This window comes from Spermophilus citellus (assembly GCF_964194105.1).
Source record: "Spermophilus citellus genome assembly, chromosome: 18".
In the NCBI taxonomy this organism is placed as follows: Eukaryota; Metazoa; Chordata; class Mammalia; order Rodentia; family Sciuridae; genus Spermophilus; species Spermophilus citellus.
Genome location: NC_138200.1, coordinates 7479938 through 7598898, shown reverse-complemented (window position 1 = coordinate 7598898; position 118961 = coordinate 7479938). Strand labels below are relative to the sequence as shown.

Genomic DNA, 118961 nt, shown 5'->3' with positions numbered 1-118961 from the left:
TTTTGTCATTTTTTATTGCTGCATAGTACTCCATTGTGAATAGATGCCACATTTTTTTTATCCATTCATCTATTGAAGGGCATCTGGGTTGGTTCCACAGTCTAGCTATTGTGAATTGTGCTGCTATGAACATCGATGTGGCAGTATCCCTGTAGCATGCTCTTTTAAGGTCTTCAGGGAATAGTCCGAGAAGGGCAATAGCAGGGTCAAATGGTGGTTCCATTCCCAGCTTTCCCAGGAATCTCCAAACTGCTTTCCAAATTGGCCGCACCAATTTGCAGTCCCACCAGCAATGTACAAGCGTACCCTTTTCTCCACATCCTCGCCAGCACTTGTTGTTGTTTGACTTCATAATGGCTGCCAATCTTACTGGAGTGAGATGGTATCTTAGGGTGGTTTTGATTTGCATTTATCTGACTGCCAGAGATGCAGAGCATTTTTTCATGTACTTGTTGATTGATTGTATATCCTCCTCTGAGAAGTGTCTGTTCAGGTCCTTGGCCCATTTGTTGATTGGGTTATTTGTTATCTTATTGTCTAATTTTTTGAGTTCTTTGTATACTCTGGATATTAGGGCTCTATCTGAAGTGTGAGGAGTAAAAATTTGTTCCCAGGATGTAGGCTCCCTATTTACCTCTCTTATTGTTTCTCTTGCTGAGAAAAAACTTTTTAGTTTAAGTAAGTCCCATTTGTTGATTCTTGTTATTAACTCTTGTGCTATGGGTGTCCTATTAAGGAATTTGGAGCCCGACCCCACAATATGTAGATCGGAGCCAACTTTTTCTTCTATCAGACGCAGAGTCTCTGATTTGATATCAAGCTCCTTGATCCATTTTGAGTTAACTTTTGTGCATGGTGAGAGAAAGGGATTCAGTTTCATTTTGTTGCATATGGATTTCCAGTTTTCCCAACACCATTTGTTGAAGATGCTATCCTTCCTCCATTGCATGCTTTTAGCCCCTTTATCAAATATAAGATAGTTGTAACTTTGTGGATTAGTCTCTGTGTCCTCTATTCTATACCATTGGTCCACCCGCCTGTTTTGGTACCAGTACCATGCTGTTTTTGTCACTATTGCTCTGTAATATAGTTTGAAATCTGGTATCGCTATACCGCCTGATTCACACTTCCTGCTTAGAATTGCTTTTGCTATTCTGGGTCTTTTATTTTTCCATATGAATTTCATGATTGCTTTATCTATTTCTACAAGAAATGTCGTTGGGATTTTGATTGGCATTGCATTAAACCTGTAGAGAACTTTTGGTAATATTGCCATTTTGATAATGTTAGTTCTGCCTATCCATGAACAGGGTATATTTTTCCATTTTCTAAGATCTTCTTCTACTTCTCTCTTTAGGGTTCTGTAGTTTTCATTGTATAAATCTTTCACCTCTTTTGTTAGGTTGATTCCCAAGTATTTTATTTTTTTTGAGGATATTGTGAATGGAGTGTTTTTCCTCATTTCCGTTTCAGAAGTTTTGTCGCTGATATACAGAAATGCCTTTGATTTATGCGTGTTGATTTTATATCCTGCCACTTTGCTGAATTCATTTATTAGTTCTAGTAGTTTCTTTGTAGACCTTTTTGGGTCTTCTAGGTATAGAATCATGTCATCTGCAAATAGTGATAATTTAAGTTCTTCTTTTCCTATTTTTATGCCTTTAATTTCTTTCGTCTGTCTAATTGCTCTGGCCAGTGTTTCGAGAACTATATTGAATAGAAGTGGTGACAGAGGGCATCCCTGTCTTGTTCCAGATTTTAGAGGGAATGCCTTTAACTTTTGTCCATTCAGAATGATGCTAGCCTGAGGCTTAGCATAGATAGCTTTTACAATGTCAAGGTAAGTTCCTGTTATCCCTAGTTTTTTAATGTTTTGAATATAAAGGCATGCTGTACTTTGTCGAATGCTTTCTCTGCGTCTATCTAGATGATCATATGGTTCTTATCTTTAAGTCTATTGATGTGGTGAATAACATTTATTGATTTCCGTATATTGAACCATCCTTGCATCCCAGGGATGAATCCTACTTGATCATGGTGCACAATTTTTTTGATATGTTTTTGTATTCGATTCGCCAGAATTTTATTGAGGATTTTTGCATCTAGGTTCATTAGAGATATTGGTCTGTAGTTTTCTTTCTTTGAGGTGTCTTTGGTTTCGGAATCAGGGTGATGTTGGCCTCATAGAATGAAGTTGGAAGAGCTCCCTCTTTTTCTATTTCCTGAAATAACTTGAAAAGTATTGGTATTAATTCTTCTTTAAAGGTTTTGTAAAACTCCGCTGTATACCCATCCGGTCCTGGGCTTTTCTTGGTTGGTAGTCTTTTGATGGCTTCTTCAATTTCATCCATTGATATTGGTCTGTTCAAATTGTGTGTATCCTCCTGACTCAGTCTGGGCAAATCATATGACTTAAGAAATTTATCAATGTCTTCACTATCTTCTATTTTATTGGAATATAGGTTTTCAAAATTATTTCTAATTGTCTTCTGTATTTCTGTAGCATCTGTTGTGATATTGCCTTTTTCATCCCGTATGTTAGTAATTTGAGTTCTCTCTCTTCTTCTCTTCGTTAGCATGGCTAAAGGTCTGTCGATCTTATTTATTTTTTCGAAGAACCAACTTTTAGTTTTGTTAATTTTTTCAATAGTTTCTTTTGTTTCAATTTCATTGATTTCCGCTCTGATTTTAATTATTTCTTGCCTTCTGCTACATTTGCTGTTGTTTTGCTCTTCCTTTTCTAGGGCTTTGAGATGAAGTGTGAGCTCATTTATTTGTTGGTTTTTTCTTTTTTTGAGGAATGACCACCAGGCGATGAATTTTCCTCTTAAAACTGCTTTCATTGTGTCCCATAGATTCCGATATGTTGTGTCTGTATTTTCATTTATCTCTAAGTAAGAATTTTTTTCATTTCCTCCTTTATGTCTTCTGTAACCCATTGATCATTCAGTAACATATTGTTCATTTTCCATGTGATGTAGGATTTTTCCTTCCTTCTTTTATCATTGATTTCCAGTTTCATTCCATTATGATCAGATAAAATGCAAGGTATTATCTCCACCCCTTTATATTTACTGAGGGTTGCCCTATGGCATAATATATGGTCTATTTTTGAGAAGGATCCATGTGCTGCTGAGAAAAAAGTATATCCATTTGATGATGGTTGATATATTCTATATATGTCAGTTAAGTCTAGGTTATTGATTGTGATATTGAGTTCTATAGTTTCTTTATTCAACTTTTGTTTGGAGGATCTGTCCAATGGTGAGAGAGGTGTGTTGAAGTCACCCATAATTATTGTGTTGTGGTCTATTTGAATCTTGAACTTGAGGAGAATTTGTTTTATGAATGTCGCAGCACCATTATTTGGTGCATAAATATTGATAATTGTTATGTCTTGTTGGTGAATGGTTCTTTTTAACAGTATATAATGTCCTTCCTTATCCCTTTTGATTAACTTAGTCTTGAAGTCGATTTTATTCGATATGAGGATGGCCACCCCTGCTTGCTTACGAGGACCGTGTGTGTGGTATATTTTTCCCATCCTTTCACCTTCAGCCTGTGTATGTCTTTTCCAATCAGATGTGTCTCCTGGAGGCAGCATATTGTTGGATTTGTTTTTTTAATCCATGATACCAGCCTATGTCGCTTTATTGGAGAGTTTAAGCCATTAACATTCAGAGTTACTATTGATATATGGTTTGTACTTCCATCCATGTTTGATTATTTATCCTTTTTAAAAAAAATTTAGTTTGTTTCTCCATGATTATCTTTCCCCTCGCCCTCTGTCTTTACCAAGGCACTTCCTACTGATGGTTTTGGTTATTGTTTTTCATTTCTTCCTTGTGTAGTGTTTTGCTCAAAATGCTTTGCAATGCTGGTTTTCTGGCTGCAAATTATTTTAATTTTTGTTTATCATGAAAGATTTTTATTTCGTTGTCATACCTGAAGCTTAATTTTGCTGGATACAGAATTCTTGGTTGGCATCCATTGTCTTTCAGTGTTTGAAATACATTGTTCCATGACCTTCTTGCTTTCAGTGTCTGTGATGAAAAATCCGTTGTTAACCTTATTGGTTTACCCCTGAATGTAATCTGTCTCCTTTCTCCTGTAGCTTTTAATATTTTCTCTTTGTTCTGTGTATTGGATATTTTCATAACAATGTGTCTTGGCATTGGTCTACTGTGATTTTGTGTGCTCGGTGTCCTGTATGCATCTTCAATTTGTATATCTGTTTCCTTTTTTATTTCTGGAAAGTTTTCTGTAATTATTTCATTCAGCAGGTTACTCATTCCCTTGGTTTGAATCTCTGTACCTTCTTCTATCCCGATGACTCGTAATTTTGTTTTTTTTATGTTATCCCATAACTCTTGGATGTTTTTCTCGTGATTTTTTACCAGCCTTTCTGAGTTGGCTAGACTCTTTTCAAGATGATATATTTTGTCTTCATTCTCTGACGTTCTGGCTTCTACTTGCTCCACTCTGTTAGTGATACTCTCAATTGAGTTTTTAATTTGGTTTATCGTTTCCTTCATTTCTAGAATTATTGTTTGATTATTTTTTATAATCTCTATCTCCTGATAAAGATGCTTAACTTCTTCTTTTATCTGTTTATGTAATTCATTCTCAGTGTGTTCTTTCGCTGCTTGAATTTGCTGTCTCGTATCCTCTTTAAGGTTCCATTCCATCTGTCTAAGGTGTTCCTTGAGTTCTTTATATGACCATTTTTCTGATGACTCTAGGTCCTCCTGAATATTTAGGCAGTCCTGCATTGTTTGTACTCCTTTTCTTCCTTGCTTTTTGAAGCTGCTCATGTTACTTCTTGTTCTGTTTGACTGCTGAGTTACTGTTTACTCCTATAAATTTAATTGATGCTTGGGAGGAAAGGTATTAGAAGGGAAGGGAAGAAGTCACTATAGCCGCAGGTTTCAATGAAGTTATCTCCTCCGCCGCAGTCTGATGACGTCAGTTCTCTGCCATGGTGGTGTCTCTTCTTTAGGTCACTTGTGTTTCAAGCAGGGTTATTTGATTCCAAAATGCTTGGACTTCATCCTATAATTCTCTTTCTAACATGAATCCAGCTGCATTTGATAATTTCCCTGTTTTCCAGGAAGTGGATGCTGAGAGGACTAGAGTTCCATTCTGTTTCCCAGCTTCAATTGATAGAATGTCTATATCCACCTCTTGAACTCGACAATCACCCCTACCCAACTTGTTCCCGCCAGTGAATGTGCTCATCAATGTTAAGAGTTGTTGTTTGACTTTCCCAAGGTGTGAAATGATTTGCTGTGTGATGTTGTGATGCATAGAGTATCCCCCCAAAACCTATAAAATCTCACTGAACAAAGGACCAGGACTCATCCCTGGGACCGCTGCACTGGAAACGGTTGTGAGTCCAGGATCCATCTTGCAATAAAGACTCTTGTGTGAAACTGCATCGGATTCGGCTCCTGGAGGTCTACTGGGGTCCCACGAATCTGGCATTACATCGGTACCTTAGGACTCACAGAACTCAGAGAAGAGTTACATGCATAGCTTCAGTTGATCATGGTGAAAAGACACAGATCAAAATCAGCCAAGGGAAGAGGCATTGTGGCAGAGTCCAGGGGGGCGCTCCCAGTGTCCAGTCCCAGTGGAGTCCCACAGACGGTTTCTGTCTCCCAGCAACCACCTGTGACGACACAGAGAGTACCACAGACCAGGGAAGCCTACCCAGGAGTTTGTGTCTGGTCAGGCAGGCACGGCCAACTGCCCCCGCCACCGACCTCAGATGCTCAAGGGGTCCCACAGATACAGCCTGGCCGGAAGCCCCAGGTAAATCAGTTTTAGCAGAGACTATCTGGCACGGCCCAGGTAGCCCAAGACACTTATCAGACAGGACAACCCGAGGCCTGAAGGCCAGCCCTTCCTTGAATGTGCAGGGCGTGGACAACCCTGCCGGCTCCGCCCCTGACTGTACACTGATCTTGCCAAATACATTGTGTTTTGCATTTCTTATCATGATTTAAGCTGATGTCATTTTAAAAACCAAACTCTTTCCATAGAGGTCCCCAGATCTCCTCCACTCACCCTGTAAATCTGTAAAGGTGGGGGGTGGCGGTGTGCATCTCCAGACCATCTCTGTCACCAGATCCCGGGTGTGAACGTCACTGCCTTGCTCCTGCTCTCCAGGGAGGGGTGGCCTGAGGGCTGGGAGAGCAGGGTTGTCCTGGTCACCTGGACCACTCCCAAATTGCCACCAATTCCTATGGGGGGTGGATTTTTGCCCCAAACTGTGTTTTAAGCACCTAAAGACGTACAGTTAGATCAAATTTCTGCCTTTTCCCTCGGGTTTGGCCGAATTCCACAGGCAGAGTTTCCTCTTCCTCAGAGAACCCCTCATTTTGATCTTAAAGTCTCTTCTTAAAGATCTTAAAGACTGGTTAGATCTGGCCCACCGGGTTTATAATCTCCTTTACTTAAAGTTAACTGCCTGTAAATGTTAATTACGTCTATAAGATGGCTTTGCAGCAACACCTAGATTAATGCTTGACTGAAGAGTGGGTGTGCCAACACCAGAAAATGACCATGTCACCACCTCTGCAAACAATCAAGGTAATATCACCAGGTCTGGGCTGTCAGGGCTACAGCCCTGCCACATTCTGGCTTTGATCCCCAGCACCTCCTGAAAACCTTGTGTGACTAGTGATAAGGCAAAATACCTAAGCAGGGCTGGGGGTGTGGCCCAGTGGTAGAGCATTTGCAGAGCATTTGCAAAGCCCCAGGTTTGATTCCCCAGCAAAAAACAACCAACCAATCAAAAATACGACAACCAGAGCCTGGCACAGTGGCACAGGCCTATAATCCTAGTCGCTCTGAAGGCTGAGGCAGGAGGATTTCAAGTTCAAAGCCAGCCTCAGCAACTTAGCCAGACTAGTTGCTTACAGTCCCCTGTTACCAGTCATCTAGTTACCTGTCTCAAAAAAAAAAAAAAAATTAAAAGGGCTGGGGATGTGGCTCCGTGGTTAAGTGCCCCTGGGTTAATCCCCAGTCAGGTGGTGGGGAACAACCAAATACCCGGTCACTATTCTTCAAGTCTGTCAAGGTCATAAAATAAGGAAAGATGGGCAATCTGTCACAGATTTCAGAATTTGAAGGACCCATGACAACAAATGCAAGGAGGCATCCTAGAGTGGATCCTGCTGCAGAGAAACCGGTGGAGTCCAAACCAAGCCTGTGGTTACCAGCATCTGACAACTGCCAAGGTTATGTACAATGTTTACATTAAGGGAAGCTGGACAAGGCTCCTGAGCTTTCTGTACCTCTGAAGTTTGTCCAGGCTTAAGCTTATTTTTTAAATTATTTATTTATTTTGGAACCAGGGACTGAACCCAGGCGCACTTAACCACTGAGCCACACCCTCAGCCCTTTATATTTTTTATTTTGAGACAGGGTCTCGACAGGTTGCTTACAGTCTGGCTAAGTTGCTGAGGCTGGCTTCCAACTTGATCCTCCTGCCTCAGCCTCCCTAGCTGCTGGGATTACAGGCCAGCGTCACCACCCCCCCCCCACCCCCACCCATCCCCCACCCCCCCACCCCCACCCATCCCCCACCCCCCCACCCCCACCCCCGTTAAGTTTATTTTAATGATTAACTGTTGCAGTGCTGGGGATGGAAACCAGGGCAGTGCGCCCCCACCAGAACAGAAAAACAACGACATCATCACACACTAGAAACTAAACAACTAAAACAACAACAACAAAACAAGTGATAGGACTAAGTTTTGGACAAGCAAACAATCTTCTCCCGTACATGGGTGGTGGGTGGGAGGTGATTAATCCAGCTGATTGGCATATGCTACCGCTAGATGCAGCCATAAACTTTATTGGTAAAAATTTAAAACTGGAACCCACCCACAGTTCATCCACAGATCGGTCGACCGGAGGAAGGGAAGCGACGTGAGTGTCTTCCGTGAATCACCTGCAACCACACGAAAGAGCGCGTGGAAGAAGTCCTGTTTCCCCTTCTCCTCTCCTGGCAGGGAGGGGTGTCAATTAACACGTCAGTTTCCTAGCAATCCCATTCGCGTGACCTTCAAAATGCATCCTGAATCCCACCGCTTCGGGCCGCCCCCGGGTCACCACCTGGGCTGGCGGCAGGGGCGACACACCTGCACTCTTCACCCTCTGCGCCCCAAGCTCCCGGCTTTCGCCGCACCTCCGCGAGGGGGCGCCAGTTCCCCTTACCGCAGGTCAGGTGCGTCCTGGGCCCGCGAATTCCAGGGGCACCTGCTGACGCAGAAAAGCCAAAGGGATCACCGAGGGCCGCAAGGCTCTGCAGTATCTGGCTCCTTCCTCTCTGCCCTCAAATCTTACCTGTCCTCCTGGCTCATTCACTTCAGTCCAGCCACATCGTCCTCCTCTCAGTTCCTGGGAGATAAAAACTCAGCCTAGGGCCTTTGCAGTGGCTGTCCCCTCTGCTGGCATGTTCTTCTGCCGGGTACTCACATGGCCCACCTCTCACCTGCTTTGCATGTCTGGTCAAATGCCTCTTCCAACAGAGAACTGGGAGATATTCGGAATTATTGTTAATTAGAGGTAGTAGAGAGGTACAATGATAAGAATGCCTTCGCCACTAAAGGACAGGAAGGGAAGTCTCCGTGGGTGTCTGAAATGAATTCTAAATGGCTCATCAAGTACGGAAATGTGAGAAGCAGCAGATGTGGCAAAATACGACCAATTGCTGAATGCTGGTGATGGATTAAGCCGTGAACTGTCCTTCTGCCAGGGTGTCCTGCATGCTAGACAAGAGCTCTACCCCGCAGCTACACTCCAGCCCTAAAAAGGTCTTTTAAATGCCACCTTCTCAGTGAGCACTTCTGTGGGCAAGATATTTAAAATGACATTCCCTATCCAAGCACAGTGCACATCTGTAATCCCAGAGACTGGGGAAGCTGAGGCAGGAAGATCCCAAGTTCAAGGTCAGCCTCAGCAACTTTGCAAAACTTAGCAAGACCATTCTCAAAATGAGAATTTTGAGGATTTCTCAAAAAAAGAAAACAAATCTGGGTGTGGTGGCACACACTTGTAACTGGGAGTTCAAAGCCAACCTCAGCAAAAAGTGAGGCACTAAGCAACTCAGTGAGACCCTGTCTCTAAATAAAATACAAAATAGGGCTGGGGATGTGGCTCAGTGGTCGAGTGCCCCTGAGTTCAATCCCCGGTACCCCCCACCATACCCATATATATATATAGATATATATATAGATATATAGATATGAAGGAATGATATTTACCACTGGATTTGATCTCCAGTACCAAAAAAAAAAAAAAAAAATCAAAAAGATGCTCCCTTCCAACATCATCACCCTTCCCTGGTTCATTTTTTTAAATAGCACTTATCTCTAACATAAATATATATTTCATATACTTTATAATAAATTACAAATGTAAATAAATACATTATATGCTATATGTAAATGTCTTTTATATCTAACACCTAAATACATATACTTTTTAATATTTAAGTATGTAAATATGCCTAACAATGTATCAATATATACCTTATAATATACAAATGTGTATACTTTATGACAAATAAATAAATATGAAAATGTGATTAAATAAATATATTATGCTATACCAAATGTAGAGTTTAGAACGTCAATTCTCCCACTGTGCCACAGGGTGGTAGGGTAGGAGGGTAGGAGGATGGGAGGGTAGGAGGGTAGGAGGGTGTTGTGATCCTCTCATTTTGTCCCCTGCTGGATCGCGATCCCAGCCCAGGGTCTGGCACAGAGGGTGCACAGGAAGTGCTTGTAACATGAATGAATTCCCTTTCCTGGCTCAAACGCCCAGGGGTCCCTGGAGAGCCGGGAGCCCCTTCATGCCAGATCTGCCAGTGGAACCGGGGGTGGTTCCATTTCCTCTGCTTGGGACAGGCCATGCCCTGGGAGCAGAAAGGGTTTCTGTTGGCCTTCTGAGCACCTGCCCAGTGCCACAGCGGTCTCGGTGCAGCCTCCCCACAAACCTAAGAGACAGGTCATTATTAGCCTCATTTGATATATGAGGAAACCGAGGCAAGGAGAGGATGCCATTTGCCCAAATCCACACAGCCAGGAAACGGAGGAGCTAGGATTCAAACCCAGGCAGGTGGCCCCAAAGTCCCCTTGTTAAGCAGGGAATCTTACCACCTGGGGAAGGCGCCCCGGGAGGCAAGCGCGACAAGTTTAGTCCTTGCTTTTTTTTTTTTTTTTTTTTTAGGATATGTGTCCTATCCACTGGGGCGTGTGTGTGTGTAAGGGGATCACACTAGCCTTCCCTGGCTGCTTGGATCGTCCACCTTCCAGTAACGAAGGCTCCATGCCAGGGATGCCTACTTGATTCCTTTATCCCCGCGGGCGGTGAATACAAGTCCACCCACAACCGCAGACCCCCTGGCGGGGTCCAGCGCCACCGCCAGGCATTCAGGAAGCACCCGGCGCCTCCGGCCTGGCCTCAGCCTTCGCGTCCTGCTGCACAGAGGAGGGGCGGGCGGGTGGCACCAGCAGATGGTCGGAGCTGGAGGCCGAGGCCTTCGCCTAGCAACTGGTGGCGTCACCTGGCCAGCCACCGATTGGCTGCGCTCCTGTGCGGTTCTCAAATTCCCGGTCTCCAGTTTCCCGAAGGTCCTGCTGGGTCCTGCGGAGAGTCCGGCTGGAGGGGTCCCGGAGCTGCGGCGCGATCTGAGGAATGGCACCGGCGGCTGGAACAGGGATTCTCAGCCAGGAGTTAGTGAGGGCTCAGGGAGGGACTCTTATTAAACTTTTAAAATTGCACGCAAATGCGAACACATGATGTGAACGTTGGGTTTTTGTTTTTTGTGGGGTTTTTTTGGGGGGGAGGGCAGGTACCGGGGATAATCACTGAGCCACTCTATTTTATTTAGAGACAGAGACTCGCTGAGTTAATATTGGTGCCTCCCTAAACTGCTGAGGCTGGCTTTGAACTCGCAATCCTCCTGCCTCAGCCTCCAAAACAGCTGGGATTACAGGGGCACACCACCACAACCGGCCATAGATATGGATGCTGGGAGGAGAGACAGCCTGAGTTCCCCCAGCCACTTAGCCCTGGAGTAGCCTGGGGCAGGGGAATCTTAGTGATCTTATCTGTAAATGGAGATGAAAGAAATGTTGTAGGGCCAGGGCCTAGTGGAACTTCACACACTCACACTGGTGTGCAAACATCACCTCTATCTAGTTCCAGAACATTTTCACACCCCAAAAGGAAGCCCCTACCCACTAGGTGTTCACTCCCATTGTTGGACATGGAAAAAGACAAACCCCAAATAATATGGCCTGCTGGCTCGGATTCCCCCTGGCCCCCGGGGCTTGGTACCGGCCCTGGTTTCTTGTGTGCACGCCAAAGAGGCCAGCTCCCAAGGCCTTGAAAGATTTGTGGTTTCTGTTTTCATATTATTCAGCCTATAACAGTCATGTGGGAACGTCCTGACCTGCTTGGGTCTGATAAGGTTCCTGGTTGAAGGCTTAGTATGAGTCGACAAGAACCACTTGTCCCCCTCCGTCCTTGCTCTCGCCTACCAGTAACTTTCCATTCTGTCTGCAAGAAATATATAAGGATGAGCTGAGATAATAAAGTCAGTCTCCCCCTGGATGAAGGACCTCGGACTCCTGTGTCTTTTTTAATCCCGACGTCTCCTGCCGGACTCGGTCCATTTCGCCGGACGCGGCAATTGGAGGTCCACACCGAGATCGGAAAGCGGAGGTAAGCGGACGGGACTCACCTTCCATAAGAGAAGGGGGAGAATTGGAGACCTTCCATAAGAGAAGGGGAAAAGAGACCTTCCATAAGAGAAGGGGAAAAGGGGTGCGCACCATGGGTAACTCAGCAGCTAAAGTTCGTCTGGCCAACGAACTCAGAGAGCTGTTGAACACACAAGGAACAGGAATAAAAACAAAAACTGCAACAGAATTCGTTGAAGTTATTGCCCAGGCATGTCCTTGGTTTCTGACAGGGGGATTTCTTAATAACAATGATTGGGATCAGGTCAGATGTGATTTACAAAGATTGCTGAGGGATCAAGGTCCGGAAAGTATCCCAATCGCCACTTTCTCTTTATGGAGACTGGTTAAAGATGCTTTGCTAATAGATAAAATAAAGATTAAGGAACAGCTTGCAGAATGTGAACAGGTCCTTGACCAGGTCCAGGAAGAGCAAATGGCAGAGTCCTTACCCCTTTCCCATTATTCTTTCATATCTCCTTCTTCATTCTTAGATCCACCCTAGCTGCTCTCAACCCTGCCTTCTCATCTTCCCCCTCCCTAATAGGCCCACAGAAAAGTCTTAACTGACCTTCTCCAAAATATTCACCATGGCTTATTTTAGGATTTTCAGCAAAAGAATCTCTACAAAAAGGTTCAATGTAGATAAATTTCCTATTTTCATGTTACCCTGTTTTATTTGGCTACTGTCTGAAAAGATCAGCACTCCAGGCGCTAGACACTCCCTTACTAGTTTTTCACAAAAATATGTAAACAAGGCCTCTGGCCTTGAGCTGGGCTTCACAGTGCTAAGTACATTTCTAAGATAAGGGAGTTACTAACTGGGCTCCATGGTAACAGCTGGCAGGAGGAGGAACTGGAAAGAGAGATAGAGGAACTGGAGGGTCGAATGAAGAAGCCAAGATTTAAAGCACCTATGGCCCCAATCCCTGTTGTGCTCCCTCCTTACAACCCCAATTGGGACGAGGACAACCCCAGAAGGCGGGGGGCGGGGGTGTTCAGTGGCAGCCTAAGACGGCCCACACTTTTCCAGTAATTGAAAACCTGGATGCCTATGGACAGCCGGCCAGAGTGTATGTTTCTTTAGCCTTTAAAGATATTAAACAACTAAAGGAGGCAGTTACTAATTACAGACCCCATGCCCCCTTTACATTGACTCTCTTCAAGTCTTTTTCTGCCAATCAGCTGACACCTAGTGACTGGCAACAGCTTTGTAGGGCTGTGTTGTCCGGAGGGGATTTTTTTGTTGTGGAAAAGTGAAAATCAAGAGAGGTGTCGCGAGCTAGCCCGAGTCAATCAGGACGCCGGCTTCCCACGGCGTAACCTTGAAATGTTAACAGGCTCAGGACAATATGCTATCATAAATCAGCAAATTGATTATGACCCTGGGGTCTATGCTCAGATAGCTGCAGCAGCCGTTCAGGCTTAGAAGGCTCTACCTATTTCAAATTCTGAAACAAAAATTTCAAAAATTGCTCAAGGACCCTCTGAGCCTTATTCTGACTTCATAGCCCGATTGATGCAGATAGCAGGAAAAATATTCCCTAACTTGGAACAAGTCATGCCGGTCATTAAGCAATTGGCTCTTGAAAATGCAAATTCCTATTGCCAAAATGCCATTAAATCTACCAGAGCAAAGAGTGTTGATGACATGATTCGAGCTTGTAAGGATATTGATGGAGCTCATATTACCGGACAGGTTTTGGCCGCTACCCTCAAAATGGGATTGTCAGGGTTTAATGGTAAAGGAGCCCAACCCAAAGGCTGCTTCCGATGTGGGAAAGAGGGACATATTAAATGAAATTGTCCCGAGGAGGGTAGACGGGGTCGGGAAGGCATGCCTGGCCCCTGTCCCCAATGTGGCAAGGGGAATCATTGGAGCAGCGAGTGTCCTTCCAAGTTTGATGCTCAGGGACGCCCACCGCAGCCGGGAAACGGGGAACAAGGGACCGCCCTGGGCCCCGGAAGCCAGAGTGTACGGGGCGGTACAGAGACAGAACAAGCTGCTACCGCAGTAAGATCTTGGCCAGGCAGAAAAAAATGCAAACAAAATCAAACAAAATACAATCGGCTAAGAAAACTTAGGGAACTTTTGCCCCGAAAATGGGCAGCGGACTCCATGTTGTTTGCATCACCATGGTAACCATGGGCTGCCTGGCCGGAAGAGCGGCTTCCTGGTCCCACCTTCCACACTTTTGGGGCTACTGATTGGTTCTTCCACAGTCACTCAGACAGGACTTCTAGTCCCGCCTTCCAGCCACTAACCTGTACTGCTGTGTTTCAGATTTCTACCGGAGCTGCTCAGAGCCTGTATTTTTTAAAAAATGCCTACCTGTAAATGCTAACGAAAGATATCTTTTTCAGACAAAATTTAATTCTACAAGTGTCTATGTTACAGTCCTAAATTTAAGCTAGTTCTAAGTTAAATAACCTGACTTTTTCTTTATAGTTGTGTTACTAAATAATGTTCTATTGATGAGAGATATCAAATATGCTTCTTTATATTTTACCTTTAATTTTGGAGGTTATGAGGATGCATTTGCTCGCCACAGGAACAAGCCGGCAAAGTTCCTGTGATGACCAAAAAATCCTTATTTTCATTGCTAACTATAAAAATAAAAATGTATACTCAAGGATCTTATTTCAGTTACATCAAGTGACGTCACATAAAAGAGTGCACTCCTAGTTAAAAATAAATTAAAATGGATCCAAATATTTTAAGGCCACGTGGTTACATAAAGTTAATACAATTATAAGTTATGCTCTTATTCTTAATATATATATATATATTTTATATATTTAGATAACCTATATTTGTTAATCTATAAATTAATTAGCACATGCCTAATTGATTAGTTAATATATATTTGCCTAATTGTTCTTCTTCAACAGGAAACCCATAATTTATGTTTTATATCTACATTTATCAGATACTCTGCCTTTTCAGTTACAGATATTTGAGATAAATGTGTTTACTATAAATTTGCTTTTAAGTGAAAATACAATCAAGTAGTTTCTAATTCTCAAGGTTACTGTTTAAACTTATAAGATGATAAATTATTATAATTATTTCTACAAAATATCTAAGGGTTTTAACTATATTTTCATTGATATTTCTTATCAAAGTATAATAATTTGTTTATAGATTCTAAGGTTTTCAGAAATTGTTCCAAAGTATATTTTTTTTAAGAAAAAGATGCTTCAACAAAGAAAAAGCACACATGGATCCTAAAAAGAAGAAAGAAATCATCTTTGGGTAAAACAAGGTCTTTATATTCATTTTCCTAAAAAAAAAAAAAAAAAAAAAAAGGGAGAGAGAGATTTTTATATTGTTATCTAAACAGATGATGTAAAAAGTTAGAACAATTAAAAAAGAGATTTATATATACTAAACTGACTATAATTAATTTAAGGGTATTTCAGGTTATTTTCCTAATTTAACTATACTAATGTGAGCAAAAATTTTGTCCATATTTTGATATGATAAACACCTATTAAAATGTAAGTTTATTTTTTTAAAGAAAGATCCTTATTGCCTAATAATTCTTACTGTTTAAGATAAAGATTAATTTTGGTAAATAAATTCACATTGTTGATTAAACATTAAGTATATTGAACTACTAACTTAAACCCCTATATGACCTTTTGAGAGGAGACCCCTCACCCACCTCCCTCTCAGAAGTTGTGTTACAAAATAGGAGGGGACTAGATTTATTGTTCCTAAGGGAAGGAGGATTATGTGTAGCTTTAAAGAAACAGTGTTGCTTTTATGCAGATTATACTGGGGTAGTCCGTGAAACTATGGAAAAGGTCGCGGAAAGATTGGCTAAAAGACAAAAGGAGTTTGAAGTACAACAAGGATGGTTTGAACAATGGTTTAAAAATACCCCATGGTTAACTCCTTTGATATCCACTGTAATGGGACCGCTTTTCGGTCTCCTCCTTATAGTTGCTGTAGGCCCCTGCCTTGTCAAGAGATTGACACAATTTATTAAAGACCAAATTAACATTCTGACTTCTAAGCCAATACAGGTCCATTATCAACGCCTACAAACCAAGGATGATCTTGCTGAAGTTTGTCTCCGACCAATTCGAAGATGATTTTTCTACAATGATCCCTGCTTCATGCCTTTCTCCTTTTGCCCCCCTTTTTCTTCCTTATTATTCCTCTCCTCTGACTCTATGCCTTGTCGAACCGGAACTGATTAAAGACCTAATAATGACTGGCTGGATCGCTACCACTTAATGCCTTGACAACAATGAGCTGATCTTGTAGTACCCAGAGACGGGCAACTTTCACGCTTACACTGCAACCTAAGACAGGGGAATGGGGCCTCCCCAGAGACGGGTAAGCACTGTAAGGGCAGTGAACGACCTAAGACAGGGGCTACTTGATTCCCTTTGACGTGCAACAAACAAAAGAGGGGGAACTGCTGGCTCGGATTCCCCCTGGCCCCCGGGGCTTGGTACCGGCCCTGGTTTCTTGTGTGCACGCCAAAGAGGCCAGCTCCCAAGGCCTTGAAAGATTTGTGGTTTCTGTTTTCATATTATTCAGCCTATAACAGTCATGTGGGAACGTCCTGACCTGCTTGGGTCTGATAAGGTTCCTGGTTGAAGGCTTAGTATGAGTCGACAAGAACCACTTGTCCCCCTCCGTCCTTGCTCTCGCCTACCAGTAACTTTCCATTCTATCTGCAAGAAATATATAAGGATGAGCTGAGATAATAAAGTCAGTCTCCCCCTGGATGAAGGACCTCGGACTCCTGTGTCTTTTTTAATCCCGACGTCTCCCGCCAGCCTCGGTCCATTTTGCCGGATGCGGCATGGCCCACGGGGCTGGGCTTGTGGCTCCTTGGTAGAGCGCTTGCCTGGCGCAAGGCACTGGGTGTTAGGAAAGAGAGGAATCTCCCGGAGGGACACGGAGGCTAAACAGGTGCAAGTTTATTGTCAGGAAACCTGACAAGGCTGCCCCTGTGCAGAGACCAGCGGCAGACTCCCTCGGAGGTTAACTCTCATTGTCAGTCAGAGCCTGGGTCATGCAGGGGGGGATTGCCACCAGCTCCTGGAATGGGCAGGCCCCTGTCCGCACTCAGGAAGTCTGTGAGTGCTGTGGTCAGGTGCAGGTGGGTGGAGGGTGAGTGGGCTCTTGCAGGAGGGGGAAGCGGGGCACTGAGGTGTCTGGGCAGAAATGGGGTCAGCTTGACTTAGCTTGTAAACGAACCCATAGTTACGTTAACAGGCTACTCTGGGTTCCATCCTCAGCATCACAACATAAATAAGTAACCAAACAAATATTATTATGTCCACCTACAACTAAAAAGATTTTTTTAAAAAACTATAGGCCCAGGAGAGGGAATGAAGGAGAAGGCAATGCATTGATCCTTTCTCAAAACATTCTTCACGGTGACAAAACAAGCCCTGGGGAGAAGTTGTCCATCAAACCTAGAATGACAGTCTGGGAAGGGACTTAAGCATTGATCTCTCCCCAAATAAATCCTTTCCATATACTGGCCGCTGACCCCCGACCCTCCATCTTATCCAGTAAAGACAAATCCCAGATAGTGACCGCTGACCTCAGGCCCTACAGTGCCCAGAAAAGAAAAAGAAAAAAAAAATCCTGAGTGCCCAAACTGACACACTCACTAATTAAGTCACCTCTCAGTGTGACCTACAGAAGCCCAGACTCCTTCTTTGGCCAGTGGCTCATTTTCCAATGGGAGAGTGGGTCCATCCGAGGTAGAATTCCATTCCTAAATAAAGGCTTTGCTGACCCGTGAAGTTTGCGTCTGGCCCAGTCCCTTTGTGCTAACACCCATTCATTCTTCCCCTACTTATAACCACTGGTCTACTTCCTGACCCTGGACATCTGCTCTATGGAATCCTACAGTATTACTTCCTGTGTTTTGCCCATGTATGTGTCAGAGCTTCAGTACTTTTTGTGGCTGAATAATACTCCATTGGGTGTATAGGAACCACAGAAAGTAGTAATTCTCATCTCCTGATGGACCTTTGAGATGTTTCCGTTATGGGAGAAGAGGGGTCTCCAGAGAAGGCCCGGGAAAGTGGCAGAGAGAAGGGCAAGCTGTGTCCTTGGCGTACCAAGGGAAGAGAATTTTATCAGGCAGGGTCAGAGGCAGGGTCAGAGGCCCAGACAGAGGTCTATTTAGGAAAGTAGATGTGTGGGGAGCCATTCTGACACGTGATTGGGTGACTCCCGTTAAGGGCCTGAGGCGCTCTGGCTGTGTCGGAGCTTTCCCGACCCTTTCCTGATGAGAGAGCCCATCCGTGTGGGGGTGTGCGTGACCACTGACCCTGGAGACCCAATCACTGACCCTGACCTTGGAGTGCAGCCCCCCCTCAACCTTCATTGGATGGAATTCTCCCCTGAATCTCTTGTCCCCAAATAAAAGGCTACTCCCAGGCGTGTTCGCTCTCTCTCTCCTGCTAGCCCAGAGTAATCCTCGCTGCCCTGCTGGGCGGCTGGAGGCGGGAACCAGGGAGGTGAGCCGTCTCGGACCTAGCAATATAAATAAGGTAACTGGTTTGTGTGTTTTATTTCGATCTCATCTAACTAACTTTATGCCTAGAACCTCATTAATGAAACCACTGCGCAGGCCGCGTGGTAGATAGGTGCACATTCCTGGGGGAGGCAGGCCATCCTGAGAGTGAGAGACAAGTTTTCCAGTTCCAGGCTCTTCTTCAAAGGAATTGGAGGGGTGGGGGGTGAAGGTATGGGGGGTAGACTTCAGTCTGGTAATTACAAGACGCTGGTGTGGCTCTGGTGATTCTGGGCTTCTTAGGCCAGCATCTTTACTATCTGATCAACAGATAATGCTGGAAAGTCCCCTAAATTAAAGGCTTTTCACAATATAATTTCTCTCTTTGCGTAATCAGTTTATGGGGCCGGGGGTCATAATTAACAGTGCACAAGGTATATGGACAGATGTCCCAGGGCTTTGGGAGTTGCAGGCCTGGGAAGGAGACAGGTTTAGGGATTGCCAGGCCTGGGAAAGTACCTGGAACTTCTAAATTAAAACTTTAATTCCATGGATTGGGTTGAAGCTTTGTGGAAGAGCACTGCCAAGCGTGTGGGATGCCCTGGGTTCGATTCTCAGCACCACATATAAATAAATAATTAAGGTCCATCAACAACTAAAAAAAATTAAAAAGAAAAAAAAATTATTTCCTCCTCCTCCTTTATGTTTCCTTTCTACCTACTTTTAAATTTCTTCTATCCTACCTCAGTTTCCCATTTTCCATACTGTGCTGCTGTGTACTTCCAGGTACAAATTTTCTCCTTGAACACCAGTTTTTAATTCTTTTGGTATGTTCCTATGAGTGAAGTTGCTGGATCATACAATCATTCCGTGTTTAGCTTTTGGACAAAGCATCAAACTGTTTTCAAAAGTGGCTGCGCCAATTTACCTTGCTACCAGCAGTGTGCAAGGATTCCAAGTTCTCCACACGCTCACCAATGCTTAGTTTCCATTTTTAAAGTATAGCCATCCTGGTAGGTGTGCAGTGTGGTTTTACGTGTTGAGCCTCTTTTATATGCTTCTTAGCTAGTTGTGTACTGTCTTCTTAAGGGAAAAGTGTATTCTAACCTTCTAGCCTTTTGTCTATTTTTATTTTATTTATTTATTTATTTTTAGTTTTAGGTGGGCACATTATTTTGTTTCTATGTGGTGCTGAGGATCGAACCCAGTGCCTCATGCACGCTAGGCGAGCACTCTACCACTGAGCCACAACCCCAGTCCCCAACCTTTGTCTATTTTTTTTTTCAATATTTATTTTTTAGTTTTCGGCGGACACAACATCTTTGTTTGTATGTGGTGCTGAGGATTGAACCCGGGCCGCACGCATGCCAGGCGAGAGCGCTACCGCTGAGCCACATCCCCAGCCCACCTTTGTCTATTTTTAAATTGAGTTGTTTGCCATGTCTATTTCTTTTTCTTTCCCTCATTTTCTTTCCTTCTTTCCTTCCTTCCTTCCTTTTCTTCTTTCTTTTCTTTCTTTCCTGAAGATTGAGCCCAGGGGCACTCCACCTCTGAGCTACATCCCCAGCCCTTTTAATTCAGGTCTTGCTAACCTGGGAGAGCTGGCCTCTAACTGGCCATTCTCCTGGAACTTGTGACCCTCCCGCTCAGGCTCCTGAGCCTCTGGGATCCAGCATCACCACATGCCAGGCGCTATCACTGAGCTGTGGGAAACTTTGTTATTCTGGATTGACCCTTACCAGATGCATGCTTTTCTCCCCTTGTGTGGGTTTTTCGTTCTCTTGGTAGTGCCCTAAAATGCACAGAAGTTTTTGATTTTCGTAAAGTCCAATTTCCCTATTTTTCTTCTGCTCTTTGTGCTTCTGGTGTCATATCTAAGAAACCATTTCAAGATTCCAACATGGCGGCGGGCGCGGAGAGATCAAGTCTCTGACCTCTTCAGCTGTGCGGGCATAGGGAGTCGTAAACAATCTAAATTCTGTTTGCTCAGGATCACTAGGCAATGCTGAACTGACGTGGATCTGGGGCGAACAGTCTGGGCCTCTCAGAACACACACTGAGCCCGGATTGGCTGAATTCAAGCTCCCGTTCGCCTGCTCCCCGCAGACAAACAGCTGTGACTCAGCACTAATCCATCCGGCTGAAACAACTGGTCAGCCCTTCTGTTCCTACGGAGGTAAATGCCAACCGAGCCTTCATAGGTAGTGGCCACAGGTTTGAAACGGGGCTTGGGAGAGACAGTAAGGACCCACCCAGTTGCATTGGTCACCCAGCAAAGGGAAACGAACTGTTGCCATTTGCAAGAGACACCACCATGGCAGAGAACTGACGTCACCAGACTGCAGCGGAGGAGATAACTTCATTGAAACCTGCGGCTACAGGTGTGTAATTCCCTAGCCTTCCCTCTCCACACATCGGGGAAACCTTAAGGGCCCCTCCCAGATCTCCCGTGATCGCGATAGCCAGACCGAGGGAATCAGAAGTGGCGCGGGACCCGCGGTGTGGAATTCCCGGCTACCGCTCCCACCAGTGCTGACAACTGAGGTCTCTTGCACCAGCTACTAGGGGCGTGGCTACCAGAGGGCAAGCAAAATTCACTGAGGATTCTCAGCCCCAAGCTCTACAAACTTAGGGTCTGAGGGAATAGCAAACTGGGAGAGTGTGCCCAGTCGTTCATGAAAACAGGGCTCCCGGGAGCAGCAGACCTGGCATGTAGCCAGTATTGTGGTGAGCGGCACCCGTGAGAGGGACCTGGCTAGAGGAAAAGTGGGGAAGTGACTAGACACAAGACGAGGCCCTAGGCACTCAGGATTGGAGACTCGCCCAGTCTGGGAGGAGGAGCTGCTGCACAGTGATTGGTTCCCGCGTATTGACAAGAGAAGCTTGGCCTGGTGGGCACAGCGCCACCTACTGGAGAGAAGTTAATCGGGCTGCAGATGTGGCTCAGGCAGTGGCGCGCTCGCCTGGCATGAGTGAGGCCCGGGTTCGATCCTCAACACCACATACCAACAAGGATGCTGTGTCCGCTGAGAACTAGAAAATAAATATTGAAAATTCTCTCTCCTCTCTCTCTCTCTCTCTCCTCTCTTTAAAAAAAAAAAAAGAAGTTAATCAAACTCTAAGACTGCATTTATTAGTTTTTTTTTTTCTCTTTTTTTGATTTGGGTTTTTCTTTCATTTTCATTTTTCTTTCTTGTTGTTTTTTAAATTTTTTTTACAATTTTTAAAAAATTTTTTTCTTCTAATTTTAATTTTAATTTTTTTGTTATTATTTTTTTTAATTTTTTTCTTTTTTTATTTCCTATTTTTTTCTTCTTTTGTCTTTTCATTTCTTTTCAATTTTATTATTCCCCCTTCCTTGAATTCTACATGCTTACTCTCATTCTCTTTAGTGACTTCTTCCCTTCCCTTCTAATACCTTTCCTCCCAAGCATCAACTAAATTTATAGGAGTAAACAGTAACTCAGTAGTCAAACAGAACAAGAAGTAACATGAGCAACTTGAAAAAGCAAGGAAGAAAAGGAGTACAAACAATGCAGGACAGCCTAAATATTCAGGAGGACCTAAAGTCATCAGAAAAATGGTCATATAAAGAACTCAAGGAACACCTTAGACAGATGGAATGGAACCTTAAAGAGGATACGAGACAGCAAATTCAAGCAGCGAAAGAACACACTGAGAATGAATTACATAAACAGATAAAAGAAGAAGTTAAGCATCTTTATCAGGAGATAGAGATTATAAAAAATAATCAAACAATAATTCTAGAAATGAAGGAAACGATAAACCAAATTAAAAACTCAATTGAGAGTATCACTAACAGAGTGGAGCAAGTAGAAGCCAGAACGTCAGATAATGAAGACAAAATATATCATCTTGAAAAGAGTCTAGCCAACTCAGAAAGGCTGGTAAAAAATCACGAGAAAAACATCCAAGAGTTATGGGATAACTTAAAAAAACCAAAATTACGAGTCATCGGGATAGAAGAAGGTACAGAGATTCAAACCAAGGGAATGAGTAACCTGCTGAATGAAATAATTACAGAAAACTTTCCAGAAATAAAAAAGGAAACAGATATACAAATTGAAGATGCATACAGGACACCGAGCACACAAAATCACAGTAGACCAACGCCAAGACACATTGTTATGAAGATATCCAATATACAGAACAAAGAGAAAATATTAAAAGCTACAAGAGAAAGGAGACAGATTACATTCAGGGGTAAACCAATAAGGTTAACAACGGATTTTTCATCACAGACACTGAAAGCGAGAAGATCCTGGAACAACATATTTCAAACACTGAAAGACAATGGATGCCAACCAAGAATTCTGTATCCAGCAAAATTAAGCTTCAGGTATGACAACGAAATAAAAATCTTTCATGATAAACAAAAGTTAAAGAATTTGCAGCCAGAAAACCAGCATTACAAAGCATTTTGAGCAAAACACTACACGAGGAAGAAATGAAAAACAATAACCAAAACCATCAGTAGGAAGTGCCTCGGTAAAGACAGAGGGCGAGGGGAAAGATAATCATGGAGAAACAAACTAAATTTTTTTTAAAAAGGATAAATAATCAAACATGGATGGAAGTACAAACCATATATCAATAGTAACTCTGAATGTTAATGGCTTAAACTCTCCAATAAAGCGACATAGGCTGGTATCATGGATTAAAAAAACAAATCCAACAATATGCTGCCTCCAGGAGACACATCTGATTGGAAAAGACATACACAGGCTGAAGGTGAAAGGATGGGAAAAAATATACTACGCACACGGTCCTTGTAAGCAAGCAGGGGTGGCCATCCTCATATCGAATAAAATCGACTTCAAGACTAAGTTAATCAAAAGGGATAAGGAAGGACATTATATACTGTTAAAAGGAACCATTCACCAACAAGACATAACAATTATCAATATTTATGCACCAAATAATGGTGCTGCGACATTCATAAAACAAATTCTCCTCAAGTTCAAGATTCAAATAGACCACAACACAATAATTATGGGTGACTTCAACACACCTCTCTCACCATTGGACAGATCCTCCAAACAAAAGTTGAATAAAGAAACTATAGAACTCAATACCACAATCAATAACCTAGACTTAAATGACATATATAGAATATATCAACCATCATCAAATGGATATACTTTTTTCTCAGCAGCACATGGATCCTTCTCAAAAATAGACCATATATTATGCCATAGGGCAACCCTCAGTAAATATAAAGGGGTGGAGATAATACCATGCATTTTATCTGATCATAATGGAATGAAACTGGAAATCAATGATAAAAGAAGGAAGGAAAAATCCTACATCACATGGAAAATGAACAATATGTTACTGAATGATCAATGGGTTACAGAAGACATAAAGGAGGAAATGAAAAAAATTCTTACTTAGAGATAAATGAAAATACAGACACAACATATCGGAATCTATAGGATACAATGAAAGCAGTTTTAAGAGGAAAATTCATCGCCTGGTGGTCATTCCTCAAAAAAAGAAAAAACCAACAAATAAATGAGCTCACACTTCATCTCAAAGCCCTAGAAAAGGAAGAGCAAAACAACAGCAAATGTAGCAGAAGGCAAGAAATAATTAAAATCAGAGCGGAAATCAATGAAATTGAAACAAAAGAAACTACTGAAAAAATTAACAAAACTAAAAGTTGGTTCTTCGAAAAAATAAATAAGATCGACAGACCTTTAGCCATGCTAACGAAGAGAAGAAGAGAGAGAACTCAAATTACTAACATACGGGATGAAAAAGGCAATATCACAACAGATGCTACAGAAATACAGAAGACAATTAGAAATTATTTTGAAAACCTATATTCCAATAAAATAGAAGATAGTGAAGACATCGATAAATTTCTTAAGTCATATGATTTGCCCAGACTGAGTCAGGAGGATACACACAATTTGAACAGACCAATATCAATGGATGAAATTGAAGAAGCCATCAAAAGACTACCAACCAAGAAAAGCCCAGGACCGGATGGGTATACAGCGGAGTTTTACAAAACCTTTAAAGAAGAATTAATACCAATACTTTTCAAGTTATTTCAGGAAATAGAAAAAGAGGGAGCTCTTCCAACTTCATTCTATGAGGCCAACATCACCCTGATTCCGAAACCAGACAAAGACACCTCAAAGAAAGAAAACTACAGACCAATATCTCTAATGAACCTAGATGCAAAAATCCTCAATAAAATTCTGGCGAATCCAATACAAAAACACATCAAAAAAATTGTGCACCATGATCAAGTAGGATTCATCCCTGGGATGCAAGGATGGTTCAATATACGGAAATCAATAAATGTTATTCATCACATCAATAGACTTAAAGATAAGAACCATATGATCATCTCTATAGATACAGAGAAAGCATTCGACAAAGTACAGCATCCCTTTATGTTCAAAACATTAGAAAAACTAGGGATAACAGGAACTTACCTTGACATTGTAAAAGCTATCTATGCTAAGCCTCAGGCTAGCATCATTCTGAATGGACAAAAGTTGAAGGCATTCCCTCTAAAATCTTGAACAAGACAGGGATGCCCTCTCTCACCACTTCTATTTAATTTAGTCCTTGAAATACTAGCCAGAGCAATTAGACAGACAAAAGAAATTAAAGGCATAAAAATAGGAAAAGAAGAACTTAAATTATCACTATTTGCGGACGACATGATTCTATACCTAGAAGACCCAAAAGGATCTACAAAGAAACTACTAGAACTAATAAATGAATTCAGCAAAGTGGCAGGATATAAAATCAACACGCATAAATCAAAGGCATTTCTGTATATCAGTGACAAAACTTCTGAAACGGAAATGAGGAAAAACATTCCATTCACAATATCCTCAAAAAAAATAAAATACTTGGGAATCAACCTAACAAAAGAGGTGAAAGATTTATACAATGAAAACTACAGAACCCTAAAGAGAGAAGTAGAAGAAGATCTTAGAAGATGGAAAAATATACCCTGTTCATGGATAGGCAGAACTAACATTATCAAAATGGCAATATTACCAAAAGTTCTCTACAGGTTTAATGCAATGCCAATCAAAATCCCAACGGCATTTCTTATAGAAATAGATAAAGCAATCATGAAATTCATATGGAAAAATAAAAGACCCAGAATGGCAAAAGCAATTCTAAGCAGGAAGTGTGAATCAGGCGGTATAGCGATACCAGATTTCAAACTATATTACAGAGCAATAGTGACAAAAACAGCATGGTACTGGTACCAAAACAGGCGGGTGGACCAATGGTATAGAATAGAGGACACAGAGGCTAATCCACAAAGTTACAACTATCTTATATTTGATAAAGGGGCTAAAAGCATGCAATGGAGGAAGGATAGCATCTTCAACAAATGGTGTTGGGAAAACTGGAAATCCATATGCAACAAAATGAAACTGAATCCCTTTCTCTCACCATGCACAAAAGTTAACTCAAAATGGATCAAGGAGCTTGATATCAAATCAGAGACTCTGCGTCTGATAGAAGAAAAAGTTGGCTCCGATCTACATATTGTGGGGTCGGGCTCCAAATTCCTTAATAGGACACCCATAGCACAAGAGTTAATAACAAGAATCAACAAATGGGACTTACTTAAACTAAAAAGTTTTTTCTCAGCAAGAGAAACAATAAGAGAGGTAAATAGGGAGCCTACATCCTGGGAACAAATTTTTACTCCTCACACTTCAGATAGAGCCCTAATATCCAGAGTATACAAAGAACTCAAAAAATTAGACAATAAGATAACAAATAACCCAATCAACAAATGGGCCAAGGACCTGAACAGACACTTCTCAGAGGAGGATATACAATCAATCAACAAGTACATGAAAAAATGCTCACCATCTCTAGCAGTCAGATAAATGCAAATCAAAACCACCCTAAGATACCATCTCACTCCAGTAAGATTGGCAGCCATTATGAAGTCAAACAACAACAAGTGCTGGCGAGGATGTGGAGAAAAGGGTACGCTTGTACATTGCTGGTGGGACTGCAAATTGGTGCGGCCAATGTGGAAAGCAGTTTGGAGATTCCTGGGAAAGCTGGGAATGGAACCACCATTTGACCCTGCTATTGCCCTTCTCGGACTATTCCCTGAAGACCTTAAAAGAGCATGCTACAGGGATACTGCCACATCGATGTTCATAGCAGCACAATTCACAATAGCTAGACTGTGGAACCAACCCAGATGCCCTTCAATAGATGAATGGATAAAAAAAAATGTGGCATCTATACACCATGGAATATTACGCAGCACTAAAAAAATGACAAAATCATGGAATTTGCAGGGAAATGGATGGCACTAGAGCAGATTATGCTTAGTGAAGCTAGCCAATCCCTAAAAAACAAATACCAAATGTCTTCTTTGATATAATGAGAGCAACTATGAACAGAGTAGGGAGGAAGAGCAGGAAGAAAAGATTAACTTTAAACAGAGACATGAGATGGGAGGGAAAGAGAGAGAAAAGGGAAATTGCATGGAAATGAAGGGAGACCCTCATTGCTATACAAAATTACATATAAGAGGTTGTGAGGGGAATGGGAAAATAAACAAGGAGAGAAATGAATTACAGTAGATGGGGTAGAGAGAGAAGATGGGAGGGGAGGGGAGAGGGGATAGTAGGGGATAGGAAAGGTAGCAGAATACAACAATTACTAATAGGGCATTATGTAAAATTGTGGATGTGTAACCGACGTGATTCTGCAATCTGCATTTGGGGTAAAATTGGGGGTTCATAACCCACTTCAATCTAATGTATGAAATATGATATGTCAAGAGCTTTGTAATGTTGTGAACAACCAATAAAAAAAAAAAGGAAAAAAAAAAAAAGAAACCATTTCAAGCTAGGCATGGTGGCACTCTCCTGTAATCCCTGGGAGCCTGAGGCAGGAGGATTTGTGGAAGAGCACTGCCGAGCGCATGGGAGGCCCGGGGTTCAAGGCCAGCCTGGGCAATGCAATTTGAGAGACCCAGTCTCAAAACAAAAATTAAAAAGGGCTGACAGGACTGGGGGTGTGGCCCAGGGGTAAAGCATCCCTGCGTCTAATCCCCAGTACTACGAAAAGGAAAAACAAACACAAAAAAACAAACCATTTAAAAATCCCAGATCCTGAAGACTTATTCCTATTTTGTTTTCGTTTTCTAAGAAAGTAATAGTTTTAAGTCTTAATCTGTTTTGAGTTAATTTTTGTATATGATGTGTTTCGGGAAAACCTGTTGTACGAGAATGAGTGCCAAAGGAGGAAGATGAAGGACAGGAGAGAGAGGTGACAAGACAGAATTGCACAGAAGGCAATTTATTAGCGTCTTGAAGACAGAAGCATGTCTCCTGCAGCAGCCAGACAGGAAGATTCCTGTGCCCTGAGGCCAAAAAAGCGACTGATATGCTAAGCTTAACAAAGGCCAGCCATGCAGCGGATGGACCTGGCTTACTAGAAAACATCGCCATCAAAAATTAATAAAAAATAATACTTAGGACAGGTGTGGTGGCACATGCCTGTAATCCCCATGCCTTGGAAGGCTGAGGTAGTAGGTTACAAGTTGAAAGCCAGCCTCAGCAACTTAATGAAACCCTAAACTTAGCAAGACCCCATCTCAAAATAAAAATAAAAAGGGCTGGTGATGTGGCTCAGTGGCTAAGCATCCCTGGGTTCAATCCCTGGTATAATAATAATGATGATGATGATGATGATAATAATAATAATAATAATAGGGCTGGGGCTCAGTGGTAGAGTGCTTGCATGTGTGAGGCACTGGGTTTGATCCTCAGCACCACATAAAAACAAAATAAAAGTATAATATCCATCTAAAATTAAAAATATATATAAAAATTAAAAATAATAACAATTAACAATAATAATAATGCATAAGGGGCTGGGGTTGTGGCTCAGTGGTAGAGCGCTCACCTAGCAAGTGCAAGGCGCTGGGTTCGATCCTTAGCACCACATAAAAATAAATAGATAAAGTTACTGTGTCCAACTACAATTGAAAAAAATAATTTAAAAAATAATCATAATACAGCTAGGCATGGTGGTGCATACCTGTAATTCCAGTGGCTGGGGAGGCTGAGGCAGGAGGATTGTGAGTTCAAAGCCAACCTCAACAAAAGCAAGGCGCTAAGCAACTCAGTGAAACCCTGCCTCTAAATGAAATTCAAAATAGGGCTGGGGATGTGGCTCAGTGATCCAGGGCCCCTGAGTTCAATCCCCAGTACCAAAATAATAATAATAATAATAATGCATAAATAAAAATTATAAAGGAAATACTATTAACATGTCAAACTATTAAAAAACCAAATGCTCCGACAGTGGCTGGCTCTAAATGCTCACCTGAGTGTCTTAATGACTGTGTTTACCCTCTAAGGCATGCCAGAGTCACCTGGCAGGAGGGATGGTAGTGACCACCAGGATGGCTGTAGCCACATCCAGATGAATCCCTCCTGGTGTGAGGTAGTGTCCAACTTCTTTTTTTGTTGTTGTTGTTACTGGGGATTGAACTCAGGGGCACTCAACCACTACTTTGTATTTTATTTAGAGACAGGGTCTCATTGAGTTGCTTAGAACCTCACTTTTGTGGAGGCTGGCTTTGAACTCACAATCCTCCTGCCTCAGCCTCCCCTGTGGGGATTACAGGCATGTACCACTGTGCCGGCTCCAACTTCATTCCTTTTTTTTAACTTTATTTAGGTATTTATTTATTTATTAATGTGGTGCTGAGGATCGAACCCAGTGCCTCACCAGTGCTAGGCAAACGCTCTACCACTGAGCCCCAGCCCCAGCTTCACTCTGAAGTTTGCTGTGGGGTTTTGCTGTGGGGTTTTCCCAAAGGCCCAAGATTTCTTAAATACCACCTGAAGGTAAACTTCCCAAACATTCCTGGAGATAATCGTACATTTTTATAACGGCATAAAGGTGTTTTTAACAGCAGTTTGACACACTGCAAACTGCTGAAACTGTGTTTGGACTGTAAAGCTGCCTTTCCCGTCTCTATATTCTGAGACTTTGTGCCAACACTTGGCCTCCACATAGCACTGCAGGCACCCTGCAGCGGCTTCTAACCCCAGCACTGGCTGTGGTTGCACGATTTAGTTGAGATTTCCTTATCTGATTTATTTAAACCATTGGTTTTTCTTTCCCTCAATTTAAAAATATTTTTTGAAGTTTTTAATTGTAGCAAAACCACATAACAGAAAATTTACAATCTTAACCATTTTTAAGCGTACAATTTAATAGTGTTAACTTTATTCACATTGCTGTCATTCAATGTTATCTTACTCCCATTTTTTTCTCCTAACATAGAAGGTATGCATAGATATTATCTTTTTTTGTGGCACTGAAAATATATTGTCCTTTTTATTATAACGATTTATATTTTAAGGTACTGGATGTTCCTACATAAAATAAATGGTGTTTTTTCTTGACCAGTTCATTACCTTTGAACTGACAGTATTCGCAGTTAAACTACTTCAGATTTCTTTGATTCATTATAAATTGTTGTTTCTTTTTGGAAATCAATAAAAATACTTATGTCTAAAAGGCATGACTGTTAAACATGATTAGTGACACTGAGACAACTACAGAAAAATAGTTTTTTGAGGGGGAGAGACAGTGCTGGGGATCAGATCAAGGGCCTCATAGGGCCTCCTGAACACTGGCCAAGCTGGTGCATGCCTGTAGTCCCAGGCACCAGGTAGATTGTGGCAGAACTGCGAGTTTGAGGCCAGCTAGGGCAATTTAGCAAGACCTTATTTCAAAATTTAATTTAAAAACATTTTTAAAAAAATAAGACTGGGGACACAGCTTTGTGTTAAAGTGCCCCATGTTCAATCCCAGTACCAAAAAAGAAAGAGAAAGAAAAAGAGATGGAAGGAGGGAGGGAGGGAGGCTGGGCACGTGCCATCTGTAATCCCCACGACTTGGGAAGTTGAGGCTAGGGGATGGCAAGTTCAAAGACAGCCTCAGCAACTTAGCAAGGCCTTGTCTCTAAATAAAAAATAAAAGGGCTGGGGATGTGACTTAGTGGTTAAGTGCTGCTGGGTTTAATTCCCAGCACAAAAAAATAAAATGGAGCGATTGCCTAGCACTGGTGAGGCACTGGGTTCGATCCTCAGCACCACATAAAAATAAAAAAGGAAAAAGAAAAAGAAAAGGCTGGGAATGTGGCTCAGTGTTTAAGAGCCCCTGGGTTTAATATCTACTATGGAAAAACAAAAACAAAAACAAAAAAACCTTCATGTCCCATTAGGCAATGTAAAAGGGTTATCTGAAATTTGAATGTGTGTACCCCAATAATTCTTCACTATAAGAATCACATTTAAGATGCAAATTGAACAAATGAAGCAATAATGCCAAGCAAACACTCAACCTTCCCAGAATGTCCATCTCACACAGAAAAAACCTGGACCCTTTTTAAATGTCTGCAAATGCAAAACAAGAAACAATGTTCCTTTGAGAAGAATTGCCGCAGTCTCAGATCTGCCGTGTCATCTATTATTTAACCCACACATGAGCTTGCTGTGTGCCAGGCAGGGCTCACAGACAGTAGTTCTCAAACATTTTGGTCCTGAGACCCCCTGATACTCTTAAAAATATTGAGAAGCCTTGAGAGCTTCAGTTTATGTAGATGACATCTATCGATGTTTACTAAGTTCAAAGCTAAAACCAAAATTAAGAAAACATTTACTCATTAATTAATAACCTAGGGCATGTTCACATTTCCCTACCTAATCAATCTTTTTTTGGTACCAGGGATTGTACTCAGGGTCACTCGACCACAGAGCCACATCCCCAGTCCTATTTTGAATTTTATTTAGATACAGGGTCTCACTGAGTTGCTAAGTGCCTTGCTAGGTTGCTGAGGCTGGCCTTGAACTCTCCATCTTCCTGCTTCTCAGCCTCCTGAGCTGCTGGGATTACACACACACACATACACACACACACACACACACACACACACACACACACACGCCTGGCCCCCTGCACCCAGCTCTTAATCTTAGTTGCTGTTGCAAGTCAGTGATCTTTAAAACTGATCTTTCAAAACACTGCTGTCCCTCTCAGATCCTCAGTGTCCCCAGGAGGGCCTTTGACCCTCTTCATCTCATAATGATGGCTACTTACCCTCTCCTGACAAACCTCTTCAGGTCTTTTAGTTTAAAACTCTGTCCTATAAACCAGGCGTGGTGGTATACATCTGTAATCCCAGCAATTTGGAAGGCTGAGGCAGGAGGATCGTGAGTTCAAAGCCAGCCTCAGCAATTTAGGGAGGCACTTAGCAACTCACCGAGACTCTGTCTTTAAATAAAATACAAAATAGGACTGGGGATGTGGCTCAGTGATTAAGTGCCCCTGGGTTCAATCCCCAGTACCTCCACCCCCCGCAAAAAAAAAAAAAAATCTGTCCTATATCTTCAGTTGGCCACCAGCTCAGGCCATAGAGAAATACAAAAAAGCAAAGAGACTTTAGCAGCAAATCACCCCACAATCAAACTGAAAGTCACAAAGAACACATGACATAACAAAAGGGGCTTAAGCAGGTTTTTGTCTTCTTTTGATTTTTTTGAAAACAAAACAAAGGAATCTAGAAACAGAGTTTTCATAGGAGGACTGGAAATTTCTCACCTTAGTGCTCTGCCATGTTCAGAGTGAGGGCAGCCACACTCCATGGGCACAAAATGGCTGCAACAGTTCCAACCATCAATAGTCAAAGGAGGGAGGGGCCAGGTATGGTGGCCCACGCCTGTAATCCCAAGGGCTTGGGAGGCTATGCAAGAGGATCCTAAATTCAAGGCCAGCCTCATTTATTTAGAGAGGCCCTGAGCAATTTAGTGAGCAATTTAGCAAGACCTTGCCTCAAAATTAAAAAAAAAAAAAAAAAGAAAAGAAAAGAAAAAAGGAAAAAAGGGGGGCTAGGGGTGTGGCTCTGTGGTTAAGTGCTGCTGGGTTCAATCCCCAGTAACAAAAAAAAAAAAAAAAAAAAAAAAGATGGAAGGAAGAAGAGCCAGCACTTGCAGATTCTCTTATCAAAAGAAGAAAGCCTCTAGGGCCTCCAGATTTCCCCTTGGGTCCTGAGGCCCATTAACTGCCCTTGAGCAATGGCTGGCAGAGGGAGTGAGAGGCTGTAACCCTGGGACAGCAGCTGCCCTAAGAAGTTGGAGCTCCAGCTCCAGGGCTGCTGGCCAGGCCACAGACCACACGTGCCAAGTAGTCCCACAGAGTCACCCTCCAGCAATGTGGATCAAAGAGAAAGTGACGTGCCTAAGGTCACGTGGTTCTGAGTACAGATCGGCAACGGGATATCCTGGTTCCGACTCTCCTTTCAAAACTCCACAGCAGTGACTGAAGTACGTGTGTGAGGTGGCCAGGATGAGGGCAGAGTCACACAGGGATAGAACAGGGACTGTGTGGATGATCTCCCTCCACAGCAGAGAGCCAGCGCATGGCGGCACACTCAGAATTGGCTGAGGGCACTGGGGACTCCTGAGCAGCAGGGACAGTCAGGGTGTAGAAATATCGTGGGGCCAGGCAGGGAGTGGACTGGAGGCCAGGAGGTCAGAGAAGAGGCTGGGACCAGGGTGCAGGAAGAACACAGGCTCGAGCCAGAGCCAGGGCCTAGGGTACAAAGAGGAAGGGACACGGCAGTTGGGGACAGAAGGACTAGGGCTTGGGGACAGATGGGTTTTGAGAGGGCTACAGTCCTGATGGCTCTGGCCTAGTGACTGGGTGAACAATGGAGCTGTTGCCAAGCCAGGGAGGAAGGGGAGGCCCAGATGAGGACCAGAAGATGCTGCTCAGTATGGAAGTGGAAAGCATTCCCTAACTGGGGGAACCCTCACGACACTGGAGCCTGGATTGTTGGGTCCTTGGAATTAAAATGGGCTGAGGCAGGTGCAGTGGAATCCCAGCATGCCCTGTAATCCCAGCAACTGGGAGGCTGAGGCAGGAGGACCTCACCATCAAAGCCAGCCTCAGCAACTTAGCAAGGCCCCAGGCAACTTAGTGAGACCCTGTCTCAAAATCAAAAAGTAAAAAAGGAGGGCTGGGACTGTGGCTCAGTGATAGAGCGTTTGCCCGTACATATGAGGCACTGGGTTCCAGCCTCAGCACCACATTAAATATATATATATATATATATATATATATATATATATATATATATATTGTGTGTCCACCTACAACTAAAAAAAAAAAAGTGAAAAAGGGCTGGGGATGTAGCTCAGTGTTCAAACGCTGCTGGGTTCAACCCTCAGTACAAGAATAAAAAGAAAATGGGCTGAGAACCAGTTTCCTGTTTTAAGACCCCAAGAATCCCAGAGCTGCGTCACTGAAGATGACACCCAATGTCTTGTTCTTTGGCATTTTATTTCAAAATTGCAGCAAGAACAGAGAGAAAAATAACCAATGGCAGCACCGGGTCCGGCCTGAGAACGGAGAGATGTGGAGCCGTGGCCAAGGCACTTCCCTGACCCCCACGACACGCCGCAGCCAGGGGTACCTGATTCCTGGAGCCCAAGATACGGAGCGAGGGTCCAAAATGCCTGGTTCTGGCCTGTGTGACTTTGGGAGTGTAGCGACCACGTGGGGGCGTCAGAGAGCCAGGCGTCGGCCCCGGGCCTCCTCTTATTGCACTTCAGGGGAGTCAGCGGTCGGGAGGCGGGGCCGGGCTGGAAGCGGATCTGAAGGGGTCGGCGCGGCCCAGCGTCACACTGGGAGCATCCACTTGTGGGCTTTTGTTCCATACTGAAGGGCAACGGAGGAGCATGAGGGGGAGCCGCACTGCAACTCCCAGCAGGCCCTGGGGCGTCCCAAGCAGAGTGCCTTTGGAACTGTACCCTGAAACCTCATGGGAAATGTAGTCCACCTCCCAGGAGGCCCACCAACAATCCCGGGGAGGGAAAATCAAGGCAATGACACAAAGGCTTAAAGGAGAAGTAGCTGCAAAGAGAGGAGTTACTGAAGACCCGGAAAGGATTTTGGAAAAGTCGTTTTCAACTTAGAAAGCCTGGTAGAGCCAGAAGGGTAGTCCCAAGTCCTCAGGAAAGGCAGCCAGGAAACCCAGCAGCTCTAGGTAGAGAGCCAAGGAAAGGAGCCCAGAGGTTCTCGGAAAGCTCTCTTGGCTCGGAAGAACAGAAATGCTCCAGAGGCTTATGGGAGGAAGCATTTTTGGGCCAGAGAGGGGGCCAAGGGCCAGAAGCTCAGAAGAAGAAAACTTCTTAGGCCAGAGGGAAAGCCTAGGGCTCCAGGGAATTTCGGGAGGCAGAATCCTGTGGCTAGAGGGCAGGCCTTGGTCCCACAAGCTCCTGGAAAGGGGAGTTCTCCCACCAGGAGACCCAGGGGCCACAGGGACTCATGGGAAGGGGGCTTCTCACACCACAGTGTTACCCTGGGGCTCCTGAAGCTTGCAGGACAGCATTACTCAGCCCCAAGAGGTGGTGGTCCAGGCCACCTACTCAGCCAGGAGGCTTCTGATCCAGAGGCCGATAAGAGGTGGCACCGGCTATCATTCCTGGAGTGTTGAGGGGGAGGTGGGCTCCTAGTCCAGATGCTCAAGGGACACGAACTTCTCTGGGGAACAAACATTTAGCCCATTTCCCCAGTGAGTCCAACCCACCTGAATCGCCTTCAGCTCCTTCTGGAAGCGGAGGATAAGCTCAGGCCCATTTTCCATGGTGGGAATGTGGAGGTGCTGGGGAAGAAGGTGCCATGAGCACTAGGCTCCCCCTTCTCTCCCGCCCCCGGCGTGCTTGCACCTCACCTTGTCTTTATACAGAATTCGATGCACAGGGCAGACCTGGCAAGCGGTGCCTGAGCCAAAGACCTCCCGCACCCGGCCCTCCTCCAGCGCCCGCAGCAACTCCTTCATGGTGATCTTGCGCTCCACCACCCGGAACTCACCCTGCGGGCAAGGGCAGAGACACAGGAGTCCACAGAGGATTCCCTGCTGCAGGGTGGTGAGAAAGAGGCCCAAGGAGGGTGACAGACCCAGAGTGAAGGGATTGAGACATGACATATTACCCCAGCCCCAACACACAGGGACCCGTCAGAGGTACGCCACCCGCCCTCACCCAGGTCTGAGCCAGGTCCAGCAGACTCTGTCTGACTACTCCAGGCAGGATGATGCCATCCAGTGGGGGGGTCACCAGTTCTAGCACTAGGACAGGTGTGAGGGACAGGGCATTACCACCACCTTCCAGCACTGCCCATCCTCCTAGGAGCCTCCCCCTCTCCCAGAATCCCTGGCCCTTGCAACCTGCTAGGGATTCCATCCAGGGTTGGCTGGGTCATGGTGGGCTCACCCCCGTCCTCATGGGTCCAGTAGATGAAGATGTTCATGGTGCCCACCTCAGTGAGCTGGTGGTCAGGCCCGTACAGCCAGAGGACCTGCTCGCAGCCCTTCTTTTGTGCCTCCTGTTGCAGTAACACGGTGGGCCCATAATTCCTGGTGGAAGGCCGCCTGGTTGGACTGGGTAGGGGACATCCATCCTTCCCCCACCGTGGCCCTGGAAGAGTGTTGCCATCCAGGGCTGACCCTGCTCCTCCCCAGTCCACAGTGCCCCCCCAGCACACAATCCCCAGCCATTCCCTTGGTGTCCAGACTTGGGCTGCGTCTGCCCATTCCTGCCTCTTCCTGTTCTCCAGATCACAAGTGCACGGCCGTTTGCTCTGCTGGGACCATCTTCCTCACCCTTTCACCAAACCAAATCCCCAAATGTCCTCCATAACCATTTCCCATGTGACACCCTACAAGAGGTATTTCCAGACCTCCATGTGGGGTTCTGGCCTTCTTTGGGCTTCCTCCCTGAGTCACCCTGTTTTAACACCTTTATCTGTTACTCAGACTGGGCCTCAACCTTCACCTACTAGCCAGCCACTCCTGACTCCCCACTGCCCCAGGACACGATCCCAGCCCACGCCTGGTGTTCTGAGCCTTTCACAAAAACTGATCTTGTTTACTTCCCTGGACATTCACTGTGACCCCGTCTATCCCCTCCACCCCCACATATGTGGCCCCACAACTAGAAAACACCAACTACCTTTTGTTTTTGAGAAAGGGTCTCCCTCTGTTGCCCTGGCTGATCGCAAATCCTTGACTCGAGTGATCCTCCTGCCTCAGCCTCCTGAGCAGCTGGGACTACATGTGCCCACAGTAGCACTGGCTTTGTTTACTACCTTTGAACCCAAGAAACATCCTTCCTCCTCATCTGTGACGCTGATCATGGTGCCCTATGTCACCCCCATCAGAGCCCATGCGGCTCTGGACCCTGGAGTTTCCACCAGCCAGAAGCCCCAGAGGACAGGCTGGCTCTGACTCATCTGTGTCCCCAGCTTCAGCCAGCACAGGGCCTGGTCTAAGGAGACCTCATGAGATGTGTATTGAAGGAACTCAAATGAACCCCCAGTGCCACTTTCTGTCCGATGTGACCAGTGACCATCCTCCACCTCACTCAGGAGGCCCTATCGCCTCTCCCCTGCCCTGCTGAGCCAGGCTATTGGAGAAAGGATGACACAGGAAGTCCACGTGACTATGGGAGCCAGGCTCAGGAAGCACAGCCTAGACTGGGTGAGCAAGGGCAAGTGATCCCAGAGGAGAGACCAATGAGCCAGACGCGGATTCCTCTCCGGAGGTCTCCAGGGGAGCAGCCTGGCTTCCCCACCGACCTCCATGCAGGCCCTCCCATCTCTGAGTTCATCTGTCCATCTGTGCGATGCTCTCATCCTTGTCCCAACGTTTGCCATCAGCCCTGAGCCCCGCACACGGAGTGGACAGCATATCCCAGTCCGTGGGCAGAGCTGCCCCAACATGTAAAACAGGACAGTGAAGAAAACTGACATCCAGAAACACCCCCAAATTCGGGCACTGCACCCTGGCCTCTGGTCTCCAGTGCATGGTACATCCTAGGGGTGCAGGGGCTACTTACCCTCCCACCTTGTAGTCACCAACGCCACCCATCCAGGCCCGGATGAATGTCGGGTCGGCCAGGAGGGAGACAGGGGTCACCGAGTCTCCAGGAAAGTAGGAGCCCACAGGACACAGGATGACAAACAGGAGGGCTTGACTGGCGCTGTTGACACCCAGCGAGTCCTGGGAGGGCAGAGGGGCAGCCTCAGGGGCAGGAGTCGCTCAGCCTCCTCTCTCAGACCAGGAGTCCAGGCCCAGCCCCTTTCCCTCCCCTAGCCCAGGGGTCCCCAGGAGTCCCCAGCCCTGAGGGGGGCTCACCTCGGTACCTATGAGCACGGGCCGCACGTAGAGGCTGGTGCCGGTGCCCCCAGGAACCCAGGCCTTATCCACCTCAATGAGCCGACGGATGCACTCCAGCAGTTCCACCTTGTCAAAACTCTGGGCAGGCCCCACACGGGTCAGGAGGCCCGCAGCTCTGGCCCTCCCCGTCCCCCCACAGGCAGGCCAGGCTGCTCACCGGCAGGCAGAGGCGCAGGGCTGTGCGCAGCATGCGGTCCATGTTGAGCCAGGGCCGGAAGAGGCGCACCTGCTGGTCCTGGCCTCTGTACGCCTTTAAGCCCTCAAAGAGCTGTGGGGACAGGTGTGTGGAGGCTCAGAGCCCCTGGGTCATCACAGACAGAGGGACAGCAAGAGACTGACAGACCAAGACACAAACACAGAGATGGAGTCAGAGATGGCGAGAGGCAGGCAGACAGACAGAGAGGCAGGCAGACAGAGGTAGACTTAAGGTGGCAGTGGACTTCTGTGGATACTGCGGACCACAGGGAGCCAGAGAGAACCCCCACAGGAGCCCCTCCAACTACTGCTCATATTTTTCAGGCATGATAAACCTGTGAAAGTTTGGAAAGAGCCCTGGTATTTTAGAGAAATACTGAAACATTTATGGATGGAATAACCCACTGTCTGGGATTTGCTTCTCATCATAAAGTGGAAGACAGTGGAAGTAAGTCCAGCGGAGACAAGGTTCTAGGCCAACAGGAGCTAACACATGAAGCATGTGCCTCCTATTACCTACTTCTGTGTTTCAAATGTCGCATAAAAACTTTTTTTTTTAACTTAAAAAAAGTTGATCCCCACCCCCACCATGCTACTCTCAGGAGAAAGCTCAAGTCCCCACCGTGGCCTCTGAGGTCCTGGACCTGGCCTCTTACCTGCAGGCTCCTAGACTAACTCCTGCCCACTCTCCCCACAGGTGGCCACCTTGGCCTTCTCCTGCTCCCAGGGTCTGCAGTGGCTTGGTCCTCCCTCCCTTCACCCATGTCCTCCAGCTCATGTCATGGGGTTCAGCCCTAGGCACCTCCGAGGGCTGGGGTGGCTCAGCGTGGAGTGCCCGCCTACGGGTACAAGGCCCGGGTTCCATCCCCAGCACCAGTAAAAACAAAAACAGACGGCAAAACACAGCCAGGAAAAAGCAAGTATCATACCCTTCATGGTGTAGCCTCGCCCCCACGCACATCAGGGGCCTGGCCACTGCCCCTGGCTCCGTAGGGTGCCTGTTCAGTGTCCACCTAGGCTGAGAGAGCCCTAGGGCACCGGACATGTTCATCAGAGACCCCACAGCCCCTGGCATCCAGGACCCCACTTGGCACAGCGTGGGTTTTGTGGATTTAATTAATATGAATATGAAATGAATGAAGTAAAAATAGGCAGGATATTTTGGGGGGAAATACAACTAATAAGGGTCAAGAGGGGTGGGGATGGGGGGGCGGGTACAGTGGCCTGCGCCTGGAACCCCAGGCTCAGATAGGAAGATACAAAGTTTGAGGCCAGACTTGGCAACTTAGTGAGACCCTATCTCAAAATAAAAAGTAACAAGAGCTGGGTTGTGGCTCAGTGGTAGAGCACCCCCAGGGTTCAATCCCCAGCACTGTAAGAAAAAACAGAGCTGTGGCTGTGTATGAGGGGGCTGACTCACAGTGGGACAGACGACCAAACACCCACAAAGGAACAAATGAAACTGAACCCCTGCCTCACACCAGACAAAATTCCAGAGAGTGCAATTTTGAATGAAAAAAAATGCATATTAAACCATAAAAGCTATAGAAGAAAACACAAGCTAACTGCTTTCTACCTTAAATTGGGGACGGTCTTTCTAAATTCAACAAATCACAAAGCCAAAAAATAAAAGAGTGATTATATTTGATTCCATTAAAAAAAAAAAAAACACCTGGAATTTGGGGTATAGCTCAACGGTAGACTGCATGGTTAGCATGTGCAAGTCTCTGAGTTCAATCCCCAGTACTGCAAAAATAAATAAATAACAGAATCTTTAAAACCACTTGGGAGACGGGAAAAGATCTAAAAGTTGGACAAGGCTTGTCTAAGGTTTGGGGAAACAGGCTTGGCTGGTGAGTGTAGAAACTGATACAACTTCGGTAGCAGACAATGTGGCAATACCTTTCAAAATTATGACTGTACCTGCACTTTCACCCAATAGTTGTAGAAATTGAGTGGAGAGATACACCTGCACTTAGAGGAAGTGACAGGTGCACTTCATTGTTTATTGCAACTGTGTTTATAAGAGGTCAAGGCTGGAAACAACCCAAGTGCCCCAAAATAGGGGACTGCCTAATGCAGGACATTGTTAGGATGGAATACTATGCTGCTGCTGCAAAAAACGGAAAGCTCCTTAGGGCTGCTATAGGAGAATTCCCACAGCTCTGGCCCCAGTTCAGATCTCCACGCCTACTTATCCTCTCCTACCTGAATCATCGCCCAGCCTTGACCTCCTGGCCTCCAGTCTCAACTCCCGTCTATACAGCAAGAGGGAGGTCCTACTATACCCAGGCTGGGCCTGCACCTCCGCTGCTCAGAGTCCTCCATGGCTCCCAGCACCCCTGGACAAGGTCCAGTGCCTCAGTTCCTCCGGTGGCCTTGATAACACCCCTAGTGTCCTCTGACACACTCCAATCCCATAATTCCTCCCTATTATGCCAGGCCCTTCCTGTCTGGGCCTTGCATTGACTGGCCCCTTTCCCACTGACTGGCCCCTTCCCACTGACTGGCCCCTTCCCCACTGACACCCTAAGCCTCCTAGGTTTTGCCAGGAAAGGCCCCACTTTCCTTCAAGCTAGGCTAGAGAGACCCTGGCCTCCCCCGCTGCCTCATCGGAGCCTAGGTAACACCAGGTTGTAACCAGGGTGCAGTTTCGAGTGAGGGAACCAGGACCCCAGTGTGAAGTGCAGGAGGCCCCGGAAAGCTGGTGATGAGTGAGTGGAAAAAAGCCTGTGGAAAGCAAACCCAGGGAGGTGGAGCTGGCAAGGGGCACAGCAAGGAGGGGATGCACACGGGACCAGGGACAGAGGTCAGCGGCCACGCCACCTGCAGGGAGTAGTGGAGGGCCGAGGAGGCTGGGTGCAAAGTGAGATTCTGGAAGGGCTGGATCCTGGGCTGGCCCCAGCCCTTCTTCCTGTTCCATTCCACCATCAGCATGTGGTCGGTGAACGTCTTCCCAAACACCAGGGAGTCGCTGGGGCTGGGCTTCTTTCGTGGCTCCTTCGTTATTTGCAGCTGCAAGTCTGCAGCCTGAGAAAAGATGGGACACCCAGGTGTCCAGGAATCTGGTCACAGGTGTCCAGCTGAAAAGCTATAATTCTCTTCATGAGCGCCTGCCCCAGTGGACTCTGGGAAATGCAGTTTCATCTTTCCCCAGGCTGTTGTGCTACACCACTGCCACCCACCTGCACCTCCAGGCTGCAGACCTTTGGAGATGCCCAGATCCAGCTGCCAATCCCCTCCTCCCTCAGACTTAGGGGTCCAAGCCCCTGTCCCCCTCTCTGAGGCCCAAGAGTCCAGGCCCCAGCCTCCTCCCTCAGAGCCTGGTGTTCTGGTCCCTCCTTTCACCTTGAAGTTGGTGGAGGCACATCCTCTGAGACCCCACAGAAGCCAAGGGACAGGGAGAAGTTTCCGGGACCAGATCTGGGACAGAAAGAGAAGTGACGTGCCAGCAGTGGGAGAGAGCAAGGGTCCCAGTATTTCATTTGTCACTTCCTGCACCTAGGAGTACCCTCTGGCGTCCCTGTCACAGTCCCCGTGCATTCAGGCAGGGCATTTGGCTCTAGCCAAGTGCTCCCAGCCGAGTCCTACTAGGGCCATCCCTAGAGGGAGCTGAATGGGCTCCAGGCCCCCTCCTCCACCCTGGGCAAAGTCAAAAGCAGGCGCCTCCCACCCCAGGAAACTTTGACCTCAGCCTAGGACCAGCTCAGACAAGGCGAGGACAACGGAAGGTGTGCAGGTAAGCAGAGGCCTCCCAAGGGGCCCAAGTCACAAGAGGAGTCAGGTGAGCAAGGGACCTGTAGGCCCTGTTCCCTGAGAACTCAGGAATCCAGGCCCCCAGCCCTTTCCCTCAGAACCAGGAGTCTCAGTGCTTATTACTTCTGGGTATTAGATCGAGATCACCTGAAGCGCCTGACCCCACACCATGGGTGCCACCTCAGCAGTGACTCCAATGCCCTGCAGATCTCAGAGGCTGAGGGCCAGCACCAGGACCCTGGGGGCCACCCAAATCACCAACAGACCATGCTCAGGTGCACACTTCCCTCACGGACCTCGCACAGTGGTCTGTTGGACTAGCAGGGTGGCCCACCCTGGGGATCTCCCACTCACAGTGCTTCTTTCCCCAACCCTGCAGGAAGACAGCTGGGCTGTAGGACTGAGGACACAGAGCAGCCTGCACTCTCCCTATGAGCCAGGAGAGCTGTCACCAACTGGCAAGAATGGATATGAATGGCAGGGATCACTGGCCAGCAGGTGAGTTATGGGGAGACAGGGTTATGGGATGCAGTGTCACAGACTCTGGGCAGTGAAGCCTGAGATGCGGCCTTGCTGGTGTAGGCCCAAGGGCCTCTGGAATGCTCACTGACTGCAGTGTGTGCCTCCCCTCCCCCACGTGGCCTCTGTGTGTAACATGGAGCCTGCCTGGCCCTGTGGCCAAGGCTCTGCACAGGAAAGGACAGGACAGCCACAGTATGAAGAACAAACACACAGTACAGGACAGCCAGAACAAGGACAAGACAGCAGAGGAAGCCAGGACACATGAATAAAAGAGATTTAGAGAGGAAAGTGGAAGAATGAGAAAAAGAAACAGAAATGGAGAACAAACTGAAAAGAACAGGCATCCAGGCCGAGTTGCCAAAATGTGTCTATCACATAAAAACCAAGATGAGAGACAGAGAGAGACAGAGGGAGAGGGAGAGGGAGAGCGGAACTCAGGCAAAGTAACAAAGCCTGGAGGAAACCAGGGAAGTGACTGAGAGCAGAATACAGAGAAGCCAAGAGGCAAGGTAAGGGAAAGGAGAGGAACAGACAAAAGTGAGACCTCGGAGCCTTGGGTGGCAGGAGAGCCGAGGGAGAAGGAGAGACACTGTCTCAGAGATGTTTGGAGGCAGGAGAAGCAGAAAAACAGAGCACACCCCCACAGGGCAGAGAAGGCACGGGGCATGGTGTCAGAAACCTGTGACAGTGAGTAAAGCTACCTTCCTCCTCCTGGGCATTTCTCTAAGGTGCGGAGGGCGCCCTGCCATCCCAGCCCCCAGCTATGGAGTGGAGCCTAGAGGAAATGCGCAAATGGACTTCTCTGACAGAGCCCAAGAGTTTCAGCATTAAACACCAGGAGTGTAAAGGATGGAGGCTGAGTTAAGAAAGAAGGGGGCCAGGGGTGGCGGGGCACTCCTGTAATCCCAGTGGCTCAGGAGGCTAAGGCAGGAGGATCCCAAGTTAAAAGACAGCCTCAGCAATTTAGCAAGGCCCTAAGCAACTTAGTGAGATCCTAACTCAAAATTTTAAAACGGGGTGGGGGGGGAACCCTGAGATATGGCTCAGTGGTTAACTGCCCCTGGATTCAACCCACAGTACCCAAACGAAATGAAGAAGAAGGGTAGGTGCACAAGAAAGGCTCTGTAATATGACTGAGCCTCCACCGTGTCCCCTATAGCACAGGACATCTGTCTTTGACAGAGCCCAAGAGTTTTATCATTAAACACCAGGAGTTTTCCTCTCATAGCCCCAAACTGTCCTTGTCACAGCCCAGGACTGACCCCATCACATCAAGAACTTGCCTTTGTAGCCCAGGACTCACTCTGCATCCCAGCCCAGGGCTGTCCTATAGACCATCCAAGACTCTACATCGGAACCCCAGATGGCTCCAGTCACTTCCCAGGACTTCCCCCTCCAGAACCAAGCAGTGTCTCAACACAGCTCAGGAATATCTGCCCTCCAAAGCCAAAATCTTCTTCCTCTGTATTCCAGGATTGTCCCTGTCAAGACCCAGCCGCTGTATCTTTCAGATCCAAGAATTATTCCCATGTCAGTCTAGGCCAGTCCCTGCAGGTCACTGTCCACTTCACACTCCAGGACCTCCCAGGAAGTCCCTGACTGTGCCCATCACAGGTTCAGCCCCAGACTGTCTCCATTACAGCTCAGGTTCAGCCCCAGACTGTCTCCATTACAGGACAAACCGTCTTCATTAGAGCGCAGGAATGTCCCATTAGAGTTTAGGACTCACCTACTATGGCAGTACTGTGCCATGATAGGACTCTCCACATCATGGCCCCAAACTACACCCATCAGACCCCAGCACTGTCCCACCATAGCTCAGCTGTGTCACCATCAGTGCCCAGGGTGCCCCTGTCATATCCCAGGCCTGTCCCACAGTATCTGCCCAACACTAACTATCCCTGTCACTAAGACCTGGGAAAAGTAAAAAAAAAAATCTGCCCTGCTATTCATCATCCTGGGATAAGAAACTTAGATAAAGCCAGGTGCAAAGTTAAGAGTAAACATTTCTCCCAAGGTTATGCTGCAGCTGTCAAGGGTTGTATCGACCCAGTGGTTTCCTTCCTAAGAAATTCTGTTCTCTATAATCATAGGCTCTCGGCCTTTGATCTCTTATCATCGGTAAGAACAGACCTTCCCGTTCTTGCCCGGAGGACCTGTCACTTTGAGTGGGAGAAGCTGCCTCAATCTCTAACCAGGTGCAGACTTCATATGAACCTTCCCCATCTGTCTTACCGACCTTTCCTTCCGAGAAACAGGACCTCGGCTCGGATTCCCAGCCGAGACCTGAGGCTGAACCCAGTGCCTTCCTCCCGCCCCAACTCCTTAAGGTCCAGGGCCCCCATCCCCGCCGCGCCCCCCGCGGACAGCTCCCTCCCGACTCCCCAAGACGTTATTCCAATCGCCACGGTTCCGCCCCACCCTGGTCCCGGGCCTCCCCAGGGCGGGCCCCTCCTCCACGTTCCCCCGCAACCTCCCAGGTCCCCTCCCCACAATTACCTGCCCCCGACCCCCAGCCCTTTAAACCCTAGGGGTCCTGTCCAAAGGACCCCATTTCTTACGCACCCCGCCACGGAATCTCAGGGCCAGAGAAGCGGGGCTGAGCGAGAAAGCTTGCGCGCCCATGATCCTCCCGGAAGTGCGCCCCACCCCCGGGTTCCCCAGACCCCCAGCTGGCGTGGCGAACCCACCTGCCCCAGCGCGAGCGCGGCCATGATCAGTGCGGCGTGTAACTGCGCCCGCCCGGGGCGCGGCCCCAAAGAAAGTCGTTCCGGCCCCGCCCCACTTACGCCCCCTCCCGCAGGATGCCTGCCCGCGGGCCACCCCAATTGGGGCCAGGCCTCCCCAATTAGCGAGCCAGGCCTTGCTGCGGAGTACATGCGCTGTACGAGGCAGGAACTGAAATGCACTCCTCCCTCATTCACCCCACCCCGTTTTCATATGCCCAGTAATTTTTGAAAATGTATTTTCATAGAGTTTTTCCTGAAGAGCCGGCCAGGACAAGCATCCCGAGGTAAGAGAAGGCAAAAGCAAGGAGCAGAAAGTTCGGTTACGCGATCTCTTTGTGAAAAAGAAAAGCTCACTTTAAATGTCAGCGGAGGCATAAAGAAATGTGTCTTTTGGAAAAGGGCTCTGCTGAGTGGGACAGAGGAGGATGAAGAAGGAGCTTCCCTCTGCACTCTGGATACTTTCCTGTTTGAATATGGCTTTTTCTTAACGAGGAGAAGATATGTGTGTTCTTTGTAACTCTGAACTAAAAGCACACAGAGTTCCCCATGCCTCCTTCCAGTCCCTTAAATCAATGAAGCCCGAAAAACTGCACACATGCCTACATCTCACTCATCAGTAAGCCTCAAAGAAGAGCCCCTGGCGCAGGGTATCCTGGTTACACCCCTCCAGGAGCATCCCCCAGCTTCAGGACTCCAGAGGCAGAGTTAGCCAATCGCAGTCCTTCAGGATCCCTCCGACCCCCTAGCAACTCAGACCCGAGGCAGTGACCCTCTTGACTGTGCTCCCCCATCACTGTGTGCCCCAAACTCTCGTGATCAGTGGTCTCCTAAATCCCTGCATCCGCGTTACCCTAACACTGAAATCTCATCTCTGCTGTGTCCTCAAAACGCGGTCCCTAAGCCATGTACCTCCATAATATTGGGACACTTCCCCCCAAGTTGTACCCCCCTCAATGGCACCAAATTCTGTCCCTAGCCCCAGTCCCCCCAACCCCCACCTCAAACAGCTACTGGACAGAGGAACCAAATCACGGTCCCTCCCCCGCAGATGTTGCTGTTTTTCCTCTCTCCACCCCAGTCCTCCTCCCCCACCATCCGGGCGGGGGCTGTAGGGTTGGCACCCACAGGCCGCGCCCGGACCCCCGCAGCCAATCAGCGACTGCCGCACACCCCCGCGGCGGCCAATCCGCAGCAGCTTTGCAGCCCCACCCCCGCACCTGCTACTGGGCGCCGCGCCGCAAGAGACCTCCCTCAGCCAAAACTCGGGAGTCCTGGCCCTAGCACCTTCTCCCTCTGACCACGATGTCTCAACCCCGCTTCCTCTTCCCTCAGGACTTGTCGTGGTAGTCACTTTCCTGCTCCACAGGCCAGGAGGTCAAAACTACTTTCCCCAAGGGTCAAGAATAAAGAGGCCTTCTCCTTCTCCTTCTCCATTATATATCCTAATTAGCGTTTAATTTACTCTCCCCTGTGTGACTTCTAATTAGCACCCAGGTGAAGCTGAACTGCTCTACCTGGCATTCGTGAGCCACTGGGGCACCTGCTTCAAGGCCCTCAGGGAACTGTCATCCTTCAGGGTGGAGGCAACTTGTGGACTCAGTAACCCTGGTGTGCTCACATTTGTATAAAGGGCAGGAAATACATATAACCATGTTCTCCTTCTGACTGCAGACTGCTTTGGGGGGACTCTCAGGGGTGATCCGGTGCATTCCTATGTGGGTTAAAGTCTGGGGGGTCTGGACCTGGGAGGTAGATGGGACAGGGTGGAGTTTGGGGTGGGAAATGTTGGGCAGGGAGGCTCGAGTGAAAATGTGGGCAATCAAGAAGGGCAAGTGGGGAGGTCCACAGGGGTGCCCGGAGCAGCCTTACACCCATACCCCAGCTCTGCACCCCCAGTCACAAGGAGCTCAATGCCTGTGCAGAAGCTGGCTTCAGAAGCCAGGAATAGGGCTGCGGCCCCCACCTCAGCTGGCTGGCCCATGCGGCCCAGGGGCTGGGGAGAGAGAAGGAGAAAGGAGGTCAAGGGGAGCCCCCACCTGATGGCCACACCCCCAAGTTTCCTCCATTCCACCTGGATCTGGTCCTCAACTCCTACCTGGGCCAAGGTGCCCTCCTGGATTGTGGCCCTGGGGTCTGATGTTAAGGCTGCCAACTGTTCCCACAATGGGGTCCAGATGTTTCCTGGGGAGATACTGGGGGAAGGGAGAGAGGGGATCCGAGAAGTGTGTCCCAACTGCTGCCTCTTGGCTCACTCCCAGTCTTCCCAGTTCCCCCAGGAGACTCGCAGCCTACTGCTTGGGGCTCACCAGTTGACTCGGACGCCATATTGGCTCTCATCCAGGGCCAAGGCTTTGGTCATGGCCGTTACTGCCCCCTGTAGGAAAAGGCCAGGGAGAAAGTTCAGTCCCAGAAGTTGGGGCCCTTCCGTCCACTCCTTCTAGCCAGGGGGCATCAAGCAGGGGCATCAGAAGGAGGACAACTTCCCCTCCTCATAGGCCTCTTAAAATGCCATTTCTTGAGAGAAAAGCGCCAAGAGCCATTGATCACAGGTGTCTCAGAGCTGAATCGGGGAGTTGGCAGGTGGTTCTGGCTGCTGCTCCTAAGATCCTGGGTTTACAGCTGAGGCTCCCAGAAAGTGGGGTGGGGGGCAAGGAAGGGGCAAGGGCTGGGGTACCTTCGTGGCCACATAGGGAACCGCCTGGGACTGGCCAATGGCCCCGACCAGACTGGAGATGTTGATGACGTTGCCTTGGGTCTTCCTCAGGTGGGGGAGGGCGAGCTGGGGAAACGGAGGCAGAGTCAGCCCCCCGGTCTCTGGGTCTCCCCCAGTGTGCTGAAGGTGAGCCATAGGAAAGCTGACCTGTGGCACACTGGTCTCCCCCGTGTTCCTAGTTGATCTTGGGGGCACTTTTCGGGCTTGGCCCTCGTGTCTCGGGTCTCAGCCCTGAGGAGATGCTCCTTGACTGGGCGGGATTTCTCTTCTCTTTGTGTCTCTTCTGCTGGGTCTCTGCCTCCCTCCCTCTGGGTCTCTGTATGTTACACAACCTTCCATCCACATCAAATCAGGAAAATGGGAGACAGATTCAGAAGGCTGTAAGTTTTGCAAAAATGGAAGGCAGTGCTTTTACCCCTGGAGGGGAGACAGTTTCTCTGAATTCTATAGAGAGCTCTGTGGTCAGAGGTGAAGTGGGAGACCTTCCTGAAATGTAACCCTTTCTGCCAACTCCCCCGGAGCAGCTCCCTGGAGGTCCTCCGCTCCCTCATCCTGGCACGTGTGTGAGTGTGGTGGGTTCTCTACGCATGACCTTGGATACATTCAAATTCCATCCTTCCTCTTGCCTGCCTTGGGCAGCTGAGCCAGCCAGCCAGGACCTGTTCCTGCCTGTAAACATTCATGAACACAAGCCAGCACCCCCGGGAGGCTCTCAGAATGGGAATCTAAATAAACTCCCTCTTGGTTCACCCCTCCAGCTCTTGCAAACCTCCACCATTTCTCAGTACTGTATCTTCAAATGCACCTTGAGTATCTCAACCTCAGGGCCTTTGCACTTGCTGTTCTCTCTGCCTTACTAACCATCCCAGTTAGCCCAGGACTGAAGGGTTTCTGGGAACATGGGGTGTCCAGTCCACACTTTTCTTGGGGGGTGGGTGGGTACCAATAATTGAACCCAGGGGCTCTTTACCATTGAGCCACATTCCCAGCCCATTTTATTTTATTTTGAGACAGAGTTTCACTAAGTTGCTTAGGGCCTTGCTAAGTTGCTAAGGCTAGCCTTGAACTTGTGATCCTCCTGCCTCAGCCTCCTGAGCCTCTGGGATTTCAGGCATGCACTACTGGGCCCAGCCTCAGTCCACACTTTCAATGCTAAACTGAGGCAGTGGTGGGTCATCACATCGGCTCAGCTCCTTCAAACACTGTTCCAGTGCCACCTATCAGTGAGGCCTTTCCTGACCATCCTATTTAAAACTGGGACCTGCCAAGCCTGTTTCTGACATACTATGTTTTGGAAGGAAGGAAGGAAGGAAGGAAGGAAGGAAGGAAGGAAGGAAGGAAGGAAGGAAGGAAGGAAGGAAGGAGGGAAGGAAGGAACGGATGGAGGGAGGGAGGGAGGGAGGGAAAGAAGGACAGATCTGGTATATATCTGCCCTGTTCTCAGATCTTCTTACCACTTAGCTCATTTAACCCCAAAACTACCCTGCAAGATGGCACAGTTGCCCGGTGTAGTGGCACATGCCTGAAAGGTGGCACAGTTGCCTGGTATAGTGGCACACGCCTGTAATCCCGGTGACTTGGGAGGTTGAGGCAGAAGGATCGCAGGTTGGAGGCCAGCCTCAGCAATTTAATGAGGCCCTGTCTCAAATTTTAAAAAAATAAATAAATAAAGGCTGGCAATGTAACTCAGAGGTAAAGCGCCAAGCCCCATAAACAAAGGAGACTTTCTGACAACTCTATTGGAACCCTAATATAATTTGAACATGAATGATATGCTCGGGCTTCAGGGAGGGGCATTCTCTGCCCTCCTGCTCAGGGAACCCCCTGCACCCTCTCCCCCTCAGGCCTTGACACCCTCCTTCGGCAGCCCCACCTAGAACCTGACCTGCTGTTAACTTCCTCCACACCCTAACTTTGCAAGCAAGGCCCAGGAGCACGGGACCCAGCCTATTACCTCCTCCCAACGCCGGGCACGCCCACAGCTGGTGCTCAGAGATATTTGTCCCACACTCCGGCTCTCCCCCCTCCCACATTCCTTGGCCAGTGTCCTTCTCCCCAGGTCTCTCAGGGTCACTTGGTATCCCTAGGTAGCTACAGAGTTGCTGGCTTCCCCCTCCCTCCTGGTTCTCCTAAATGTTGTGGCAGGGACTGGGAGAAGCACCTTGCTGGTTTCTACCAGCATCTTCTAGATCTGCCTCAGAGCCCTGTCTAGAGCTCCTGATCCCCTCTCCTGGGCATCTACCTCAGTGTCTCATGAATAAGCGTCTCCCCTTTGTCCTCCAATGCCTGCCCCCTCCGTGGTACTTGCTTTTAGTTGTTGATGGACCTTTGTTTTATTCATTTATATGGGGTGCTGAGAATCGAACCCAGTACCTCGTAGGCACATGGTAGGCAAGCACTCTGCCACTGAGCCACAACCCCAGCCCCTTGTTTTGTTTTGGTTTTGGTCCTGGAGATTGAACCCGGGGTGCTTAACTACTGAGCATCACCCGCAGCCCTTTTTATATTTTTATTTTGAAATAGGGTCTCACTAAGTTGCTTAGAGCCTTGCTAAGTTACTGAGGCTGGTTTGAATTTACAATCCTCCTGCCTCAGCCTCCTGAGCCGCTAGGATTATAGGCATGGGCCACTGCGCCCAGCAGAACAGGGACCTTGAAGCCTACCGGGTCTCACTTGGACAAACGTGACTCTCTCCTGCTTTTGGTTTTCCTGCGTCACGCTTGGCCCTCTGAAGTGTTCTTCATGCACGACCGAGCGAGGGGTGAGGGGCTGTTAGGAGTGATAATAAGCTCTCAGCGCTTCCTTGTACAAACACCTGCCATAGCTCCCTACTGCTCCAAGATGAAAGACCAGGTCCCACAGCATGGCCCGCAAGACTCTGCACGATTGTCCCGGCCCTGTCCCTTCTTGCCTCACTCCCCCTCGCTCCATGAAGCCCCTCAACAGTACCAGCCTATGTTCTCCCACTGCCAGGCCTTGGCACAACACCTGTCCTCACTCCTCCACCCTCTGGCCCAGTCAATGGCACTCAGTCTTCATGGCATTGGACGCCCAGCCTGATCCCAGGCCCAACCAGTTCCCTGACTCCCCTGCCCAGATCCTCACCCACCTCGTTCTACACTCCCTGTGTTTACATGGGGACGCCTGGCTGCCAGTGGTGACAGCACTTTGCTCCCTGGTGCATCCATAGCACCTGGAACTGTGTCTGGCCTGTCAGGAGTGGGTGGGTAAACACATAGGAGTTGGGTCATGGGAACCGGCCCAGAGCCCAGCCCGGCCCCAGAGTCTACAGTGACACCCGGGTACTCACTTGCGGCCTCCTGGGGATCCATGTGGCCTCCCTACTTCCCTGGCCACGTTAAATATCCCTAGTCCTACCCTCCTTTCTTCCCAGCCCAGGGAATCACAACCTTGGGCTTATATCCATATCTCCCAGGGAGGCCGAGGACTGCAGATTCTGGTTCAAGGCCCTTCCCAACACCCATTCCTGGCCAGGGCCCCAGAATCCACATTTAAAGAGTCCCCAAGGGGGGGCTGGGTTTATGGCTCAGCCATAGAGCGCTGGCCTTGCACGCGTGTTCGATCCTCAGCACCACATAAAAGTAAATAAATAAAGTAAAGGTCTCGTGTCCAACTACAAATACAAAAAAATATATAAAAAAATAAAATAAAGAGTCCCCAAGGGCCAGGCACAAGGCCCACTCCTGTGATCCCCGCTGCTCAGGAGGCTGAGGCAGAAGGATCACAAGTTTGAGACAGGGCCTCAGAAACTTAGTGAGGTCCTGTCTCAAAAAATAAAGAATTGGAGGTGTGGTTCAGGGGCAGAGTGCCCCTTGGATCATTTATCAGTGCTACAAAATAAGTAAGAAAGTAGAGTTTCCAAGGGACTTTGATGGTGATGCTGATGGCAGCAACTTACAAGTGCTCACATATTTTTTTTAATTTTTTTTAGGCAGTGGGGGTCGAACCCAGGAGTGCTCTCCACTGTGTCACCCATTTTGTTTATTTATTCTCACTAAGTTGCCCAGGATGGTCTCAGATTTGTCATCTTCGTGTCCCAGCCTCATAAGTAGCTGGGGTTACAGATGTGCACCTCCACCCCAAGGATTTTTTTTTAATTAACATAAAGTTAAATCTGATTCTAAACTAAAACAACACTTTTCTCTTTGCCCCTTAGATGAAGGATAACTGTGAGGTGCATGTGCACCCTGATTTTGAAAAGTCTTACTGTGATTGTATAAGAGATTACTCTTGATTTTAGAAAATTCACTTCAAAGTACTTAGGGGTAAAAGGGCACAGGCCAGGCTGGGAGAACTCCTGCCTAGTGTGCTCAAGGCCCTGAGTTCAATCCCCAGCACTGCAACAAAAACATGCCTCCAACTTACTCTCAGATAGTTCAGGGAAAGTAGACTGGTTATTCAGGAAGAAAGACAGACAAGCACTCCAACATTCAGTCTCATTTGTTTGTTTTTAGTGCTGGGGATTGAACCCAGGACCCTCATGCATGCTAGGCAAGCGCTCTGCATGCTGCTGAATCCCCAGCCCTCTGATACGTAGTCGATAAACAGAAAAAATGGGGCTAGACAGGGAGTGGTGGTGCATACCTGTAATCCTAGAGACTCAAGAGGCTGAGGCAGGAGGATTTGAGGCCAGCCTCAGCAATTTAGCAAAGCCCTAACAACTTAGCAAGACCCTGTTTCAAAGTTAATAATAATTAAAAAAAAAAAAAAAAAAAAGAATGGGGTTTCTCCTGAGATATACCCAGTGGTCCTGCCCCAGGGCCTTTGCACATTCTTCTCAGGAAGTAAAACACCCTATGCACTACTTCTCCACTTCCCTCCCACCCACAGAGATCAGCTCAGATCTTACCTTTTCCCTTCTACTTCCCCTAGGCTCCATTTGCCCAACATGTCTCATGGTTCTTACATAGAGTGAAGTGGGTTGGCCAAAAGGTACAAGGTTCATGATAAACCATAATAACTTACAGAGGATAAATCTATGCCAGGTGTCTTCTAACTTAATGAGTATTTGATTTACTTTATTATTATTATTATCATCATTATCATTAGGACTAGGGACTGAACCCAGGGGTGCTTTACCATTGAGGTACATCCCCAGTTCTTTTTTTTTTTTTTTTTTTTTTTTTTAGTTTTCATTTGAGACAGGTCTCAAGTTGCTGAGGCTTGTCTCCAAACTGCAATCGTCCTGTCTCACCCTCCCGAGTTGCTGGGATTATAGGTGTGTGCCACCTTGCCTCATCTCATTTGATCCCCAGAAGAAGTCTGGATTAGAGGCCGTTATTAGCCCCATTTTATATATGAGAAACTGAGGCACAGACAGGTTTATTGCTTGTACAATAGTGTAAGTAGAAAGCAACAGAAACTTAGTTGGTCCTGAGACCTAGACCCTTACCCCATGTGAGGCTTCTGTGCACGTCACTTGCAGGTGACAGAGTCAGGCAGCCCAATAGGGAGTGGTGGGTCTAGTGTGACACAGACAGCTGGGCTGCACTTAACACACGGGGCCCCTCCCCCACGGGTCCAGTTAACCTGCTATGCCAACTTTTTAACAGAAACCAGAAACTGGGTTGTTTATGCAAAATATTTGTCTTTGGTGCCGAGGATTGAACCCAGGAGTGCTTAACCACTGAGCCACATCCCAGCCCTTTTAATTTTTATTTTGAGACAGGGTCTCGCTAAGTTGCTGAGGCTGGCCTTGAACTTGCGATCCTCCTGCTTCAGCCTCCTGAGTCTCTAGGATTACAGGCATGCGCTGCTACTACGCCTGGTTCCCCCACTGTGTTCTTTTTTTTTTTTTTTTAAGAATTTTTAATATTTATTTTTTAGTTCTCGGCGGACACAACATCTTTGTTGGTATGTGGTGCTGAGGATCGAACCCGGGCCGCACGCATGCCAGGCGAGCGCGCTACCGCTTGAGCCACATCCCCAGCCCCCCCATTGTGTTCTTAACACCCCTCCCACTACCACCACAGCTACTTGGAAGGTCCTGGAAGGTTCCTAAGAAGGCTGAGTTGCGTACAGATGGAGATTTGCACCCATTCATTTTCCCCAAAGAACAGAGTCCTTTTGGAATAAGAAGAGCAAAATAAAAAATCAGAGATTTTGCTTTTGGACAAAATGAGCCTCTGGGTCTGATGGCCAGGCCAGTGCTCACCTTGGTCACGGTGTAAGTCCCCAGAAGGTTCAGCTCCAAAAGCTGCCGGAATCCCTGGGCTGAGGTTTCCTCCAACCACTGCGGGGGTGGGTCTGCAGGGAGAGGAGGAATGAGCCCTGCCGGGAGGATGGGGAGGGGACCTGGGATGGGGAGGGAAGGGGACAAGGGATAGGGCTGCCTTGTGGGTTTACGAGAAGGCAGCTTGTGGCGGCAGAAGGCTGGCCTTGAATCTCAGTCCTGCCACCTCCTGGCTGGGTGACCGTGGGCAAGCCCTGGTCCCTCTGTGCCTCAGTTTCCTCATCTGCAGAACGAGGACGATGCCTCGTTCTTGGGCCCACAGATTTCATGAGTCAGTGTTTGTCCCTGACAAGCGGCACCATAAGTGTGTTGGCTAAACAAACAGAAGGAAGCGGGGACAGTAGCAGAGGGAAGAAAAATCCACCTTCAGAGTCAGGAGCTGGTAAGACACCAAGTGAGAACCGCAGGAACCCACAAGAAGTGGAAAGAGGGGACCCTGGACGCTCCAAGGCCCCGGGAGACACATGGACCAAGGGACAGAGACGGAAACCAGACCAGAGAGGGCAATATTGACTCTTACTCCCCAGATGCCACATGGTCACCTCACTTCTCCCAGGGACCTGGACAAACATCATGTGAGAAGTCTCCCCAAACAGCCTGTCCACTAGCCTGCCAGGTGGTCAGTGGACTTTCTCTTTTAATTTTTAAATGTTGTTTATTTATTCACTTTGTTAGTGGGGGTTGAACCCAGAAGTGCTTTAAAACTGAGCCACATCCCCAGCCCTTTTTAATTTTTTTATTTAAGACAGGGAGGGTCTCACTAAGTTGCTTAGGGCCTCACTAAATTGCTAAGGCTAGTCTTGAACTTGTTATCCCTTGTCATCCTCCTACCTCAGCCTCCCAAGTCGCCACTGCACCTGGGTGGGATTTCTTAAAAAAAAAAAATTAATTGTATTATTTATCTTTTGTGATACTGGGGATTGAACCCAGGGACTCTACCCCTGAGCCACATTCCCAGCCCTTTTTAGTTTTCATTTTGAGACAGGGTCTTGCTAAGTTGCTGAGGCCCGTCTCAAATTTGCAATCTTCCTTCCTCAGCCTCCAGAGTCACTGGGATTACAGGTGTGCACCACCACACCTGGCCAGCTTTATTTTAATTCCTGACCACACTATCATATAATAGATTCTCATTATTCTTGACAGATATATTCTAAGGGATCATCACAAACCCTAGGTTCGAGAACATTCACCCACGGCTCCTGGAGGAAGCTTTAAGAGCTAACAGAGAGAATGACAGAACATTTGCATACATGTCCATGTGTGCAAGCCTACAGATTGGTACACTAATATTAACTAGCACAGACGACAATCTTAAATCTCGAGAACCACTTGCGCTGGTAGAAACAAGATTCCAAAGTGTTAGGGGACTTTCCTGAGGGTGTTCCATAATAAGGTGACAGAGTTAAGATCAAAACCAGCCCAACCAGCCCCAGAACAGGAGCCACCTGCCCAGCCAAGCTCTGCCTCCATCTAGGGGATTCTCCGGTTGACAGCTGATTGACAGTCGGCAGAGTCAGCCTGTCTGATCTCCGTGGGAAATGTGAGCCACAGAGATTCAAACAACACCGTGCCTGTCCACACCTAATAGGAGAGTTCGGTGAGTACCAATTTTGGGTTCCAAATAAATTTTAGCAAGTAGGCAAATTCACAACTGAGATTCCACAAAGAATGAGCTGGCCCGGGTCTTTTTTTTCCTACTTCCTGATGTGAGTTCTGTGAGCACAGGGACATTTTCCTCTTGGTTCTCTACTAAATCCCTGATCCCTAGGATGGGATGTGGCGCCTGATCATAGATGCTCAATACACACCTGTTGAACAGACAAAGGACATAGAGGAACTAATACCTGATATTTTTTTTTCAAATCCTGACAATAATCTAGGAAGGAACAAACAGTCAAGAGAGGGTGAATCCACCTGGCAAGGGCAACTCCTCTTCTATTGCCTCGCTGGGCAACCCCAGGAGAAAGGATGCAGTCTCTGAGCCTTGGTTTACCACCTAGGGGCATTCTCAGGAAGGATGGTCCTTAAACTGATGGATATTTCCCTTGGAAGCCACCGCAGGGAGTCCAGGAACTGTACACCAGGAAGAAAATCTCCAGTGTCACTGGCAGAGCTCAGGACCATCGGCCAGGTGGTCAGTGGACACGAGCAAAGTGAGGCTACCAGTTGTATGCCTGAGGTGGTCACAGGGATTATGGGGCTGAGCAGTTTCCCTCCACCAGTGATCCCAACACTCTGTGGGACAACGGTGATGACTCCCATTCTAGACATCTGGAAACTGAGGCAGGGGGAGGCTCGGGACTGGGGACACAGTAGAGAAGGAAGAGAACCAGGATTTAAGCCAAGGCCTGCGGGTACCATAGCTGAACTGTCCTGTCCAAGAAGACAGAAAGGGGGATGGGGACAGCAGGGGTGGGGGAAGGGGAAACTAAGGGACAGGAGGAGGAGTCCAGGGCCAGGAAGTGGGTGGCACAGCACAGAGGGGCCCTACACCTGGCAACTCACGGTAGCCAGCATTGTTGACCACACAATCCAGGTGGCCAAATCGCAGGATGGTCTCGGAAATCAGGGTCTGAGGAGGAAGGACATGTCCTGTGATGAGTGCTATGATGCCCGCCTCAGAGGGACCAGGGCCCCAGAGCAAGGCGGGGAGGGAGCTAGGTGCACTCCTGAGGGGACAGGAGCCAGAGCAAGGGGGTGCCCAGGATTACCAGAAATGACAGGAGACAGGAAGCCAGGGGACCAGAAACCAAGGCTGGTCACAGCTGCACTGAACTGTCAGTGCAGAAACCTGGGGCAGCAGGGGGCCAGAGACCCAGACAGAAATAGAGGGGGACAGAGAAGCTGGGGTGAGGGTTGGCAGAGAGAGACCCGGAGAGCTGATACCGGGAGATACTGACTAAAGGAAAGGCGCGAAAAATGTCACAGGAGGCCTGCTTGACAGGAGATAAAAGAAGAGCATCCAGGAGCCACGTGACATGCCGGCATGACCGGAAAGAGCACCGGGCTGACACCTTTGGGACCAGAAGGATTTAGCCAGATCAGGAGAGATGGAGGGAACAGTAGCATAAACCCAGGGAGGAGAACACGGCCAGAGAGAAGGACGCTCTCACCTTCACGTCTTCTTCCTGAGTCACATCACAGGGGATAAAGACGGCTCCCGGAAGCTGCTGCTCCAGGGCCTGGCCACCTGACACTGCAGGGAGAGAGAAGCTGGGCCTGGACGCCCGGGTCTGAGGGAGGAGGCTGGGGCCTGGACCCCGAGGTCTGAGGGAGGAGGGCTGGGGGGAGGGCTGAGGGGCCCTCACTCACCATCCTTGTCGCAGATAACCACTTGGGCCCCACTGTCCACTGAGAACAGAAGAGATCAGGTTGGGGCCCTACAGACCTTGGTCAGGGCCTCTGCTGCCCTCTCGTGGTCACTCCCCGCCCCCCCACTCTTGACCCAGGTCTCCCGATGATGTCCGAGGACAAAGGGCAGAGCCTTAACACAGATTCCCCTTTGCCCCTCTAGGTGCCTGCTGGGGCTGCCAGGGCCTTATTTATGGGATCCATAGTACGCCCCAAACCTGCAAGAGACATATCCCCGAATCACCACTTTGCAGCTACAGTAAATATCCAGAAAAAGGGAAATAACTGCTTTTGGAGACACTGCCAAAAATTCGTGTCCTTGGCCATCCCTGGGCACCCTTCGTTACCAATTGCAAATTGACTTTTATAAGAAACCGGAGTTTTTTCTTCCCACTGCTCCTGCACCCCCAGTTATCTTCCTCTTTCTTTCCATCCCTACTCTCTTAGACCCCAAAGTGCGGAGCAGCCAGACCCTCACTCACCGAAGGCTCTTGCGATCCCAGCTCCGATGCCGCGCCCGCCCCCGGTCACAATCACCACCTTCCCCGCATAGCGCGTTCCCGCAGCCATTCCCGGCCAGTCAGTCTCTGTCACTCAATGAGTGACTTTCCACCTCTGAAGTCCAGGGAGGCCGAGGGATCAAACCATAAATAGGGGCTAGATCTTGGAAGCCCGACCCTGGGGGGCGTTGCCAGGGAATCCAGAGACCTAGGAATTTGGTCCCAGCCCAACTCTCCTCCCTCAGACCCGGGAATCAGGGTCCCAGCCCCTCCAGCCCCAAATTCAGTATTCCTGAGGTTCAGCCGCTGCACACCTAAGCCAGGACGCAATGTATTCATTCCCTGCTCCCTGCTCCTCAGACGGCCCAGTGTCACAATCCCAGACAGACAGAGAGAAACTATTGACTAAAAGTTCAAAGTTTTAATGCAAATTTGGACATTGTTGGGGAAAATCAAAGGTTGGCCGTAAAGCCACGCCCCTTCCAGGTGGGGACCAGGTCACGCCCCCAGGTTCCGACGCAGTCCAGCTCTCCCGCTGGTCCTCAAGGCCACGCCCCCACTCTCCGATTGGCTGTCGCATTTGAGCGGGTCAGAAGCTGGACTGGAGCAACGTGACCCTCAGTGGCCACGCCCCCTCCTCTTGAGTCTGGGCGGGAGGGGCGTTCCCGGAGTCCCACGTGGGCTCCCAGTGGGCGGGGCCTCCACCACGCCCACTACCACCGCGCGAGAATCCCGCGGAATCGGAATTAGCCATCGGAGAGCATCTTGGGTGAGAGGTCACCTGGAGTGTGGGGTCCGAAGGAGGCGGCGGCGCCGGGGGGAGAGGCTCTCCTCGGGAGTCCACATTTCCATCTGGAGAGGCTGCGTGGGGGATGAGCATGGCAAACTTTGGGACTTAGTCCCCCTCTCTCAGACCCAAGAGACAAGGACTCAGCTTTCCTCCCTCAAACCCAGAGTCCCCGCCACAGCCCTCCTCTCTCAGACCAGGGAGTTTGACCCTCAGGCTATTTCAGGTGCCATCCCCCCAGCCTCCATCTCCCCTCTCCCTAATGCCCTCATCCTGGTCCCTCTTGCCTGGGATTTGGAACTTCCAATTCTTGCCACGACTAAGAATTCCCAGAGCCCCCCCACCTCTCACAGAGCCTAAGAGCCCGTGCCTCAAGCTCACCCTTCCCTAAAACCCAGGAGTCCAGATCCGCCATCCCTCACCTGTCATCATTCTGTGCCACTGCGACGCCTCAGTGGCCAGGGCTTGGGAGAGGCTAAGGACCCGCTCCCGGTGGCCTTCGGAAGTTGGCAAGTAAGGGGTAGTGTTCCTAGGACTAGACGAAAGAGAAGATGGGGAGCAGGTATGGTGGGGGCGCCTGTTCTGGGAGTTGCAGTCCATAATACATGTCCCCAAAGAACTTTCCACACAACCCCGGTGTATTATGGGATGTTTAGTCCAATCAATTTTACAGGAATTGGGTTTGATACCGCCAAGAGACTTCTTGAAACTGCAGTTCTCATTGTGTATCCAGGGCTTCCTGTGTTGTTTCAGATGCCCCAGAAACTCAAGAGGCTCTAAAAGTTTTGCCACTTGCAATTCAGTACTCAGAAGACTCTCATGACAGTGCTACTCACCTCCCCTTTTGCAAACAGATTTCCCGTTCCCTTCATCCACCCTCTAGTTCCTTACCTACTCCAGGACCCTGAGCTTCTCAGCCATTTTGCAGCTCCTAGGACAGACTGGAAAGGAATTGTGGCATTAGATTCCTGGCCTGGAAACCCCACTTCTCATTTTGAGGCTGAAGTAGAGGAAGCACGAAGAGGTTATGAAATCCGATGGGCTTGATGTGGTGGTGCGCGCCTGTAATCCCAGCAGCTCAAAAGGCCGAGGCAGGAGGATCACAAGTTCAAAGCCAGCCTCAGCAGTTTATCAAGGCCCTAAGCAACTTAGTGAGACACTGTCTCTAAGTAAAATATTTTAAAAAGGGCTGGGGATATTGCTCAGTGGTAAATTGCCCCTGGGTTCAATCCCTAGTACTCAAAAAAAAAAAAAAGTCTCTTTACTACCCCACCCCTCACCCCCTAACCTAGGCCACTCACCTTTTGCTCCAGGTCCGCCTGGCGTCTGGCTGGGGACAGTGTCCTCCCTAGAGTGAGCAGCCCCGGGGAGGTGGAGCGTGGGAGAGGCCGTCCACACTCCTGGTTCCTGCGAATACGCTCCAGCTGTTCCTGAGCACTCATCCGTGGCCGGGTTGTGGGGACCTGGGGAGAGGAGAAGTACCCTATGCCCCAACCTTGGGCCTCCTCCTTCTTCTTCCTGACCTCCTGGCCTGTGGTCTGACCTTTGCCAGTAAGTTCACCACAGCACTTAGAGGGGTCTTTCTACACCCAGAGATGACACTCTCTCTCCCCTGCTCAAGCCTCCTGTGGCACCCATACAGCCAGCAAAGGCTTTTGAGGCCCTGTGTGGCCTAGCCCCCACCCACCTCTCATAGGGTTACAAGGCAGACCTAAGGGGGCCCATATATGCTCCATCTCCTGCCCTATGGAAGCCCAAAGCCCCAGCAGGGGGTGTCCCAGACACATCAAGCTTCTTCCCTTTCTAGTCCATGGGACTTGAGTTGCTTCTCTGAACTCTGGCAACTGAATTGTCAAGATTATTTTGGGACAATCTCAGGATTTAATGATGCTTTCTTGACCTCTATGTTTCTTTTGTTCTCAAAACCAGAGGGAATGGGCTGTGTTCAGTGATAGAGCCTTTGCTAAACATGTACATACCCTGGTTTCCATCCCAGCAAATATAGAAATATTTGGTGAAGGAACGAACAGATGAATGAATAAAGAACTTGCTATTTTCAGCCCTTTAGAGACATTCATCTCTTTTAATCCTCTAGGTGGCAGAAATTGCAATTAGCTTCATTTTACAGATGAAAAATAGAGGCACAGAGAAGTTTAATCTGACCTAAAGCCACACAGCTTAGGAGTGGTAGAGACAAATTTGGTCCCAATGCTCTGAATAAATCATGTGCTTTCTGCTTTGAGTGTGGCTTTGAGATTCTCCTCTCCCAGCTGTTTCCCCAGGATTTGGGAGTCTGTGGTCGTTAGATCACAGAGTGACAAGGCAGACCTAAGGGGGGCCCATATATGGCCTACCTTGGTTCCCAGTTGCGGAGAAGTGGGGCGGCGACCCTCAGGACTAGAAGCCCGGGAGACCCTTGGAGATCCAAGACCTGGCAGGACAAGGGACTTGGTGAGGTTAGAACACAAGGAAACTCCCACTCCAGCAGGATGCTCACCTGAGCGAGGGCTGGCAAGGTCTCTGTCACCTCCAGGGGGCCGCCCCCAGTCAGCCTCAGGGGACCGAGGGGAGCTCAGTTCCAAGGACTCAGGCAAACTCTGGAGGGATCAGAAAAGGAGAATAATTATTATTGTCATCATTATTATTTTTTTTTTTTTTTGGTACTGGGATTGAATTCAGGGGCACTCAACCACTGAGCTACATCCCCAGCCCTTTTTTGTAATTTTTTAAAGTTGTCAATGGACCTTTATTTATTTATATGTGATGCTGAGAATTGAACCCAGTACCTCACACATGCTAGGCAAGTTGCTGAGGGCCATTACCAAGTAGGAATGACGCATCGAAATTTCCTTGCCAGCGTACCCCATGTTAATTTCGCTGTTGACATTGCATGTGTGTTTGAGAAAGGTGACCCTACTCAAGGACGAGGGTGGATCCAGGATTAGGGTGTATCCTGCAGTTGAGGAAGTATAGTATCCCGGTCCTTGGGTTTAGGGCGTTCCCAGTTTAAGACCTTGGGTTTTAGGGAAGTTCATGTTGAGGATTATTGCTGCTGGAAATAGGGCGTTCCTGCTGCCTGAGCTCCCGTTGAGTTCTCGTGTGAGATTCAGAGAGTATTATGGGAAAAAAAAGCCTCGTGAAGTAGGTGAATTGGGTGGCAGGAGAACTGGGATTGCCCCAGAACGTGTGTGGAGGCCAGTGTGAGTTCGGGAATAAAGAATTGCTGTTTGAATCTACAAAGCTGTGTGGTGGCTCGTGATTCTGTGCCCAGCCAAGACTGCGGCAGCAAGTGCTCTACCACTGAGCCATACCCCCAGCCCCTTTCTGTATTTTATTAAAAGACAGGGTCTCACTGAGTCACTTAGTGCCTCGTTCCAGCTTTGAACTCTCAATCCTCCTGCCTCAGCCTCCTGAGCTGCTGGGATTACAGGCATGTGCCACCGTGCCCAGTATCTCAAAGAGAGTAGAGCTGGGTTCTGAACCCAGGTCTTCTGGATTCATGGTCTGAAAGTCAGTCGCTCTAACCCAGCTATGACAATAATTGTCCCGGCTTCTGGGGGGCCAAGTCTCTCCACCTTGAGGATTAAGATTAGTGGTGTCTAGTAAGTGCTTTTTTATTTTTTTTACTTTTTAAAGTTGTAAATGAATACAATACCTTTATTTATTTATTTTTATGTGGTACGAGGATCAAACCCAGTGCCTTACACTTGCTAGGCAAGTGCTCTACCATTGAGCCATTGAGCCTCAACCTCAGTCCTAGTAAATCCTTTTTTTTTTAAGAGAGGTGAGAGAGAGAGAGAGAGAGAGAGAATTTTTTTAATATTTATATTTTAGTCCTCGGCGGACACAACATCTTTGTTTGTATGTGGTGCTGAGGATCGAACCCGGGCTGCACACATGCCAGGCGAGCGTGCTACTGCTTGAGCCACATCCCAGCCCCTAGTAAATCCTTTTTAACAAATGTCTTTCCTCATGCCTGTAATCCCAGGCACTTGGGAGGCTAAGACAGGAGGATTGCAAGTTCAAGGCCAGCCTCAGCAACTTAATGAACCCTCTTTCAAAATAAAAAATAAAAGGGCTGGGGATGGGCTGGTGTTGTGGCTCCGTGGTAGAGCACTTGTCTAGCATGTGTAAGGCACTGGGTTCGATTCTTAGCACCATGTACAAATAAATAAAATAAAGGTCCATTGACAACTAAAAAGTATTAAAAAAAAAAAAGGCTGAGGATGTGGCTCAGTGACAATGCTTTGTCACAATATGTAACTATCCACATAACATTTATATGTCTTAGGTATTGTAAGTCACCTGGAGATGGTTTTAACTACATAGGAGGATGTGCATACATCATATGCAAATACCACATCATTTTCTACAAGGGGCTAGAGCACTGAAAGATTTTGGTCTCCACAAGGGATCCTGGAACTAACCCTGCAGATACCCAGGGGCATCTATATAACAAACAAGGAAAGAAGGGCTCTCAGAGTTTAAGGTATCTGCCTGAAGTTCGTTAAGTGACCAAGGGAGAAGAAAAGAGGTGGTTGGGGGAACAGGTTGGACCAGGGACATAGGAGACAGAAGCGGAGTCTCACCTCCCTCTCTGAGGACTCCTCGCCTTGGAGTGCAGGGGATGGGGAGTCAGGCTCAGCGTGGGGGAGTGGTTTCTGAGGGCTACCCAAACCAGCCAGCGTGTCTTCTACCATCCACAGCTGCTGCTGAGCTGATGCTCTGTCCTGGGGGATGGAAAGGATTAGTTACTCCAAGTTGGGAAAATGCAAGGAGGGTTACAGCTGATGGGAATGTGAGAGTGTGAAAGCAGCTTGGCCATGTTTATGCAATCAGGTCCCTCCTCCCAGTATGGAAATCCAATTTTTTTACATTTATTATTGGTTGTTCAAAACATTACAAAGCTCTTGACATATGGAAATCCAATTTAATAGAGAGGATTGTCTTTCTGTACTGCTCTGCAGTACTGCTTCTATCCTGAATAGATGCCATAAATATATGGAAGTCTGTTTCTGAACACCTGATTCTAGTCCTATGGTGTATTTTTCTAATCTAGTGGTGATGCAACATGAATCATCTTATTAACTATTACTTTATCCTCAGACTTGACATAACAGTTGTGTTGGTCCTTGAGCTTTGTTCTTGGAGATTGTCTTGGCTATTCCTAGCCTTCTGTTCTTTCAGATACAATTTAGGACCAGTTTATCAATCTGCACAGAGAAACCTTCCAAATTTGTACCAGGATTGTAGATCCCCATTGGGGAAAGAGACACCACATGTTCATACTAGTGTCTTTCCTATCCATGAACATGGTAAATCTCTCTATTTCTATAGACCTTTGCTTTTTCTTAATTATGTTTTGTGGTTTTCAAAGTAGATGCCTTGCATATCTTTCACTAGATTTATTCTTAGGTATTCAATTTTTTCATGTTATTTTGAACTCCTGTTTTCAACATTCCTTTTATAATTGTTTGGCATGAGTAAATAAAAAGACAATGATTTTTGCACATTAACCTTTTATTTTAGTGACCTATTTATAGACATATCATATCATCTGAAAATAAAATACTCTTTTACTATATTTTTCTTGTTCATTATTTATTTATTTTTTGGTGCCAGGGATTGAACTCAGGGGCACTTAATCACTGAGCCACATCCCAGCCCTTTTTTGAATTTTATTTAGAGACAGGGTCTCACTGAGTTGTTTTGCACCTGGCTAAGTTGCTGAGGCTGGCTTTGAACCATGATCCTCCTGCCTCAGCCTCTGGAGCAGCCACCCTCTGTTTATTTTTTGATACTGGGAATCGAACCCAGGGGCACTTTACCACTGAACCATATCCCCAGGCCTTTTTTATTTTGAGGCAAGGGACTTGCTAAATTGCTTAGGGTCTCACTAAGTTGCCAAGGCTGGCCTTGCATTTGGCATGCTCCTGCCTCTGCCTCCCCAGGGTGGGCCATGCAGGTCGACATACATGTCTCTTATTAGATCAGATAAGTTTCCTTCTGTTCCTATTTTAGTGAGAGCTTCTGTTATGAGTAGCGGGGGGAACTCTGATAAATATTTTCCAGATTTTATGAAGATGATCATGTGGTTTTTCTCCTTTGTTTTGTTCAGTGTGGCAAAATATACAGAGTGATTTTCAAAGGTTCAACTACCCTTCTATTCCTGTAATAAATGCAGCTTGGAAGTCATGTATTGTTCTTTTATATATTGCTGGTGCTGAGCCAGATTTAACTCCAGTGGGCAGGAGAAGAGGTAAGGGGCGGGTTTTAGGATGAGATGGGAGGGGCTTAGCGTGAAGAGGGTGGAGCAAATCTATGAGAACGCATTTAATACAATAAGTCGATGTTTTTAACTAAAAATGTATTAATTATAGCTGAGTGCATAGTCAGAGAATAAAGAAATGAGTCTGAGGCGAAGCGTTGGGGCTTATATTTTTAGAAGCAGGGCTTAAATTAAGGGGTTGGGTTTAGAATTGGAAACTCCATAGGATAAATTTAACCGCCACATTCAAGAAGCAGGGTGCCAGACATGAACTTGCCAGAGGGAGACGGGGCTGAGGGTGGTGTTTTGGCAGAGGGGCGGGGCTTCCACAGGAGAGGAGAGATTTAGAACCAGAGAGGGGACTGGATCGGAATCTGAAAACCGGTTTTAACTACAATAAGGGGCTTAGACTGGAGGGTTGGGGCGGGGCTTGGACTCTGGACGGAGGGGGGGGGCGGTGCTTAAATGATGAAAGGGTTTGCGGCAGATCTTGGAGGGGAGAGTGGTGTTTAGGGGGTAGGAGGGGAGGTACCTGGGGAGACCCGAGGTGCAGCAGGTATTCGAGGGTCTCTCTTAAGGTGCCCAGTTCCTGCTCCAGACCACTGTACGTGTCCCAGACCCGCTCTCGCTCCTCAGGTTCCAGAAAGGGAGAGACAAGGTTAGCATCCCCACCCGCCAGATCTTTCCCCATTTTCCCCAGTTGAGGAGGAGGAGGAGGAGGAACGGAGGCCTGGGCCCCGGGGGCTCTGGGGTCAGAAGGACCACAATCCCCATGGGCCTTACCTCTTGGACTACCAGGAACCCCAGAGTCTATATGGATCCTGCAATTTCAATGAGCTGCTAGTGTAGACCAAAAACCAGTGTTTTCTGGATTCCTGAGTTACTAGTGCACTCTCTTAGCATGGTGGAATCTACAGATCTAATGGATTCCTGAGACAGTCAAGACCACAACACCTATGCTCATGGGGCAGCAGAAAACTCCTAGCCAATAATAATAATGATAGTAATAATAATAATAATAATAATGACTAACACGTATAGAGCATGCTCAGTATGCACCCCTTTCATTCCTGTGAGGCAGTACTATTTTTGCCTCCACTTTAGAGATATTTAAATATTTAAAAATGTTTCTCTATTGTTTACAACTAATAATAATTATAGCTAACACTTAAATATTGCTTGCCAAGTACCAGGTACTTTACTAAGTGTTAAATGTGCATTCATTTACATAAGTTAATGTAATCCTCACAATGACTCTATGAAGTAAGTGCAGAGGATGGAACCCAGGGCCTCACAAGGCTAGACAACGGCTCTGCTACAGAGCTATGTCCCCGGCCCAGTAAATAATATTTTTATCATTCTAGAGTTGACATAGGAGGTAACTAAAGTCCAGAGGGTTTCATAGCTTTTCTAAGGTCACAAAACCCCTGTGGGAGGCAGCTCACCTAATGCCAGGAAACTATATCAAAATCAGCTCTGTGATGGAGACTCCAGATTCAATCCTCAACATTAAAAAAAAAAAAGTCACCCCCTTAAGCTGCTAAATTAAGTTCTTCTGTTGCTGGCTGCTTGCCCTTTGCCCTTTACAATGATCAAGATCACTGGTTTAAAGTTGGGGTGATGGAATTCTCAAGAATTATGTGCCTGTGAGCCCTCACATTCTCTGGTAACCGCCTGCACAGTTCTGGGCCTCCTGGTAGGGAGGAGTACCCCTTTCCCCACGCTCACCTGGGTCAGGTGACAAAGGGCAGCTCTCACACTGACCAGCCGGTCCTGCAGCAGGCGCTGGCGACCCCAGGCCTTCCCAGGGCCCACAGCCTCCCTGCCTGCCTGACCCAACTGCTGCCGGGTCAACTCCAGGGCGGCCTCTAGCTGCTCCTGTAGAGAGGGGAAGGTGGTCAGACCTGGGAAGCCACACCTGGCCCCAGAGTGAGAGGCATCCCCCCAAATCCTCGCCATCTAACAGCATCCTGGCTCCCAGTCAGAAAGTGGTAAGGGCAGTTGAAGAGGCCAGTCAGAGGCCCCTGCCCCGCCGGCACCTTCTCCTCCTGCCTCTGGTCTATGTCCTCCTGCAGCCTCCTCAGGAGCCGGTCCTGCCCACACAACTTGGTCAAGAGAGTCTGGAAAAAGAGAAAAGGGACTCTTTATGTGTCCTGTCTGCCTCTCCCACTCCACAAACTATCTAGAACATTCTCTGTATAACTCAAGGAACTCAGCAGGGGTTGGATCAGGAGAACTTACATCTGTCTCCAGGCTTTGGTGGAAGTTTGAGTCCAAGGGGGGACCTGGCTAAGAAGAAGAAAAGTCAAGGGTCAAAGGCAAGTCCTTAAGGTAACTCAACCCCATGCCAAGACGTGTCTCCACCAACAGACACCCCTCTTCTGTTAGCTTGCTGCTAAGCTTTAGCAAATCTTTTAACAGGAGCTTAAAGCCTGTTTTTCCTAAAAGCACTGATTCTTCACTTGGGCCAAAAGACCAACAAGTAACCAAAAACAGGATAAAAGCTTGGCATCTGTGCCTCCATGTTGCATCTGCCTCCTTTCACTACCTTCAACTTGAACTCTGTACATAACCAAAGTAAGAGTAATTTGGATATTTCCAAGATTTACAAAGACATCATAATCAACAGGCTGTCAACTACCTATTCCAGACAACCAAAATGGCACCTCAGAGTCTTCAATCATTGCCCCAAATCTGAAGGAGGGCCCATTATCAACCTAACTAACTCCAACTTGTCTTTCTGATTTTTTTCTTTCTCTGAGTCACCACCAAGTCCAGGTCTAGTAGAAAAAGATCTTGTGATAAGAGTCAAAACTAAACCCCCAAAACTTTCTTATCTCTGACAAAGCTCCCTATGAGCTATGCTGATGCTGACATCATGTTCAAGCAGACCACTGGCCACTGGCTCACAGAGACTGTCCCAACCTTGCCTTGTTCCTTTCCTATGCAACCCCAAGACTACAAGTGACACCTTGAAGACAGGTGCTATTTTTTTTTAAGTTGTAGATGGACACAATACTTTCATTTTTATGTGATGTTGAGGATTGAACCCAGGGCCTCATGCATGCTAGGCAAGCGCTCTACCTCTGAGCCACAACCCCAGCCCTATTTTTTGTCTTTTAATAGAGAAATTTTAGATGTTTTCTATATGACTGAGAATAAAACAAAGGTCTCATTAGTAGTGCTACAGTTTAACATAGTATCAAAGATCCTGGCTGATGCTATCAGAAAAGGAAAGGGAAATAAAAGGAGAAGTGAGGAGAGGAAGGAGAAAGAATCTTCATCATCTACAGATGAAATGCTCATTTACCCAAAGGAACCAAGAGAATTGAGACGTGACTGGGAAAGAAAGAGAACTCAGCAATGCTGCTGGACGTGAGTCGAAGCTGAAAAAACCCATAACATTTGCTGTAACTCAGCAAGTACAAAGTGTCTAGCAAAATAAGGGATCATTTAATAGGTATAAAAATAACCAGAAGAATTCAAAGCAGGACCTTGAAGAGATATTTGCACACTTAGGTTCATTTCACATGACTCATAACAGCTAAAAGATAGAAGCAAACCAAGTGTCCATCAGTGGATGGATGGAAGACTCAATGTGGTGTATATACACATGCAATCGACTGTTGTTCAACTTTAAAAAAGAAGGAGTGGCTGGGCACAGTGGGGCATGCCGGCAATCCCAGCAGCTCAGAGGGCTGAGGCAGGAAGATTGTGAGTTCAAAGCCAGCCTCACCAACTTAGTGAGGCCCTAAGCACCTTAGCAAGACCCTGTCTCTAAATATAATATAAAAAAGGACTGGGGATATGGCTTAGTGATTAATTGCCCCTGGGTTCAATTCCAGCACTTTGAAAAAAAAATTAAAATTCAAAATAAACAAAAGTAGTGAATTGGTCAATTTTATTTGCATTTTTTCCCACAATAAAAAAATTATATAAATAAAATGACTTTTTAAAAACAATTACCAAGAATTGAGAAATTACCCTAAGTGAGATGACACAGGATCTCTCTGCTGGACACTTTAAAACTTGAATAAAAGATCCTGATGATTATCTGAATGAACAGATTATCTGAATGAACACTCCCTTATCTGTGACCTTCACTATTATGAAGAAGATGGGTCCTCCCTAATCTATTTATAAATTCAGCATAACCCCAACAAAAATACCAGTTGGGAGTTCTGAGAAACCCAGTAATGAACATGGGCTTTCCTGGGGTTGTGATCTATATGATAAGGCTCTAAAGATATTTTTTAATGAGGAAGATGGAGATTTGGGGTTGTCACCAAAGCAAATAAATGGACCAATGGGGCAGAATTAACAGACAACAATCCATGTACAGATGACAAAGGTGGCTTCATGAGTCAATGACAAAAAAATGGATCCTTAGATCCAAGGTTCCACAAAAGCTGGCTTCCTGGGGGCCAGGAATGCACTTGGACTCCTATCTCAACAGGGCCTGTTACTCCAGAATGCTCTTCCTGAGCAACTGCATCCAGACACAACGTGCCTCGTTGCTGGGGAGTGACTCCTAGACCCCGAAAACCCAGAACCCTGACTTTGCTAAATTTCACTTTAGGGTTTGTCCCCCAAAGCCACAATAAGGCACAGGCTTGGGCCCCCAAGCTGTGCTACTGCCCTCATTCACTTCCCAACCCTGCCCCAAGTGCCACAGAAGAGCAGAAGACCAGACATCAGGCTTCATTCCTGGCCGAGGAGCAGGGCTGCTCATGGTCTACAAGAAGCTTTGCAAAGGTCCCAGAGCTAGGGACTCCGCTGTACCCAGACCCAGACGAGAGCTGGCCTCAACTACAGCTTGACTGCTAAATATCCTCCCCACTGGACACGATGCCCACACCAATACCTCAGTCTTGCTGGCAGAAAAGATGTCATCTATGCTACTGGGGCAAAGAAGGGGACAGCAGTGCCTCAAATCTGTGCAGCTCTGCCTGGACCTGTTACTTAAGAAATTCTTAATGGGGTGGTGCATGCCTGTAATCCTAGAGGATCAGGAGGCTGAGGCAGAGGTTAAAGCCAGCCTCAGGAAAAGCAAAGCGCTAAGCAACTCAGTGAGACCCTGTCTCTAAATAAAATACAAAATAGGGCTGGGATGTGGCTCAGTAGTTGAATGCCCCTGAGTTCAATAACTGGTACAAAAAAATAAAAAAAAAATATGTATATAAAATTTTAAAAGACTGGGAGGGGCTGCATTTGTGGCTCAGTGGTAATGCGCTTGCCTAGCACTGTGAGACACTAAGTTTGATCCTTAGCACCACATAAAAATAAGTAAATAAAATAAAGGTAAAAAAAAAAAAAAAAAAAAAAGACTAAGAATCCCAGGGGCTGAGGAGGCTGAGACAGGAGGATCATGAATTCAAAGCCAGCCTCAGCAACTTAGTGAGGCTCTAACAACTCAGGGAGACTCTGTCTCAAAATTTAAAAATAAATAAATAAATAAAACACCAAAAGACTGGGGATGTAGCTCAGTGGTAGAGCACCTCTGGGTTTAATTTGCAGTACCAGGGGCAGAGGGTGTGGGGGACCCAAAGATATGTACAAGTCCTAACCCTGGGAACCTGAGAATGTGACCTTATTTGTGAATAGGGTGTTTCCAGATGTAAGTGTTGAATAAAAATTATAGGAGGCCTTTGTTTTGAACAAGGCTCCTCCACTGGGCCCTGAGATGAGGCTGAAACCAAAATGGAGTCTCTCACATTAAAATTCCAAGTCATGGACTTGGGGAAATGACACATGCCAGTAATCCTAGCAACTCCGGAGGCTTACGCAGGAGAATTACAAGTTAAAGCCTGGCCTCAGCAACTTATAAGACCTTGTCTCAAAAAAGAAAATTTAAAAGACTGGGGATGTGGCCCAGTGGTTAAGTACCCACGGGTTCAATCCCTGGTACCAATGAATAAATAAACAATTAAAGTCACTAAGATTGCTAAACTGTTGTAATTTTGTTCTTTGATGTAAGTTCCAATGATGTCTGGTATCCTCACACAAGGAGATAGACACAGACAAGGGCTAAAGATGTAGCTTGGGGATAGAGCACCTGCCTTGCCTGGGGAGGCCCTGGGTTCAATCCCCAGAACTTCAAAAAGAAACGCAGACTACCACACAGGAAGATAGCCACATGATGACGGAGGCAGACACTGGGGGGATGTAGTCCAAGAACAGAAGGGGTTTGGGGCAGCATGAGATACCAGGAGAGAGGCAAGAGGAAGCAGGGCCCTGAATAAGCTGGACACCTTGACTTCTCAGGTTTCTGCCTCCAGACCAGTGAGAAAACAAATTTAGTTGTTTTCCCACACAGCTTGCTACAGCTTCAGGAGGTGACATTCCTTATGGCAAAGAAGGCAAGGGACAGGGCTCTGGTAGATTCAGGTGCCCCAAGATACCTACCAGTAAAACCATAGAGGCCCGGGTTCCAGGGGGTCTTGGGGGGAGCTGGAGATAGGTGGAGGAGCCAGATGGGGCCTGGGAAGAATATTGAAATAGAGATATTTAGAAATTGCCGTATCTGTCAGGCTGGGGGGCACCTCCTTGTCAGTCCAGTGATTCCACAGGCTGGGGCATAAGGACTGAAAATCCCAGGTCAGCCTGGGCAATTTACCAAGATCCTATTTTAAAATAAAAATAAAAGGGGCTGGAAGGTTGGGCTGGGGTTGTGGCTGAGCAGCAGAGCGCTCACCTAGCATGTGCAAGGTCCTGGGTTTGATCCTCTGCACCACATAAAAATAAATAAATAAAATAAGGGTATTGTGCTCAACTACAACTAAAAAGGTGGGGGGGGGCTGAAAGGGCTGGAGGTGTAGCTCAGTGGTAGAGCATCCCTGGGTTCAAACACTAGTATGGAAAAAAAAAAAGTGGCCTATCTTTTTTTTTTTTTTTAAAGAGAGAGGAGAGGGGGAGAGAGAGAGAGAATTTATTTATTTATTTATTTTAGTTCTCAGCGGACACAACATTTTTGTTTGTATGTGGTGCTGAGGATCGAACCTGGGCCGCACGCATGCCAGGCGAGCGCGCTACTGCTTGAGCCACATCCCCAGCCCCAAAGTGGCATATCTTAGCAACAAAAGTCAAGAGGGTATGTCCAGAATTTTCACTGAGCTATAACCCCAGCCTTTTTTATTTATTTTTTTATTTTTGAGACAGCATCTCCCTAAGTTGTTTAGGGCCTCACTAAATTAAATTGCTGAGGCTGGCCTCAAATTTGAGATCCTCCTGCCTCAGCTTCCCAAATCGCTGGGATTACAGGCCTGGCAGAGTATTCTGGACTACAAACTCCCTAGTACTTAAGGAGCAAAGACCTGAGATCAGGAAGAAGGACCGTTGTGAGGTATGATGGGAGACGGGAGTCCACTCTCCCTCCTCACAGCTTGGTCCTGCTATTATGGAGTACAATTCCCATTATACCCAAGGGACATGGCCTGGAGTCCGGGAGGGGCTGTGAGGCCTGATGGGAGTTATAGTCCCCAACCCTCACCTCTCCTCTCCGTGGTCTAGGTTCTTGACTCCAGTGCTGGGGACTCCTGGGGGGCTTTCCTCCGCCAGCGTCGGAGGAGGGTCCTCGGCGAGGAGTGGGGGGACGTGATAGAGTCTGTCGCTGGGGGCCCCAATCCAGAGGAGGCCTGACATCGATGCGACTCAAGGGGGTGTGAGGTCGGGCAGGGAGCGCTGCGTCTCCCGAGGAGGGAGGGGGTCGCCGCGCAGGAGCAGAGCGGGGACGCGGAAGGCTCAGAGGGGAGGGCGGGCGAGACAGGGGCGTGAACAGGCTGTGGGGGAAGAGAATGCGGGAGCACTCTACTGGACCCACACCCCCTCCCCTGTCCGCCCCACTCTTCAAGACAGCCTCAAGGTCATCGCCCCTCACTGTCTCACTCTCCCTCTAGAGTCCAACCCTCCTGCATTGGGCAGATCCTGAACAATTTCTCCTTGACAACTTCTCCTTAAAACTTCTTCCCGACGGGTTGTGACTCCCAGGAACCCCAGCAACTCACCGCCACTCCAGTACCAAGTGACAAGCCACGCCCCTAACCTGTTCCGGCCCCGCCCTTCCATTAAGCCACGCCCCCTCGTAGCTCAGTCCTACTCACTCGGGACTCCTAGTCCGCCGAATCCGGGGTCCAGACTGGAGGTCGGCTGTGGGGCTGGGAGTGAGCAGCCCAGGTCGGCCATGACCTCTAGAGAACCGAGCCATCTCTGGTGATTCTGAGATGCGCCCCTCTTCCCCTCTGCTCACCTCCGGAGGACCCCCGGGGCCGCCAGGGCCCTCCCCACGCTGGGGACTTGCGGGTGTCCTGGGTCGCCCACTGGCGAATGGGCACAGAAAGAAACATTACTTCTTTGAACCTCATTACAGCCCAATTCTCTTTTCACAGCAACCCACCCCAAAACGGGAACTGTGCACTATAAACCAGTGTCCCCCCTTTGCAGGTGAGGAAACTGAGGTCCCTAAAATAGAAGTGACCTGTACCGGGCCACCGAGCCCATTCAGGCAACAGGTCCAGGGAGTCACGTGTCCGGCCTAAGCGTTGGGACAGGCTGGGTCCGGGCCTAAGAGACAACCTGACATTTTAAAAATATCTGGCCTTGTCTTTTCGCTGATATGGTTTAGGTGTTAGCCTCAGAGAACCGAGACTTCTGAAGGAGTCCATCAGAGAGAGGTGCAGATAATTCGTGGGGCGGAGCTGAGAATGTCTACTAGATCCCCTGATTGGAGGGTCAACTGGGAGGGGCAGGGCGTGGCAAGATTGTGGGCGGAGACTAGGAGAAAAGCCGTTTGCTGATTGGAAGAACCCTAAATTCCCTGGAGGCTGGGCCTGAAAGGTGAAGCCTTAGATGGAAGGCTAGTGATTAGACATTCATGCGGCAGGCCCATGGAGGATGATTAGACAGGGATGTAGGCTGGACCTCCACTCACCAATCATCCCCTTCCGCGCGGGAGGCCCGGCCCAAGGCCCGCAGCCAGCCCCGCAGGTCTTCTAAAGTGTCAGCCGCCAGGACGTAGGTCCTCATGCCCGGATGCTCTGCCTGTGGGAGGAGAAGGCTTGGAACCCAGACCCCCGGGCTGTCAAAAAAAGGAGGATGCCAGGGACCCTGGGCAGGACCTTTCAAGTCCAGTAAGCATGCTCCAGTGTATGTCCAACCCCATGCCTCCTGTTCCTATCAACTAGTAATCATGGAGGATGGGCGGACTCACCGTGAAGGTGAAGCGCCGCCCTCGGAGTGCTCCGGGCCCATCTGGCCTAATACTGTAGCTGGGGAGCAGGACACTGCCCAGGACACTCTCCTCGCGGCTGTCTGCAATGAGAGGGCTAGAGTCAAGGATCACATGGATCAGGAGGCCAAGGGCTAGAGGGAAGCACGGGTGGGAAAGGGCCTTCCAGCTGGCGCACTGACCCTTGTAATAGAAGAGGCAATGGCCAGAGAGGACGAACCAGCGACGTTTCCAAAGCCGTAGTCCGGAGCTATCCTGCGGAGAGAGATGGGAGAAAGGCCGTGGGTAGAGAGAAAGGAGAAAGTAGGTGGACACTGACCACAGAGACAGAGACTCAGAGAGAACTGAGAAGGGGACAGAGACACAAAGAGAGGGGAGGGACAGAGATGCAAGTTTAATGTAATAGATTTAGATGGAGAGCTGGAGGCCGTGTTCACACTGCTGGATCTGTGTTGGACTCTAAGCTCCCCCAGTTTCACATTATCCCTTTACACTAGTCTTTTCCCCCAGGACCTTCACGTTTTTTCATCTGTCAGTTGGGGATTGAGGAGTTTTAGGGAGGTTTGGATGAGACGGTATACCTCATCTCATGGGGGCAGGGGCTTTATATTTAGAGACTTGGTCCAATTATTTTGAAGCCTAAGACATAGAGAGGCTAGGAAGGTGGCACTGTGTCTTCTCATCGCCTCTCCCTGAACCATTCCACAGGCTCCAACCTCAGGCCCTTCTCCCCATCAACCTATTCCACAGACTCCAGCATGATCTTGTAAAATTCTGAACCAGATCATGTGAGTTCCCTTTTCAAAATCAACTTACCATCCCACTTAGCATAAAGCTCATTTTCCTTACCCTACTTTACTAGTTTTCAGGGAGTTTCAAACCTGAGGACCAGAAAAGAATGTTCAAAAACAGATTCCTGGGTCCCAGCCCAGATCCTGATTCAGCAGAGCTGGGGTGAAACCTGATCATTTGCATTTGTAACCAGGTATACAGCCCCCAGTATCCTTTTTTCTTCACACACTGATGCTACCTGTTTATGAAGCCAGCCCCGGATGTGCACGGGCAGGTTGGGATCCCTTTGGAGTGCATTGTTCCTCTTCCCAAAGGCATGGACCTTGTTTACTGCCCGAGTGGGCTTCTAAGGAGAGAAGAGGGACAGAATGAATAGGTCTCAGGATGGTATGAAATGGGCAACCCTAGGGCCTCACTCCACTGCCCTTAGAAATCAGCTCAAGGAGGGGTGAGCTGGGAGGTCAGAATTGGCGGGTGTTCATAGTGCAGAGTTGAGACACTCTTGATGGGAGGGAGGTGTTCAGAGGCAAGGAAGAGGGAAGAGGCTGTGGCACAGGAATTTGGGAACCAAGGGCCCACTGTCAAGAAGAGCATGCCCTTGGCCACCAGAGTCAGGGATGTGAACCTTTGGGATCTGAACTGGGACTATTAACTATAAGGTCCCCATAAGCAGGAGGAATTTCCATGCTGAGTCCCTGGTGAATTAAAGGTGGAAGAATGCTGTTATGTCAGAGAATGACATCCCTCAGCAATGAAGTCCAAGGTAAAGAGGAGGCTCCAAATCCTTCCAGTCTGCTCAGTTGGGGGTCACCTTTCCTGATACACAAGCATTTATAGCCAGATTGTTGCAGGGCACCCCTCCCTGGAAGTGGTGCTGACCAAGGCTAGGATCAAATCTCTGGGCTCTGAATATGGGAAACTGGATATGGCAGAAGGAAAAGGAAATGGGGTCCTCACTGGCTGGCATTATTTGGAGTGAGAGCATCTTGGGTGAGAGCATCCAGGGGATCTTATTGTCAGAGAAGGGTCTTTCCTTACTGGGTTTCATGGGTAAATTGGGTAGAAATCCCCAGTCCTCATCAAGAGTAGCTATTATACCTCAGTTCCTAGTGGGGCCTGGGGTGGATGGTGAAATTGCTCTCTGGCTTAGAATTAGGAAAATAGGAGGGGTGGGGACAAGAGTTGGAAGTGTCTTCACATTCTCAGCTGCAGCTGGTGGGCAATGTAGGACCTTTCCAGGTCTCGCATACCCATGGCTAAGGATCCTTGTCCTTAACCACTGGAATCCCTAAGGTGGTACAGAACCCAGGGCTAGGAAAGGAGACAGGCAGCCCAGACCCCCACCTTCTTCCCCATCCCCACTGGGAAGCTCAGACCTGGGTGCTCAAGCTGCTGCGGGAAGAGATGGTAGAGACGCTGCTGGCCAGGCTGAGGCTGCTCCGAGGTCGCCCCTCCTCCATCAAGGACTTGGGGAGAGAGAGAAAGGGGCTGTGTCTCGGCAGCTGACCCAGCTAGGGACAGAGACAGGGTCAGGGGCTTGGAGGTCGGAGGAGGCTGAGGAGAAAGAGCCTGTTGTTTTGAGATTGGGGGGCTGGGGGAGACCATGGCCCGGGATTGCATACCAAGAGCAATGCCAAGAGAGGTGGGCGGCACTGGCAGCTGCGAGGAGGGGGCAGCTGTCTGCAGCCCAGTCAGAGAATAGGGGTTCCTTTATTCCTGCCCACTGAGCTCTGGCCAGGAATGTGACCCTCTCTGTGCTTAGGGACCCCATTCTCTGCCTCCTTCCTGCTACCTGTCTCCTACACCAGTCCAAACCATCCGGACCAGCTCCCCAAGCCCAGTGCACATTCCTGGGAATGTGCACTGGGCAGCCCCTCCCAGCACAGGCAGGAAACTTACCCGGCTTTGGGGTCCCAGTGACAGGGGGAGAGGACAGAGAAGTCGAGGGGCACCCAGTCACTGTCTCCCACCTCCTCTCTCTCCTTACCTGGTCGCTGCCACTCTTTTTGTCTCTTTGTCTTCTGTCTTGTTCTCTCTCAATCAATACCCCTCTTTTTCCTCTCTCCTTCTCACACCTCTACGTCTTTTAGACCCTCCCCACAGTCTTACCTTCTGTCTGTCTGATTCTCCAGTCGCTGACTCTTTCAGTTTCCCCCACAATCCTTCTGTTTCTGTCCAAATCTTTTTCTGTTTCCTCCTAAATTTTTTCTCTCTCTCTTTCCCTTTCTCGCTCTTTCTCTGTCTTCCTCTCACTCAGTCTCTTCCTCCTCTCTCTCTCTCTCTCTCTCTCTCTCTCTCTCTCTCTCTCTCTCGCCCTCCACGTCTGCTGTTTCCTCCCTTTCCCTATCGGGTTCTCCTCCTTCCTTTCTCTCTTCCTCCCTCTCCCAGTTTCTCTTTCCTCTCTGCTGGTCTTTCCCTCCCTCTGCCAGCCGCCCACGCTGCTGCCTCCCCTCCCAGTCCTGGCTGTCCCCGCCCCTTCTGGCCTCCCCACCACAGCCTGACCCCTGGCTCAGCTGCCCCCACTTCTGAGGGGAGGAGCTGCTCCCCCGGACTCCTAGGTCCCCTAAGGGTTGTGGTGTGGACTCCTCAAATGTTTGCAGCTAAGACCTGAACCTCAGGGACCCTAGTGGGTTTGTTGTACTCTGGAGCCACTGGCACCCTCAGGGAGAGGACTTGGGTCTTGCAAGGGGAGGGGGCTCAGGTTCCTGAAACCCTGGGAGAATTGCAGTAGGAATCCAGACTCCCAGGTGCCTGAAAATATGTGTTAGGAGTCAGAACTCCTGAATTCTGATGAGCCAGGGGTTTTGAATTGGCTGGGTCTGGGCTGGTCATTCCCCCAGAGAGGAGGAAGTCCCTGATTCCTGGGTTCTGGCTAGGGCAGGGTCAAGCGGCCACTTTCAAACCTCTACCTCAGATCCAGGTGAGAATTCTGTTCTTCATCGAGGACAACCCCTTCAGGAGGGAGACATGGGTTCTGGGCACATTTTGAGAAGCAAGACTGTGGACCAGAACAGCTGGGTGTGGTGGCATATGACTGTACTATCAGCAACTTGAGTCTAAGGCAGGAGGATTGCAAGTTGAGAGGCCAGTTGAGGCAACTTAGGGAGACTCTGTCTCATAATAAAAAAATAAAATAAAATAAAAAGGGCTTGGAAGCTCAGTGATAAAGCACTCCTGGGTGTTTCAATCCCCAGTACCTAAATATATATATATATATATATATATATATATATATATATATATATATATATACACACACACACACACACACACACACACACACAAACTAGAGGTGGAGTGTGGCTTAGTGGTAGAGTATTGGCCTAACATGTGCAAGGTCCTGGGTGGGTTCCATCCCTAGTGCGTGCTCACACATGTCTGTGCGCGCGCGCGCACACACACACACACACACACACACACACACAAAGGTTATGGATCAGATAGGAAAGAGGGCTGGGGATTGGAACCCTGAACCTTGAACTTGTAGCAGAACTCCCCCTCCCACAAGGAGTGCCACCCAGGTACAATTTCAGTTTCCTAAGCAGAGCTTTTGCCCAAGTTTGCAGCAGTGAAACTCAAGAAAGTCGTCTTCTGTCTGTTGTGAGGGAAGGAGCCTGAGCTCTTGCTGTAGCAGCCATTCACCATACTTTGTGGAGCACTTTCAATGTATCAGGCACTGTTGTCGCCACTGAGAAGAAAGCAGTGAGCCAAGCAGTTGCCTGCCTTCATGATGCTTACATTCTTGTTCCCATTTGCAGTCAATCTGGACTCTGCTGTGATCACCTTGAGCAAAAGATTTCATTTCCAGCCCTCAGTTTCCTTATCTGTGAATTGGGAATACTATCCTGTCCCCAATTCCTCAGGCTGTGGAGGAATTCGACTAGATGTGAAGGTGGGAAACTCTAGACTAACACCTGCAGGTTAAATTGCGGTGGGAAAGCACGTGCTGGAGTAGAGGCAGATCGCCTGCTTGCAGCTTAGGCGGAACGTGCATTTATTTGATTGACAGATAGCTTGTTCGGGGGCGTGGCCATGCTTGGAAATGCCGACGTGACGTCACAAAGCCGGGAATTTCCGCCAGAGGTCCCTGTTGTTTTTCACTTGCCTCCCAAAGCGCTGTCGTTTCGAAACCCCGCCTCTCGTGATGTCACTACGTCGGCTGCGACTGACTATAAAAGCATTGCAGGCTGCGCCAGAGCTAATTGGATCGGTTCCCAGGCCTGCGGATGTTTACCAACGAGACGCCACACGATTCTGCAGCCGTTTGTCGCGACAGTGCTTGAGGTAGCCCGTGATACTTGGAGTCCCCGAGCCCCACGCCTGAGGGCGAGATGAACGCGCTGGCCTTCCGAGCCGTCCGAACCTGCGATCGCTTCTGGCAGCCCGAGCCGGCGCTCCTGCCTCCTGGGTGACACTGACGCTCCTAGCCGGTAAGGGATCGGAATGCCTGGGGCCCCAATAATGAGGAAAGCCATGGACTTTTGGTTCCGAGACTGGAGGGTTCGGGGCCTGGACTCCAGCGTCGTATGGAGGGAGGGCCTGGCAGCCTGGTCTCATGAGTCTGGTGAGGGTCCAGATGGGGAACCGACTCCTGGGTCTGGAGGAGTGGACTGGAGGCCCGGATTTAGGCAGGGGTAGGGGTTAGGAGCCCGGAGTCCTCTAAGCTTGAGGGCGAAGGGGTGCGGGAGTCCCCAGTGAAGGAATAATCTGAGGGTCAGAATATTTTTTCAAATTTTATTTTTTAGTTTTAGATGGACACAATATCTTTATTTTATTTTTTATGTGGTGCTAAGGATCAGCATGCTAGGCAGGTGCTCTACCACTTGAGCCCCAACCCCAGTCTGGTTCAGAATATTCTGAGACTCCAAGGGATGAAGGTGATTTATCAATCCTCAGGAGAGTAAGAGAACTGGAGACTGACTTTGTCCCCAAGGGAAGCTCGAAAAAAGATCTTTGTTCTTGGGACTGGGACTTCTGGGTCTGAAAAGGGGTTTGGACCCTTGGATCTAATGAAGGAGAGCTGGGGGCCCAGACTGCTGGGTGTCGAGAAGGGAAGCAAGGAACAGAGATGGGTGTAGCTGGGATGAGAAAGGAATCCGGGCCGGGATTCTCATGTTGTTATTCATTTGTGTTGCTATTTCATTGCTATGACTCAGGGTCATGCCCTGATGCATTTCCTAAATGGCCTCTAAATCTTATTTCCTTTTCTTCTCCCCCTTTTTCATCTGGGACAGATGGCTCCAGGCCAAGTACCCCATCACAGCACACCCTGGAGGGAAGCCCACTACTCCTACCTCCTGTCCCCACTGATGGGCTTCCTCAGCCGGGCCTGGAGCCGGCTTAGGGGCCCAGGACCTTCAGAGCCCTGGCTGGTAGAAGCAGTAACAGGAGAAAATCTGGTAGAAGGTGGCCTGCAGGGAGAAGTGAAGGCTTCTTTGGCCATCTCCCATGGTCCCTGGGCCAGGCATCCTCAAGGGGAAGCTGAAGACAGTGGAGTACCTCAAGAGAATGGAGAAGCAGACCTGGAGTCCTGCCTTGACCTGAAGCCCAGTAATTCCCCTCCTGAAGCTTGGGGACTTTTAGGCAGTGAAGAAAATAGTGAGAAAGATGCAAGCAGTGTCCCCAGAGAGCAGGGAAGGGAAATTACAGATGGCCAGCCCCTGTCCCCCAGCCTGCAGATAAGAGCCCTGCAAGGTTCTGATAAGAGTCCTGGGGAGGAGAAAGCTGAAGAGGAGGGAGTGACCAAGTTCTCTTATCCTTCATCACACTGGGAGTGGACGAATGTCAAGAAAGAAGCTCCTACTGCCTCCACTTTCCCTGAGTCTTCAGGATCCCAACTTGGCACTTGTGTGTACTGCCCAGAGGAGAAAGAGAATCAAGCCACGGAGGAAAAAGGAACAGAAAACGAAGCCAGGAAGACCTCCGTTTCCCCCTCATTGGCAGGCTCCAGCTCCAGGGCTTGGGGATATTGTCCAGGTGAGAGGCCTAGGGAGAAGGGCAGGAAGGCCTGTGAAGCCCCTGGGAAAGAAGCTGACCCAGAGCCATGGTCCTTGGTTCCAGCCCAGAGGCACCTGCTTGGGGCTTTGGAGAATCAACCGAGTAAGAACAGAAAGGAAGAGGAGGACAACAGTGCTTTAGGGGCAACTGAGAAGGGAGGAGCCAAGGGTCCTTCTTCCATTTCCTCGGGGAGGGCCTGGGTGTGTCAGCCAGGGGAGAATGCGGAGGACCAGGAGAAGAGTGACTCAGGATCAGCTGAGGAGGAAGGAGAAACTGAGGCTTCCTCTCCCACCCTCCCTACAAGTGCCTTCTTGAAAGCCTGGGTGTATCATCCTGGAGAGGACACAGAGGAAGATGAGGACAGTGACTGGGAATCAACTGAGGAGGAGGAAGAAGAAGCTGAGGCTTCCTCTCCCACCCCCGCTACCAGTGCCCTCCTGAAGGCCTGGGTGTATCGTCCTGGGGAGGACACAGAGGAAGATGAGGACAGTGACTGGGAATCAACTGAGGAGGAGGAGGAGGAAGCTGAGGCTTCCTCTCCCACCCCTGCTACCAGTGCCCTCCTGAAGGCCTGGGTGTATCGTCCTGGGGAGGACACAGAGGAGGAAGATGAGTGTGAGCAGAATGAGGACAAAGGAGAGGACTGTGGAGCAGCTGCCTGGGGCCAGCACCCCTCCCTTCAGGCCCAGAGTGCCCACCTCAGGGGCTGGCTATATCAACCTGGAAAGGAGACAGAGGAAGAGGAAGCTGAGGGGAAATGGGGAGACTCCGAGACCAGCCCCTTCAGAGTGGCCTTCTACTTACCTGGAGAGAAACCACCACCTCCCTGGACTGCTCCTAAGCTGCCCCTCAGACTACAAAGACGACTCAGGTTGTCACAGACCCTCACCCAGGATCCAGACCCTGACACTCCCCCAAAATCCAGAAAGGTGGGTGCTGAGGGCCCAGATCTTTTTTTATTTGGAGGGAGGAGAGGGCTAGGAGCTGGAACTCTTGTCTAGTGGGGAAGGGCTGGAGGCCAGGACTCCTGGGTCCCAGGTACATTGCAGCAGATTGCATAGGAACTCTTCTGGGAGGACTATGCACATCATCTTGCAATCCTCTGTAAGAGGCTGGGGCCCAGTGGGAGGAGGAGGCAAGCCCCAGAAAGCCATCTTTCTCTAGTGAGTCATTTGGAAGTCTGACAGGCAGGTGACTAGGCAAATAGCAAGCATTTTTGTGCAGCTGATTTTTCCTTGATTCTGTTTGGAACCTTGTGTCTCCATGTATCTTTGTCTCTCTGTCCTCAGGTGCGCTTCTCTGAGAAGGTCACCGTGCATTTCCTGGCTGTCTGGGCAGGCCCGGCCCAGGCTGCCCGCCGGGGCCCCTGGGAACAGTTCGCTCGGGATCGGAGTCGCTTTGCCCGCCGCATCGCCCAGGCCCAGGAAAAACTAGGTCCCTGCCTTACCCCTGCCTCCCGGGCAAGAGCCTGGGCACGCCTTGGGAATGCACCTAGTTCTCTTACCCCCATACCTGCCTCTACCCAGACCTTATCTTTCCCCTTGATCTCCTCCGAGGCTCCAGCTCAGGCCACGCCCTTGAGTCAGGCTATGGCCACACCCCCTCACACCTCTTCTTTGGAAGCACCAGCTCTTAGCCCGAATCTCAATGGGAGGCGTGGCTAAGACCAAATGATTGCATGTTATTTATTAACTTTTTTAAAGTGTTGATTTATTTAAGGAATAAAGCTTTTTGATTTGTAGTGAGCAATGTCTCTGTGTGTGTACTGACAGTATCTTCCTGGGTGCCTGATTTGGAGGGATAAGTATGAAGGACTGGTGGGTTTTGTAGATTTTCTTTGGCAACTGCCTAAATTTATTTAAACTTGGGCTCATCTCCCCAAGAGGGCTGGAGGCTTGACTCACCAATCCCAAAGAAGAAAAAGTTAAGCTTCAGTTATCTGTGCCTCCCTGTTGTGTTAAGGTCCAATTAATTCTCTATGGCCTTTACATTCTCCAACTGTGTTCCTCAAAACTTTCCATTGCCCGATTTCATATTTATAAGCCCTGTGTGCGAAGACTCAGTTTTCTTATCTACAACATATCTAACAATTTTATACACTTTATGGGATTTTACATGTCGTACGGGATTGTAGGAACCTTCACAGTTGTTAAAGTGAGCTCACGCTCACTATTCATATTTTTAATTACCCAAACAAGTTTACATCAACAGCTTAGAACCCTTCTCTGAGCTCACAGGATCTGTCCAGTTAAAACAAGGGTGAACCAAAGGTCCAGCCTTCTACCTTCCCCCTGTCTACTGGATCCCTAGGTTCTTGCCAATTTAAAGCTTTCAGTCCCCCAAGTCCACCTTCAAGGCCTTTGGGGAGCTCTGCCTGCTGCCTAATGTTCCCACCAGGCCCCTTAGCTAGTTTATCCTGACTCTGCACATGTAGTATGAGTGGCACTTTTTTAGAGTTGCCCTGTTCTGAACTAACAGATTGCAGCTGTATAAGCTTTTCTAAACTTTTGCTTTTTTTGGTTATGGTCCTTCTCTCATGATGACTGTGAGCCTGGCAGGAATAGGTGCTACTACACAGCCCACTCCCTAGAGCACAGGATGGAACAGGCAGGCAGTATCTAATAAGTATTGGTGCTGGGGTGGTGGCTCACGCCTGTATTCCCAGCTACACAGGAGGCTGAAGCAGGAGGATTGCAGGTTCAAAGGCAGCCTCAGTAACTTAGCAAGGCCATGTCTCAAAATAAAAAATAAAAAGGACTGGGGATGTAGCTCAGTGGTAAAGCAGCTCTGGGTTCAATCCCCACCCCGCACACACACACATACACAAGCAGGAGGAGGCATGTTGGGATGCTTTCTCTAAACTCACAGGCACAGAAGATTGTGAAGGGATGGCATTTTATTGAGTTACTCACATGCCAGCTTCCCATCGAAACTGGACAAGCAGATAGCGAAGGCTTGGAGCGGACAAAGCGGGAACCGGAAGTCCATAGTGAACATATCTGGGGCCACGCGGCCAAATTGAAGAATCAGGTAGTCCGCTAAGGAGAAAGTCAAAAACTCAGCCTTAACCAGACCCCCCTCACGTCCCAGCCTCAGACCTTCAGGAATCACGACTCCTAAGAAGCTTATTAAATGGGAAAACCCTCCGAGGGCGGTGTAAACTACAGTTCCCAATAGGCCTTGCAATGGCAAGGAGTCAGCCCCGCCGAAAAGGCACTCAAGTGCTGATGGGAGTAGTAGTTCCCATGCTCCCTGGCCCCGGTAAGCCCTTCCTAGGAGCTCACGGTCTTCAGGGTGCACGATCTGGAAGTTCTTGACAGAAGCCCGAGTGACTCGACCGTGGAAATTGAGCACGTAGGCGCCGCTCTCGTCGCTCCAGGATGGGGTTTTGTTTTGCAGCAGGACCAGCCCCTGGCCGGACCCCCGTTGGAAGCGATTCATTAGCGACTCTTGTTCCTTGAAGGAAAAGTAGGGGGGCATGGTTTGTTAACTTACCACCAGCCACCTTTTTTCTTCCCGACCCAGAATTCTTGAATCTCTAGTCTTTACTCCTTGAGACAGATGTCTGGCAAGTCCTCCAGAGGCTTCACCTGATCTGCAAGGATGGCCCCCCAGAGAATAGGGAAGGACTCTTGGAACAAGACTCTGGCCCAAGATTCCCGACATTGAAGACTCACTTTTTGTGGCTGGATGCTGATTCTTTGGCCCTGGCTGTCGGTTCCTGGGATGATCACAGTCATTTTCCGAGGCCCCCGGAATCCCAAAACATTAGTCTCCTGGGAGTATTACATTCCAGTTAGCCTGGCTTCTTCTTCCCATCCCTCTTGTCCCGCCCCTTATTAATTCATTCTCTGTCTCCTCCCCTCCCTCTTTCCCTCTCTTCTTTCCTCTCCAGGAGGAAAATACACACTCACGTAATATACAACTCCCAGCTCCTCTCTGAGCCGGTCAGTGTCTGGTACCAAATGCTTCCGGTCGGGACTTGTCCCATTGTCAAAGATGATGAACTTGGTGCCCAATATATTAGATCTGCTCCCAAAGGGCAGTTGGCAGAATAAAAGTTAAAAAAAAAAAATTGTTACTCTTTGGCTGTAAGTGCTTTCCCAAATCAGTCCTCTAGGTAAGAATCATGTTCCCTGTATCCATGGTCCTAGCCCTCTCTTCCTTTGGTGAGTCATGTGTTTAGCCTTCTGCTTTGGCCCTTTAGAGGAACCCTCTTCCATGCTGGGTGCAATGGTGCATGCCTGTTTCCTAGTGACTTGGAAGCCTAAAGCAGGAGGATCACTAATTTGAGGCCAGCCTGAGCAACTTAGTGAGATTCTGTCTCAAAATAAAAAAATAAAAAGGGCTGGGCATACAGCAAAGCATCCCTGGGTTCAATCTCCACTACTGAAAAAAGAAGGGACCCTTTTCCCTCTGGTATACAAAATCTCACACATTCTAGATCTTTTTACCCATAGAAACTTAGGGGTTCCAGCCCTGGCCTCTCAAGAAGGAATTTTGTCTTAAATACTAGCCTGTGCATCATACTATTCAAAACTTTTTGCTTTTCTTTTCCAAAACACCTGGATATACAACCTGAAGAACTACAAAACTCAGTTAAGTATGGTGGAGCATGCCTGTAATCTACTGACTGGGGAGGCTGAGGCAGGAGGATTGCAAGCAACAACTTAGCAAGGCCTTAAGCAACTTAGCAAAGACCCTGTCTCAAAACAAAAAAAAGTTTTGGGATGTAACTTAGTAGTTAAGCAACCCTGGTTTTAATCCCTCGTACCAAGAATAAAATAAAACAATAAAAATAAAAGGGACTGGGGGGCTAGGGTTGTGGCTCAGTGGTAGAGCACTTGCCTTGCATGTGTGAGGCACTGTGTTCAATTCTCAGCACCACATATAAATAAATGAATAAAATAAAGGCCCATCAAGAACTAAAGGGGGACTAGGGATGTAGTTCAGTGGTAAAGTACCCCTAGGTTCAACCCCCAGGACCAACAGAAACAAAAATGACACACAAACACACACACACAAAATCCAATCTATAAACCCATCATGCCCTAAGGCAGGTGGAACTTGTGCCCTACGGCCTATTGGGAAGTGTAGGCCCCTTCCTTTCCCAGGCTCTGTACCACCTTGTTTTCCCAATACATTTGGGCTCTGCCCACCTGACTTTGCCAACAAAGCTGCCCCCATCCCGAGATAGATCTTCGGGGTCCAGGGAAATTAGATAATTAGAAGTTTTGCTCCTTTTTCTTTTTCGCCCAGCCAGGAGGAAGTGCTGTGGATGAAAGGAGAACCCATCAGAATGGATTTCTGGTGTCTGGCTAGAGACAGAGGAGTCCAAAGACAAGGAAATGCCATGTCTCGCTGCAGAGGAGAGAGTAATACTGCAGTAAGTGTCCCAGAGCTTGCTGGGAGAGACTCTCATTGAAATAAACCGATCAGCTAGGTCCTGAAGGGGGGCTTTACATCTTAATATCTCCTCCTTTTCCTTTGCCAGTGGATACTGGGCTGAGGCTGAGCTCAGGCAGGGCTTGGCTTTGGAGAATAGGGAAGGACTCTTGGAACAGGACTCTGGAAGACATTTCATCCAGGAAAAGCAGGTTTGGCTCTAAGAAAGGAAAAAGGCTCATTCTGGGAGAAATATTGTAGCCAAAGGAAAAGAGGCCACACTGGATGGGACTAACTAGATTGAAAGGAGCCTGTCTTGGCTCTAGAATGGGAAATCTATGAAGGGGAAGGGTTTATCCCAGGATTGGGTAAACCCAAAGAAGGGACCAATAAACCTTCGGATCCTGAGAAAGTATGGTTTGATTTTGAAAAAGCAGGCCCAACTCTGGAGTGGGCCTGACTTGGTTATAGGATTGGTATCGTCTATGTTACTGTGCGCCGTAAGGAAAGGATTTTGGTGCTGGGAGGCCAGGGCTTGGTGGGAGTTGACATGTCCTTTCTTTCTGATGACCTGATCTTGCTCAGAAAGGAGGGGACTTGCCCATGGGAGGCAGGGCTTTCTACCCTGCCTGTGGGGCAAAAGGGCCCCTAAGGGGTGGACCGCACCTTCCGGCCGTCCGCTGCCTCCAGGTAGAGGAAGTAAATGGGGAACAAGCCCTTGTCTACGCCATGCTTGTCGCGGCTGATGCAGCACTGCACCATGTGGCCCCGCTGCGCTGGCCGCAGGACGTAGGTCTCCAAGTCTTCTCCCAGCAGAAGGCCAGGAAGGCCTGGGGTACGGGCTAGCAAGCCAGCCCCGCCCTCCACGAAGCAGCTGGCTGTACAGCCCACGCTTTCCGGGACCGCGGACACCTCCTTGGCGGCAGCTGCGGAGCTCGCCCCTGCAGACTCCAACTCCTCTTGCTTTTCTTCCAGGTCTTCTCCCTGGCTCACGAGCCAAATTCAAAATCGAGGGAGAGTCGAGCCCAGCCTTGGCAAAGAGCTGATTGGCTGTCCAGCTCAAGGTTACGCCCTCTCCAGCTCATGACTTCTGCTTTTTGGTCAAGCATCTCAGCCAGCCCACCCAGCCAAACCCTAAACATCTGTTGATTGGCTAACTCTATTAGCTTTTCCCATTACCACGCCCACTCCATCTACTCCATCTACTTATTCTGATCAGAGAATTCTTTTGAGGGGTTGGGATGTAGCTCAGTGGTAGATCGCTTGCCTAGCATATGTGAGGCACTAGCAGCACCACATATAAATAAATACATAAAATAAAAATTTAAAAAAATAATCCTTTTGATAGGACTGCCCATTCAGCTGAAACCCATACTTATCTAGACACATAATATGGGCAGGATCTAACCAAGTGAAAGCATCTTCTGCATTTGCGCCACCCAAAGTGGTGTCTACTGGCCCTTGTGTATCACTGCTCCGCTCTCTCAGGCTGTGCCTTTTCATCAGTGGCAGCTGCATTCCCCACAACCACCGCCCACCTTGAATCCAGTTGCGTTCTACCACTGAGCTACATCCTGAGCCCTTTGTATTTTTTGTATTTTGCGACAGGGTCTCACTAAGTTGCCCAAGCTGGCCAAGAACTTGGCCACCCTTCTGCCTCAGCCTCTGGAGTAGCTGAGATTACAGGGGAAAGCTGCCGGCCCCCTCCACCTGCTCATCTGCAGGTGCTCCATTTTAACAGTCATGCCCACATCAAGTCAAATCATCTAGTTTGACTTAAATCCTCTAGAATTCTCTAGCACACACAAAGCCTCCACTAACTTCATCACAACAGCCTTGTGGATAGTTCTGTCCACAAGGGAAAGGGGAGAAAAAGGCCTTTGATTGGACAGCAGAACTTTATCCCCACTCTACCCAGATGGCTATCCCCCACCTCTTCCTAAATCCTTAAAGGCTGGGCCTCCTCACACCTTGAAGAATGCCAAGCCTCCATGTCCCCCGTCACCATCCATTCCAGGGGTTTGTGCCAGATTGGGTGCCCCATATTCATCTTGGACATCCTGGAGTTCATTCTGGTCTTCTGAACTGGCCCCTAAGTGGTAGAAGAAGCCAGAGACTGAGCTCAGGAAGACTGGGTCCTGGAGTTTGGGACAAGGTCATCAGTGCTAGCTAAGGCCAGAACTCCAGGTTTCTCACTCCGCCTCTACCCTTCTCCCTCACAGCCTCTTCCTTCTCTATGTACCTGGGGATTTACAAAGGCTGAGGAGTGTCTGACTGTCCTGGTCCCAAAGACAAGGATGAATTCGAGTTCTCTTTCTCTCCAATGCTGGGAATGGAACCTAGGGCCTTGTGCATGCTAGATGAGGGCTCTACCACTGAGCTTCACTCCCAACCTCAGAGTTCTCTCTTTCCCTTGTATCAAAGACAGCATCAGAGAGATGGAGGAATTAAAATGGGGTGGAGACCTGGGCATCGTGGAATATGCCTGTAATCCTGGTGGCTAAGGAGGCTGAGGCAGGAGGATCATGAGTTCAAAACCAGCCTCAGCAATTTAGCAAGGCTCTAAGCAACTCAGCAAGACCCTGTCTTCAAATAAAGTATTAAAAAGGGCTGAGGATGTGGCTCAGTGGAAAAGCACCACTGGGATCAATCCCTGATGCAAAAAAAAAAAAAAAAAAAAAAAGATGGAGTGGAGAGGTTGGGATGCTAATTGAAAAATCCTGTCAATGAAATTGTTGGCTGCCATTAGAATAAAAGGATTAAAAGTCTGACAATGGACTACACATGGATGACACTTAAAAACTTGCTAAGTTAAAGAAACCAAACACAAACGACCATATATTATATTATTCTATTCATAAAAAAACCTCCAGAATAAGCAAATCTAAAGAGACAGAAAGTAGATTAGGGGGCTGGGGATATAGCTCAGTTGGCAGAGTGCTTGCCTCCCATGCACAAGGCCCTGGGTTCACTCCCCAGCACTAAAAAAAAAAAAAAAAAAAAAAAAAAAAGTAGATTAGGGATTGTCTTAGGGGAAATAAAAGAAGAGTGACTGCTAAGGGGCATAGGGTTTTGTTTTGGGGTCATGAATATGTTCCAAAATTGTAGTGATGGTTGCACAACTCTGAATATACTAAAACCCATGGAATTGTAAACTTGACATAAGTGAATTACATCATTATTCATTAAAAATGTTATCAAATAAAGGGGATGATCTGCCCCATGGACCTGAAAGCCAGACTTTACAAACATATTCTTAAAATTACCAGGCCGTCGTGGGGCTAGCCAACCCCTGCGACAAGTTCCCAGAAGCCTTTCTCTATAGGATGGAAGGGATTCAGGAAAATCTTCCACGAAGACTTCCTCCAACTCTGGATCGGAACTGTCTGGGAACAAAGACAGGGAGGAAGGAAGACTGGAGAGCAGGATTTCTGAATATATTTTTTGGGGAAGGAAGAGCTGGGGATGGATCCTTGGGTGATGAAGGAGGAGGTTTAGGACCTGAATTCCTGGGTGTGAGGGAGGTGGGGGTTGAGATCCTGAAGATCGAGGCTTGGGGTCTCCGCCTCCTGGGTTGGTCAGAGAGCAGAGTTCTGGAGTCGAGGTGGTCTGAGGACTTGAGAATACCTGCTTCTGTCAGTGACACCAGGGGCCCGTGCTCGCCGATGCCATCTCCACCACAGTTCATGGTAACTGAGGCACTGTGGGCACCCAAACGCAGATGGGCCTCTGGCATATTCTCTTGGAGAAAAGGGTTCCCAATGCCTGGGAGAAGGTGCAGGGAGGCCCATTAAAATGGGCCTTAGTGAAGATTTACATCCTAACTGGTCTCCCTAGACATCAGGCCATTCACTGATCACCCAAACCCTTAAGAGGGCGTGAGAACTCTAACTTCATCCCAAGGCTCAAGCAAAAGCACAGCTGGGCTACTTATTTGTCATGGACTCCATGCCTAAACAATCCTATGCCAGGCCCTTACAGTTAGTTTCTCTTCCTCTCTACCCAAATCCCGGGTGGAGGTCGTTCTGTGGCACAATGTGTACCTGGCAAGGGCGAAACCCTGGGTTCATTCTCCAGTACTGCTAAATAAATAAATAAATAAATAAATAACACAAGCCTGGAAGCCCTCCATACTCTCCAGACTAAGCCTGGCACTTGGAGTGCCACCCCACCCCGCGCCCTGCGCTCTTCCCAGGCTTTGCCCCGCACTCTACCAAGCCCAATCACCCGATTCTCTTGGCCCACTCTGCAGGTGCATCACGCCCTCCCTGCCCACTCGGTCTCACTGGCCAGTTCTCAGCTCTCCTGAGCTTTGTCCAGAGGTTCTACCAGGCCCTACCCCTTGACCCCATTAAGCCTCGTCCAGGTCTCAAAAATCCCTCTAGACCAACTCCCCCACGGAGCCCTTAGAGCCTTTCCTTACCGATGTCGCTCAGGAAGTGCTCCTCTCGCCGCCACAGTCGCCGGTGCCTCATGGAAGCATCAGGATTGGCCTGAACCATGAGGGGCTCCTGGCGTTTCCGTCGTTGCTTCTTCTCAAACAGTTGCCACTGCAGGTACACGAGAGGGGGGTGCGTGGGGGCAAGACAGGACCAAGCGAAGCCCAGTGGGAGAATCCAGGAACCCCCTTCTCCACTGGGTGCCAGGTGCCCAGGCCCTCAACCCTTCAACTCCTCCCTCGAATCCAAAAGTCTTAGCATCCAACCACCTCCTCCCTCAAGACCTAGTAAGTTATCCTGCCCTCTGGAATTCTTGGTCCTTAGAAATTTGAGGAGTTTCATCAACAGGGTTTGCTTCCTGAATTCTTATTTTCTCATTTCCTGGAGAAAAGGGTTCTGTAGGCCTGGGCAAATTATCAGGGACCCAGAAGTCTCTAAACTTGAGATTCAGAGAGACCACTGTGATCCTGGGCCCAGCAAGTGTTGGGCATGGGGCTTCTGAGGAAGTTTGGAAGATGGAAGAGTAGGGGTGGCAAGATTCCCGGGCATTGGTACCTGCTGTTCCAGCTTCTGAAGCCGTAGAGCAGCAAGTTCATCCCCCAGGGTCCTGAGAGAAATATAGGCCTGTGGTGACAGCAAGCAGGGCACCTCCCTTGCCCAAGAGCTCTTCCCTTCTATCCTGCCCTGCCCAACTTGGGTTCTGAGCACATGTGAGGTCACAGAAGGTGCAGAACCTGGCACTGCTCCACCAGTTCTGAAGATCCTTTTCCCAGAACCGGACCATCTAGAATCCAGGAGCCTTGTTGTCTCAGGACCCTGGAGTCCAGGTTCCTGTCCCTCCTATATCAGACCCATGAGTCTTCACCAGTAGCTCCCTCCCTCTGGGACCCAGGAGTCCAAGTCCCCAGCCCCTTCCTGCAAGACTGATGGTACTGAGCCTCTAAACATGGTTATGAGGCCAAGCTGAGAGAGAGAACGAGAGCAAGAGAGCGAGAGAGAATGTATAGGGGGTACAATCAAGCTTTAAGTTTCCGCTTTCACCTCCACCCCACCACTGCCCGTTTAGTGTCCCCACTCACTCTTTTTTCCAAGTGTCATTCTCCCGAGACATTCTGGAGAAGCAAGACACAAAGTCAGGCCCCAGATCTAACATCCCAATGGAGGCTGCCCTCCAACACCTAATCCAAAACCTTAATTTCTCTCCTGGACCTAGACAGCCCAAATTGCAGCATCCCTGACTGAGACCCAGTAGTCTGATTCCAGCTTTATCAACATCAGGAACTCAGAAACCCAGTTCTTTCTCCCCCAGTACTTAAGTCTTTCCTGCACCCAGACCTCAAGGCTCTGGGCCCAAACAGCTGACCTCCCGTGGTCCCAGACCCTCAGAGTCCACCTTCCTGAGAACCTGGAGACACCCACTCCCCCCTCCTGCTTAGGGAGCTGTTCACATTTAGGCCTCAGTGCTCACCCCCTGTGGCCACACTTTAAACCTACCTGACCCTCTCTTGAGGAGCTGGGGATCTAATCTCTGAGTCTCTGGGAAGTAGGCAGGGTAAGAAAAAGGGATGAGAGTGAGGGGGATTCTCACTAAGCCCTGCCTTAGTTCCTGCCCTCCTGGTCCCTGGTCCCCCGCGCTCCACTTTCAACAAAGCAATGACCCAGAGTCACCTCTGCTGCCAGGCAACCCTGCTCCAGGCATTCTGAATTGGAACGACATACAGCTGTTTCTTAAAGGGCCCCAGAGGGGCCGCTTCACAGTCTCGCTCTACATAGCTCACTTGTAAGAAACTTGTCAGGGGAACTGTGCAATTGCTTCTGAGCTATAATTTGCAAGTCCTTGTGGGCGAACAGAAATGGGAAAACTACAATTCCCATGAGGCCAAGATATCCGCGGAAGTAGACTCATATATATGTCTTTATTTCCTCCTGGCCCTGCTGGGATTTGTAGTTCTCTTTTTAGGTCTTCGCTCCGGTGGCCTACGAGGCAGGAAATATTGCGTTAAGAGGCGGAGCTTGTAAGAAAGGAGCTGAGACTTTCCAGAATAGGGGAGCGGCTTCGGCAAGGGGTGGGGCCTCTAGACGAGGGCGCAGGAGTCCTGAGCTAGCGTGGACCAATCAAGCTCCTGGGGCGGATTTTCTGCTGGAAAGTGGGCGTGACCTAGGAGGGAAATCGCCAGAAACGCACCGGAGGTCCTGGCCCGGGAAAACGCCCTCTGCGGTGGAGAGAGGTGAGGGTCTGGGGTTCCAGATTGGGCTGCTGGGGAGGGTGTGGGCCACTGGGCCAGAACACTGAGTCCTGGAGGTCGGTGGGCCGAGTGCTGGTACTTGTAGATCCTGGAAAAGAGGAGGCTGGGGGGCTGAGGGGCTGGGGGAGGCGGAGGTCAAGATCCTGGAGCTGAGTCAGAGGAGCGGGTGCGGGAGCCGGGACTCCTGGGACTGAGGACCCGGACTCCTGTGTTGGAGGAAGGGAAGACTAGAGGCCTGGTATCCTGGGTCACTGTAACGAAGCGGAATCTCTTGCTTCTTGGAGGTGGGGGCGGCGCCCTGGGGTGGCGTTCCCGGATCCGGGGAACGTTCATTGATTATCCACCTCTCCGCTCCTCTTCCCTTTCCACAGACCCTGCCGCCATGCCTCCCACTTGGCCCCACGGAGTCCTCTTCCTCCTGCCGTCGCTGCTGCTGCTGCTGCGTGCCGTGCTGGCGGTGCCCCTGGAGCGGGGGGTGCCCGAGAAGGAGAGCCCTGCGACCGAGAGCCCGGTGAGTAGCCCTGCCCTGCTCTCTGGCCAGAGGTTTGCTGTGGTACCATCCCCGCGCCCGCGTGCACAGCCCCTCGGACCCCTGCCCGCTGGGTGAATGCTCCAGAGACTCCATGCCGCACGGTTGTGGCTTGTCATTTACCTGCCATTTTTGCAGTACCTGGGGATATGACTTGGTGAAAAACTGGGGGTCCCTGACTTAGAGATATGGAAATCAAGTCGGCTTTTAAGTAAAATGTCAGCATCTCTCCCCACTTAAACCTTAAGATCCTCCCCACCGAAGAAGGAATTTGGGGGTTGAGGAGAAAGAAGTGTATTTCTCAATAGCTCCATGAGCAATACCATACTAATTAGCTGGGGTTTTCTTATTTTGTGGAGCTCATGGAGGTGTGGTTTAAATTAAAAAGGGCATATATAAACTGCTTATTAATTCCAACGGGTGTTTTTCAAGGATGAAACCTTTGCTCTTAGGAGAGTTGGAACTTTAAAGATCTAACACCCTGATTTGTGTGGCCTGAGAATGGACAGGTCATTGCATCTTGGGATGGATCATATCACACTCTTGCGTGGCAGGTCCTTTCCCAGCATGTTAGGCCTCTGTTCTGTGAAATCTTTGCAAACAGAGAAGGACACCTTTGAGTCCCTTTTTCTTTGTTCATTCTCTTGAGCATCTTCTCTGAACCAGAAGGTGCTGGTCACTAGAACCAGCTATTTAAGACCCCTGCCCTCAGGGACCAGCCCCACTCACTGAGAGATAGAAGAAGACAGAGGGAAGGGCCCCAGGTGATAGAGTGATGATCCAGGAGGGCAGGATAGGTGAGGGGGGGAGGGAAGAATGCTAGATCAAGGGCAAGAAAGGAAGTGAATGGGGGGGAGGGAACAGCCTGGGCAAAGTCTGTGTGGTGGGAGGGAGCAGAGTGCTTTGAGGGACCTGGAGACCCGTGGGCTGGCACAAGGGTCAGATCATGTGGCATCTTGTGGACCATGGTAGAGAATTTCTTCTTTTTCTTCTTCTTTTTTAAAGGATTGAACCTTTTTTGAGGATTGAACCCAGGGCTGCTCTACCACTGAACTACATTCCAACACTTTCTGTTGTTTATTTTGAGACAAGTTACCCAGAATGGGTTTGAACTTGTGATCCTCTTGCCTCAGTCTAGATGGGATTATGGGTGTGCACCACTGAACCCAGCTGAGAATTTATTTTTTTATTCCAAGGCTAATAGAATAGAGGCTAATACCTCAGTAATGTGGGCTGAGGATGTAGCAGAGTGGTAGAGCGGCCTCTATGCATGAGCCCCTGGGTTCCACCCCCACACCACAAAATAAATACATAAATAATGGATACAAGAAGGTACATGTAGGTTATATGCAAATTGTCCTTTTACGTAAGGGACTTGAACATTATGGAGTTTGATATGTATTGGGGTTCTGGAACCAATCTACCATCCATACTGAGGGAAGACTATATTGTCCCTTTTATAAATAGAAAGAGTGAGGCTCAGGGGTAAGACAGGAGGCCAGCAATCTCTGTCTTGTCACTTGCCATCCCTCCTAGACCAGTGCCTGGCCCATGGTAGGGCTCTCTCAGCGCTTGTTGAAGAGTAAGTGGATGAATGAATGAATGAATCAGTGAATGAAGGTGTGGGTGAATGAACGATAGCACGTTTCATTGCTTTGCAACAAAGATACATCCCTGTAGACACCCGCTCTGTAGGCTGCCGCTGGGCTGGGTGCACATCTGAATGACTTCCATTCGTCTCCACTGCAGACCTGGGAAGAGTGAAGACTGTGGCCCAGTGGGTCACGCAGCTGGCCTGTGGTTACACACCTGGTGAGGGTTGGAACCCAGGTCTGCTGGCCCCGGAGCCCTTATTCTGTGAAGTCCGCCTCATGCTCTGTGTGGCAGGTCCCTGGGTTGCCCAGCGGCCACTCTGGAGTGGGGCTGAGTTCCTGTCTGTGGGGAGGAGCCAGGGAGGGTAGAGACTGGGCTGATATGTCTGACCTTGTTGTCTCAGGACACGGGCCTCTACTACCATCGGTACCTACAGGAGGTCATCAACGTGCTAGAGACAGATGGGCACTTCCGGGAGAAGCTGCAGGCAGCCAATGCGGAGGACATCAAGGTACGAGGCCAGGGGTCTGTGCTTGTAGAGCAGCACTGGGCCCCACAGGGGCCGTGGGGCTCCAGCTCTGCCCAGATTCTGGGCAGTGAAACTCAAGGAGAAAGGGGGTGCTTCTCATGGACCATAGCTGGGAAGGGTCTGGGAACCCCTGGAATGTGTGAGGAAGCCGGCGGTCGATGGGCAGCCCTCCAGTCTTGTCTCTACCATTGACCCGGTACGGGACCTCACTTTCCTGTCCCTCGGTTTTTTCACCTATAAAATGGGGATAATGATGGAAGCCACCTCGAGGTGCCAGATTATCTGGGAGAGGAGGAAAGACGTAGAGGGGCAAGTGCCCCTGGGGTTGGCTCATTGGAGTGCTGAGCGTGGTGCCTTCTACAGAGGAAGGAGTCAAGAACGGAGGTGCTGGGATCTCTTGCCCATGCTCTTCTTCAGCCTCCAAAGGAGCCGTGTCTGTCCCCATTTCCCAGAGGGGGACACTGAGGCCCTGGTAGCAGTGCTTGTTCACCCCTGGACTGGTGAGCCCAGCGCCACAGCAGCCCCTCTCTAGCCCACCCCAGGCGGCCACCCCAAGAAGTTCCCTGTGGGAAGATGGAGCTGCCTGACCCCGTCCCAGCTCCCACAATTCCAGCGCACGTTGGAACGTGTTCAGCCCAGAGTTGTCCCGACACCTTGGCCCAGGAGGGGTCCCAAGGACTGAGGCAGATTGGGAAGGGGCCCTGGTCCTCCCGGAAGCCTCCAGGCTCTCCCGGAACTGCCTCTGTCCCCATCCAGTTGGACCCTAATGCGGGACAATCACTCAGCCCAGCCCTTCCAGTGCCCAGCCCAGGAAACAGACCCAGGAAGCCACCTGTGTCCAAGTGACGTCAGAGTGGCCAGTCGCGTTCTTGAATGGTTCTCTTCCAGGTTCAACCTCTACCCCACCTTTTCCTGTCCCAGGCAGATGGCCACATCTCTGTCTCAGTTTCCCTCTGTGGAAGTGGCCAGGCTTACGGGACAGTTTTCCTGCAGGAGCAAAGTCCACGTGAATCAGCGATAGCCCCACAAGTACTGACCTGGCCATAAATGCCAGTCGTCATTGTGGTGGCAGTGATTTTGGCCCCAATTTTTTGGATTTCGTTGTTGTTTATTTATCTGTTTATCTGTTTGTTTGTTTATCGGCACCAGGGATTGAACCCAGGAGCACTTAACCACTGAGCCACATCCCAGTCCTTTTTCATATTTTATTTAGAGACAGGGTCTCCTGAGTTGCTTAGGACCTCACTAAACTGCTGAGGCTGGTTTTGAACTGACCATCCTCCTGCCTCAGCCTCCTGAGGCATGCACACTAGTGCCCAGCTCGGCCCCAGTTTTGAGATCCGGGAGAAGGGTGTGCTGCCTCACAGTGTGTGTGTGTGTGTGTGTGTGTGTGTTGCATCAGGGCTGGGATTTGAACTCACGTTCCTGGACTCCTGGTCCTGTGGGACCTGACTCCAATGCGGTCATTAGGCTGGAAACTGGCCTTCCATCTGAGGGGCCTTGGGCATGTTTCTTCTCTTCCTGGGCCTCAGTTTGTACATCTGTAAGTGGGGCTGTGGTCTGGGTTAGAGGGTGGACATAGCAGGCACAACGGATTGCTGTAGCTATGATGGCTGCTGTGGTCACCTTGTCCTGCAGTGTCTGCAACAGCTGTGGACATGAGTCACAAGGTACGCTACTGGTGACTCGAGAGGACTGATCAATCACAGAGGGCCTGGACTCTGTCCAGGCTGACAAGGGAGCGGGTGTTTGGGGACAGGAGGCCCTGAGTAAAGTTGAGTCCCAGTGGGAATGTCTGTGATGTGGAATTTTAGATGTGGTTTCAGATAAGAGGAAATGTGTGTGGGAAGGAGCTTTCTGTTGCCTTGAGCTATTTGCTGTTGGCTCCTTTTTTTTTTTTTTTTTTTTTTAAGAGAGATGAGGGGGGTGGAGAGAGAGAGAGAGAGAGAGAGAGAGAGAATTTATTTATTTTTTTAGTTTTTTGGAGGACACAACATCTTTGTTTGTACGTGGTGCTGAGGATCAAACCCGGACCGCACGCATGCCAGGCGAGCGCGCTACCACTTGAGCCACATCCCCAGCCCTATGCTATTGGCTCCTTGGGACTGACTTAGACAGGAGACTTCAGGGCCTTGAGTGTCATGGGGAGCACTGCGGAGTCCTGTGAGCAAAAGAGGGGCAGGGTCGACTCTGATGCTGAGGATCAAGTTTGATGATAGCAGTAGCCCAGAGAAGCACTGTACTCAGCACAGCGTGGGGACTCTTAGCTGAGAGAGGTGCCATGTGCTTGGGTTTTGAAGGACAGTGACAGTGAGGATCTGGTTAGGCTTAGGTAGGGGTGATGGAGGAGTATCCCAGCAGCAGGGATAGCATGTGCAAAGGTCCTGTGGTGGAAAGTAGCCTTGTGAATGTGGGTGCCCATGCCCAGTTAGTGCTCCTGGAACCAAACATGGTTTAATATGCGATGGGAGCTGCGGTCTCAGAGGTAGTGAGGGCCTCATGTCAGGCTGAAAGGCTGGGACCTGGTCCCCTGGTCTCTGGGGACCAGCTGTGAGCCAGGGACGGTTAGGGTTAGACCCTAGAGAGAGCAGAGGACGAGGCAGTCCATTGCGCTGTCTTGGGCACCCAGCCTGACTGTGTCCCTCCTGGCAGAGTGGGAAGCTGAGCCGAGAGCTGGACTTCGTCAGCCACCACGTCCGCACCAAGCTGGATGAGCTCAAGCGACAGGAGGTGTCACGGCTGCGGATGCTGCTCAAAGCCAAGATGGATGCAGAGCAGGAGACCAGTGAGCACAGGCGGGCGGGGTGGGTGGGGGGCCTCACCCCCTCTGTGAAATGTGCATAGAGATTGCGTGGCTTCCTCCCTGGCATGATTCACGCTAACAGCCCTTCGTTTGTTTTCCATTTCACAATTTTATTATTATTATTCTTTTTTTTTTAAATCGTGGTCATTTAATGCGTTCTGTGATTCTGGGGATGGAACCAGGGCTTTGCGCGGGCTAGGCAAGCACCCGACCGCTGAGCTGCACCCCAGTCATACTAGTTTATTTCTTTGTCCTCCCCCCTAGAAAGATTCTAATTTCTTAGTGTGTATATCAGAGACTAACACACACACACACACACACACACACACTTTTTTTTTTGCAGCGGGGCGGGCGGGTGGTGGTACTAGGGATTGAACTCAGGGGCACTTGACCATTGAGCCCCATCCCCAGCCCTATTTTGCATTTTATTTAGAGACAGGTCTCGCTGAGCTGCTTAGCACTCACTTTTGCTGAGGCTGGCTTTGAATTCTCGATCCTCCTGCCTCAGCCTCCGGAGCCTCTGGGAACACACATACTTTTAACAAGTGGAATAACTAGATGCTCCCCATTCTGGAGGCTGAGAAGTCTGAGCTCGAGGCTGCAGCAGATCTGAGGTCAGGTGGGAGCCACCCTCGGCTTCATAGGTGGCGCTTTTTACTGGGTCCTTACATGGCAGAAGGGGCTATGTTTCATAGTTTATTTATTCAGCTTTTTAAAAATAATAACAATAATTTCTTAACGCACTGGGCCAACTTAGATTCCAAGATCCCCTCCTGTGTCCCGATGCCACACAGGGTTTGCTGCAGTATGTGCCTGGACCGCGCTCACTCTTTTCTTTCTTAATATTTTTAGTTGAGGATGGACACTATACCTTTATTTCATTTATTTGTTTTTAATGTGGTGCCTGGAATCGAACCCAGGGCTTTACATATACTAGGCAAGCGCTCTTCCACTTAGCCCCAGCCCCGTGTTCTTTCTTTTTAAATTCCTCTGTTGAAATAGGACGTTCGTGCCATTCAATTATTCACGAGTATGTGGCAACAATCACCAGTCACTTTTGGAATATTTTCATCACCCAGTTCCTTGAGCTCCACCTCCCTCCTCTCCCCTGACGGCTGCTCCCTGGCTTCCTGCCTCTGAGGATTCGCCTCTTCTGGACTCTGTCCAGTCTGACAAGGGAGCGGGTGTTTGGGGACAGGAGGCACTGAGTAAAGTTGTACCTATGTGGCTTTTTGTATCTGGCTTCTGTCCCTCTGCAGCAGCGTCACCTGCGTGGTCCCATCCCTATTTAGGGTTGGATAATGTTTGTTTTCTGGATATTTCGTTTGGCCCCTCACCAGCTGATGGACAGATGATGGAGGTGCTTGTTCCTTTTGGCCACATGAACCATGCTGTCTTCCTCCCCATGTCTTTGTGACATGTACTGGTGTCTCCCGGGGCAGGTCTCATCCCAGTGCCTCCTTGGTGTAGGAGTGTGCCACCTTTACTGAGATTCCCCTGCAGCTTCTCCTTTCATCTCCTGACACCCTGTGAGGTGCTGATGGCGCAGCTCGGGGACCTGGCCATTGACGGGGATGCCAGGTAGACGGGAGGCTTTGCTTTGCTGTCCATCATCCGACTCCTTCTACCTATGGACCAAAGGTGCTGAGCCCTCCTGTGGGCCGGCCCTGGGCTGGGTGCGGGGTCTGTAAGGTGAACAGACGGACGGGCATGGTCTGTTACCTGTGGTGGTGCCGTTCCTACCGTCCGTCTGGCCTGCTACTTAAGGGTTGCAGTTTCAGTCTCCAGTAAATTCAGAGGTCCCTTATCTCTAAGAAGAGAAATCCGTCCTGTGTGTTGGCTGCTACCAGCTTGGCTGTGTGCCAAGCATTGTGATGGTGCTGTGCATTTTTTTCTTATTGTTGTTCCTTTAAGCACGACTCAAAATGTCCCAAATCTGGAGCTGGTGCAGCGGCGCAGGCCTGTAATCGCAGTGAGGCAGGGGGTTTGCAGGTTTGAGGCCAGCCTCAGCAACTCAGCAAGGCCCTGTCTCAAAGTAAAAAATAAAAAGGGCTGGGGACGTGGCTCAGTGGGAGAGCACCCCTGGGTTCAATCCCAGGGCCAAATGGAAAAAAAGCCCAAATCTGCCCATTCCTCTTCTCCATTGCTGCCCTGGGTCCAGCTGCCGTCCTCTCCTCCTGGGGCTGGTTCCCTGGACCCTGATTTCCACAGAGTGGCCCCTGGGAGCCAGCTAACAGGCATTAGATGCCTCTGACCACTCTGGGAAGTACCACGGCTTTCTTTCATGTGTAAATTTATTTCTCACAGAGCTGGGGGCTGGGAAGTCCAAGATCAAGGCACCCACAGCCCGATGTCTGCTGAGGGCTCATTCCTCACAGGTGGCACTGCTGTGTCCCTGACGCAGCAGAAGGGCCACCAGGCTCCCCAGACCTCTTTCATGAGGACACAGCCCTTGAGGCCCCTCCTCAACACTCTCACTGGGAGTTTCAGCTTATGAATTTGGGGACAGAGATGTACAGACCATAGCACGTGGGGACTTACAGCAGCCCTTTTTATTTTTTTACTTTGAGACAGGGCCTTGTCTTACCATCCTGGAGACGAGAAGCTGGAAACCGGTCTCCCTGGACGGGGGTTAAGGTTGAGCAAGGCCCTGGGGGCTCTCAGGGGACCCCCCTTGCCCTTTGCAGCTTCCAGGGTTGCATTTCTTGGCCACAGCCCCGTCCGCCATGGCAAAACCAGCTGCGCATCGCCTTCTACAGGGCTCTCAGAGGAGCTGTGGTGACGTTTAGGGCGCCCTCTGATGATCCGGGAGTACTCCCCATCTTGAGGGAGTGTAATAGTCCGAGGCCATTTGACATGTAAGGTCACAGATGTCACAGGTTCCGGGGATTAGGACCTGGCTAACTTTTGGGACACAGTTATTTAGCCTCGTGTGACCCCCAGTTCAAGTCCTGCCCCCTGGTTCAGCACCTGCCGTGGGGGCTGGGGATGCTCATTCAGTGTGCAGGAGGCCCTGGGTTCCATCCCAGCACGGAGTCTCCCCAAGTTCCCGGGACTCAAGTTCCTGGTCCCAATACTGCTGGGGGGCCAGGCCCGCCCCCGCCACCCCCTCCCCCCCCATTGACGTGGCCCCCCTGCTGGCCTTTCTTACACCAGCATCTTTGGTAAATGATGGAGAGTGATGGGCTTTTCTCACCTTAGGACCGTTGCCTGTTCAGCCCCCTCCCCTGTGACATTCTTTCTTAGAACTCTTTGCATTGCTGAGCTTTGGACTCATTGGGAATGTTACTTCAGCCCCATCACCAACATGCCCTGGCTGCCCTGCTCAGAAGAACCTCCCCTCATTTGTTAGTGTCCTCTCTGGTCATGTGGTCATTCCACGGTCACCTGCTCTTCGTCTTTCTAGGCTGGATGTATGCCCAGGGACAGATTGACTGTTTCCTGCTGTGTCCGCAGTCACATCCTCTCTCTAGGCCTCAGTTTTCACATCTATAAAATGGTGATAAGCCTAGAACCCTCCTCATCAGTTTGTCGTGAAAAGTCAGTGACTTACATAGTTTATGTGCGTAGAGCAGGGCCTGGCAGGTGGTCAGCGCTCTGTATGTGTCAGTTATTATCATAGTTATTGTCATAGTTAGTGTCATAGTTAGTGTCATTTTAAGCATCAGACTCAGTGTTGGGATCACCTCCTTAAGGATGCCCACCCTGATTGCCCTAGGCCCAGTTGATGGTCCACTTTGTTCCCTGCACTCTCTGCCACTTCCCTTAGAGCACGCCTGGCCAAAGATGGGGTTTCTGAAAGAAAAGATGTCCTGTTTGTTTTATTTTTTGTTTTTTGCTATACTAGGGACTTACCCCAGGACCTCATGGACTGAGCCACATCCCCAACCCTTTTTTTTTTTTTTTTTTTTGGTACCAGGGATTGAACTCAGGGGCTCTCGACCACTGAGCCACATTCCCAGCCCTTTGTATTTTTTATTAGAAACAAGGTCTCACTGAGTTGCTTAGCACCTTGCTTTTGCTGAGGCTGGCTTTGAACTCAAGATCCTCCTGCTTCAGCCCTGCTCGTAGCTGGGATGACAGGCATGTGCCACCTCACCTGAATCCATGGTTTGTTTTGAATCTTCCTTCATCCAGATGTGCAGGTGGATCACCTGAATCTCCTGAAGCAGTTTGAACACCTGGACCCGCAGAACCAGCACACATTCGAGGCCCGAGACCTGGAGCTGCTAATCCAGACGGTATGGAGGGGCTGAGCTGAAGGGCACGCGGGAAGCTGGCAGGGTGCTGGTCTCTAGACGTCCTCCCCAGGTCCACACAGGAGAGTGGCAGGTGGAGGCAGGGTGGGCTTCGCCTCCCTCAGGCCTCGCTCTACTGCCCCCTGGCCTTGTCCTTCCTGTGTGGTCTGGGGTAGGGGCTGTCCTCTCTGGGACCTCATGGCGGGCCCAACAGTGCCCTCCCAAGATGTCCATGTCCTAATCCCAGAACCCGTGACTTTTACCTGACATGGCAAAAGGGACTTTGGAAGGTGTGATTAATGAAGGACCTTGAGATGAGGCAGTGATCCTGCGTCACCCAGGTGGGCCTCGGCACACATGAGGCCCTGGGTTCCATCCCTAGCGCCACAAAAAGAAAAAATAGAAACAGAAGGCAGAGGGACAGCTGGGCCAGATGCCACACCACTGGCTTTGCGATGGGGAAGGGTCCACAGGCCACAGAACCAGCTGTAGAAGCTGGAGAAGTGAAGAGGATTCTCCCTCAGGATCTGTAGAGGGAACCTGTCCCCACCAACACCTTCATTTCCACCTAGTGAAACTAATTTCACACCTGGCCTCCCGTGTAAAGTGATCAGTTTGTATCACTTTAAGTCATTAAGTTGTGGCAATTCGTAGTGGCGCTCACTCTTATGTAATCCCAGCGACTCTGGTGGCATAGGCAGGAGGATTGCAAGGTTGAGGCTATTCTGGGCAACTTTGCAAGAAATCAAAAGGGCTGGGCATGTAGCTCAGTGGTAGAGTGCCCCTGGGTTCCAGGCCCAGTACCAAACAAAAGAGCAGCAGTGCCCTGTTACAGTGGCCATAGGAACCAAGAGTCTGCACCTAAAAAGTGAGGTCCACAGCCCTATCTTATGGGGAAGGCCAAGGAGAGGCCTTGGGAGTGGAAGAGGCTGCCTGGCCCGCCCTGGCCACTCCCCTCTCATGGACCTTCTCCCAGGGGAGATCCTGCTCCTCTGTCTGGACCTGCCAGGCTCAGGCCCGCTTTTCTGGTTCCTCTTGTGCTCCACCTAGTGGTCATAAGGATAATTAATAGACATTTCACTGATCCATGGATTGTGTTTTTTGCAGCGCTGGGTTCAGACTCAGGACTTTACACAGTAGGCAAATGCTGTGCCACTGAGATACTCCCCCAAATTGCCTGAAAAATTTCTTTCCACTTATTTCTGAAACATTCCAGAAACTGTCCACTTCTCTCTAGTCCCACTGTCTCTCCCCCGTCCTTCTCAAGTCATAGAAGCTCTTTCACGGGGATCTCTGCTTCTGCCCTCCAACACCTATAGCTGTGTGTTGGGGCCTGTCCTGAGCATTGTAGGCTGTTTGCAGCAGCCCTAGATTCCTCTGAATAGATGCGTATAGATCTCCCCTAGTTGTGACAAGCTAAAATGTTTCCTGACATTAACAACTGTCCCCTAGAGGTACAGCTATCCAGGTTGAGAATCCCTCTATGCAGTCTGTCCACACACAGTTTAGTTTCCTCTTGCTGCTATAACAAATGGTCACAAACTTAGTAGCTTAAAACAGCATGATTCATTACTTTCTTTTTTCTTTCTTTTATATATATATTATATATATTTGTATGTATGTATATATATTTGTCAATTAACGTTCGTTTATTTATTTATTTATTTATTTATTTATGGTGGTAATAATTGAACCCAATGCTTCACACATGCCAGGCAAGCGCTCTACCATTGAGCCACAACCCAAGTCCCCATCTTTCTTTCTTTCTTTTTTAATTTTTTTTAGTTGTAGATGGAATACAATACCTTTATTTTATTTTATTTGTTTATTTTTATGTGGTGCGAGGATCGAACCCAGTGCCCCACACGTGCTAGGCAAGCATTCTGCCACTGAGCCATAACCCCAGCCCCCACCTTTTTTTTTTAATATTTATTTTTTAGTTGTAGTTGGACACAATATCTTTATTTTATTTATTTATTTTTATGTGGTGCTGAGGATCGAACCCAGGACCTTGCATGTACTAGGCGAGTGCCCTACCACTGAGCCACAATCCCAGCCCCCCCTTTTGTTTTTTTAATTTTGAGACAGGTTCTCACCAAGATACGCGCTCCTGTCTTAGAGCTGGAGTCTGGCTGTGTGTTGCCTAAGCTGATATTTAACTCCTGGGTTCAAGCAGTTCTCACCTCAACCTTCCGAGTATCTGGGGCCAGAGGTGTACATCACCACACCTGGCTTTTTCATGACCCTTAGAGTTCTGTGGGTTAGATATCAACAGAGTCTCACAGGGTGTTTCTTGGAGCTACTGTAACAACAAGTCATGAGACTTGGTGGCTTAAAACAACACAAATTTGCCAGGCACGGTGGTGCATGCCTGTAATCCCAGAGGCTCAGGAGGCTGAGGCAGGAAGATTGCAATTTCAAAGCCAGCCTCAGCAACTTAGTAAGACCTTTTCTCAAAATAAAATAATAAAGGGGCTGGGGAGGAGGTTCCGTGGTTAAGTGCCCCTGTGTGGCTCAATCTCTGATAAAAAAAAAAAAATGATATAGCTAGTGAGATTTGATCACACAGTAGACCCTGAATTTGAACCCTGGGCAGAATAATTAAAGACCTCCTGTTGTTGACCATCCAGCTACGCTGCTTTCCGGATCAGGTCCACCTAGCATGTTGTGCCTCACTTATTTCTCCAAGAACTCAAGATGGTAGAGGACTAGAAAGAGGCAGATCAAAGTTACTGTTGCACAACTGTACTCTCTTCTGAACAAACAGAGCAGAGTGCATTCTAGGGCAGGAGCAGCCGCGGAGAGCCAGAGAGTGAGATCAGGTCATGAGTCTTGGCACAGGTGGAAGTTGGAGCTGCTCCTGGCCAGGTTCCCAGCAAGGGCCTGTCCCTCCGAGGCTAGATTCTGGTGAGAGGTAAGTCACCTTCTCTTGGCACAGGCCACCCGGGACCTTGCCCAGTATGACGCCGCCCATCACGAGGAGTTCAAACGCTACGAGATGCTCAAGGAACACGAGAGGCGCCGCTACCTGGAGTCACTGGGTGAAGAACAGCGGAAGGAGGCGGAGAGGAAGCTGGAAGAGCAGCAGCGGCGGCACCGGGAGCACCCCAGAGTCAACGTGCCTGTAAGGCGGCTCCCAGAGCGCCACAGGGCTGTGGAGTCCTTGAAGGACTATAACCTCCAAGGGCCCTGAGCCTGTATCCAGCCGTCCGAGGGGCTGCTGGGAATTGTAGTTTTCCTGATTTGCTTTTTGCTTGAGGGGAGTGTTTATTGGGTGGGGTAAGGAGTTCTCTAGTTCTTACCTTGACACCCAGAGTCCTTGCTCATGAGCTGCTTCCTGTCCCCTCCCCTCCACAGGGCAGCCAAGCCCAGTTGAAGGAGGTATGGGAGGAGCTGGACGGACTGGACCCCAACAGGTTTAACCCCAAGACCTTCTTCATACTGCATGGTAAGGTGGGGAGGGTGTCCCAGACCCGGGCTGCACCTGGAGTCTCTGACCCAGCCTGAATGCCAAGAGGGGTCTCCCATTCCAGTGGGGCTTCATCCGACCTGAGAGGCCTGAACCCATCCCCCCTGGTTGACCCAAAGGCCCTGGCCCTCCCTCTTGCTAGCGGTAGGATCTTCCCTGGAAGGCTGTGCCTCTATTTTGGAACATCCCAGACCAGGCCTGGGTGGCCCTCCCACAGCAGCCCAGAAGCCCTGATCCTCTCTGGGAGTCCTGTCACCTAGGCTGGGCTGCTCCTTACTAACCAGGCCCCCAGAACCTAGAGAGTCACATCTCTCTGGCGGATCAGCAGCACATTCCTCTTCCTTTGAGAACAGGGCCTGGGTTGCCAGACTCCCTCAGGTGTGCCTGGGTCCTGGCCCCAGAGGCTGTAGCTTATCAGCAGAGCTTGGCAGGACCTGGTTTCTTCATGTGGCAGATATTGACTAGGCTCCCTGGTGAGCACCACGCTTGGTTCAGACCCTGTGGATAACACTGAACGAGTCCGAGTTCCTCCCATCACAGCCACTTGGCAGACAGATCACACTGTATTTGAGTGACTCATGACAGTTGAGTGAGAGGCACTAGGGTTTTACAGACACCAATTAAACTGAAATAATGTCCATAAGATACATCTCAACTTTAGGGATGATAAAATACACAAGAGGAAAAGGTATCTCAGAATCACTGAAATGAATTCTGCAAGAGTCTCAGGAGATGGAGAGAAGACAGCTGGGTTAAGGGACCTCAGTAGCCTCTGTAGATAATTTGTATCAGGTGAAATGAGCAGTATCCCAGTAGAACTTTCTTAGGAGACCCACAGTTGTGCTGTCGAGCATGTTGGCCAGCAGTCCACGTGGCTACCGAGCAGTTGGACTACTGATGGAAGGACTGAATTTTTGTTTGTTTTTTTTTTTTCCAGTTTTGATAAATGAAATCTTTTAATTTGAAAAGGTTTTTGTTTTGTTTTGTTTTGTTTTTTTATTTTTTTGGCTAGGCATGGTGGCACATACTGGTAACATACTGGTAATCCCAGTGATTTAGGAGGCTGAGGCAGGATGATTACAAAGCCAGCTTGGGCAACTTACTGAGACCCTGTCTCAAAATAAAAAAAAAAAAAAATCAAAAGGGCTGGGGATGTAGCTCAGTGGTGAAGTATCCCTGGGTTTAATCCCCAGGACAAAAAAAAATTTTTTTTTTCACCATACTAATTTACCATGTTAATCATTTTTAAATGTACATACAGTTCAGTAGCATAAAATATATTTACATTGTTGTGCAACCAGTTCCTGGGAATCTTTTCATCTGGCAAAGCTGAAATTCTGTACCCATCAAACAGCGGCCTGTTTAGCCCTCACTCCAGCCCTGGCAGCCAGGCTCCTGCTCTCTGTCTCTGAGTCTCTTTGATGTTCTAGGTTCCTCATCTGACTGGAATCATCCCGAATTTGCCTTTTTTGTGATTGGCTTATTTTACTTATTTTTTCATGGCACTTGATACCAATTGAGGTTGCCCCACGTGACTAGTAGCTGTTGGATTGGGTGGCCCAGCTCAAGAGAGCACTTTTTTTTTTTTTTTTAGAGAGAGAGAGAATTTTTTAATATTTATTGTTTAGTTCTGGGCGGACACAACATCTTTGTTGGTATGTGGTGCTGAGGATCGAACCCGGGCCGCACGCATGCCAGGCGAGCGCGCTACCGCTTGAGCCACATCCCCAGCCCCTCAAGAGAGCACTTTTGAACAGCAGCCTCCATGAAGTTGCACTTTGTGGCTGTTTGGAGAAAGAACATTTTATTTATTTTTTACACAAATGGAGCCCAACTTTTCATTTCTCTGGTGGTACACGATGCAGTCACACCGTTCATGCAATCATACCTGTATATAGGGTAATAATGTCTGTCTCATTCCACCATCTTTCCCATCCCTACACCCCCGACCCTCCCCTTACTACCCTCTGTCCAATCCAGAGTTTCTCCATTGTTCCTCCCACCCCATTATGGATCGGCATCCATTTATCAGAGAAAACATTTGGTCTTTGGTTTTCTGGGATTGGCTTGCTTTGCTTAGCATGATATTCTCCAGTTCCATCCATTTACCTGCAAATGCCATAATTTTATTCTTTTTTAAGGCTGAGTAACATTTCACTGTGTATGTATACCACAGTTTCTTTTTTTAAAAATATTTATTTAGTTGTAGTTGGAGTTGGACACAATACCTTTTTTTATTTATTTATATGTGGTGCTGAGGATCGAACCCAGGGCCTCACACATGCTAGGCGAGCAAGCGCTCTACTGCTGAGCCACAACCCCAGACCTACCACAGTTTCTTTATCCATTCATCTGTTGAAGGACATCTAGGTTGGTTCCACAGTTTAGCTGTTGTGAATTGAGCTGCTATAAACATTGATGTGGCCGTGTCACCATAGTATGCTGGGGTCCTGCCCTAGGGGGGTCCAGGGAGTCCTGAAGGATGAGTGGTGTCAGCAAAAAGATGAGACAGGAGTCGTTCCGTTGGAGCAATCTCCAGAGAGAGAGAGCTAATGCAGCTTTCTCTGGGTCATCTCTTATTACAGTTTTTCTCATCATTATAGATTCAGAATACGTCATTGATTATATAATTTAAAACTTTGCCAAGACATGACATTTCCTTAACCATGATTGGGGGTACAAAAAAATGTAACATTAATTTACATTTTTCCAGGATATGACCTTTAGTTATTTAATTATTAAAAGTACAGAATCATTAATAAAATACGTCACTAATTTACATTTTTCAGATTTTCCCAAGATTTACTATTTTCCCCAAGATATGCTATTTTCTTATTAACTAATGCCAAACTACATAACCAGACTCTTAAGTCTCCTAACCAATCATTAACCTTTAAGTTTAAAGTACACTTGTACTTTTATTTCTAATCTAAAATTCCCATCTAAAAAAGTCCCCTTAAATCTTATACTTAAAACATCCTAAAGTTTATAAATCATTCTTAAAACATATCAGAAACCCATACAACTAAAAACTTAAGAATTTCTAAACTTAAGAATCTAAATAAAATAATATTTCTAACATTATTCTAAAACTGTGTCTTATAAAGCTATTTTAATTAATTCCTAAATTTATTCTCATAAAACTGGTTGAGCTGCTTTCTCAGAGTTTCTTTGTTCCTCAGTCAAGGTGCACTAGTTCTCATATCTTTATAATCTCTCTCAATAGAAAGTAAGTTCTAAACATCAATCCACTTTCCACCAATATTAACTATGCTCATCATATATCCCTATGTAAAGTAAAAAAGGGTTTATAAAAAGAGAAGAATATATCTTTATATGTTTTAACTTTCCTAAGTGTATAATATAACTTTCCTCAATCAAGAATGAGACTACATGTGGTGAACTTTGTAAAATAAGCATAATGATTAGGTTTTCTAAGAGGCCAGAAATATGGGCTTGGGTTCTAGTTGATATAATCAATGTGGTGCCTAAAATTCTCATGACCTTTCAGAGGATGATTGTTGTCCGTTATCAGGTTTGTCCACAATGTAATGAGATAGAAGAACAGCCTTCTACTTTGTTCTTGATATGCTGAGGGGTAGTAGAACAGCCTTCAAGGCATGAACTACCTGTTATGTTCTAGCCATCTGAAATTTAATTTGTTTGGCATTTAGCGTACTCATGCCTCCTGTCAGGAACATGAGCATGAAAATGAAAAGTCCTAATTACATAAAAAAGGGTCTCATGGTTTCGGTTTCCCACCAACCAGCGTGGCTTTGCCAGCACTTTTTCTCACTGTGACCCTGTCAAGACAGTGAGTGGGGGATCGCCTTCACCAATAGTATGCTGATTTTAAGTCCTGAGTGGGATAGCTAGGTCAAATGGTGGTTCCATTCCAGATTTTCTAAGGAATCTCCACACTGCTTTCCAGAGTAGTTGCACCAATTTGCAGTCCCACCAGCAATGAATGAGTGTACTTTTTCCCCCACATCCTCGACAACACTTATTGATGCTTGTATTGTTGATAATTGCCATTGTGACTAGAGTGAGATGAAATTTAGGGATAGTTTTGATTTGCATTTCTTTATTTTTTTTTTAAGAGAGAGTGAGAGAGAGAGGGGGAGAGAGAGAGAGAGAGAATTTTTTTTTAATATTTATTTTTTAGTTCTCGGCGGACACAACATCTTTGTTGGTATGTGGTGCTGAGGATCGAACCCGGGCCGCACGCATGCCAGGCGAGCGCGCTACCGCTTGAGCCACATCCCCAGCCCCAGATTTGCATTTCTTTAATGGCCAGAGATTTGAACATTTTTTCATGTATTTGTTGATCGATTGTGTATTTTCTGTGAAGTGTCTGCTCAGATCCTTAGCCCATTTATTGATTTTTTGTTGTTGTTGTTGTTGTTGTTTGGTGTTAAAGTTTTTTAAGTTCTTCATATAGGAGATTTTTGCTCTATCTGATGTGCATGTAGTAAAGATTTTCTCCTATTCTATAGGCTCTGTCTTCATGTTATTATTATTATTATTTTGCTAGGAAGCTTTTCAGCTTGAATCCATCACATTTATTGATTCTTGAATTTATTTCTTGCACTTTAGTAGGAGTCTTGTTAAGGAAATCAGGCCTGAGCTGACATGATGAAGAGTTGGGCCTACTTTTTATTCTATTAAGCACAGGGTCTCTGGTCTATTTCCTACTAGTATGAGGGAAGAACATTTTAGGTGGGGAAAAGCAAGGAAGAATGAACGTGTGGGTTTCCAGGCTGTGGGAGCAGAATGCATGAAGAAGAGTGATTGCAGGGGCAGTAGCAGCCACCAGGGACCCTATGGCAAGGAAAGGAACTTGGATTTTATTATCCACCTGGGTACTGTGTTGAGCTCAGACTGACTATAGGGACAAGGGCCAAAGTCAAGAGTTCAGTGAGGAGGGTGAAATACTGGTAGCTGGAACAAGGGAAGTAGGGAGAAGTGCTTAGAGTCTGGAATCACCTTGAAAGTCAGCTGATAGGATTGGATTAGCTGTTAGAGGGTCAAGGGTAGCTCCAAGGTGTTTGTCCCAAGCAACTTTGAGGAACCTTCCAGTTCCCTTCCAGACATGGGACGGAAGGATGTGATTGCTAGGGAAGGTGGGTCTGCTCGGGTTAAATTAGAATGTCTGTTACACATCCAGGTGGAGAGGGATTGTAGACAGTTGTGTATTCAAGAATGGAGGCCATCGGGCTGGGGATGTGGCTCAAGCGGTAGCGCGCTCGCCTGGCATGCGTGCGGCCCGGGTTCGATCCTCAGCACCACATACAAACAAAGATGTTGTGTCTGCCGAGAACTAAAAAATAAATGTTAAAAATTCTTCTCTCTCTCTCTCTCTCTCTCTCTCTCTCTCTCTCTCTCTCTCTCCTCTTTCACTCTCTCTTTAAAAAAAAAAAAAAAAAAAAAAAAGAATGGAGGCCATTATTGGATGACTCTGAAATCTGAGTAACCAGAAGAGCCCATCTAGGGAAGGTCCTGGCCAGTAGAACTCTGTGATGGAAAATGTCCTGTGTTTGCCTGTCCAGTATGACAGCCACCAGCCGCCTACGGCTATTGAGTCTTGCCATGTACCAAGTGGGACTGATAAACTGAAGTTTAAATCTTATTGAATCTTTTATTTTTAGGTACTGGGGCTTGAAAACAGAGGTGCTCTACCACTGAGCTGTATCCCCAGCCCTAAATCTTATTAAATTTTTTTAAAGATATTTTTAGTTGTAGATGGACACAATACCTTTATTTTATTTTATTTTTTAAATTTTTATGTGGTGCTGAGGATCAAACCCAGTGCCTCACACATGCTAGGCAAGTACTCTGCCACTGAGCCACAGCTACAACCCTCTTATAAATCTTTTTTTTTTTTTTAAGAAAAGAGAGAGAATTTTTTAATATTTATTTTTCAGTTTTCGGTGGACATAACATCTTTATTTTTATTTTATGTGGTGCTGAGGATCGAACCCAGTGCCCCGCGCATGCCAGGCGAGCGCATTACCGCTTGAGCCACATCCCCAGCCCTTATTAAATCTTAATATTTTAAATTTAAATAGCCCATGTGGCTGGCGACTCCCACATTAGATAGCACAGATCCAGTGTAGGTAAAGAAGTGGCCCCCAAGCCAGAGCCCTGGGGTGCACAGATATGTAGAGGTCAGCAAAAGAATTAACCTGGATGTGCTAGGGACATTCCTCAGTTGGTAGAGAGCTTGACTCACATGCTCAAGGCCCTGGCTTCTGTCCCCAGCACCACCAAAAAAAAAAAAAAAAGAGCCGGACACTTGGGTCAGCCTGAAAGGACTCAAGGACATTCTGGAAACCCAGGGAAGAGTCAAGGACAATACAAAATCATTGTATTTGCAAGATTAGGGTTCTGGGTCACCTTGGCAGGAACAGGTTGATGATCAGGAGTGAGCAGAAAAGGGAGAGGCGGAGACAGAGAGTGTGGCAGCCTGAGCCCTGCAGCTGGGTGAGTCCCCTGGCACCTGGAGTCAGCACTGGCCCGGTTCCCTGGGAGGCAGAGGTCCCTGTACTCCCCAGATCCTGGGCAAAGGAGCTGACCTATGTCTGAAATACTGGGTGCTAGGTACAGAGAGAGTCCCGTGTGACAGTGAGCTCAACTCGCCCTCATTCTTGGGACCCTGGTTGTGAGGGAATGGGCCGTCCTGGCAATGGGCCAGCAGGGGTGCTGAAGCCTGCAGGCCACCATTCCACTGCCAGAGTCGCATCATTACCTGTCCCCTGATAATATACCCCACATCAGCCCCAAATTTCTTTACCAGTTTGTCCCTTGGGAATCAGACCACCCTGTTCTCCACCCACTAGACACCCCGCTGTCTTCTCCCCCTCAGATATCAACAGTGATGGTGTCCTGGATGAGCAGGAGCTAGAGGCCCTGTTCACCAAGGAGGTGAGTGTCCTAAAGCTGTGGGCAGAGGGGACATCCACATCAGCCACATGTCCTCTCAGGGCTCCTTCTGGTCCCCTTCAGTCCTCCTGGGTGGGAGTTAAGGGAAGACTCCAACTCCCAGCAGCTTCTAAGGCAATGAGAGGCTGCCAGGAGTATCAGGGAGCCCCAGGGCCTGCTGGGAGTTGAAGTTGTTTGGGTGTATCTGGAGGAGGGTTACCCTGGACCTCTCATGACTTCCCAATTCTCACACAACTCTGCAGCTGGAGAAGGTGTATGACCCGAAGAATGAGGAGGACGACATGCGGGAGATGGAGGAGGAGCGGCTGCGCATGCGGGAGCATGTGATGAAGAATGTGAGAGGAGGGACATGGGCCAGGGAGGGCAGTGGCCTCAGCTCTTGGCCCTTACCCTGTTCTGGTTCCCCAGGTGGACACGAACCAGGACCGGCTAGTGACCCTGGAGGAGTTCCTTGCATCCACACAGAGGAAGGAGTATGGGGACACTGGGGAGGGATGGGAGGTAAGGACATTGGGAACAATCTGGAGCCTAAATAGGTTGTTTTCCCAGTCCTAACTTTTCTTTCAAGGACTGGCTACTTCTCATACTCCGCGTCTTTGTCCCCTCTCTCTGGGTCTGTGTCCCATATTTCTTGGTCTCTGTTCTCCCTTCTCCCTAGCTCTTTATCTCATCCTGTACCCCCGCCTAGGTCTCTTTTGCCCACGTGCCAGGCCACCGCCTCCCAGCCTTCTCTAAACCTCCTTTGGCAGAGCCCTCTCCAACATGGGTGGGCCACGGCTGGAGTTGCCCCCATTCATGGCCCTTGTCTTGGGCCCTGTAGACAGTGGAGATGCACCCAGCCTATACAGAGGAAGAGCTGAGGCGTTTCGAGGAGGAGCTGGCCGCCCGGGAGGCAGAGCTGAATGCCAAGGCCCTGCGCCTCAGCCAGGAGACAGAGGCCCTAGGGCGGTCTCAGGGCCGCCTGGAAGCCCAGAAGAGAGAGCTGCAGCAGGTGACTGGCTGGGGAAGCTGGGCCCATCCTCTGGGTCTTTGGTGGCTCCTGTCCTTGTCCGCATGGGTGCCCAGAGACTGGGAAGGCCTGTGTTCACCATGTTAATTACTGGTAGTCCTCAGCTGCCATCTTAAGTAAGGGCAGTTGTTTCCTGGCTGTACTGTGCCTGCCATGTTAGGTGAGGGCAGTGGGAATGTGAGAGGGGGAAAGGCCAGGGAGGGAAGCGAAGGATTCAGCCAGGGCTTTGCTGTCCCAAGGCAGGACTCAAGCCATGACAGAAGAGAACTGGATTCTTAATGAGGATTAAGCCTACCTCTCAGTGATTGATAAAAACTGAGGCCCATGGAAAGGGGACTAGCCCAAGACCACTTAACAGGTTGTCGTGGAGTCCCAGTTTGGGGACTGAGGCCTGTGCAACTTGGAATGCCAGTGTCATGACCTCCTTGTGGTCACCCTCCTGCAGGCCGTTCTGCACATGGAGCAAAGGAAGCAGGAGCAGGAGGCCCGTAACACACCCCCTGCCAACCCTGAAGGAGAGCTCAAGTTCCACCCCGACACAGGTGCAGTCCTGGGCCCAGGGAGGAGGGACTGGGCCTGGACTCCTGAGGGAGGAGAGCTGGGACTCCTGGGTTAAGACTGGGTTGCCTAGGGTCACCATTTCCTCCTCCATTTCCAGGTGATGTCCCTGTCCCAGCTCCAGCTGGTGACCAGAAGGATGTTGATACTTCTGAAAAGAAGATTCCTGAACAGCCCCCCGAGGTGCCCCAGCTGGATTCCCAGCACCTATGATCCCTCAGGGGCTCCAGCCCTCCTAGTTCCTACCGTGACAGCTAACAGCAGCTGGATGAAGTGTCTCAGTCAGCCTTCTCCGGGGTCAGCAGCTCACAGGGCCTCCAGGAGGAGGGGGACAGGGTGGCATTTCACGCATTGCTTCTCAGGCCATACATCTGACCGGATTGCAGGTCTCAGCTTCCTAGCTTCTGAGTCTGTGGTTCTTTCTTCCTGTCCCTTCCCTGGGGCTTCCTTGGGTCCCTTCCCAAGACCACTTCACATGTCCAATCAGGTACCCACTGGGTCAGCTTAATTTGCGGAAGCCCCTGCTTGCTCCTAGGAGCACTGGCTCTGTGCCTGCCTTCCCAGATGGTGGTTGAGGCTGCTCAGGCTTCCTGTGTCCCCACAGCTGCCTGAAATCCTGCCTGCTACTCTGGGCCCAGCTGCTTCTGGTTTCTGGGAGCTTGGGTGGTCCCTCAGGACCTTGTCCTACTTTGGGTGGAACCAGCAATGCTTCAGTGTCCTCTGTGTGGCTGGATGCTGAGGGAAAGGAGGGCTCTCAGCATAGCTGGTCAGCTCTGGACTGAGATGGACTCTCCCTGGGACCCTGGCTTCCAGCCACCTCATCCCCAGCCTCCTCCCTGACCTCTTGCCCCCAGCCCCACTCCACGCTGCCCTGGGAGGTATTTGGAGCTGGCCCCACTCCAGGACCAGGTCCCAGCCCCTTAGCTGGGACCCTCACCTGGGAGACCCTGAAGGTTGGCCCTGCCCACCCTTCAGTCCTCGTCTCATAGGGCTTCTCGGCCTGCGCTGTGTTCCAGACCCCTCAATGCACCCTGTGGAACAAACATGCTTCTTTGTCCATGTGTATGTACCATTCCCTCTGAAATTGCCCCCGCACGTCACCTGCCTCAGTCCTCTTCCTTTCATAGTCAGGTATCATTCCTGAGAGACATAGTCCTGGCATCAAGTTTACCGGTTTCCCAAGGGACCCCTTCAGTCACAAGGAGAGAAAACACAAACCTGAGCTTAAAAATTAAAATACAGAGACAAACACACACACATACACACTCTTACCCCATGAAAGAAGTCCCAGGGTAGGAAGGCCTCAGGGTTGTCAGAACCAGGTTCTCCCATCCCCCATTGGGGAACTCCCCCATGGCCCCAAAGTAGCTGCAGCTGCTCTGATGTCACATATATCTGTACCAACATCTGGCAAATGAAGGGGCCACACCCTTCCTGTCCTGAGCATTGTAAGTGGGAGAGAAATCTGTCCCTAAAGCTCCTGCTCCGGGCACCTCTCTCCTTATGTCCCATTGGCCCTGAGGCACAGTGAATGCCACGGGTCCACCAAGATGGCATCTACAAGTAGTGATTCTCCTCACCTGGAATGGGGACAGTATCCTGGAACCAAATTGGGATCTATTAAAAAGAAAGAGAATATTTGTTTAGATTAAATTCTGTTTTTTGTTTTGTTTGGGTGTTGGAGATGGAACTCAGTAGTCTCAAACATGCTAGGCAAAGGCTGTACCACCAAGCTACATCCGCAGCCCTAAAATTCTATTTAAATAAAAGTCTAGTAGGAGCACCTGATTTTATTGTAGTTCCATGCATTTTATTTTAGTTTAAAACCGGCAAGAGCCAGTTATCTTTTTTTTTTCCCCTTTTAATATTTTTTTTTAGAGACAGGGTCTCGCTAAGTTGCTGAGGCTGGCTTTGAACTCAATCCTCCTGCCCCAGCCTCCTGAGCTGCTGGGATTACAGGCCTATACTACTGCACCTGGCTAACCACCAGCATCTTTTGGCTTAAAATAGACATTATTGATGTGTCTCCACCATTATTGATGGGCTAAATGTGTAACCTTACGGTAGAGCGCTTGGTTAACACATGTGAGACTCCAGCACCCCAAAATATCAAAGGCAAGCACTCTACCACTGAGCTACATCCCCAGCCCTTTTCATTTTATTTAGAGACAGGGTCTCTAAGTTGCCCAGGATGGCCTCCAACTTGCCATCCTCCTGCCCTAACCTCCTGACTAGCTGGGATTGTCCGCATCCGTTGCTTTTGTTGTTTACAGTGAAGTTCACCTGTTTGGTGTTTTGTTGGGGTGCTGGGGATGAAACCCAGGGTCTGGCACAGGCCAGGCAAGTGCTCTACAACTGAACTACCTACCCCACCCTGGCCCCTGAACACAGGTTTTTAAATGATGACTCTCCCCTTGGACTGTCCTGTCCCAAAAGTATGTCCAAGAACATCTGTGCTCCTGTTTCATGTGAGTCCAACCATTTCAGAGCTCACACCCACTCGCCTTTATCAGGGGCTCTTACATTCCAGGCCCATGCTCCCCTGCCCTGGTCATCCCAAGGCCAAGTGCCGAAGAAATCAAGACGCTGCCTTCCCCCAGAGCTTGCTGCAGTTATCCAAACTTGCCCAGCCTACACCTGCTCTCCTGGCCCACCAGTGCATCCTGCAGAGATGCAGTGGAAGCTCTTGCTCAGGCTTTCCTGGGTTCTGACCCTGCCTGGGGCTCCCTCTGTGGCCCTTGGTGTGGTGCATCCCCCTTGGGAATCTAGCCCACTCTCTTCATTGGCAGTGGTCCACGACTGTGTTGGCTTCACCACAGTCAATTGCAATAAAGCAGACATTTAAAACTCCCTCTGGAGTATCAGAATAATAGCTCCCCAATGGTCTTCATATCCTAATCTGCAGAACCTGTGACTGTGTGACCTTAGGGGCAAAATGGACTCTGCAGATGACATAAAGGTCTTTGAGTTGAGGAGATGATTCTGGATTCTCCTGGTGAGCCCCATAGAATCTGAAGGGTCTCTGTTGGAGGGAGGTGAGGATAAACAGTGGGAGGAGATGTGACAACGGAACTCCTCAGAGTGAGGAGGACCATGAGCCAAGAATATAGGCAGCTTCTAGAGGCTGGAGAAGGCAAGAAAACAAATCCTGTCTTCCATGATTTAGTTGTCTGTGGTGCTATCCAGAGTGGTGGGCCCTTTAAAGGGTGGGGCCTAGGGCTGGGGATGTGGCTCAAGCGGTAGCGCGCTCGCCTGGCATGCGTGTGGCCCGGGTTCGATCCTCAGCACCACATACCAACAAAGATGTTGTGTCCGCCAAAAACTAAAATAAATAAATAAATATTAAAATTCTTTCTCTCTCTCTTTGAAAAATAAATAAATAAATAAAGGGTGGGGCCTAATGGGAGAAAGATAGGCCATTGGGTTGTGCCCTTGAAGGAGGTATCAGGACCCTGCCTCTCCCCTCTCTTTTTGCTTCCTGACTTCCATGAGGTGAGTCGCTTCTGCCCTATGCTCCCACCCATGATGTACTTACTGTGTCACCACAGGCCCAAAGCAACAAGGTCAAGTGACCATAGACTGAAACCATGAGCCAAAAGAATTGATGATCTTGGGTGTTGTCACAGTGACAGAAGACTAACACTCCCCGCAGAGCCTCCAGAAGGAACCAGCCCTTCCCACATTTTGGGGTATAGCAGATACTGAAGCTTGAACCCAGGAATGCTTCACCACTGAGCTACATCCCCAGTCCCTTTTAAAATTTTTGTTTGTTTGAGACAGGGTCTTGCTAAGTTGCTGGGAGTCTTGCTAAATTGCTGAGGCTGGCAATCCTTGCAATCCTCTTGCCTCATCCTCCAGAGTCGCTGGGATCACCGAAGTGTGCTACTGTGTCTGGCCCTGCAGACATTTTTATTTTAGCCCACTGAGGCCCATTTTGGGTTTCTGACCTCCAGAACTGTGGGAGAATAAGTTTGTGTCATTTTAAGCCACTAAGTATGTAGTCACAGCAGACGGAAAAAAACAAATATTTCCCTCTCTGGGCCTCTGATTTCCTGCCTCCTTTCTGAGTCTTCAACCTTTAAAACACACCATGTTCTTGCCCACCTGTCTCCTCACCTACCTTTTATTCTGAGTCCTGGGCTGAGCCTCTCTAACCTGTTGAGTCCCTGCTCACCTGTTAAGCCCAAGGCCTTGTGTTCAGTCCTTGGTGGCACCTGCCTGCTGGAAGCTGTAGGCACTGGAGGCCTCTCCTGCCCCTTGAACTTGTCTTTCCTCTGCACTCCTCCCACCCTTTGCTCTGTTGATATTCAGTCCCAACCCCAAACACTCCAGCTTCTGTGAGGTTCCAAACCAGATTATCATTTTTTTACTTTTGTCACTATAAGAGGTCCGAGGAGACAGAGGAGACCTCTACTCAAACCTTCCAGGTCCTTGACTCCATCAAAGAAAAGAATCTAAACATGAGGCCAAGGCAGGAGGATCGCAAGTTCAAAGCCAGCCTCAGTGAGACTCTGTCTCTAAATATAATGTAAGGACTGGGCATGTGGCTCAGTAGTTGAATTCCCCTGGGTTCAACTCAGGA

The 118961-nt window shown here is 48.6% G+C and overlaps 6 protein-coding genes across 12 annotated transcripts; 2 read left to right on the top strand and 4 right to left on the bottom strand.

Moving 5' to 3' along the window:
• Nucleotides 1–33636: 33636 nt before the first annotated feature.
• On the bottom strand, nt 33637–44840 carry BCAT2 (branched chain amino acid transaminase 2). Of its 2 annotated transcripts, none has more exons than XM_081274288.1 (11): nt 44717–44840; nt 41097–41171; nt 40575–40778; nt 37711–37821; nt 37512–37631; nt 37213–37376; nt 35590–35732; nt 35359–35444; nt 35049–35189; nt 34905–34979; nt 33637–34033 (listed from the first exon to the last, which is right to left on the bottom strand). In XM_081274288.1, exons 1-11 carry the CDS (start codon nt 44738–44740, stop codon nt 33995–33997), a joined length of 1182 nt encoding a protein of 393 aa, XP_081130414.1. In that variant the 5' UTR covers nt 44741–44840; the 3' UTR covers nt 33637–33994. The 2 variants fall into 2 exon arrangements, with proteins under 2 accessions (XP_081130414.1, XP_081130415.1); XM_081274289.1 differs by lacking the exon at nt 44717–44840 and adding an exon at nt 44592–44670.
• Nucleotides 44841–46301: 1461 nt separating this feature from the next.
• HSD17B14 (hydroxysteroid 17-beta dehydrogenase 14) lies at nt 46302–57964 on the bottom strand. Its single transcript, XM_081274290.1, has 10 exons — nt 57887–57964; nt 57555–57687; nt 57034–57072; nt 56835–56917; nt 56227–56293; nt 53644–53735; nt 47430–47534; nt 47062–47129; nt 46851–46947; nt 46302–46748 (listed from the first exon to the last, which is right to left on the bottom strand). Exons 2-10 carry the CDS (start codon nt 57640–57642, stop codon nt 46575–46577), a joined length of 813 nt encoding a protein of 270 aa, XP_081130416.1. The 5' UTR covers nt 57643–57687; nt 57887–57964; the 3' UTR covers nt 46302–46574.
• A 14-nt stretch (nt 57965–57978) lies between these two features.
• Nucleotides 57979–77035, bottom strand: PLEKHA4 (pleckstrin homology domain containing A4). Of its 5 annotated transcripts, XM_081274280.1 has the most exons (21): nt 76752–77033; nt 76019–76108; nt 74881–74988; nt 74033–74105; nt 73833–73933; nt 73554–73663; nt 72727–72942; nt 72117–72405; nt 71033–71107; nt 66869–66916; nt 66667–66747; nt 66356–66505; nt 65160–65258; nt 62949–63089; nt 60857–60956; nt 60714–60790; nt 59661–59822; nt 59251–59300; nt 58782–58894; nt 58354–58433; nt 57979–58173 (listed from the first exon to the last, which is right to left on the bottom strand). In XM_081274280.1, exons 2-21 carry the CDS (start codon nt 76100–76102, stop codon nt 58162–58164), a joined length of 2169 nt encoding a protein of 722 aa, XP_081130406.1. In that variant the 5' UTR covers nt 76103–76108; nt 76752–77033; the 3' UTR covers nt 57979–58161. The 5 variants fall into 5 exon arrangements, 4 of the variants coding, with proteins under 4 accessions (XP_081130406.1, XP_081130404.1, XP_081130403.1 ...); XM_081274278.1 differs by having other exon boundaries at nt 57979–58433; nt 76630–77035; XM_081274277.1 differs by having other exon boundaries at nt 57979–58433; nt 76752–77035.
• Nucleotides 77036–78824: 1789 nt separating this feature from the next.
• On the top strand, nt 78825–82384 carry PPP1R15A (protein phosphatase 1 regulatory subunit 15A). Its single transcript, XM_081273429.1, has 3 exons — nt 78825–79072; nt 79877–81568; nt 81929–82384. Exons 2-3 carry the CDS (start codon nt 79877–79879, stop codon nt 82301–82303), a joined length of 2067 nt encoding a protein of 688 aa, XP_081129555.1. The 5' UTR covers nt 78825–79072; the 3' UTR covers nt 82304–82384.
• Nucleotides 82385–83508: 1124 nt separating this feature from the next.
• TULP2 (TUB like protein 2) lies at nt 83509–92304 on the bottom strand. Of its 2 annotated transcripts, XM_081274286.1 has the most exons (13): nt 91958–92304; nt 91543–91575; nt 91019–91070; nt 90448–90574; nt 89652–89789; nt 89291–89410; nt 87995–88116; nt 86691–87008; nt 85799–85911; nt 84554–84668; nt 84317–84415; nt 83924–84095; nt 83509–83677 (listed from the first exon to the last, which is right to left on the bottom strand). In XM_081274286.1, exons 2-13 carry the CDS (start codon nt 91572–91574, stop codon nt 83544–83546), a joined length of 1542 nt encoding a protein of 513 aa, XP_081130412.1. In that variant the 5' UTR covers nt 91575; nt 91958–92304; the 3' UTR covers nt 83509–83543. The 2 variants fall into 2 exon arrangements, with proteins under 2 accessions (XP_081130412.1, XP_081130413.1); XM_081274287.1 differs by lacking the exon at nt 86691–87008.
• A 229-nt stretch (nt 92305–92533) lies between these two features.
• On the top strand, nt 92534–116167 carry NUCB1 (nucleobindin 1). Its single transcript, XM_081273186.1, has 13 exons — nt 92534–92691; nt 93081–93220; nt 95235–95342; nt 98013–98145; nt 102301–102404; nt 105340–105525; nt 105759–105849; nt 112736–112794; nt 113055–113147; nt 113221–113313; nt 113633–113803; nt 114267–114363; nt 114480–116167. Exons 2-13 carry the CDS (start codon nt 93092–93094, stop codon nt 114590–114592), a joined length of 1377 nt encoding a protein of 458 aa, XP_081129312.1. The 5' UTR covers nt 92534–92691; nt 93081–93091; the 3' UTR covers nt 114593–116167.
• The last annotated feature ends 2794 nt before the right edge of the window (nt 116168–118961 follow it).

What these genes read in the sequence shown, in the direction of transcription:
- PPP1R15A (XM_081273429.1), top strand. Translation starts at nt 79,877, where the DNA reads ATGGCTCCAGGCCAAGTACCCCATCACAGCACACCCTGGAGGGAAGCC. An exon ending in CTCCCCCAAAATCCAGAAAG is followed by an intron (nt 81,569 to 81,928) that starts GTGGGTGCTGAG and finishes CTCTGTCCTCAG; the next exon opens with GTGCGCTTCTCTGAGAAGGT.
- HSD17B14 (XM_081274290.1), bottom strand. Translation starts at nt 57,642, where the DNA reads ATGGCTGCGGGAACGCGCTATGCGGGGAAGGTGGTGATTGTGACCGGG. An exon ending in GGTTATCTGCGACAAGGATG is followed by an intron (nt 56,918 to 57,033) that starts GTGAGTGAGGGC and finishes CTCTCCCTGCAG; the next exon opens with TGTCAGGTGGCCAGGCCCTG. An exon ending in GGACTTACACCGTGACCAAG is followed by an intron (nt 47,535 to 53,643) that starts GTGAGCACTGGC and finishes CCGTTTCCCCAG; the next exon opens with CTCGCCCTCCCCCACCTGAG.
- BCAT2 (XM_081274289.1), bottom strand. Translation starts at nt 44,651, where the DNA reads ATGGGCGCGCAAGCTTTCTCGCTCAGCCCCGCTTCTCTGGCCCTGAGA. An exon ending in GGTGACTACAAGGTGGGAGG is followed by an intron (nt 35,733 to 37,212) that starts GTAAGTAGCCCC and finishes GCCTTCCACCAG; the next exon opens with GAATTATGGGCCCACCGTGT. An exon ending in TGGACCTGGCTCAGACCTGG is followed by an intron (nt 35,190 to 35,358) that starts GTGAGGGCGGGT and finishes CCTTGCCCGCAG; the next exon opens with GGTGAGTTCCGGGTGGTGGA.
- NUCB1 (XM_081273186.1), top strand. Translation starts at nt 93,092, where the DNA reads ATGCCTCCCACTTGGCCCCACGGAGTCCTCTTCCTCCTGCCGTCGCTG. An exon ending in CCAATGCGGAGGACATCAAG is followed by an intron (nt 95,343 to 98,012) that starts GTACGAGGCCAG and finishes CCCTCCTGGCAG; the next exon opens with AGTGGGAAGCTGAGCCGAGA. An exon ending in AGAAGAGAGAGCTGCAGCAG is followed by an intron (nt 113,804 to 114,266) that starts GTGACTGGCTGG and finishes ACCCTCCTGCAG; the next exon opens with GCCGTTCTGCACATGGAGCA.
- TULP2 (XM_081274286.1), bottom strand. Translation starts at nt 91,574, where the DNA reads ATGTCTCGGGAGAATGACACTTGGAAAAAAGA. An exon ending in AATGACACTTGGAAAAAAGA is followed by an intron (nt 91,071 to 91,542) that starts GTGAGTGGGGAC and finishes TATTTCTCTCAG; the next exon opens with GACCCTGGGGGATGAACTTG. An exon ending in AGGCAGCGGACGGCCGGAAG is followed by an intron (nt 85,912 to 86,690) that starts GTGCGGTCCACC and finishes TTTCATCCACAG; the next exon opens with CACTTCCTCCTGGCTGGGCG.
- PLEKHA4 (XM_081274278.1), bottom strand. Translation starts at nt 76,102, where the DNA reads ATGGAGGAGGGGCGACCTCGGAGCAGCCTCAGCCTGGCCAGCAGCGTC. An exon ending in TTGCCTCTTCTATTACAAGG is followed by an intron (nt 73,934 to 74,032) that starts GTCAGTGCGCCA and finishes CTCTCATTGCAG; the next exon opens with ACAGCCGCGAGGAGAGTGTC. An exon ending in CGGCGGACTAGGAGTCCCGA is followed by an intron (nt 72,406 to 72,726) that starts GTGAGTAGGACT and finishes CTTCCCCCACAG; the next exon opens with CCTGTTCACGCCCCTGTCTC.